The sequence below is a fragment of the Balaenoptera borealis genome, assembly GCF_965194805.1.
Source record: "Balaenoptera borealis genome assembly, chromosome: 9".
NCBI classification, from domain to species: Eukaryota; Metazoa; Chordata; class Mammalia; order Artiodactyla; family Balaenopteridae; genus Balaenoptera; species Balaenoptera borealis.
This window is the reverse complement of record NC_138873.1, coordinates 30,559,959-30,695,915: the sequence shown is the minus strand read 5'-3', so window position 1 is coordinate 30,695,915 and position 135,957 is coordinate 30,559,959. Positions and strand designations below refer to the sequence as shown.

At 37.9% G+C, this 135,957-nt stretch overlaps 4 protein-coding genes and 1 pseudogene across 7 annotated transcripts; 1 reads left to right on the top strand and 4 right to left on the bottom strand.

Annotated features, from left to right (window-relative positions):
• Window positions 1-3,049: 3,049 nt before the first annotated feature.
• Window positions 3,050-50,774, bottom strand: STX7 (syntaxin 7). Of its 3 annotated transcripts, none has more exons than XR_014248477.1 (11): window positions 50,641-50,774; window positions 45,095-45,245; window positions 18,465-18,534; window positions 16,381-16,474; window positions 15,552-15,689; window positions 14,729-14,781; window positions 14,083-14,179; window positions 12,766-12,838; window positions 8,712-8,794; window positions 5,657-5,815; window positions 3,050-4,471 (listed from the first exon to the last, which is right to left on the bottom strand). XR_014248477.1 is itself a non-coding variant. In XM_082405331.1 (11 exons), exons 3-11 carry the CDS (start codon window positions 45,177-45,179, stop codon window positions 5,723-5,725), a joined length of 786 nt encoding a protein of 261 aa, XP_082261457.1. In that variant the 5' UTR covers window positions 45,180-45,245; window positions 47,897-48,059; window positions 50,641-50,749; the 3' UTR covers window positions 4,481-5,722. The 3 variants fall into 3 exon arrangements, 2 of the variants coding, with proteins under 2 accessions (XP_082261457.1, XP_082261456.1); XM_082405331.1 differs by lacking the exon at window positions 3,050-4,471 and adding an exon at window positions 47,897-48,059 and having other exon boundaries at window positions 4,481-5,815; window positions 50,641-50,749; XM_082405330.1 differs by lacking the exon at window positions 3,050-4,471 and having other exon boundaries at window positions 4,481-5,815.
• Window positions 50,775-73,729: 22,955 nt separating this feature from the next.
• On the top strand, window positions 73,730-75,628 carry TAAR9 (trace amine associated receptor 9; the record flags this gene model as incomplete). Its single annotated transcript, XM_082406076.1, is given in 3 exon segments — window positions 73,730-75,225; window positions 75,227-75,511; window positions 75,515-75,628. Coding segments are annotated over 3 exon segments (1,047 nt in total). The 5' UTR covers window positions 73,730-74,577.
• Window positions 75,629-89,249: 13,621 nt separating this feature from the next.
• Window positions 89,250-99,327, bottom strand: LOC309634863 (trace amine-associated receptor 3-like; annotated as a pseudogene). The gene has a single exon. The product of its transcript is annotated as a trace amine-associated receptor 3-like (transcript).
• A 17-nt stretch (window positions 99,328-99,344) lies between these two features.
• LOC309634865 (trace amine-associated receptor 2-like) lies at window positions 99,345-111,088 on the bottom strand. The gene is given in 2 exon segments (XM_082405332.1): window positions 99,345-104,041; window positions 104,044-111,088. Coding segments are annotated over 2 exon segments (570 nt in total). The 5' UTR covers window positions 104,330-111,088; the 3' UTR covers window positions 99,345-103,757.
• A 5,151-nt stretch (window positions 111,089-116,239) lies between these two features.
• On the bottom strand, window positions 116,240-135,507 carry LOC309635340 (trace amine-associated receptor 1). The gene is made up of 2 exons (XM_082406388.1): window positions 129,816-135,507; window positions 116,240-121,994 (listed from the first exon to the last, which is right to left on the bottom strand). The coding sequence occupies exon 2, from the start codon at window positions 121,875-121,877 to the stop codon at window positions 120,858-120,860; it is 1,020 nt and encodes a 339-aa protein (XP_082262514.1). The 5' UTR covers window positions 121,878-121,994; window positions 129,816-135,507; the 3' UTR covers window positions 116,240-120,857.
• Window positions 135,508-135,957: the final 450 nt, after the last annotated feature.

The following is a 135,957-nucleotide window of genomic DNA, read 5'->3' as shown; positions in this document are numbered from 1 at the left end:
TGTTCTTGAAAGATAATTTCACTGGGCACTCATTCTAGATTGACAGTTATTGTCACTTAGCACCTTGAAGATGTTATTCTACTGTCTTTTGGCTTCAATTTTTGGCACTGAAAATTCGACTGTTAGTTTGTCATTCCTTTGCATGTGGATATTTAGTTATTCTGGCTGCTTTTAAGATCTCTTTGTCTTTGTTGTTCTTCAGTTTCCTTTTACTTATCTTGCTTGATATACATTTTATTTCTTGTATATGTGGATTCATGTTTCTGATTAGTTCTGGAAATTTCTCAGCAATCATCTATCTCTTCCATTTTTTTCTATTCTCCATCTTTGGGACTCTGATTAGACACATATTAGATCTTCTCATTCAATCCTTCAGGTCTCATCACCTGTCATTCATATTTTCTATCTCCTTATCTGTCCTTACTACAGTATGTCTTATTTTCTCAGTTAACTAACTACTCATGAAAGCTTTTCATGATTAGGTCTTCAGCTATGCAAGTTACTAAAAGCTTGTATCTTACTCCTGGGCTAAATCTCTAGTTTCTAGAGATGTAAACTTGGTTTCTTTGATCCTGGTCTGACTTTAGCATTTCAGATGTACCATTTAACAGTTGATATGAAACTTCCAGAAGGCACTCACTAGAAACTGAAACTAGTATCAGTAAATCTTTGTTGAAGGTAAATAACTGCATTTCTAAGTTTCCACCAATGCTAAGAGATTTTGGAGTTAGTAACTACTGTCTAACAGTACTTACAGTAAACACTTAAAAATTTGTACTTTGGGTTTGCCAAAGTGGGAATTAATGCCCTTTCAAGTTTATTTAAAGACTCAGTTCAGTTCTAGCAGACTCCCTCTAAAACAAGTAAGGGTGTTATGCATGTAACGACTGCACAGGAAATCTGGTTTTGCCTTCCACCACTTACATTTTAAGCAGGAATGCCATCACTACACAAAACCTACAAGAATCCCACTCTGAGTAATTAAATGACCAACCTCTTAAAAACCTGCCAGAAGCAACAGGGTCTATAAAAATCTATTTAGTGTGTCAGTTATTTAGTTCTACTTCTGCTTTTAAAATTAGAATTATTTGGAGAAAAATAAGGTTTCCTTTTATGATTTTCATGTTAACCAAAGGATTGCGAAAACAAAGGATTAAAATTGACAAATTGAAACAGTATTTAAATTATGAGAAACTGGGTTAATGTGAGCCATTGAGGGTGTTCTTTATTCCCTTTTGATACCAAAGAAAAAAATAATAAAAATTGCCAAGGGATAGGGCAGGGTTAAATTAAAAATGTTTTAAGGGACATTTTACTAGGAGCATGCATAATGCATTGGCTTTGAGTGCATTCTGAAGAAACATGGATTCCAAAATTCCCTTAGCTCTTTCCTCTCTTTCCAGTGCTCCTCCCTCTATTGGGAGTAATAATTTTGCAAAAGTCCTATAAATGTCAGTCCTGACTATCAGGACGCCCTAGCTCTCAATCCAGATGCTGCCACCAAAAGATGGAAGGTTCTTTCCTGGAGACAATACATACAGATCAACTTTCAAATTAGTAGCTACTTTTTAGAAAACTATCACTTTTCTAGTAGTCTGTTAACTGAGGAGAATGAAATTCAGTTACTTGGTAATGAGGTAACAGGATAAACAGGAAGCCAGTCCTTAAGAATGAGCAGTCCCCAGGTGTAGGTGGTCCAAAGAATGATGAATCCATCCTCATTCATTGTTTTTCCCTTACCTCCTTCCTCTCCCACCCACCATTTTCTTCCTAACATCAAGTGTTTTTTACGTGCTTAATACCAAAATGTAAGCTCCTTGAGGGAAGGGACCACATTCTTTTGGTTCACTCTAATACCCTCTGTGCCTGGGCACGTGGCAGCCTGGCACAAAATAAATGCCAAATTAAGTACACAAATATTTATTGGGCAACTAAGGAGAGAGAGAGGGAGGAAACAGCTAGCTGCTGGGGTCCCAGAGTATATATAATACAGAGACTTTGTTCTGGTTGGGAAAATGGACTTATTTACCATTTAAAATCAGTGTTATTTTCTTTCCCCACCAAAGAACCCCTAATGGAAGAGAATTCTGTGAGGCTTTCTGCTTCACATTGTTTGTGCTCTTTCCATCTATCAGCGTTTCCCCATCATGATGGGCTGTCTGCTGTCACCTCCGCATCACTGTCCCATCCTTCCGTAGTGTTCTTTGCACTGCAGGGAAGCCAGAAACTACATTTTCCAGAACCTCCTTTGCTTTCTGGTTCTAAGTCAGCGTGGCCCAATGAGAAGCATTTCCAGAGGATTGAGGAGGCAGAGAACGGAGAGGCCACCCTCCCTTGGAGGCCATCCCGGCAGAAGTGTGCACAGGCCCGCGGGCACAGGAGTCGCAGCAGCTTCAAGATCTCTCACAGGTCACCTGCTTTGGTGCTGTCAACAGCCTAGATAGCTGGTGACAGTTCCTTGAGACTCACTGCGTTGGTGCTGCAGGCTGAGGTGACAGGAGCTTCCTGGATGCTTCCAGATTCTCACGGGCTCCTGGGCCAGCTCCCGAGATCCGCCCAGGGTGGTACTGCAGATGCACCTTCCCTCGCCTGCCCTTCTGACGCTTGGTGGAAGCTTCTGACTCCCCACATTGAAACCCTTTATGCTTACATCATCAGGTGGTTGTTTTCCTGACTGAACCCAGATAGAAAGGTTAAAATACTTGAATTTAGCATGAAGAGAAAAACAGGTTTCCTACATGTCTTAACTTAGTGAAAGAGATAATGCTTCACTGAGTCTACTGACTTTGTTAAACCCAGCTGAAGAGAAGAAAGATGAACCTGCAGGTTTACATCAGGCAATTTCTTTATTTCCTGTGTGACAGTATTTTGAGGACACAGATTCCTAAAAAAGTGGGGGAAATGCTTTTATCTTCACTGATTGATGAACTATGTCTGGACAGTTGTTAAGCAGAAATGTGATGCATTCTGTCAAGGAAGTGGTCCATTGTAACACTTTCAGGCTCCTGTGCGTGCCCATCTTGCTAACCGTATTTTCTTGCTGAGAAATACAAGGTCAAGTTGCTCAAATCTTATGGTGTACTGAAGAGGTCTGGGAGCCAGAGGTCAGTTTTTTGTTTTCCTAAGTGAATTATGAAAATACGCAATTTTTTTTTTCCAGGAAAGAAGGATGCCTAATGATGTTCTTTCCCACTAATGAGAAATTTTCATCATATTTAAATGAACTAAAAATGTCATTTAACTCATAACTTACCCAAACAACTCTCATCTCCTTCTGAAATTTAATTTTTTATTGTAGTAACTGATCATGTGTAAAAAATAGTCAGTTTTGCTTTTCAAAAATTAAATGCTGAATAAGTTACCCGTGTGAATTGCTCTTCACTATAAAGGCGGACAATGACCTTTTTTTCCTTTATATAGCTTTTATCTTTTATTGTGACATTCCTTTTACTACACGAAGAAACAAATGAAAATCACACCAACTAGAGAAACTACTCTGCATTTTCCTTGCTTAAACCACAGATTAATTTTTGTGGAACAAACTTTCAAAAGTCATTTCTTTTTTCATTATAAATTTGTCTAGATCGGTATTCAAAACACGATTTTTTGTGTGCAAGATTTTACTATTTTTTAACAAAAGCAGTGAAGACCCTGAAGAAGGATCCAGTGGCAACCTCTTCCAGGTGCAGTGTTCTCAGTGAGCGACACAGATACAGCTGCTGGGCACCCAGTGTACTCAGTGGGCCTGACTCCAGAGGCTGCCTCCATGGTTTGCTGTCTCAGATCAAGCTCCATCTGTGTCCATATCTGTATTTTTTTTAGGGTTGATCTCATGCCTAGTAAAACAAGCTGCATTATGTTGAAACTGCACCAGTTATTTTTCTACCACTAATCATTGTGCAAAACCAAAACATTTTCATAATATTTAATGACCAGTACAACAGCCAAACCCTTCATGCCACACTGTCATTCAGTTTAAGCAAAGAGGCTGGTTAATCTCCATCTGCGTCATTCAAGGATGTCTTCAGAACACACTAAAATGAACAATATGTGTCCCTTCATAAGGAAAGTTCTTCAGTTTGAGACTCAGTTCAACTCAAACAGATCCAGATATGTTGACAGTCATGAAAGTAAGCATCACCCTTTCAAAGAGATTCTAAAACTCACCTAAAGAAAAACTTTGTTAAGAACTTAAAAAATTTGGCTACTGTATTGTTTTTCATTTTATTTTTTCTAATCAAGACTACTCTTTTGTGGAAAAAATTGAGTTCTGATGACAAGCAAAAGCAGCTTCTACCTATTAGCGGCAAAACCTTTTAAGATTGCCAAAATAAAAACTTTGAGTACGCCGGTACTCCAGCAAGATGCAGAATGGTGGCCATGTGGTTACATCTCCTCTGTTGAGATTGCAGTGGCAAAAGTGTGAGGTAAGTATCAAGTCCCACGGAAGCAGAGTTCTCCTGAAATAAAACTATCCGGACACTTTTTAAAATCATCTTTATTTTGGTTGCAAAGATACAATTTACTTAGTTACTTAATATTTTATTTGTTCCCATTTGAAGTCTCATAGCTTGCCATGTAAAACATTGCCTTCACTATCAAACTGCTACATAAGAACATTATAAAATACAAACTATAAACTAAGATAATCTTCTTTACAGTATTCAGATTAGTGCATTAAAACAACATTGATTTAAAAAGGCAAGTGAGTTAAGTGGCGAACATCCAATTCCCTTTCTAATGAAGGATGGTACAAAATGGTATGAAGGGAAACAGAATTTTAAGTGTTAGGTGCTCAAAAACAGTAACTGTGGGAAAGTTACTTCCCAAAAGTAATCTTCATTATTCTGTAGGACATAAGAGAAGGTAATTAATTTTCCATCATAACAGCTGTGGAAATACACAGCCGAATACAAGTTGGGATCTTTAGTATTCTAACACAATAGGTATTGATCTGTCATACTCTTCCTCCAAATCACATTAAACATTTATAGTGACCACACAATCCCCTGCAAACGAACGTCAGACTTAAACAGAACCTATATAAAAACAATCTATCCTTAGTATTTTACTAGCCAATCTACAGCAAATGTTTACTATATACACATCAGGAGTAAGAAATATACTAGGAAGTTATTCACTGATTTCATTCAGAATAAACAAGGGTCTTAAGAGAAAAATAACAGTAAAAGTTAAATAGACAATTTGTGTTGCTGTGAACTAGATAAAAACAAAACTCCAAACACAAACATATATGTTAATTTTTAAAGTTATTGACAATACTTCCTCTGCTGGCCCAAATCAAAATTAAATTTAAGATTTGTAATTGAAGTAACAGAAACATGGGTGCATGTTACACTGTGACAGAGAGGTGGACACAGAACACACACACACCTCTGAATTTACTAATTCCAAAAACTAAGTCAACAGGATAAATAAATTATAAATGAAAGGCATATACAATGTGGGCAAAAACCTAACAGTTACTAGGTCAAAAAGCATGAAGCTATGCCAGCAGTGATATTTAGAAAAACTTCCAGTATTAGAAAATATCAGATTTAATCCAAAGAAAACTTCCCCCCAAATAAAAATAACAAAGTATGGGAACCATCCTTTAAGCAACAGTTTTAAAATAATAACAATAAAAAAAACCTACCATGATTTAAGGAATCTTCCTACATAATTTACATAATGTAGTGCAATAGTGTGCTCCTTTACAATCTTAGCCTTTCACTCCCCATATGATGAGACCGATAATTACAACTCCGATAACAAGGATAAAAATGATGATGCACAGGGTTTTCCTGGATTTGCGCTGCAGATGCGAAAAAACAAAAAGCACATTTACAGATGTAGTGGAGCACCTCTATAGCAAGTGAAGATCATTTGGTTCATTTCTAGAGTAAAACCAATAGTAATTTATTGCCCTCATTTGGGCTATATTTTTTTGCTTTTCAATACATATAGCACTATGCTTTCAAGAAATATTCTTCTTGAATTAATGGTATAATTCAGGGGGTAATTATTCAACTTCCGTTGGTATTTTTTCTAGATGTGTGGTTGGGCTTAATTAAAAAAAGATACAGACAAATAAAAATTAATAACTTGAGCAATAGAGTTTACCTATGTGTGAAAACAAAAAACATCTTAAAACCATCCATTTTTAAACTTTTATCAAAAAATTGCTCTTCAAAATGAGTTCTCTGACAATATCAGCAAATGCAAATGTTTGGCAATGTTTCTTAAAGTAGACTTATTAATTTCCCAAATCATTCCCATCCTTGAATATGAATGGAAACTGCATTCAAAATCTCTCAACATTCAAATAAAATATAAAACACAAAGAGCTAAAAAAAATTCTAATACTGTCATTTAAAATATAAAGGGGTTTCCCTGGTGGCGCAGTGGTTAAGAATCCGCCTGCCAATGCAGGGGACACGGGTTCGAGCCCTGGTCCAGGAGGATCCCACATGCCATGGAGCAACTAGGCCCATGTGCCACAGCTACTGAGCCTGCGCTCTAGAGCCCATGAGCCACAACTACTGAGCCCATGTGCCACAACTACTGAAGCCCGTGCACCTAGGGCCTGTGCTCTGCAACAAGAGAAGCCACCGCAGTGAGAGGCCCATGCACCGCAACGAAGAGTAGCCCCTGCTCGCCGCAACTAGAGAAAGCCCACACGCAGCAACAAAGACCCAACGCAGCCAAAAATAAAAAATAAATAAAATAAAATAAATAAATTTATTTAAAAAAATAAATAAATAAAATATAAAGGTTAAGAGTTTTGCTCCATTATTCATTCCTGGCCCAGCTGTAGCTTTCTATATTTCTCCAATGGCTTGTATATCTCACAGCTACATGCAGGAATCCTTTTTCTTACAAAGTAGAAAAATTTGTAAATTTACTTTGTGTCAACTAGAAGTAGCATAAAATTTACAAAAAGAATATGTTCCTGACTCTGAAATTATCCTGAAAACTACTTATACTTTTCAGTATTCCAAATGGCCATCTAATTTTTCAACAGAATATACTCTTCATATATTAAACACAGTTCAAGTTTCAAACTAATCATGCCTATGTATTTTCCCCAGATTCCACCTGGTTACCGCAGACCCATATGTAACATGCCTTCATCGACAATGACAGCTGTTCCACTAGAGTATCTTTTTTCCTGGGGCAACCTCTCCAGCGTGCGGTGGTGAGTCCTGGGGTGCCGTGGTGATGAAAGCATTTTCCACCTTCCTTTATGTTCATGGTTCATCCAAACTATTTAGAAGCACTGCACCGTATTTTGCAGAGGCATGGGTTTAATATCAGGGCTGCCAGGTGGGACTACTGGGAAGCTGCTCTCCTTCCAGCCCTTGTGTTGCATGGCTCTTTCCTCATCCCTCCAGGGCCTGTGGGATTAAGGATGGGGGCAGCTCTTGCTCTGGAGGTACAACTTGGGAAGATGTGTTCCTTTTCCCCAGGGTGGCTATAGGCCTTCCCTTCCACAAGGAAGAGTAAAAGTAAAACTTGGGGATATATCTATATCCCCCCTGAAGTCCAAAAGGAGAATGAAATTACATGGAATCCCAGTCACTGATGAATCCTGCTAAACACTCTGAGCAGCTTTAACTGTTGGTATTTACAGATTACTGTGTGTGTGTGTGTGTGTGTGTGTGTGTGTGTGTGTGTTCAAGTATTCATGAATGACACCTACATTCTAGGACATGGTGACATTAGCTATCCTGAGCTGCATATCTGAATCTCATGCACAAAGACAGTAAACATGAGTTACTCTGTCGGTGAGCACAATTGCGTGCATAACTCAGCACCCTCTATATGCACTGATTTGTCCAGTGAAAAAAATGGCATTGAAACTAAAGGGAACTTCTAAGATCAGTGAGAAAAGCGAAAAGCAATTAAAAAAAAAATACCTAGGATGGTGATAATATCTTAGAAATTTTATAAGAAGGTAATAAGTTTCTGAGAAAATAATTATGCACAACTACATCAACAAAAAAAAAATGAAGTTTTAAAAGGGAAATCAAATGCTAGAGTGGTATTTAGGGGTTCCCAAAGAGCCTGGGCTTATCTTTGTTAAATGTCAAAGATTTACATATTAAGTGATATATTAATAGTTCATGGTGCTAATATTTGTAGTCCTTTATATATATTTATATTTGACTCATACCTATGGATTCCCTATACTAACCTGATTCACTTAAGAAATCAGTTCATTCCTGGTGAAGAGTCTGCTGAATGCTGACAGAATACCCACTGGTCAAGGACACTCTAAGCTAATATAATTTCCACAGGACCTGAAGAGATCTTTCTGGGACAAGGATCTCTGCCTCTTTAGTCCATAGTATCATTGACAAAAAAGAAAGGTAGAAGGGAACAGCAAGAAACAGAGGGAAATCGCTATCAAAGAGGTTTCTGGGTTGAAATGTCAAAATGACATCGGAGACCAAAAGTTGTAAGAAAAGACTGGAGTTGTGTACTGCTCTCCTCAAGACTCTAAACTTCCCATCCCTGTGGGCACAACACCAGTTCAACCCTGAGAACAGACAGGCTACACGCAGTTTGAACTGATTGGCATATTTCTAGCCTGTCTTCCATGGCATTTTGAATTTTAACATCTCCAGCCACTGTAAACCTGATTTTACACACACACACAAACGTTGAAAAGTCTGAGTTATAAGACAATTTAGCACAGTTAATATTACCTGATAGTCTGCCGCCCTTGACAGCTGCTGGTTTGCTTGCTGGACATGCACCTCAGCATTTTCCACATTGGCTTCTATGCTATCTTTAAAACAAAACATACACACAAAACAGGTGCTGATGCTCTAGTAACAGAGCTGTACCAATCACCAGATTTTATTCAAGGTAAGATTAAACATGTTCACTATTCAAAGGTTAATATTAATAGTATATGGGTAAGGCTGAGTTTTTTTTTTTTTAGTGATACTACTTCCCAGGTGATCCAAACAATACAGAAGAATCTGACGGAAAGAAACTTTATTATTTTCATTATAGTGCACTCCAGTTCTACCTGGTAACCCCCAAAAGTACCATCACCAGTACCTGCATTCTGTGATGGCCAACTCAGCAGCAAGCAAGCATCTGAACTTTGGTTTAGGGTAAATACAGAGAACTGAAAACCGTCATCTGCTGGGCAGACCTCATCAACCTCCTTCTGTGCTGAAACCTAGGCTCCCTGAGGGTCCCCACAGCCTTGTCAAGCGGTGACATTTTCCTTCCCCCCTCCTCTGACATGGGGGTGGAACAGGTGTCCGTCTGTAGGATGGGGGACCACTGTTTCCTCCTCCTCCTTGCCAACTTTCAGTTTTAGAGCTCATGCTGTCCAACTCATTCAGCCCTCCTTGCTGCAGACATCCACAGGTGTCTTCTCTCCTCATTCCTTGAATGTTTTAGCCCCCGAATCACTGATGTTCTTTTCAATGCTTCTACTACCCTACATATCGGTGATTTCAATATCCAGTTGCTGACCCTCTAATAGCCAGGCCTCTCAATTCTCTGAACACATGATTTTCAAAGACTTTGCCTGTGGCGCTTTCTGAGCCACCCACATCCATGGTCACACCCCAAACCTGTCATTACCAATAACTGCAGCTTCTCTATAATCTCCGTTCCAGGTCTCACTCTCTGATTACCATCTGCTACCTTTAGAGTTCTCGCCTTCTAAGACCCCAGCTTTAGTGATCCTACCACTTTCTCACTGCCCCTCACATACTTCATGTCCTCACTTTCCTCTTCCCTAGCCTAGACTCCAGACACAATCATCTGTCACTGGTTTCCTGCATTTATCCTCAGCCTTCTTCCCTCCTACTGTGGTCACAGTTAGGTGACAAAACCCCAACCTGTCCCATGCAGCTGAACATGGGTGCAAAAAAGAATCACCGTGATGACATTTCACTTTAAATTCTTGACTGCACAGCACGCCTGCCTCATCTCCCCAATTCCTGGAACGCTAAGTCATACTTCCTCCTCTCTCCCCTAACTTCTCATGCCTCGTCATGCATTGTCATTCTCCACCAGTGACCTTATTTCTAGATCGCTGAGACAACAGGAACAATCAGAAGACATTTCCACAGTCTCCTTTGATCCTACCCACTACCACATGCAACAGTCTCTGTGCTCGGACTTCTCTCCCATGGTTAGGGAGGACCTGTCCACGCTCAGCGAGAGCCAACCTCCCCATGCGTGTACTTTATCCCATTCTTTGTTGCCTAGCTCAAAGACCTCAGGCCAGCAATTTCCTCCCTCTCACTAACAATACTTCTTTCCCATCAATCCTATTGCTGCCATCTTAAAAACACACAAACAAACCCCCAAATCTCTCATTTATGCCACATCCACTGGCAGCTATGACTTCACTTGACTCCTAGAGTTATCTCCACTTGCTATCTCCAGTCACTCTCCTCCCAGCGTCTTTTGAGCCTACTTTATCATACTTTCACCTGCACTATTTCACCAGCACAGCTCTCATCTGAGGTCCCCCATGCCCTACACATTGTTAAATTCAGCAATCAATTCTAAAGCCTCAGTTTACCTAACCGAATAGCAGCATTTGAGAGAGCTGACCTGCCTTCGCTCTTGAAATGCTTTCTCCCCTCCATTCTAAAACTATACATTCTTGTGGTTTTCTTCTGTATCACTAGCTATTCTTTCTTGGTCATTTTTGTTCGTTCCTCCTCAGCTCTCTAGGCTCTAAATCAGGGATCAACAAACTTTTTCTTTGTCTCAGATAATAAATACTTTAAGCTTTGCAGTTCATTCATATGGTTTCTGTCATAAATACTCAACTATGCCTCTGTTGTACAAAACCTGTTGTAGATAACGCATAAACGAATGTAGTTTGCCGACCGTGCTCTAAATATTTACAAGTCCTCAGACACCCCTCTCCTCTATCTATACTTATCTCCTAGGTGATCTCACCTAATCTCATGGCTTTAAATACCATCTATGTACAGATAACGCCCAGATTTATACCCCCAGGCCAGATGTCTCCCCTTTACCCCATCTTCTCTTTACCAATGCCTATCAAACCTTTACCTGGGTGACAACTGGCCCCTGAATCTTAATATATCCAAAAATCATTGATTTATATCCATCCAAACATATGGATGTTTTTGGAAATAACATATGGAAATACAGATTTCCGCATCTCAGAAAATGGCACCACTATGATTTTTGTGAGCCAGGCCAAAACCTTACAGTCATCCTAGAATTTACTCTCTCACATCCATATCCAGATAGTCAGTAGACCTTTTTGGCTCCACATTTAAAAAATATCCAGAATCCCACTGCTTCTCACCACTTCACTGCTTCTCATCACTTCACTGCTTCCATACTGATCCAAGACAACATAGCTGCTCATGTGGATTCCTGCAATAGGCTTCTAAGTGTTTTCTTTGTTTTTGGTCTTGTCCCTTTGCAGTCTGTTCACCTAAGTCAAATGATAACGCTCCTCTGCTCAAATCCTCCTGTGGCTTCCCCTCCATTAATACAAAAACAGTCCTCACAGTGGCTCAGGGGCCTATGTGATCTGCTCTCCTGTGACATCGTCTCCATCCTCCTCTTGCTCACTCCATTGGCCCAAGATGTCAGGCGTGCTTCTGCCTGAAGGCCTTTGCATCTGCTGTTCCCTCTGCCTGGAACACATTCTCTTGCCTGCTCCCTTACTTCCGTGAAGTCTTCACTAAAATGTCACCTATGAGTGAGGCCTTACCTGACTCCCCCAGAAAAGCAGCACATTCCCCACCTCCTGCAGTCCTACCCCCGACCTGGCCTTATTTTCCCCGTAACACTTATCACCATCTACTTACTTTTCTTTCTGTTTTAATTGTCTCTCTCCTCCAATTAGATTATAAGATCTTTTTATCTGTTGTTTAATTTCAGCTGAATCCTCAAGGCCTAGATTTATGCCTGGATATAGTAGGCATTCAATAAATATTTATTGGATGAATGAATGGCTTTTGAAATTTTACCCTGTGATCTACTGGGGCTACAGAGGAGGGTAAGAATGGACAAATAATAATTATATTAAACCATAGGTCCAAGCATTTCAACTGAACCAAATTCAGAAAATGTATTAGATATGTCTTTAGCATACCCACAGATATCTTCATATATCAAAACGATAAAGATGATCAGAATCCTAATCAATGCTGACAACTACACCTTAAATGAATTACAATTACATTTAAAACTTAAAGGAAGTCTTAGTCACTGATTTTTTTTTTAAAGAATTTTTAAAAAAGAATTCTCTGTATCTAAGTAATACAACTAAATTAACGTACTAAAAAAGCTATAAGAATTAATGTTCAGGCAAATGGCTACTTATTCCCTCTACTTTAAAAGACAAGATAGTGTGCACAATTATGAACAGCTGTTTTCCCCAAAGTCCTTGGTGTGGTAAGAATTAAATTGGGATAAGACAGAAACCAGAGGTCCTGGAAATAAGCTAGAATGATGTTAAATGTTACCTTCCATGATCTCAGCAGCAGTAGACCCTGATTAAATTTGGGACTTCTTAAATAAATAAAGCTGGTCATTTCCACCAGTAGGAGCCAAAAACGAGATCTGTTTTAGATAATGCCAAGGGTGATGCTTTGTCTATTACAGACACTGTACTTTTGATTTCAGGAGGACTGAAAGAGAGAGAGGAAGGAGCTACCCTGGCTTGAGAAGTTACCACAGGTAAACTGCATGTAGCTTGCTTCTGCCTCATGAAATCTAATGAGTAGGGCTTACCTATTACATCTCCTTGCTCATGAATCATCATTCCCAAATCTTTAAATATTTCATTAATATCCATAATATCAGCCTAAGAGAAAAAAAGCACATATTACTGGAATCAGAAATTCAGTCCCCAATCCACAAAAGGAGAAAATTTTAAAAAACACAAACCACTGCTCATACCTAGGTGAGCATGCATCTGGACCTAATAACATATATTTGGGGAATATCAGAAAACTATTTTACTATAGGCAATCCCGAGTAAGTAGACTCTGAATCTGAGTTCTCTAAAATAAGTCTGTGATGTTAAAAATATCAAGTGATTCAGAGTGGAAATGAAGGAACTATACAATAGAGAAGGGTTGTGGGTTACTGAATTTATGTCATGCAATCTGATTAGTTTTGTTATCATGAATAGTATTTCCTCAAAAAAGTAAAAAATATTCTTATTGTATTTCTAGTAAAAATGTATATGTCAATTTGACACTTTAAAAGAATAAAACATTAGGTATAAATTCAAAGCCTCACATTAATAAATCTGAATACGCAATGGAATAGTGATGGATAAATAAGTTATAAATTTAATTTTCTTCAATATATAACTATTATTTTGCTTGATTAAAAAGTAAAGTTTAAATACTTTATTCAGGAAAGGTGGGGCAATTTACATATTCATCCTGTGCCTTAGTTTCCCCATCTGTAGAAGGGCAATGATAATGACACAGTTAATTACTTCACAGAGCTTTATGAGAACTAAATAAGACAATTAACATAAAGAATTTATCACATAGTGCTTGGTGCATGAAGCCCTCAATAAATGGTAGCTATTGTTAGCTATTATTAGCCCGCTTTCTAGGGAACAGGTAGGTTCCCTAAGAACTAAGGCTACTAAACCTTTTATACCTCTTTGATAGCCTACACACACTAAAGAGAAATAAAACACTTTTAAAGCCCTTGGAAAAAGTCTTATTCATGCAGGTGTGATGTGTATCATGTGCCATGGAAGCTATCTAGACTCTCTGAACAGACCTTTATCTCTAGACTGATAATTTTCTCAATGCTCAGGTGGCTTGAGATGACTTAACAGAATTAAAAAAAAAAAAAAAAAAAAAAGCTGGAGTAGAGGGAAGTATATTTTCTCATCCTTGCACAAATTCTAAAGAAATTACTTTTTTTTTTAACAGAATGACTCTAATTTATATGAAATATGCCATCAATTGGTATATTTATTTAGTATTCTTTCTTGACCTCTCTCCCAGCATCATCTAAGCATCTCGAGGACAAACTCACTAAGAACAGAGCAGCAGTCCAATTCTACAATGTAAAGCTTACTTCAAGTTGCCTAATAGAAGACTCTCTCTCCTGAATAAGGCGGAGGTCATCCTCTGTAATTTCTTCATCCTGCACCTGCACCTGAGGCTGAGTTTGGCTATTAAAAAGAAAAGAATATGTAAAAAAGAAAAACTGGTATGAAAACAATGAGGCTTCCTTTTTATTTAAGAAATACTTATTGAATAGAATATTTTTTCTTCAAAGTCATAGAATTGCTCACTTAAATTCTAAAAATATAACAGAAATATTAACCAAATTTTATTCATGTTTCATTTCAATGATGTTATGTTTAGAGTTATTATTTAATTATTGGAAACTATTATATTTGGCAAGTGAGTACTTCTTCTTGGTTAATTTAAACTTCATATATGGGAATAATCTATATCAAATAATAATTAAGTCAATAATATTTATTTGGACAAATAATTATTTAAAGAGTATTATTGCTATACTGGAATATTTTTATATATTTTATAATAAATAATTACTTTGAAAAATTTTCAAACTTATTGTTTTCTATTTATAAATAACTTAGGATAGTCATGATATAATATACTGAAAGCTTTAATTCTGCCCAGGGACTGTGATGTAAAAAACGTATTTGAAAAATTATCTTTTGATCTGCATAATGTTTTATACTTCTTACCTTTCCCAGGACACAAGATTCCTTTCTTTTGAGCTCTCCTCAGGAAAACCACCCTGAATAATTTAGTAACAGAATGGATTGAGAAGATGCAAAGGAAAAACACACAACGCTCACATTTTACTTTGTAATAATCTAAACTGATTTATGTACACACTGGAGTGTAGGTGTAAGAAAAAAGAGAGAAAAGTTCTTGTTCTAGTATTTTAGGTCAATTACGTCAAGTAATAAAACAAATTATATCCTAAGCTGACAAAGAAGCAATTCATTAAATATTCTCAAGGGCCAAATAACAAATATTATTTGATCAAAACATAATGTAGTCTTGAAACCTCTATATCAAGGAACAACAAAACAACCTGTGATAGTTTCTAGGGAGATTTAAAATTAGATTAAGTCAAGATTCCACTCTAATTTATCCTTTATTTTCTCCAGGTGTACATTCGTTTTAAATATTCACACAATATATTCACTATTCATTTACATCATCTTCATACAATGCAGGATTAAAGTGCTCTCTACACCAGCACGAATACAAAGTAACAGTCTCAGGCTCAAATTAGGATTTGACCCCTAATCTTTTCTAACAAAACGTTTCTATATTTTTACATAATCTTTTGTTCCACAACATCGACAGAATAACCACAATAATACATAATGATCATCCTTCTTAAAAATTGATTAGAAACACCTGAAAATAAGTATTCAAATACCGATTTCCAAGATATTCACAGGTCTTTAGGACTCAAGAAACATGCCGCATAGCTCTTCACGGGGCCCTTGGAGGGTACCACATTCTTTTTACAGTGCTGCTTTAAATACTTACAGACACTCTGGAACTGGCTCTTACTCGAGCGACAAACTCTTTCTCTCTCTCAGCAGCCTGTCTCTGCGCCTTCTGAAAGTTTGTCAGTGATGTGGTGAATTCCGCCACTAAGCGATCCTTCTGTATTTTCCTTTGACGCTAGAGGAAAGCGGGGGGGAAAGAAACCTACCAGAATCAAGCTGTGAAGCTCTACAGAATTTGCAAAAGTTGTTTTGCCAGTAGCTGGCTCTTTATTTAATTCTGAAAATTTCACTCACTCTCCTATTACAGGGCCTTACTGCTTAACTCAATAACATTTTGAACAATTTGACAATATGTTCAAATACTGTGCTTATTTTACCTTGAGGCAAAAGGCCCATAATGTTGGATTTCTCACCTCAAGTTCTCATCCTAAAAACTGGGCCATGATTTTATGTTAAAGTATTTTTTTTAAAAATGAAAATAAAACCTTTGACTCACCTAAGTAATAACTTCCACTAAGTAATAAGCAGGGTAATAAATACGTGTGCCCCTAGGAAACCTCACATCTTGAATGAGCGTGCATGTTATATGAAGTCAGTCCTGGAAGGCCAGGAAACAATTACTCAGGAAGCATTTTCTGAGCACTTACTTAATTATGGGTCAGGGCAAGTGCATGGAAATAATTTTTGCTTTACTGAACCAAAGGATACTACCTGGGCAATTAAATATAGTTTTGTGTTCTGTGAACTAATCTCAAATTGATTTTTTCCCCCTAATTTCCTTTCTAGCACAACACTTCAAAGATCCCACAATACATTTGATTTCTTTCACATTCAATACATCCACAGTGTGTCTTAAAGTTTCATACCTGGTCACTGGGGGTGGTGGGCAGAGATCCAAACTCTTTAATGTACTTATCGGTTTCTTTGGCAAGTTGGTTCGTATATTGCTGCTTCTGTTGCCTAAAATGAGAAAACACGCATTATAGCGAAAGAACTAAAACATTTCTTTAAGCTGCAACTCTGCCACCTGATTCAACCCTGATGAATAGTTTTAGAAAAATCACTTTTTTATAGACTGGCTCCAAATTTTCTCTATGAAAACAAAATTTTCAGGTTCTATTCTTTGATAAATATTGAACAAATACTATGTGGAAGGTTCTTTACTCATACATGGAGTAACCAAGCTCTGAGAAATAAATCAGCAGCCATTTAGAAAGGAAGATGACAAAAGCCAACACGAGATTGTAAAGTGTCTGACGTTTGAGATTTGGTGGCTGTGGGAACCTTTTATGTGCATCCCACAATTGGGAGGTCAGTTGAATAAGTAAAGAGGATTTGTTGTCTTAAACTCTGCCCAGTTCCCAGGTCTCAGGGTACAGCCAGCCTCTCATATTTCTCTACCTGAACATTTATATCCTATAGATACTTAAAAAAAAAAAAAAAAAAAAAAAGCAGAGACATGGATAATACGAATTTACTATCATTTAAGTTTGCTGTGGAAAAAACAATAGCACTTCTCTGTAAAAAGAACAGAACACAGTAAAAGAGGTAAATTATATAGCTATTTATATCTATCTTGCTAGCTAGCTTATAAAGTAAAAACTAAGATCTCTAACTAAAGAAATTAACACTAAAAAAAAGCCTGTATTAATGTGATGCTTTACAAGTCACAACATCAGTACTTCTCATATATATTATCTCTCATTTTAAACATGTATTGGTCACACTTAGGATCCTTTAAAATAATGAGATACTATGTAAAAATATGTTTTAGTATAAATATCTGTATTTGACTGATAAGGAAGAATTATACCCTACTTATATATATTTACCAAGTGCCCTATCTTTAATATGCCTTTTAAAAATCTTTAGAAAAAGTAATATAATTAAAATTCTAAAAGAAGACTTTAATGATGTCTACATATTCAGAATCTCCACTATTAACCTTAGCAAAATATTATTAACTATTAAGAATTACGGTTTCTATTCCATTTTATTTTAATAAATGATGGTTTATTATTTAGATTTGGGGCATGTTTAGCACCTTGATATCTATCCACTGCAGAAAAATGCAATACAAATTAGAGACAACTGCAAATTCCTCAAATTGTACTTCATAAAAATGTGAATTACTATTACCTATCTCTTAATTTCTTCTTTGCAATTTTTCCTTCTGTAGCTAACGTTTGGCATATCACTTATTACATATATATTACTTGAAATTTGTAGCTGTTAACAGTGCTGAACTAAGATTTAAGATTCAGGTTCAGAATAATGTTGCGCAAATCATCAAATCCGAAACAGACATGTTTTCCTTATAAGCAAAATGGAAATAGTTCTTTTACTCTATCTAGCTCACTCCAATTTTGTAAGGTTCAGATGACAAAATGCGTAAAAACACTCTGTAAAATCTGTAACACCACGAGGTATTATTGCTGTTTTTCTAATAGCATGTTAATTTATTCAAATATGTACTAAATAACTTCATTACAACTTTTTTTTTTTAAACAGAGGCTAATGCTTTCTGAAATTCAAAGATGTAAATATAAACTTTTAGGGCATAGTTCATATTGGATATGCATTGAATCTAAGTGAAATAAAAATCATCATATGCAGTGTTAGCTATGGGAAATGAATCACACAAATAGAGAAGCTCAGAGTACCGTTTTTCAAAGCCATCAAAAACAACCTATTAAAAGGTATAAAAAAGCTAACCAAAGAAGTTCTGCTTTGATAGAGTAAGCCAGATCTTTAAAATAAAGAAAAACATCTGCCCACTCTGGACAGGAAAAAACCTACACAAAAGCTTAGTACAAATGAGGCAGCAGAAAAACCTTATTAATTTTCCATTGTTTTCTCCAATAAACATAACACTACACACTATCAAAGGAACATAACAATAGGTGGTTTTTCCCCTCTATTTCCTTTTTGTTGTTTAATTAATACTTACAGCTGCTGCCTCAATTCAGGTGAATCTTGAGGTGTTCCAAGTTGATTCAGAGTCCTCTGTATTTCCGCAGCTATTATGATAGAAAATAAATGTGTAATTGTTACAAATGTTAGGGCAATAGAAATTAATACAAACAATAGGACAGTTAGAAAAAGAAAAACAAAGAGATAAATATAGGAAGTATTAGTTGAGAAAAAAAAAAGAAATGGTTTATTCAAATCTAATTAGTGACAATGGACTAATTTTCAAGATTAATTAAATTAATTAAATTAAAACTCAAGATTAGAGACAATAGATTTATTTTCAAGAGTATTGTGTGGGGCCCTTACCATGTGAAACGGCAATTATGAGCCAAAAATATTATCGTCTTCCCTATTCCATCAGAACATTTAGTACAATGGCACATGGACTTTCACGCAACTATACTGGCATAAAAATTGTAAGGAAAATAATTGTTAGAATTACATAATTCACTGGGGTATAAAGTGAATGAATTATAGTTAATAAATGAAGGGGGAATAACAAAATTAGAAAAACTATTTTTCAACTATCTATGTAGTAAGTGATTCAAGCAAAGATCAAAGGATGCTAAAACCACGGGGATACTCACATGACCTCAAATTATCATCACACAGATGTCACTACTTTGAATTAACTTTATCAAAGATAAATCTGTTGCTTATAAAACAAATGATCAAATTTAGGACCACCAATGGTACAAACTAGCATTATGAGCCTCCTGACATAATGCAACAAGAAAGTCACAGTATGACTTATGTATTTTTCTTGCCAAAATATTTAACCTGAATCTAATCATGAGAAAGAAATCAGACCAATCTAAATTACGGGATAATCTACAAAACAACTGGCCTGTACTTTTTAAAATGTCAATGTCAACAAAAGAAAAAAAGTATGAAAGCAGGAAAGCTTTCTAAATTAAAGAACTAAAAAACACAAAATACTAAAACACCCAGTGTATGATTTTTGACTGGATTCTGAATCAGGAAAAAAAAAAAACAAAAAAACAAACCCACAAAAACTACAAAAAAGTTGTGGAGACAACTGGAGAAACTTGAATTTGAATCTGGAGAGAGAGAGAGAGACTAAACAAAAGTTGAAAAATGTCAGCAACTGGTGAACCCAGGTAAAGGGTATATAAAAAGTTCACTGTACTATATACTTTTACTCTTCTGTAGGTTTTAAATATTTTATGCTAAGTTCACCACTCAGAAGTCTATGACCACTGTAATAAAAAAAACGGGCTCTTTACAAAAGGGGAGGTCCTAGCTTTATGCATTCATATACACAAATAAAGTGTCAAGTAGAAACAAGTTGAAAATCCATCTCAAAGTAAGGAACTTTCACACTTCCAAGAACTAGAGAAAAATGATTCAACCCACCCATTCTTTTCATTTAAAATAATCGTTTATTTATATAGCTTAAATGCTTTTAAATAGTCACTATTTATTGATATTTATGGGATCAAAGGAATGATTGCATTCCGAAACACAGGATAACTTTTGTTCACTGAGGATGATGTAATAAATATTGGTTTCAAGTCAAAGATGAAAAATATAAATACTGGAGAGGAATCATATAGCAACTGTTAACCATTCAGCTACTTACAAAGGAATTTCTTTTTTGCCATTCTTTTCAGTAACAGATTTTTCTTTTGTGAGGTGGAGGAATTTTGTTTGCTGTTTTATAACTTATGGCGGCTTCCAATTACATATTTCCTTCTTAACCTCAACAGATTTTCTTGGGCTACCTTATAGGGGTTTAAAGCTTTTATTTTCAAAAAAAGTATGTTGATAAGACAAACTGATGCAGGCATTTATCACATATCTAGAGGGCTCTTGTCTTTTAAAAAAGGTCACAATAAGTGAAAAAAAAAAATAGATTGCTCAATAAATGACACCAGGAAAACTGACTAACCACTTGGGGGTTAAAACAGAGAACTCTAGCTTACCTCATGAAGTAAAATAAATCTGTAATAAATTATTAATATAAGAAACTATTAAACTGCTACATAAAACTATAAAAATGTATTTATTACACAATCTTATTTATGCTCTTGGCATGAGGTATAAAATATTATCCAAGTATGATACAAAACTAAAAACCATGAAGGAAAATATATCAAACTGGCAAAACATACACAAAATTTTAAAATACTATATGAAAAATATGTATCTACATTACAAATATATATAAGTAACGTGCGTGCATGTGTGTGTGTGTGTGTGTAAACAGGAGAAAATACCTGCAGCATATAATGAGTAAAGGGGTTAATATCCCTAATACAGAAAAAAATCCTATAAACTGGAAATATAAAAATAGCTCAATGAAAAATGGGTAAAAGGTATCATCTTAAAATTATAACAAGCAAAAAAAAATGAGAAATTAAACTTCATTGATAATCAACACATATCAGATTGGTAAAAATCAAGAAAAATAAGCAGATGATAATATAATTACAATCAAAAGCCTTGAAACAAGGTAAAGACATAGGAAGGAGCAATGTCCATCATGTAGAAAGAATCAGAAATAACTGAGAAAAGGTCAGACAAGCCAGTACAAAAATGGGCCAGGACCAGGAACTTTAAAAATTGATAATATTCACTGAAAACATGAATAGCAAAAGAAAGACTGAAAAGAATATCCTGGAAAGGATAAATAACTTTAATGTATGAACACTATATAAAAAACTGTTCCGCCCTTAAAAAAATTTAAGTAGACATGCTTCTGATAGGCCCAGTGGGAAGGAGCCTAAATCTACCAAGTAGTTATTTCCCTAGTTTTTGTAAACAGATACACTCAGAAACCCGTTTTCAACCTTTCTCCCTGAGTAAGGGCTTATATGCAAAGGAAGAGATAACCGGGAGCCCCTGAGGGCGCAATACTCCAACAAAACAGAAAACCTGGAGCAACACCTATTCTTGTGTACTGCTCAGAAATGCCTCCGAAGACCTGACAAGCTGAGCGGGGTGAAGCCTCCCCTATTCCCATTTAACTGGCCTGTCTGGAGGATGCAGAAGGCAATTATGATGGCTAGCAGAAGCTTATTCAAATGGTGACTCCAACTGCAGTGCTCCTCAAAATGTGATCTGTTTACTAGAACAGATCATCACAATCTCTGGCACCCTGTATAAACCTGCTGATACGGTAAATACTTCTTGCTCTAACCTAAAAAAATAGAAAACACGAGAAGGAGTTTGTTTTCAACTGGATGGGATGGCGTAGAGCCTTCACAGTCTTATCTTAGGGTTGTATATACTCTTTATCTCTGTACTACAAGTTACTTGTCAAGGTTGTTGATCCTCTCCTCCAATGGGACACTACACTAGTCCAACACACCGCTTACATGTGCTTTTAGGATCTGAAAGGCAAGAAGCAACATGCACTCTCAGATGCCTTGGAAGGATGGAAGTATGCCAGTAGATAGAAGATAAATTCCATGAAAATACAGGACCCTGTTTCTTTGGTGAAGAATCTTGGTCCATTAACCCGTATGGATCATTGACATACTCCTGCAAAGTAAATGACAAATTGCTTTTCTTTGCAGTCTCAAATACAAATGGGGAAACAGTGCTTAGTGAGACTTTTTATGCGGCTCCAACCCATTTTACTGAATGCCCCCAAAGGCTGCCAGCTCTGGCTTCAATTCCGCAAAAGAAAAGGCTATCCAGCTAGTTCAAGTGTTGGTACAAGCAGCTCTACAACTTGGCTTTAATGACCTGGTTGATCCAATGGTAACTCAAGAGCCTATGAAATTTCAGAGTTCTGTATAAAACTAGTGGCAAGTCCCACTAGGAAGGAAGAAAGACCACAGGAGTCCCTTAGAATCTTGGAGCAAAATCATGCTCTCTTTGGCAAACCAACGTTATCTTTTGAGGAACAGTTCTAGTCTTGCTACTAAGCCCTGGATAAAAAGTAAACCGTGGTATACTAGGTGACCCAGTGACCTGAGCTGCCTGCTATGTGTTAGGTGTTATGTTCTCTTGTTGGTTTATCTCTTTCTAGATTTTGTTCTATGTATGTTGTTAACCAGCCTGCCCCTCACCCCAACTTCTACAGCACTTGTTCACTGGACTAATAAACCAGCAATGGTTTAAGAATAAAAACCACATGTAGGCTCACCAACTGGACTTCCCCTTTCTCAGATTAACATGATTACTGGAAATGCCATGTACCAATCTGCAGCAATAGCAATCAAAAGTAAATATGTGATGTGGCGCCATCTATGGGGGTATGAGCCAGTCACCCAGTGGCAAGATGATGATACTCCTTCCATCGTGGTGGAGGCAGAATTTTATACTCACTGAAACAGCAGTACTATGGATTTTGTTATGCTTCTTCTACTGCCCTGCCCCCATGATTCTACCAGCTTCCTAATCCATAGGTTAATCACAATCATGGTATTCTACACACCAGTGCTTTTGATCAAGATATTCAATTTACAGAGAAAAAAAAATTAACAGAACTTCCAAGGACAATGGGATTCCTTGGTCTCCCAGTACTCCATTATCTGGAAGCTGCTGGACTTCTAGAATTTTTAATGGCCTTTTGAAGACCCAATTACGGTGTCATCTGAGAGACAGTATCTCGGGAAGGTGAACTGCAGCCCCATGGGATCTTTACGCTCTCAAAGAACCACCACTCCATGGTGCTGCTTCACCCACAGCCAGAAAGAACACTCAGATTTAGGAACTAAGGGGCAAAAGCGAAGAGAAATAGATCACATTTACACCTAATTACTCACTTGCAAATTTTCTTCCATCCCTTGAGGTGATTTACAGACAGTATCCAAATAAGGAATATAATCCCACCTCCATCTGGTAGAAGCAGAGGAGGAATGGACTGGAAATCACCCACTAGACCTGGCACTGGATGCAGGAAATAAACAGGCCTTGGTCCTACCCATCCGTAGAGATGGGAGAGGAGTTCAGGTTGTATGAGTCAAAGCGGCACCATGTTAGACAGGGGCTTTTTAATTTTTTCAAGCTTAAGTATGCAAAAAGGGAAATATGTTCATTATCGGAAACAAAAAGTATGAACTATAATGGACATTTAATTTGGTCATCTGATACCCCAAATCCTTATTACACTGGCTCTTTTTGGTTTATAATACCATGACCACTGGGAAGTATCATTACAGAACCAGTCTTAAGGGAAAAAACTGGTTGTTAAACTAGTCTAAGAGTCTTTGAGCTTTGCTTACCTCCACTACGAGTAATGCAGGTGATTAACAGTCAGAGTCCTAGCAACAATCACAAAAAGAAAGGCCAGACTCATAAAACAAGCTACTTGTAATCAAAAGCTAGATTTACTTAGCGCTATTTAGGTTTCATAAATATTGAAGCTCTTTACAAGTCAAATGCTTTAGCTGACAACCTTCTTCTCACTCTGAAACAATAATTTTAATAACACAGTATCTCATAAATTGAAGTTTCTTAGAAATGCAACCATTACGTTTTGCCTAACAGAGTGCATTAAATTAATGAGTGCTAGATGTTTTTCATGAATACAAATGTAAGACAAGGCCCCTTACACTCAGGCAGCATGTAATCTAGAAAAGGAGAAAAAAAAGTACATTATATAAATGTTAGTAATAATGTTTCAAACAAGGACCTATAATATAGGCATTCAACTGAAGGACAATCCAAAAAGCCTTAACAGAGGTGGCATTTGTATTGTTTTTGAAGTAAGACACTAGACACTTTGTTTTGGAGATTCAAACCTCTAATACCATACTTAGACATGACTTGAAATGATCAGATTACCGACTGGTTCCCCCAACCACAAGGGTAAACTCCTTAAAGGCAAGAACTAGGTATCCATTGTTCATTACCGTATCTCTAGAACCCACCATATTGCTCACACTCAACGAGTATTTTTTAAACTGAACAACAAAAGAGCATTAGAAAGACTGAATCCTATATAAGAAGTCATATGTATTTCTAAAACACAAGGCATATATAAGAAGAAAGCTAAGAAAGGTAGAAGAAAGGTAGGTATGCTCCTTTATTACTCATTCATTCGACATGGTCTGGCCATCCACTATCCACCGGGCACAGTGAAGGGTTTCTGGACATCAACACTCATTTACTTGTATTTCTTTACTTTGTATAGCTCTAAACTTGAGGATCAAGTAAAGGTATCATCTGATCAGGTGATAAAGGGCCTATGGAAACATAAATTTGAAATTACTGAATCAAATTTAGGAGAAATATTACATGGCATTAGTTCAATTCTATTATATACATGAAGTTGAGAACCAAACAAAATAACTGATTTGTCCAAGAAACTATGGCTATTTAAGTAGAAGAGCTGGGATTAGAATATAGATTTCTTAGTTTCTAAAACAGTATTTTTCAGTGTGCTAAAAGGGCTAAAAGTAAAAGGCTTTTAAAAAGATTATTTCATAATCCAGGTGTATGATAGTTGCCAAAGCAAACAAAGGAAAAATAAGTCTGTGCTAACTTGGAGTAACTTAATAGGAGATGAGCTGAGATGCTTAGGTGTTTCAAGTAGTGTTCAAAGTACATTTCAAGGCCTACCAGTGGGCCACAAGGATTCTTCCGCCCTACTGAAGCTGATCAGGAAATAAACACCTGTCCTTTCTTCAGGTCTTATGAACTGGCAAGATTCCAGAGACATCAATTTACATATGAGCAGTATTACCCTCTTACACCAGGGTCAGCCATTCATGGCCTGTCAGGGCTTCCAGCCTAGTTTTATACAGCTCTCCAGCTAAGAATGGTTGTTACATTTTGAAAGGGTTAACAAAAAACAAAACAACAACAATGAATACACAAGAGACCATATGTGGGTAGCAAAGCCTGAAATGTTTACTATTTGGCTCTTTATAGTAAAAATTGGCTGATCCTTGTCCTAAATTAGTAAAAATTACTAAAACTTTGTATTCACAAACTCAATTCAGTATGGTACTTGAGTGTACTAAGTACTCGCTATGTTGTCTGTTTCACACAAAACTGCACAACGCTGCAAATCTTCCACTGAACATGCATGTATACTAGGTTAGATTTCTGCAATTTTCAGAAAGAATATGTTACCAGTACATCATAGGTGATGGCTTGTATGGGTTTTTGTTTTCAATTGCTGCTCTTCTCACATTAATTTAGAAACAATTATGGTTACCTTTTCATTGTATTGGATGAACATTTTTGTAAAGTAACTATATCGTTACCAATCTATTATTTTATTACTCTCCAGTTTTTGACTATCTCCTAGTTTTAGGATAGTGGTTCATAGGATCTCTTGCCTTACTCAAGTTGACCATGTTCAAAAATGTTTAAGAAAAATTAGTTTAGAGAAAAAGAGAGAGAGACAAAAAAGAGGTTTCTAGGTAGATGACAAACAGGATGGTGATCTGGGAAAACTGATAATCATTCCTAGCTTCTTCCAAGTCATGTCTACTGGGTTTCATTTCATTACCTCGCCTGGGATACTGTGAATTTATGAAGCAGTCATATTCATTTTTATTGACATATGTCTAATTTGAAAGAAAAAAACCTGTGAAACATAAAAATTAAGAAACAAATTTTTTACATAATCATAAACAGTTACTTGAAGAAAAATTCACCTGATACTGATACACTGAGATAGGATTAAACCAAGATGCACCTCTACAACAATACAATGAACAAATTATTTTTGCGTTATCCACAATCTGCAACTACTTGCACCATTACTTCTAGAGAGTTACCATTACTTCTAGACTTTACAGTATATATTACATTTTTCATGACGTAAAGATAACACTATTTCCTACACATCCAGAAAAGGCGCATTATTATTTCCACAAAACCCAAACCATCCCCTTTCTGGCTCTTCATTATTTTCAGTACCAAACACCCATTCTGTTCCATGTGAGTCTGCTGCCATCTAGTGGATGACCTAAGGAAAAAAACGCTTCACAGCAAAGGGTATTTTTTTCTGCTGTACAAACTGTAGGCAACAGTTGGCATCAGGGGCTGTGTAATGTCACCACCTGTCAGAGTGCCCTGGGGACCAGGGAGGATGCTGTCTGACCACTGAGAGTGGCTGGGCTGCCTGGGCCAGCCCTAACAGGCCTGTGTGCCTTCAAAGAAATGTCTCCAAACAACGGAGAACAGAATACAACTACCTGCTCTTTTAGCACATAATATCTCTGTTGCTCAACCCCAAATAATTCACAGTTGAAACTGTCAATCGTAGAAAAGAAACAATGGTTACTAACACCCTTGGACAAGTGGTTTTGAGATTCTGACTCGGTCTCACCCACATCACACTGAGGAAGAAGAAGTGGAGTGTAACACTGACCAGCCAGCAAGCAGCCTGGGAGCCAGACGGTCTGATTTGGAAACCCGACCTCACTTCTTGCTGGCTGCTGACCTTGGGCAATTGACCTCATCTTTCTAAGCTATAACTGCCTCACCAGTCAAGCAGAGGGAGAATCACCTCTTCCTCAGTTATGATGAACTTCAACTGAGGACAATGTATGTAAGCACCTTGTACTGGAAACAGAAAGAGCTCAATAAATGAGAGCCAACAGTATGAAGTGGCTTAATGTTTTTCTCCTGAAAGTCAGAAATGGACAGTAAGAATATTCTTATTAATATATATTAATGTGAACCATGCTGTAGAAGGGTGTTGAAACTTAATAAACTCTGATACAGTTATGAGAATTGTAGAGATAATGATAAAATATCAATTGACACAAGACAGTTATAACCCCTAATTAGGAGGGAAGTCAGCTACCACCTGACAGTGACACGTATACACACAAGTAAGAAACTGAACTAGAAAAAAAACCCAACTAAATATTAATAAAAACAAATTCTGTTTTAGACAACTCTTTTGTCATCTATCAAACACTCTACCTATTTTAAAGGGTGGTTTGAAGTATTATAGAAGATGATATATATATAAAAACATTTTCAAAATGGCATAGATTTCTGTAAGAACACGAGATGCTATTACTGGTAAGTTTATTATAATCAGAGTTAGAATCATTAGGTTGGGCTCATTACACAGTACAAGGTGCATAGGATAATGTATCATGAGAAAATATATCAGCTAATTGAAAATAAGTTTCAACACAAAAAGGTTCTGAGAAAAAAAATCAAGTGAACTAGGTCCAAGAAAAGGATATTATAATTCTAAAAAGCACATGGTAAGTAGAAAAACTCCTTAGAGAATCTGAAACAAAGCTACTAAAATAATTATGGGCTTTTTTCCAATAGGCTCTCTATCTCATGCTCTGTCTTATGACCTGAATAGGGAGCTTATCTTCTCTATGGGTAAAAGAACTGATGTGAATGGTGGGGAGGAGAAGGGTGGGGAGGAAACTGAAGGATCTTCTAAAGGATGAGTCTTGAGCTGAGAAGCTCAAGGTGAAGCCTGCCCCTCGGGGCCAAGCCTGCTGGTTTACTGTACTCTCCTTCCTGGCACTCCAACACTTGCAGGCAAGTCCTGCTTCCATGAAGCAATCTCCCATTTAGAACACATTTAATTTTAAATTTCTCATTGGTTTTCTTTCCGAATATTTAGAGGGAGAAAGGCACACAGGCTAACAAAGTAGAAATTTAGGGCATTTTAAAGCTACTGTAGACTAATAAAGAGTTAAATCTAAAGTCATGATTCTTAAAAATGAACAAAGTGCAAAAACAAGCCATTTGAAAACTGTATGTAAACAGTATTTTGGATTTCTAAGACGGCCAGAACACTGCAAGCTCTGTCTTAGCAAAGATGTTCAGTCCTAACATCTTATCATGTGGCCCTGCTCAGCTGACCTGCTCAGAGAGAGTCTAGAATCGGGAGTAACAGAGGCCAAGAGGAGGACGTGGCCCCTTGAGTAGGTGATCTGTGTACTCAGCTAACACAGGGGGACTTGCCAGCGGGGCAGCCTTCCTCCTCGCGGTTCTCCAGCCTTCCCGAGCCCTCCTCGGCCCTCCTCACCTCCTGGATGAGCTTCCTTGCTGTCATCCACTGGATGGCCCGACAGTCCTCCTGCTGCTCCAAAAGCAGCCTGAGTATTAGCCGTGTGAGGAAGTTCACCTCCAGCTCATATGGCAGTGATTCCTCAACTGTTTATCTCAGTCCCAATTTCTGATCAGTTTTATTTGCAAGACCCTGCTGCTCACATGTTTTTGCTAAAACACTGCAAATGGATTTCTGCTTCCTATAGGAACATGGTACAAGTTTTTTCCTGAATCTTCCCTCTTCTTCCCTCCTCAAGCCATATAGAACAGAGAGGCGGGAAAAAAGAAAACCCACGTAAGTTACATTTTCAGAGAAATTAAGACCACAAAAGAATTCTCAAAAATACGTACATGTGGCCAGAAGCAACAGAAAAGAACAGATCGTGAGTGGGAAGCCATGGGGATGGGATAGGAAACAGGGGTGTTGCAGAGGAGAATTGGGGAGGCAGAGCGCCAAAATGTCACCAGCAAGTGTGCACCACCAGGAGATGATGGTGGCCCCCAAGGGGGACCGGGGCAGGGCAGACAGGAAGCAGGCACTCTGCTGAGCGAGGCGGAGAGCCGAGGCTTGGACCATGCTCGGGGCCCCAGGCTGCTCATCTCTGAAAGGGTCACCTTTCCCTAAGAGGAGGGGGATGCCTTAGAAAGAAGTGGCTATGCACTGGGGAACCAATGGAGTGACGGGGGGGACGTCTGGACTGGAGGGGGAACTCCCCTACGCCAGGCTAGGTTCTGAGAGGCAGAGGGGGAAAGAAACAGTGCCTCAGGGCAGTGCAGAGAGGAAGGAGCCCGAGAGCACAGCCTGGGCACCCTCTCCCTTCCCAGCTGTCTCCTGCCAGGAAAAGCAAGCTCATTCCACTGAACAACAACCAAGAGAACAGACAGAGCAGCCATGCAAAAGATTATACAAAACAGCAGAAAAGAACAGCAAAACTCGCTACAAAGAAAACGCAGCAGGAAAAAATGTTGCCACAGAAGTGGATAAGGTGAAAATTATAACCCAAAATAGCACCACATTTTTTTTTTTTAATTCAGTGAGGCAATTGCAATTTTAAAGGAAAATCACAGAACAGCTCATAGACAAGATGGCCAGATAATAGGCAGCAGCAAAGCAGAAAGTAGAGGAACTCAGGGAAAAAAAGAGAAAGACAAATTCAGAAATGAAGACTAAATGACAGGAAAGATTAGACACACAGAAAGCATGAGCCCCGTTAACAGTTGTTGCCATTTTGGATTGCTCAGGCCACAGCCCTTGAATTGCTGATGGCTTTAGCTAGCTCCTAGCTCACTGTCACTGTCAAATCCTCTCTCAACTCCTGGTGATTTCAATACCCATGCTGATAATCCTGCCACCATACTCGCCTCATTTCTTTGCACGCTTTTTTCCAAATGATCTTGTCCTCCACCCTCCCGTAATCACACACTCCAAGATCTTACCAAATGCCTTCTCATTACCAGCAACCGTAACTCCTCCATAACCTTGGTTTCACACACACCACTTACAAATCACCACCTCCTGTATGTCTAGCTCTCTCCCACTGGCACCCTGACCCCAACGAGCCTCTGACCCCCCAGGACCTAGCATCCTTTGGTCCTGCCACTTGGCCACTTTCCCTCGCATGACCTCCCCTTCCCCCCATGTCTTCGCTTGCCTCCTGACCCAATTTAAACGCCACAGTCAGCTTAAATGTCATCATCTTCACTCTCTCGCTTGTATCCTCAAGCCCCTCTCTCCACTTATCTTAACCACTTGACAAATCCAAAACTCTAGTTAAGCCCAACACTGTGCTTCCTCTATTATATGACTGTGCCATACGTCATTTAACCAAACCTCTGTTAATGGAGATTTTTATCCTAAGCTTACAGGTCTAAAAGTTGGGGAACTTAAGCGTTTATGCTGTCTCTACAAATGAATCCTTCTGAGTTCTACTATACAGAGAGAAAATAAAGTGTAATGCTGACTAGATGAGCACATTCTATCTATGTATCCACTTTCCATTTATTTACATGCTCAAAAGGCTGGTTCTACCCAGAGTAGAAGCCTGAGTTCTTACGGTAGCCGGTAAGGGCCCCCCGAGCCCCCCCACCAGCCCCTACTCTCCCCTCTCTGTGCTCTGCACACACCCACCCCTCCCCCATGCCTCCAACGCCCAGGCAGGCTCCCACCTCAGGGCCCTGTACCTGCCACCCCCCCATCTAGAACATTCTCTCCCCAGACACTGAAGGGTCCATTCCCTTACTTCCTTTAAATACTTGTACAACTATCATCTCCTCAGTAAGGCCTACCCTGGCTCCCTGTGTATCCCATTTAGAAATGCAGTCCCCTCTCCAGGATATCAGATCCCACTGTTATGTTTTTGTCAGATTGCTTCTCATAACACTTAACACCTCCTTCCAATACACTATTTATTTATGTTCTGTCTGTCTTCTCTCACTAAAGGTTAGCTCCATAAAGGCAGGTATTTTGCTTGTTTTATTCACTGAAGTATCTCTGGCATCCAGACAGTGCCTAGCACATCACAGATGCTTAATACTCATGGTATGAATGAATGCACATAAATGCACAATGACCTGGTACAATATAAAACATGATCCAAATGCATAGTGTTATGTGAATCAGACTGTCCTGGGTTCAAGTGCCAGCCTCTCCATAATAGTTATATGAACTTGAGCAAGTGACTTAACCACTTCAAACCTAAATTTTCTCATCTGACAGAGTTGGCTAGAAGATCAAATAACAATGTACAAAAAAACAGATTCAAAATACCAAATATGAGGCACAGAGTAAACAGTAAAGAGAGCTAAAAGATACTAACTTACATATCTTCCAGAATGCGATTTTTTTTTTTTTTTTTTCAGAACGAGATTTTTGAGTAAAGCAAGGTGTACAGGCAATACTATACAACTAAAGTCACTGGATGTATCTGGGCCACCCTGCCCAGCTCTCCTCCCCCACCCCAGCAGAAAGGCAGTGCTCTGAGCACTCCCAAGTAAACAGGCCTTAGCTGGATTTTTAGCTAAAGGCTTCCACATTCCCCAGTAGAAAAATAATAATCCACAGGCTACGAGGGGATCTTGGGGATGTCTGCAGGCATTCTCTTGGGACGTTAAATGGGATGAAGAACAAACTATTCCAGAGAAGTCGGTGGCCATACTCAATATGAGTAATATGCTACTACAACAATGGTTTCTTCAAATAATGATCATGATAATGACACTATAACAAGAAAGATGACTCGAAAAGGAAATGTCCCAAGACTTACAGAACACCATTTTGTATCACCGTTGGGTTCTTCCAAATCAATTAATATGCAAACCAATTAATAACTGCTTTAAGAAAAAACCCAGACTGGAGTAAGTATAAAAGGCAATATACTCTTTAATGAAAAATATTGCTTACTAATTGGTGAAAAACAACAAAAAAAGTGTCAAAGAGATGAGGACAAGAATTGTCAAAACCATTCCAGGAAACCAAAACTAAACAGCCCAGCCTGAGTTTTGTTGTCCCGTTCTCACACCAGCATTGAGCCAACTAAACTGTACACACAGGCAGCATCACAGGGCAGCTGGGCAGCAGTTACACAACTGACCACGAACTTTATTTAATAAGAGAAGCCACTCTGTAATACAATTACTGAGCATACTGAATATATTTATAGTGGAAAAATCTAATAATAGTTAAATTAATTTTTAAATAAGAGAGTGGAAACATATATGAAAAATTTTATTGTATAATAAGCACCACATTTTATCTATACAGAACTCAGAAGGAAGGATTCAATAGGGAGGCAGCATAAACGGTAAGCTCCTCAACTTTTAAACATATAATTTTAGGATAAAATGTCCATTAACAGAGGTTTGACTTCTGAGCAGTTTCTCAGAGCTATCTGAAATGCTGTCTCCCGTGCTACAGTCCTCATTTTGCCCCAAATAAAACTTAACTCACAACTAAAAAACAAACAAAAAAAACCCAAACAAAAACAAAAAAAACACAGAGGTTTGAGATGTATGGCAAATTCATATAATAACAAATTATGCAAGCAACATAGAAGAGAGAAAAAGCAAGCAGCAAAAAAAAAAAAAAGGTATAGTATTATCTTATTTTCATTAAAAAAAGAAAGAATGTAATTATGTATAAATATTTCTGGAATCATTTAGATTTATTACTAAATAAAAGAGTACGCAAGTTGACTTTAATGCTGTTTTCCTCAGGTTGCCATTGAGAAGAAGCACTCTGACAGGTAAGTGATTTTGGTAGGTAAGTGCTGAAAAAACAACTGATGTCACACTGTCAGTCTTGACTTATCTTTATGATCATTATCAGTGGCCGCTTCAAATGGAAGCAAATCTTATAATTAATGCATGTTTAATAAAGGTATTTCTATATTATTATCCATTAACTATTCTTCTTAACGTGCTATTTAGTAAATGAAAACATCTTTCGGAATCTTGAGTTTTTCATAAAAGTCAAAAGAAGTTAAAGTAAATACTTCTTCTCCCATTCTGTATCATGTGATCAATAATATCTTCCTAAGCACAGTAGTGGACATTACTTTTGAAATACAATTAGTTACAACAAAGTGTAGAATCTCAGGATTCAAAAGCAAACTTCACCATTATCTGGGTTTCCCATAACTTTAAATCCCAGTGCACCATGCCAAGGAATGCAGGGCTGTGTTTAGTTTGTGAGGTCTGCCATAACAAAATACCACAGACTGATAGCTTAAACAACAGAATTCTATTTTCTCACAGTTCTGGGTGGAGGCTGGAAGTCTAAGGTCAAGGTGCCAGTGGGGCTGGCTTCTCCTGAGGCTTCTCCTTGGCTTACAGATGGCCTCCTTCCCACTGTGTCCTCATGTGGCCTTTTCTCTGTGCCTGGGCAGCCCTGGTGTCTCTCCTCTTCTTGTAAGGACACCAGTCATACTGGATTAGGGCCCCACCCTTATGACCTCACTTAACCTTAATTTCCTCTATAAAGGCCCTATCTCCAAATTCAGTCACATTGGGCATTGGGACTTCAACATACGAATTTTGGGGGGACAAAATTTAGTCCATAACAAGGACCCTGACAGTGCTTATGTGAGAGGAAGGTTAAAAAACAGTACTAATGAGTAAAAAGATACCTGTTAAGTATGTTTGACCTAAGCTCAAACACCTGTATGAATGAGTAACTTGTACCAGCCCACAGCATCCTTAGAAAGCCCTGCTGGAAGGACCACTCATATTTGCTGCAACTTCTTTCTACTTATTTCTTAACTGCCCTCCTTAATATCATACAGAAGGAAGGGTGACCCTCTTCCACCTGACACCCCTTCAATTATTTGAAGCAGCAATCCCAGCCCCCCTAGAAGTGTTCCTAGTACTTCCAAATGCTGCGTGTATCAATGTATCATAGTGTGATTTCTGTACCCTTCTCATTCCCCTCTCTCTGTCCATTATTCACATTCAACAACTGCTTCTTTTTCAGAACTGGGCTCACAGAAAGGTAGAAAGGTAACGTGCCTTTCCTTTAAGATTTTTCTTCTTTTTTTTTTTCCCCATGTCATCCTTGTGCAGGGGCTATGCTAATCGTCTGTGTATTGTTCCATTTTTAGTATATGTGCTGCTGAAGCGAGCACTAAGATTTCTTTATATAACTTGTTTCTTCCTCATTCAGGTGATTTTACATTGCAGTCAGGATTTCTGAGAGCTTCCCATCTTATCAAACCATGTTCCTTCCCTCCAGTGTCACATCTTGGAATCACAACATTCTTTTTTTTGAAATTTTCTATTCTATCCTTTCTGTCTATCCTTCATCATCCAATGAACCCTTACTAGCCTCTGTATGCAAAACTCTTGAGGGATTTAATTCTGCATAAAGGTACGATAAGGTACGATCCCCAATCACAGAAGAGATTACAGACCCTGGTAGTTAAGGAAAAAAAAATGCTGGCACTTACAAAAAATTATAAAGATGAAATACAAAAGAATTCACAAGCCAGCAATCTCATTACCAAATGAGTGAGGGGAGATTGCTGCCATAAGGTCAAAGGAAAGAAAAGAAATAAACATTTATAATGGCTACTACATGTGAGGCACACTTATCCCTACTTGTTGAAAATAGTTATAAATGTAGTTTAGATACATTGGGTAACCTACTTGAGGTCATTCATTCCAATTTTATTGAGGGCTGACTCATGGCCAGGCACTGTTCTTACAATACAAACAGAGCTGTGAACAAGGCATATTAAGCCCTTTCTCTTCAGGAGCTGCCATTCTAGTAGGGAATGCAGAAAATAAGTAGACAAGTGTGGTAGTTTAATTTACTGACCAAAGGCATTACAAAAACAAACCGGTTAATGAGAAAAAGAATGAGTGGAGGAACAAAAATGATAGGTCAGGGAAAACATCTCTAAGGATGTGACCTCTGGGCTAAGACCTAAAATCCAAGGAGAAGCCAACTGTGTGAAGATTCGGGAAGATGTCTGAAGCAGAGGAAAAGTAAGCACAAAGGCCCTGAGGTAAGAAGGAGCTCAACTGTTCAAGCAGCAGAAAGGCAGCCAATGTGGCTGAAATCTGAAATCTTGCAGCTGCAAAGGGGAGAGTGGTAGGAGTTGGCAAATGGGGGCAGGATCAGATCTGGAGGGTGTTGTGAGGCATGGTGGGGACTTACATCAGATCGTGAGTGCCACGGGAATCACTGGAGAGTTTCCAGCTGTGAGATGGCATGGTCTGACTGATTGTTCACCTGGGCTATAGTATGGAGAATAGACTGTAGACAGGCAGGAATGGAAGCAGGGAGAACATTTCGGAGGCTGCAGTCATGCGGAGAAGAAAGAGCAGCAGCTGGGACCTGGGTGGTGACAGCAGAGATGGAAAGAAATGGACAAATTTTGCAGGGAGAACCAATAGGATGTACACTTAGGTTGCAAATGGGGAGCAAAGACACACAGTACTAGGGATTGGGGTTGGAACCAACAGTAAGAAAATTCATGTTCAGGACAGAGGCATGTAGATGGTTCACATATAGGAGCAGTGAGGGACAGAGCTCCCTGGAGCATATCTTAAAGTTTTAGTTCATGAAACAAACAGAAAATGTTCACTCACATTCAGTCATAAACAGCACTCGTGTTCAGTCATGTAGGAAAAATCACCAGAGAGAAGAAAGGATGGTTGTTCTCTGTTCATATTCCCTTGGATAAGACATTAATTTCCACTCCTAGCTCTGTTCTATGTCAACACCTTACACATGAAGAAAATCACAACAATGAAATCAAAGCTATTGAAGCTTTTCTCCTCAAGGGGAAAAAATTCGACCACGTATTTTCAGATGTGTGACGTTAGAAGCAGATATAACAAAGGGCATTTTAGGGGAGGGAGGAGAGGAGGGAGAGAGAGAGAGAAGAACACGTTTTCAACTCCTTTCCCTCTGTAAACTGCCTGCCTACCCACCAGACCACCCCAGGAAACAAAAGGTAACACCTCCAATTCCTGGGTAAATACACAGTTCCAGTCAATTCATTAACTTTTCAGGACTGGAGTTCTTTTTTTAAAGAAAATTTGCCCCGGCAACCAAAAAGGAGAACTCAATGATACTAGCTTCCCTTTTCTGCAGTCATGTGTTAAGGTGCAAAACTAGTGTCCCTTTCACCAGACTGTAGTTAAAAGAACTGCATTCATTCTCAAAAGTGTAACAACAAAAGGGCTCAAGCTTTTGTAGAGATTTTATGTTTCATCTCAAAGTCCTAAGGACCTTACAGGGACAAGAGCCAAGCACTGATCCTGCCTAATAAACAAGAAAAGGACGCACACAGAATGAGAAGCTAATTGCAACACAGAGAAACCAATAATATTTACTTCAAATCTAAACAAGTCTGTGTTGGACCAACAGCTTTAATCTATAGGAGATAAATGATAAAAAATAAAACAATGAAGATTCAACACAGACCTTTTTCAGTCACCTTCTCTTAACCTTTATAACATGGGCTTAAGTTCACACATTTTAAGCCCACCTAAAATGTTCTGACTTCTCAAATCTTCCAGAACACACACATAAGCACATATGACATATCATGCATATTTCTGCTAAAAAGCAGAAAACTTCTGCACTTACACATTCCGCTGAGTATACTTTATAAAGTTACCAATGGATTTATTGGGTTCATTTTCCAAAGGTTAGCTTTTAGCCACTCTCTATCTTCGTTTTTTAGATTATTCTTTTTTTTAAAATAAATTTTATTTATTTATTTTGGCTGCATTGGGTCTTCACTGCTGCACACGGGTTTTCTCTAGTTGCTGCGGGCGGAGGCTACTCTTCGTTGCAGTGCGCGGGCTTCTCATTGCAGTGACTTCTCTTGCTGCGGAGCATGGGCTCTAGGCGCGCGGGCCTCAGTAGTTATGTCATGCGGGCTCAGTAGATGTGGCTCGTGGGCTCTAGAGCACAGGCTCAGTAGTTGTGGCACACGGGCTTAGCTGCTCCGCGGCACGTGGGATCTTCCCGGATCAGGGCTCGAACCCATGTCCCCTGCATTGGCAGGCAGATTCTTAACCACTGCGCCACCAACGAAGCCCTCTTTTACATTATTCTTTAAACCAATACTCAAATGCCAGAGTTCTCATTAGCACTGGTAAGATTTACTGTAATATGTACGTATGGGAAAATTTTATCTCAATGACTGTGTTTCATGGTCAGCTGTGGTTATTTCTATCAATTTCCTGCAATTCATAACTTAGTTACTTCTGACATGATTCACTCCAGAATCCCTTGTGACTGCAACTCTCCCACCTCCTAATACTTAGATATGTAACTCTTAGTGGAACTCCACTTGTGGCTAACTTGTGAATGACTGTTTTCATTACGGGAGTTTAAAAGCATGCACGATGGGTCCAGATATGGCAACTGGTTTCTTAATAACAAAGAGAATAATCCTGCATATGTTAGAAGAGCTTTCAGGATTTTTTACAACTTTAACTTGGTTAAAATTATAGCCTGTTAAAGTTGGAACAGACCATAATCCGGCCCACAGAAAAAATACGTAAGAATATCATGTCTTGGAAGGTAAAACAGCTTACTCAGGCCACACTGCTGTTGGATGTGATTTCAGGAAACGTGCAAGCACGCACATACAGCTTGCCTAATTAAGAGACTTTTCCTATTGTCCCATTGATTTTCTCAGCTCAGCTACATTCTGAAAGTCTGATTCTAATCAGGGAATTGCAATATACATCACAGTGGGACACAACTGTGGCTAAAATGAGTAAAATTTAAGACTATAAATGCCAAATGTTGGCAAGGATTTGGAGCAACACAAACTCTGATCCCCTGGCTGGTGGGAGTACAATCTGGAACCACTACTTTAGGTAACTGTTTACCTCTATCTACTACAACTGAACATACACATATCCTATGACCCAGCAACACAATTCCTAGATAGACATATGAAATAAAAGAACATACAAGAATGTTCAGCATTGTCCATAAAAGCAAAAAACAAAACCAAACAAAGCAAAAATACAAAAACACTCCAAATGTCCACCAACAGTAGAAAGAATAACTAGATGTGGTATACTTGAATACAGTAATTAAAACAAATGACTGACAGCTACCTGCAACAACACAGATGAACTGCACAAACCTAATGGGAGAAAGAACTTCAATATAAAACACATTTCTTGATTCCATTAGATAAAGTTAAAAACTAGGAACATTAATCAATGACATTAGAAGTCGGGACACTGGCTACCTCTGGAGAGTATGGAGGGAGCTCTAAGCATGAGAAGGGCTTCAGAGGGCTGGTAATATTCCATTTCCTGACATGTGTGGTGTTGTAACATAACTCATGGAGCTATATACTAATAATTGGTATACAACTCAATATATATAATATACTTCTATATTTTTAAAGTTAAAAAAACCCAATGTTTAATTATGTGATGGATTTCAATATATTTAACTGCTTCTTTCAAAAACATGAGTTCTTTCTGTGTGTTCCGTGTGTCCCGAATCCATTCTTCTGTATTGTGTGTGTTTGTTCCAGGATGAAGGGCCCCTGTGAAATACCCTACTCTGGTTCACCTCATATAATAGACTCAGCATTTTCAACCCACAGAGGCTTGCTTATCCTTGTCCTATATGTCACAGGTAAGAGCCTGTCTCAAAGAAAATACAGACAGATGTTAAAGGGTAAATGAAGGGGATATGGGGATATATGTATACATATAGCTGATTCACTCTGTTATACAGCAGAAACCAACACAACATTCTAAAGCAATTATACTCCAGTAAATATGTTAAAAAAAAAAAAAAGGTAAATGAGTGTATATCTCCTTTCCACATACTGCTAATGAAAATGGTACTTTTTAAAAAAAAACCTTGAGAACTAAATCTGAAGTTTGAGAACTAAATCTAAGCATGTCTTTGATGCACTATGATCTTCTAGACCTTGGATGACAATCGGTTTTATTTAGATGTCGACTCCAGTCTACTGGGAATGGTTGCCTGGAGCACTGGTTTGAGAAAGATTTAATGCTGTGTTAGGGCCAGTGACAGAGAATACTGTCAATGCCCGGGCAAAGGATGGAGCACAGACACCTTGCTGACTCAGAGTCAACAGAACACTTTCTCCCCTAGGATAAAAATAGTTTCTTAACCATTTTAAATGCTCCACAGAGAAATCTCTAATAAAGTTCTAATTTACAACATCTGTTTACTACTTATACTTAGAAAGTGATATTATTTAATACAATTTTATTTCTGTCTAATATTTTTTACATTTATGTATTTATAGTATTTAAATATTTTATGTTTAATATAAATTACATTATTGTAATGTGGTTTAAATACTTCACAAGTAAAGCAAATCAATAAGACTATAGGTTACTTTTTTAACAAAAAGTAGTTTAACAGGAAAAACAACCCACTTAAGTTTAAAAACATTTTGTTTCATCTATCCTACTCTTTGAAAAACAGAACTGCCAGAATACTATTTTAAAAACTCACAAAATTCCAGTCTTACTAAATGTTATTCTTGGGTTCCTCCAACAATCAGAAGTCTTTTGATTGCTATTTTTGGTATAAATTAAACCATACAACTCAATATTTTACAAGTTTTTGTTGATCTTAATCAAAGCTAAAATGAAAATAAACTTTTCCCACTGCAGTACTCAGGAAGACTTTAGCTTTAGTTGAACAGATGCACATATTCTAAGTACAAGGGGATTACCTTACTTACAGCACCTTCTCTTTAGATTTCTTTTATAAAATTAGTTAAGTTGTACTGACACAAATTCAAAAGATGCAAATGCAGTGTGAAGAGAAGCACCTAATGTGGTGCAAAGTACCATCTTATTCAATCACATCCAGTATTATTAGCATTACCAGATGTAGAAAAAAGTGAACTGAAATTTCACACTTCTCCCTTTCACTTCCACGTGATTTCTGCATAGCCCTTATCAGTAATGCACACTGGATGGTAGGTTAGATTTTTAGCAATAACTTGCTCTACCGAAATCTAAACTTCCCATCATTTAAACATTGAATCTTAGAATTAAAAATATACACCATGATGACTGGTTTCACTAAATTCATGAACCCAAACCTCAAACGAGTACTCAAACTGCCACACAACGCTTCTCTGCTTCCCTTGTACATCCATTCTCTCAACTGTCAAAACTACAAGTAATGCACCTTCTCTTCTTTCCATAAATTTCTAACAACTTTCCCTTCCATTCTCTATCTGATGCCTTTGCCTCCTATTTAGAAACACTCAGACAGAAACTTTCCATCTTTACCCATCACACTCTGCACCAAATCTGTACAGTAGATAAAAGGCAAACCACTCATTAGTGGTCTATTTCCCATCGCCTCTCACCTTCAAAGACAATTCTTTTGCAAGTATACTCTCACTAGAATCTCTCTTTTGTAGTGGAAAAAATGCACCTTTTCTTTCACCCTCTTTCTATTTCCATGGTAGCATCTACTAGTTGCCTCCTAAATACTGATTTCTCCTTTCTCTCTCAAGTGGAGCAGTCCCCATTTTTAGTGAGCACATTGCAATCCAGCTAAAAGATGCTTTCAGCTTTCCTAGCAGTGGGTGTAGCCATGTGACTGTCTAAATTCTGGTCAATAATATATGCAGAGGTGAGTAGGATGCTAGGAAGTCTCTTTAAATGGAAGAGGTCGGTCCTTCTGCCTCCTTCTCTCCATCTACACTTGGAACGTGGATAGGAAACCACCTTTCTTTTTTTTTCTTTTTTTGAATTATCAAAATTTGTGAACCATCTTTTTTTTTTTAGTTAAAATATATGTATTTTTACCTTTTGACCCCCCCCTTCACCCATTTCTCCCACCCCCTACCCCTGACAACCACCAATCTCCATACCTATGAACTTAGTTTTTCTGGTCTGGGGTTTTTTTTAGATTCCACGTATAAGAAAGATCATATGGTATTTGCCTTTCTCTGACTTATTTCATGTAACACAATGCCCTTGAGGTCTAATCATGTTATCGCAAATGGCAAGATTTCATTCTTTTTCTTTTAATGGCTGAATAATATTCCATTGTGTATATCTATCTATCTATCCATCCATCCATCCATCCACCCACCCACCCACCACATCTTCCTTATCCATTCGTCTATCCATGAACTCTTAGGTTGCTTCCATATCTTGGCTATTGTAAATAATGCTGTAATGAACATGGGAGTGCAGATACATTTTCAAACTAGTATTTTTGTTTTCTTTGGATAAAAACCCAGAAAGAATACTGCTGAATTGTATGGTAATTCTACTTTTAATTTTTTGAGGAATCTCCAACACTGTTTTCCATAGTGGCTGAACCAATTTACATTCCCAACGACAGTGCACAAGGGTTCCCTTTTCTCCACATCCTCACTGAACCTGTTATTTCTTGTCTTTTTGATTTCCTTTGCTGTGCAGAAACTTTTTAGTTTGATGTAGTCCTACTTGTTTATTTTTGCTTTTGTTGCTTTCACTTTTGTTATCAGATTCAAAAAATCATTGCCAAGATCTATGTCAAGGAGCTTACCACCTATGTTTTCTTCTAGGAGTTGTATGGTTTCAGGTCTTATGTTCAAGTCTAATCCATTTTGAGTTAATTTTGTGTATAGTGTAAGACAGTGGTCCCGTTTCATTCTTTTCCATGTGGCTGTCCAGTTTTCCCAACACGATTTATTGAAGAGACTGTCCTTTTTCTATTGTATATTCTTGGCTTTGCTGTAAATTAACTGATGATATATACATGGGTTTATTTCTGGGCTCTCTATTCTGTTTCATTGATCTATGCGTCTGTCTTTAATGCCAACACCATACTATTTTAATTGCTATAGCTTTGTAATAGACTTTAAAAACAGAGAGGGTGATGACTCCAGCTTTGTTCTTTTTCCTCAAGATTGCTTTGGCTATTCAGGGTCTTTTGCAGTTCCATACAAATTTTAAGACTGTTTATTCTGTGGAAAATACCATTGTAATTTTGATAGGGATTGCACTGAATTTGTAAATTGCTGTGGGTAGTATGGACATAATATTAATTCTTCTGATCCATGAGCATGGAATATCTTTTCATTTTTTTGTGTCTCCTTCAATTTCTTTCCTTAATGTCTGATAGTTTTCAGTATACAACCTTGGTTAAATTTATTGCTTTCTGATACAATTATAAATGGGATTTTCTTAATTTCTCTTTCTGATAGTTTGTTATTAGTGTACAGAAACACAACAGATTTTGAGTACTGATTTTGTAACCTGCAACATTACTAAATTTGTTTATTAGTTCTACCAGTTTTCTGATGGAGTCTTCAGGGTTTTCCATATAATATCATGTCCTCTACAAATTGTGACAGTTTTACTTCTTCCTTTCCAGTTTGGATGCCTTTTATTTATTTTTCTTGCCTAAATGCTCTGTCTAGGACTTCCAATATTTCTGAACGAAAGTGGCAATAATGGGCGTCCTTATCTTGTTCCTGATCTTAGAGGAAAAGCTTTTAGCTGTTCACCACTGAATATGATATTAGCTGCAGGCCCGTCACATATGGCTGTTATTATGTTGAAGTATGTTCCCTCTATACCCATTTTGTTGAGAATTTTTATCATAAATGAATGTTAAATTTTGCCAAATGTTTTTTCTGTGTCTATTGAAATGATCATATGATTTTTATCCTTCATTTTGTTAATGTGGTGTATGTATATCACATGGCCTGATTTGTGGTCATTGAACCAGCTTTGCATCCCTAGAATATATCCAGGGATTTATTCTTTCAAAGACACCAGTTTGCCAGATCCCATTCTCTGCTTTCATCTCATTCAGTCTGTTGGCAGCATTAGACACATGATGCCTCACTCATTCTTGAAACACTCTTTGAATTTCTGGAAACCCAGCAGAGCCTGATTTTCTTCTTACCTCACTGGTCACTCCTTCCGACTATGGTGTTTTCTCCCTGCTTTCCTGACTTCTACACTTTTTTAAATGCTCCAACACTCTTCTCTGAACTCTACTCACTCCTCTGTGATTATTTTAGACCTATGGTTTTAAATACCATTTATATTCTGATGACACTCTGATCTCCAAATTCATATATCTAAACTAGATGTTTGACATCTCCACTTAGATGTTTAAAAGACGCCTCAAAATATACTTGGCCAAAACAAAACTCTCCCCACATCTCCTGAACTGTAGTTCTTCCCATCTTAGTACATACTCACCACCATCCACTTGGTTGCTCAAAGCAAAAACCATGAAGTCATCCTGGTCTCCCCTCTCCCTCTCACCCCACCCCCATGCATCAGCAAGTCCTGCTGTCTGTGCCTCCACAGTACATCCATCACTTCTCTCCATCTCCCTTGCTACCACCCTGGTGCAAGCCAACATCTCTCTCATCAGAGCCCTGCCATGGCCTTTGTGTTCTCCTTCTATTTCTTCAAAGTCTATTTTCTAAGCAGCAGCCAAAGTAATCTTTTCAAAGTGCAGATCTGATTGTGTCTCTTCCCTGCCTCTGAGAACGAAATTTAAGCTCCACATGGCCTCCAAGGTTTTAGGTGACCTGATTGGCCTCCTCTCTGACTTCATCTCCTGCCACTCTTGCCTCAAGTGCTGTGCTTCGGCCACAGTGGATTTTTCCTTTTTTTTCCTATTTTCTGAACACCCTAAGCTCTGGACTGCTTTTTAAGAATACCAGCTGTGGCCTCCATATAAATGCTCTTTCCCAGTATTTTCTCACTACCAGCCCCTTCTCTTCCACTTCAGAGAACCACCTAAGCTAAGGCAGCTTCTCCCTCATCACTTGTACTGTGGTCCAATCTACCTCATATCATCTGGCTGGTCTCATGAACTGATCTCTTTCTGAGAGAGCGTGACCTGACTGAAGTTAATGCTTCCTTCCTTCCAGTTCAAGCTCACACACCATCTCCAATCCATGTATCTTTCACACCACTAACTGCACACGGCTTCTGTAATCTCCATGCACTACAGTCATTCTTCATCTTCTTCCCAGAATTCCTGACACCGTTTAGCTTTCCCAAACACAGGACACCTGCCCTATCCTACAGAAAAAGACCTCCTGCCCTCCTTTCTTGGATAAAGGTCCTGATTTTCCACACGTGCAAATTAAAATTACAATTTTCACACAAGTAGCCTGAGGCAGACTAGCACTATTTCTAATCAGCAGCAAGGGAGCCACAAAAAGGAGAGGCCCTTTTGGATACCATGGGAACAGATCTGAAGCCGGAAGAGCAAGGTGGAGCCAGCCAACGCTGGTGCCCCAGGACAAACTGCAACAATCCTTGACGTACCAATCCTTTAGACCCTACTGGGGACAAAGTGATACCTCTACGCTATCCCCCTCCTTGCTCCTCCAAGGACAGCCTAAGAAAACAGGAGCTGCCCCAAATCAGGATAAGGGTTATCCTACACTGCTGTGCAGAGCAGCACTTTCTTAGAACTATCTATAATCTAGTTTTACTCCCTCTGCCTCCAAAACACACTGATATCTCATTTCAGTCATTCAGGCAGAGTAATAACTGTTGGGAAGTTAATGATTAAAGAAACACAGTTGGTCATCTGAAAACATTTCAGATGTTCCACAGTGTGTTAGCATTCTGGTAAAGAGAGTAGCCTTAATGAAGTAGGCTGAAGAATAAAACTATACATATTAACACACTCTGAAAGAGTTCAGGCATGCCCAGAGGGCCAAAATACTGATCGCAAAATGACCGGAATAATCTAGGTATATGATTAGCTGTGATTCAGAAAGAAAAACTAAAAAACTCTATAGGTTCAAATCTGCTACAGGGATTTTAATTTCATATATATATTCTGAGGAGTACTGATAGTGCTTGACAGTGCCAAACCTATGAGATTTCATCAGATCTCATTTATCTCATCTAGAACCAGATAGTTTTAATGCAAACCTAAGTATCTATCCTTTTAAATCTTTCTTTCATTAATGAATGTTTACCAGGTGCCTTACACTCTACAAAAAATGCAGTTAAGTGTTATCTCTTCTAATATAATTACTCCTTATCTTTACTCTAAAGAGGTCTAGCCTTTTAAAATCTGCTCTTGGAGGAACACTAATTGTCCTTTTTTGAATCTCCACCAAGTTTCAAAGAAGAACTGAAAACAAACAATGAAGTCAATTTAAAAACTCAACTCACAACATTGTGTGATCTTCTGGATGTTGGAAGAAATAAGCTGGGCCAGCTGGGCGGGGTCACCACCAATTCCTGGAGTGTAAGACATAGTTGATTTGCTTGTTCCCTAATTTCATCAGCTGTTGGTGGGCTGTGCAGTTTTCTAAGCAGTCACCTAAATAACATAAAAGAAAAGTCACATAATTGCATTTTTTTTTTTTAATGCTATTCTTGTCTGCTTACATTCTTTTTATTTATGTATGTATGTATGTATGGTATGGCTGTGTTGGGTCTTCGTTTCTGTGCGAAGGCTTTCTCTAGTTGTGGCAAGCGGGGGCCACTCTTCATCGCGGTGCGCGGGCCTCTCACTATCGCGGCCTCTCGTTGCCGAGCACAGGCTCCAGACGCGCAGGCTCAGTAATTGTGGCTCACGGGCCGAGTTGCTCCGCGGCATGTGGGATCTTCCCAGACCAGGGCTCGAACCCGCGTCCCCTGCATTGGCAGGCAGATTCTCAACCACTGCGCCACCAGGGAAGCCCACATAATTGCATTTTTTAAGTTACTGGCTTACACTTTCCAAATTGTCGATCTGGGAGGTTACAAGTACAAATTTGACGATCCTACTAGGGTTGAAATCTAGCTCACACAAACACACTGTATGAGGAAGTGTTCCTCTTTCTTATTTATGTACTCTCTTAGGGGTGCTCTTCCATCTACATACACAAATACACCTACACACAAATGAGTCTCACATCCACGTCTCCGAGTCACACTCTTAACTCTCTTTAGTGTCTATATGCCTTTGAAGCTATAGGAACTCGCCAACTGCCTTTTTAGCTGCCAGTGGAACTGGCAACAGGAAATCTCTACTTTGGGGAAGACACTTAGCATTTGGGCCTGCTGCCAGGATCCAAATAAGATACTGCACATCCAGGGACCAAGAACTTTCCCACTCTAAACAGAAGAAAGGTAAAGATCCACTCTTGCATCTACAGGACCAGCATCAACAGATCAGATCACTTGCATCAGGACCACACAACCACACGATTAGCTGAGGCCTGCTCTCTCCCCCAAAGAGGGAGTATCAGTCCTGTTGATTGCCACTTAGTATTGTAGCATTTCCCTCAACCCTCAAAACTCAACAAGTCTGGTCTAAGTCTTCTCCTGTTTTCTTTTATGGTCTCCTTTTCCCCCCTTTAGAGAATCAACCAATCAGCTACAAACTACCAGTTTTCCTCATCCCTTTACTCAAGCGCCTAAATCTGAGAAAGTTCCTGCTGGTGAGATAACTAAGCTTCATTCATCCAAAGAGCTGCCACTGTTGGACTGGTTGGCATTTCCTTAGAGAAGGGGTGCAATGGTGATTCCCTCAGCTTAGTGCTGAACGAAGAATGAAAAGAAATTGTGAATGATGGAAGAGAAAGAAAAATTCAACAGGATTAACTATAGCTAACTTATTATTTCCTAAGCATTGTGTTTAGGACTTTCACATGTATTTTCTTAGTTGATTCTTCCACCAAGCTTATGAGGTAGGTACAACAATAATTATGATTTTTCAAATGAAGAAACTGAAGCATAATGAGAAAAAGCAACATGTTTAATGTAAGAAAAGAGCTAAAATTTGAAACTAAATCTTAGAGTCTATGTTTTGAAAACACAAAACCATATTGTTGCTTCCCTGTATAACAAAACTAAGGACAGGTGAGCCCACTCAATTTAGAAAAACCAAATTTATCACCTTTCTGCAGACCCTGTATGAAGTTTCGCTAAACCCACAAGGAAGATGAGGAAATAGGCTTGGGATAACTACATGCATGGATCAAGGTAACACTGTCGAATAGCTTACACCTCTTCTCTCTTATTCTGCTAACAGTGATATCTAAAAGACAACAGTGGTTGGCTCTCCTGATGATGAGATATGAGAAATAAAGGATCCAAATAACTGACTATACTTTAAAATATATGTATATAAACAGATAAATAGACAGCTAACTATAAACTGACTTAGCAGTGTACGATCTTTGCACACAGGCTACATCAACCAAGTTATTCTGATGTCTGCTATCCACATCAGTCTCCAGCACCTAGCCCAGAGCTAAGATGCACTAAAGTACTTTTGCTGTATACTTTTGAAAGCCCATTCAGAATTCCTAGTTGTATTGCTCAGAATAACAGTAACTCATTATCTATACCTGCACTATCAAGTGTTCAGATATCACATGTGTGGCCACTGGCTTGGATAGCTCACGTATGGAACATTTCCATCACAGCAGAAAGTTCTATTGAACAGTGCTCACCAAATATCTCAATAATTAGCTTGCTATGAGAATATATAAACACTATAAAGAGAAAGACAGGAAGAGAGGATCAAGGTGCAATACTCATACGGAGAATCTTCTCAAGACTGTTTCTAAAGAGCACAGATCAAAGAACAAAGGGAATTTTAAAAAGAAATCTTGAGTGTCAAACATTACCCCTAGTTAACTACTGGACACAGTGTAGAATCCTTAAGATTCCCATTAACATAAATCTCATGCTCTATAAATCCTGTGTGGATAAAGCAACAGAAATAGTCAGTTTCACTTTCTTAATGGTGAGCACCAGCATGAAGCACAGGACTTCCCTCCACCCTGTGCTCCAAAATGGTAAGTTCCCTGAAGGGCAGGGTTTTTTTCAGTTTTGGTTTTGTTTGTTTTTTTGGTCTATTTTGTGGACTGCTCTACTCTCAGTATCTGGATATACAATAGGTGCTTAATAAATATTTGTAGAATGAATAAATGTACCTATTTCTTAAGAACACACACCCAGTCTGAGGGTAAATATTACCATTTCCAAGACAGTGAACTCCAGGGCCTTCTTTCAGAACCAGGATGTCCCAGGCTTATCGCTGCCTTGGACTATTGCTTGGTGCCATTTCCTCTCCCTGAAGGGCTCTTCCCATGATCTCCATGTGACTTGCTCCTCTTCCCCAGCAAAGTCTCATCACGTGCTAGAGACGCATTCTATATTCACTTTGATTTGAAGTGAGAAGTCACCACTCTGTCACTCTGCTGATCTAACCTACTGCATCATAGTACTAATCACCATTTAAAATGATCTAGTTAGTATATCATTTATTATCTATCCCTATCTCTGGAACATAAACATGAGAGAGACAAGGCTATCTTCTTGTTTTTTTTTGAATGTTATCTTTTTTTTTATACAGCAGGTTCTTATTAGTTATCTATTTTATACATATTAGTGTATATATGTCAATCCCAATCTTCCAATTCATCCCACCACCACCATCACCACCCCTGCTTTCCTCCTTGGTGTACATACATTTGTTCTCTATATCTGTGTCTCTATTTCTGCCTTGCAAACCAGTTCATCTGTACCATTTTTCTAGACTCCACATATATGTGTTACTATACGATATTTGTTTTTCTCTGACTGACTTCACTCTGTATGACAGTCTCTAAGTCCATCCACATCTCTACAAATAACCCAATTTCGTTCCTTTTTACGGCTGAGTAATATTCCATTGTATATCTGCACCACATCTTCTTTATCCATTCATCTGTCAATGGGCATTTAGGTTGCTTCCATGACCTGGCTATTGTAAATAGTGCTGCAATGAACACTGGGGTGCATGTGTCTTTTGAATTATGGTTTCTCTGGATATATGCCCAGTAGTGGGATTACTGGGTCATATGATAATTCTATTTTTAATTTTTTAAGGAACCTCCATACTGTTCTCCATAGTGACTGTATCAATTTACATTCCCACCAACAGTGCAAGAGGGTTCCCTTTTCTCCACACCCTCTCCAGCATTTACTGTTTGTAGATTTTCTCACGATGCCCATTCTAACCGGTGTGAGGTAATACCTCATTGTAGTTTTGATTTGCATCTCTCTAATGATTAGTAATGCTGAGCAGCTTTTCATGTGCCTCTTGGCCAACTGTATGTCTTCTTTGGAGAAAGGTCTATTTAGGTCTTCTGCCCATTTTTTGATTGGGTTGTTTGTTTTTTTAATATTGAGCTTCATGAGCTGTTTATATATTTTGGAGATTAATCTAAGGCTATCTTCTTGTAGAATCCACAGTGCCGGGGACATAGAAGATGTTCCACTAATGTGACGGTGATCACTCTCCTAACAGACGTGAGCATTCTCTACATAAACTACATTAACTGCATTCATTAGCTCAGCTCCTCCATCCATTAAACTATCATACCATTTGGGTTTAGTCCACAATACCGAGAATTATTTTTCACCCTTTCACACACACTAAACTTTCAAATTAAATAGAATTATGGCAAATCTTATTCAGACTTATTGCAGGTGTTTTATACAATTTCTCACCCAGCAGCACCTGGCTAAAGTGTGAGATCATAACCAAAATTAAGATTGACTTTGAGATGGGGAGCAGCAGAAGTAAAATATCTGAAGAAAAATGTAGATGTTAATGAGCTCACATGGTATCAATATTAACTCTGAAACTAGAGCATAATTCTTAACTAGTCACAAGTCTGAGACAACCTTCTCAAAGTGGCCTGCAAAGCAGAGGCCTGTCCACATCACAAGACACAGCTGAACACTACTATCAGTCTCTGCCCTGGGGGGATGACCAGGCCAGCCTCAGAAGAAACGTCCACCCCCAATATTACTAAACAGCACAGCATTTCATAATCATTTCCTTTTCTTCCAGAACCCGAGCAAACTTTAAATTATATATAATTATGGTCAGAATCTGTTGATCTGAATTAAACAAAAATTAATGTATGTCTCTAAGAACCAAGCAAATGTAAGAAACTTGAGAGTAAAAAAATATATAGCATTTGACGGGAAAGGCATTTTTTTTTTTCTTTTTGTCTGAATTTAAAGAAAGTAACAACCTAAAAAACAAGAGGGGTGGGGTGAGGTGGGGAGGCATCTTGGAATATTTTATGTATCTATAAAGGGCTTTATGCAAACCAACTAAGGACAGGTACTGAAAAGATCAAAGAAAGGTAGTGTGTCAAAGTCTCCAGGCCAAACAAAACCAACTACGATGAGCCTCCGAATAAACGTGTACGGTTCCTCTACTATAGAAATATATATCTTCAGTTCTTCTATATTCGGGAGGAGAACTTTAAAGCGCGTTTTCTAAATCCGTGCGTTAAAAAGAGGAAGAGGTCAATTCGTGCCCAGCCTGAGGCAGAAGCTGTTTTCCTGAGCTGGGCCGGAGCGGCTCGGGCTCCAGCCCCGCCCCGGAGCGCTCAGCCCGCCGGTGCGCCTGAGCGAGCGCGGCCGGGGCGGCCGGGGGAGGCGGCGAGGCTGCGGCGCAGCCGGCGCAGGGCGGGCCGGGCTGACTGGGCCGGCGGCACCAGCCGGACCGCACCGCGCACCCGCGCCGGCCCGGGGAACGTGGGGAGGAGGGCGCTCCCGGCGCTGAGGCAGCGCCGGCCCTCCGACTCCCGAAAGCCTGCAGCGAAGCGCAGGGCGGCGGCCACCTGACAACGCGCTCAAACAAGGTGGCGAGGCAGCCACGGGGACACGCGCTTTCGGGGCGCCCAGCCAGGGACACCCCCTCCAGAGACTCCTCTTACCCCGACCTCCTCGGCTTCCTTCTCCTTCTTCGGCCCCGGCCACACAAGGGCCCCAGAGTCGCCAGCTACGAGCCTCAGCTGATGGGTGGCGGCGCTGGAACGCCCACTGCGCATGCTCTCAATCACTCCCTGGGAAGGAGGCGGGGATAGTCCCCCTCTTATTGGCCAGCGGGGTTGAGTGACAGCGGCCCTTTCCCGCCCCCTCTGGTTCTAAGCTAAGGAATAGGGGTTCCAGCAAAACTGCAAGGGAGGTACTTTTTGAGGCCTGACGTGCAGATGGTGAACGCCTTATCCTGCGTGTAAAAAACAAGAGGAGGGGATGGAGAGCAGCTGTTTTCTTTATCAGGTGATGCCGGCCTCCGTAGACTCGTGTCTTCAGCCTGCCCCATCAACTCACGCATGTCTTGTTTCCTAACCCTTAACCGCAGTAGAACATATTCGCAAGTCCATTAAAAAATGCGAACGCAAATACGCAGTTCTAGCAGGAACAATGAGTGGAGTCATTTCCCTGTGCTCACTTAGTAACCAAGTTTTCGTAGCACATTCAAGTCGTTCGAAGCATCCTTGAAGGGCAGGAAGTAGTTTCAACAGGATTTAAAAAGAGCAGAGAATGTTCTCATGATAAATATTCAAACATAAAGTAATTGTTAGATAAAAAGCATCAGATGTTTCAGGTGAAAGAACAAATTAATTAATTAGGCCTTTGTATTAAGGCAATAATATTTTCTGAAAGGATCATCAGGACATCAAAAGTCCAGATGGACTAAGGTGGAAAAAAACCTAAAACCAGAATATTTTGGATTGGTACCACGTGAGCAAATTCTAGGTTGTTTGGAATTATACATACATATGTGCATAAGTGAGTGAGGTCAACCAACGATAAGAAACATAAGAGGCTCTCCGTTTATTTTTCATTTTTCTGCTTTTTTTTTTCTTCTATTTTTAAGAGACAAATGGGAACAAGAAAATTTTTCTGTTTCTCGTTTTTTCCAGAAGAAAACTGTGGTATAAGTGTGGTAATAAGCAGCAACTTATACTCTGCCTCTGTGAAGAGGGGGCAAGAGAGAGATGGGCAGGCTGGCCAAACAGAAGGCACACACCCCATCGAAAGGGGCAGCATGATTCAGCTAGAGCCGATTGTAGACTTTTAGGAATATTGGCCCAATGTAATCAAGTTATGTTTTGTCAAGATACAGTGTAAATTCTAATTTTTATGTGAAAAATCTTTTTTTCAGTATCCATAAGTTTTTATAAAACATTCTGTGATCAAATAAAATACGTATTTCAGCCTTTGTAATAGGCGATAGTTTCAGCCATAGAGTATTAAAGCTGGAGAAAGCTGACCAGAAAAGCTACCTCTAATTCCTCATTTCACAGATGAAAAAATCTGAAACCCAAAGAAATGTCATCAAAATCACACAAATAGGGCTTCCCTGGTGGCGCAGTGGTTGAGAATCTGCCTGCCAATGCAGGGAACACGGCTTCGAGCCCTGGTCTGGGAAGATCCCACATGCCGCGGAGCAACTAGGCCCGTGAGCCACAATTACTGAGCCTGCGCGTCTGGAGCCTGTGCTCTGCAACAAGAGAGGCCGTGATAATGAGAGGCCCACGCACCGTGTTGAAGAGTGGCCCCCACTTGCTGCAACTAGAGAAAGCCCTCGCACAGAAACGAAGACCCAACACAGCCATAAATAAATAAATAAATAAATAAACCCAAAAGTTAAAAAAAAAAAAAAATCACACAAATAATTATGAGAAGCACAGATCCAGATGACCTAATTCAGAACCTTGATTTCTTCCTACCATATAATTCACTCAGCACATGTTCATTGGGAATCTGCCATGTGCCAGGGACTGTGGCAGGCACTGCAGATATCAAGATGAGTAGGATACAGTATTTTCCCTCAGGTTGCTCAAGGAGTGAGATCCTTCCCAGAACACTGCAAGAGATGCTGTGATAAAGATTTGTACACAGCACAGAGGGAGCCCAGAGATGAGGACGACTTACTGTGGGGTCAGGGATTCCAAAAGGGAAGTGTTAATAGAATCCTGAAAAATGTGTAAGACTTCACTGGGAAGACAAGACGGGAAAGGACATTCCAGCCAAAAGGAAGAACACATAAAACTTCATAAAATCACAGGCAAGTGCAAACTCTCCGGGATCTCTTATAATTTTCATTAGACTAAAGCAGAGTGGGTGGAATGGAGGGGCATGAGACTAGAAAGTCAAGTGGAGTTTATATAGTGAAAAGCCTCTATGTCATGTTAAATGAATATCTAATAGGAGTTAAACTATGAAAGCAAAGGTGTGATGTGCTCATAATTCCATGCTCTGAAGAAACCTTTGGAGAATGGGGGAAAATAAAGGGAAATCAAAGTGAGAGAGAGAGTTTTGACCACGTAGGAGGCTGTTGCAATGGTAGCATCCCCCAATTAAGAATCTCCCTAATATCAGAGATATTGAAGGACTGTAGTAAGGCAAATAATTAAGAAGGTAAATATTTAAGAAGACTTGGAAATCAATTAGATATAGAGAGTGAAAGAGAGGACTCCTCTTTTTAAGACACAAAACTGAGCAGAACATGATGTAGCTGAGATCTAAGATTGCTGATAAAGCAATTGCAGTTTGAGGATGGAGGCGGTGAAATGAGGGAGCAAAGTGACAGTAAGTTTAGCTTGGGACGTGTTGTGTTGAAGATTCTGGGGAAGTGAGACTCAGTTTGAGATGTCCAGTGTCCTACAGGTATTTGAGAATGTGATCTGGAGTTCTGGATGTGGTTCTGGTTGGAGCTACGGGAAGAGATTAGCTCACTAACTCTAAGGATGGGATGTTGTGGACTTTCTGTGTTTAAGGGAGGGCAGAGGAAGAAAAACCCTGAAAAGGAGTAATCAGAGAGATAGGAAGTAAACCAGGAAAAGGTGTAGTAGAGAATGAAGGAAAACCTTTCAAAAAAGAGGGAATAGTCTATGATAGCACATGTCACAGAAAGTTCAAGTAAATTAAGAACCGAAAGTTGTGCATTGGAGTTGGAAATTAGGAAGTGGTTGGTAAATTTCGGAAGAGGCATTTCAGTCATTCAAGGAACTATCATGCAAAGAATTTACATTTACGTAGTGTCTGCTGCACTTTCCAAACATCCTATCATGTTTGCTAGAACCCTGGGCTGTGAGAGGGGACATCACGAAGCACTGTTGAAGAACTGGAGGCTTGGTGGTCTCTTCAGGTCACCCTGCTAGTTACTGACTGAATGAGGACCAAAGCTCAGCTGTCTGAATCCTCCTCCTGGGCTCCTTCCAATTTCTTATGTTTCAAAATATGAGTGGATTTCTTCAAGGTCTTTTGAAAACTAGGAATAAGATTTCACTCCTTTGTATTCAAGTGAAAAAAAATAGGTATAGTTTAGGTAGCCCTGCAAAATTTAGAGGTACAGAGGATATATGAATTCCAGAAGAGTTCCTTATATTTATGGTATCCCACCTGAGCATCAGCCTGCTTCATAGTGAAACTTAGCCAGGTGCCTTGAACACAGCAGGGATCAAAAATTCTGCCAATTTAACAGGTGATCATTTCACTTCTCCCCAAACAAATCCTTTATACTTGCAAGAATTCCCTATGTCTGAAGGCTTGTGATTTGGATTTTTCAGAGCTAGTAATTTTGGGAATTTGGGTCTTCCTGGAAAGAATTCGAAGGGCAATCAGAAGTAAGTCTTTGAGTGGGAATTGTTATCTGCATACTTGTGTCCTTATTAATATAAATACCACCTAAATAACCTCTGCCATGTAGGCTAGGGAACTCTTCACTGCTGTATCTCCAGTGTTTGGAATAGCAATTCTAGCAAATAGGAGACAATTGCCTGTTCACATAATAGCCCCTGAACTAAAATATTTTTTTAAAGGCCCACCATGTGATCTTGTGGGACAGCCAGAGAAGTAAAAGACACAAAAAGGAAAATACCAAAAGGCAAGGAATTTATTGATAAATGAGAGGTACAAGTGTACCTGTGAAAGTTTGTTTTTGATTATAATGTAGGGGAAAACCACAGCTGTTTTAAGAAATCTGTGCTAGATTAAAAGGCAGTTTAGGAACGTCCCTGGCGGTCCAGTGGTTAAGACTCCACGCTTCCACTGCAGGGGGCCACGGGTTTGATCCCTGGTTGGGGAACTAAGATCCCACGTACTAAAATTCCACATATTGAGCAGCGTGGCACCCCGCCTCAAAAAAAAGTCAACTTAAATTAATATCTAATAAACTAGAGTTTGTTCCATTGTGCTTTGTTTTTAAGCACCTCTCATCTCCCTCTGCAGTCTGCTTGTTTTCTAAGACCACTCTGTCCCTAGTTATATGCGAAGCACAGAGCAGATTTTGCTCTCACTATTAAACATAGAGCTAGTAGGAATCCCACAGAAATCTTACATGGACCATCATAGCATGACGATTGGTATGTTCATCTCTAATTTTACCTCCTACATATTATCGTTGTGTGCCCTCTTCTCTCTGTGTCCCAGTCCACTACAATACCTTCCTCATTGGCATCTGTACCTCCAGTTCTACTCAACGTCATTATCTTCAAAGCCACCACTAAGTATTTGAAGCACAAATCTGAAAACATCACTCCAGGCTTCATGCCATCACCATGATTGCCACATGCCCCCAAATGTACTCCTTAAAAATAAAAGTGCTGGGGCTGGTCAGGGGTGAAAGGTTGTGTAGATTGGGGGGAGGAATCATAGAAGGGCATCTATGGAGAAATGTCTGGAAATCTTATTACGATGCCTTCCTGAAGATTCGAGGTGCATGTTTATAAATTAAATGCTCTGAGAAGTGGTTCGGTAAAGAAACAAATATAACTTTCTTTAACCCAGTATTTTCTGAATGTATTTGACCACAGAACTTTTTTTTATACTTAATGGCTGTAGAGATCTACATGGTATCCATTATGGAAAACATTGCCCTGAAAATCAAATCCAAGCCCCTTATCATGGCATATAAATAGGGTGATCATACATCCAGTTTGCCCAGGACAGCCCCAGTTTAGGCTGGTTTTTCTAGCCTTCTGTCTCTGAGCACTCCCTTTCCTTCTCAAAAGTGTCCCAATTCAGATGATACATTACATGGTCACCTTATGTAAAAGGATCTATGTGATCTGGATTCTGCCTTTCCCTGCACCAAAATTTATGCTTTGGAATATGCTAGCGTAAAGAACTTCTCCATCTCTTTCTGCTCCCACTTCCTTCCCACCAGCTCTCCAAACCCACACCAGGGGTTCCCTTATTTCTGTGCTTTGCTCTAGCAGTTGCCTTTAACTAGAATGCACTTTCTTCCTCCTCATTTTTAAAGTAAACTCCATTTTAGAATAATTGTAGACTTACAGAAGAGTTGCAAAAATAGTACAGAGTTCCCTTATACACCTCATGCAGATTCTCCCAGTGTTAACATCTTACATAACCATGGTGCATTTGTCAAAGCTAAAAAATTAACATTGGCGTAGTCGTTTCAATTAAACTATTGATTTGGATTTCCCTAGTTTTCCACTGATGTCCATTTTCTATTCCAAGATCCAATCCCACATTGTATTTACATAGCATGTTTCCTTTGTCTCCTCCAATCTGTGACAGTTTTCTGTCGTTCCTTTTTTGTCATGAACTTGACACTTTAAGAGTACTGGTTAGGCATTTTGTTAGACTGTCCCTCAATTCAGGTTTGTCTGATGTTTTCATGATTAGACTGAGTTACAGATTTTTGAAAAGAATACCAGGGAGGTGAACTGTTCTCAACATATCATTTCAGAGGATACATGATATCAGAATGATCTGTCTTCTGGTGATGTTAATCTTCACACCTTGGTTAAGGTGATGTCTTTGAGTTACTACTTTTCCATTTCTATGCTATACCCATTAGAAGAGAATCACAAAGTCCAGTCCACAATCAAGAGAAGGAGAATTGAGTTCTACCTCCAGAAGGGAGGAATATTAAAAATTTATGAACATATGTTGAAACTACCACAAGAGCTAATAAATATTTGCACAGAGGTCCTTTGAGGCTAAACCATCAGAGGCCACAGTTATTATTATGGAATGAAAAAAATTTCAAGTGGATAGTTATAGAAAGTACCTCTCACATCAGATGCTTGATAATAAGAAAAATTCTCAGGCTTCACTCTACCTAATTTCTTAGGCAGAAACTAAGAAACTGCTGTGATTGCTTTTCTCAACTTCATGTACATAACTAATTTTGTTTTTGTAATTTTGCCTTCTTTTTCTAAAGAAAGATCCTGACCGTGAATGTTTCATGTAGCTCTTTACACTTTTGAACCTCAATTTTGCCTTCGTGTATTCTCTTCTGGTATTGCCATACTGCCTACCGCAGTTATTACTATTGTGTTCTAAAGGTGATTTTCTATTTCCTTCAATTCTTCTATGAGGAATATTTGTCACTTCTCCCAAATTTATTTATTTCTTCAATCATTTATTTATATCACTATGAATTTATGGATTTTTATTTTGTTCTTTAGGTTATAATTAAGTTACCTCTCCACCATTTCAGGTTTTTTCAGGTTGGTTCCTGTGTCCTTTTGACAGACACCATTTTTTTTTTTTCCCTAGCACTTCCTTACTAGTTAGTATAACAAGATGCTCCAGGCTTATCTTGTATCTTCCTTGTTCCAGCTCTAAAAGCAGTCATTTTGGTGTGGAGTCATTGTTCCTTTTACCAGAAAATAGTATTTAGAAACCAAGATCTGGGCGCTAGCCTTCTTATTGCTACTGGGGTGTCATTGCTTCTGTGCCCTCTCAGTGGACAGGACTAGGAAATAAATGTCTATGTATTAGCTCATGTATGCACATGTATCTATAAGTTTATCTGACTTTATTGAATATATAAATAAGCATGAGTTCATACAGTTATTTCCAACTCTCATCCAGCATCACAGGGTTCATTCTAGCCTTCTCTGCTTCCTTATTGTTGTTTTTTTTAAATACAAATTTATTTACTTTATTTATTTATTTTTGGCTGTTGTTGGGTCTTCGTTGCTGCATGTGAGCTTCTCATTGTGGTGGCTTCTCTTGCTGCAGTGCACGGGCTCTAGGCATACGGGCTCAGTAGTTGTGGCGCACGGGCTTAGTTGCTCCGTGGCATGTGGGATGTGGGATGTGGGATCTTCCCGGACCAGGGATTGAACCCGTGTCCCCTGCATTGGCAGGCAGATTCTCAACCACTGCGCCACCAGGGAAGCCCTGCTTCCTTACTGTTAACTTCCTCTTCTGACAGTGAGGAACCCAGCCCCAGTATCTGTCATCAATTACTTATTTGTATAATGTAAGGTAGTTTCAGAACTGCTAACTCATACTCCTGTGAGAGAAAAACTTGAGAACAGTGTGTAAGGACAATTCTTTTTGCCTTTAGCCTTACGGTACCGAGTCAAAACAATGTTTTCCAAAATTGCCAAGATCAGCTCTTTTTCCTCACTCCCTTCAGTGAATGTATATGTTTGTATTGCACTTTGGTTCATTTGTTATGTGCCTGTATTCCATCTGGATCTCACCAAACATACTGGTTGATTTTTTTTTTTTTTAACTTAAGTAAAGTTCACTCTTTTTGGTATATATCTCTATAGATTTTTGACAAATGCCTGGAGTCATGTATCCATCACCCCAATACCATACAGAGCAGTTTAATCTCCCTAAAAGTTCCCTTTTGCAGTAACTTTTAGTCAATTTGTCCCCCAACCCTTGACAACCACTTATGTTTTCTCTCCCTATAGCTTTTTGCCTTTTCCAGAAAGGTATAAAAATTGAATCATGCAATGAGTAACCTTTTGGGTTTGACTTCTTTCATTTAGCAGCATGCATTTAAGATACAGCCACATTGTTCTATGAATCAATAGTTTGTCTTTCCTATGGCTGAGTATTATTCCGTTGTCAGGATGTAATGCCCTTTAGCCTTTCACCTATCGGTTGTTTCCAATTTTTGGCTATTACGATTAAAACTTCTATAAATATTTGCATGCAGGTTTTGATACAAGTATAAGTTTTCAATTCACTTAAGTAAATATCTAGAAGTGGAAGTGTTGGGTCATATATGTTTAGTTTTATAAGAAAATGCAAATTGTTTTCCAAAGTGGCTGTATCATTTTGCATTCCCACCAGCAGTGAATGAGGATTTCTGTAGCTCTAGTTCCTTGTCAACATTTGGTAGTGTTAGATTTTCTCTTTTAATTTTATCTATTCTAATAGGTGTGTAGAGGCATCTCACTGTGGTTTTAACTTCATTTTCTTAATGATGCTGGACACATTTTTATAGGCCTATTTAAAATTCATATGTCTTTTTTACTGAAGTGTCTGTTCAGACCTTTTGCCCATTTTTTCGTTAGATTATCTCCCTGTTGTAGAGTTTTAAGAGTTCTTTATATGTTCTTGATCAAATATGTCATTTGCAAATGTTTCTCCCATTTTGTAGTTTGTCTTTTTTATTTTCCTTACAGCATCTTTCACAGAGCAAAATTTTTAATTTTGATAAAGTCCAATTTGCCAAATTTTTCTTTTTGTGGATCCTGCTTTTGGTGTTGAATCTTTTTATTAGCAAACCCAGAGTTACACAGATTTTCTCCTATATTTTTTTCTTAAAGTTTTATAGTTTCACCCTTTACATTTAGGTCTACAATACATACTGAGTTAATTTTTATGTTTATGTGAGGTATATATCAAAGTTTTGCTTGTTTTTGCATATGGATGTCTAATTATTCCAGCACCATTTATAGAAAAGACTATTCTTTCTCCATTGAGTTACTATCGCACTCTTGTCAAAAATCAGTTGAGGAGAATTAGCAACTTAACAAAACTGAGACTTTCAATTCATGAACACAGTATATCTCTGCATTTACTTAGGTTTTCTTTTATTTATTTATTTATTTATTATTATTATTTTAAATTTATTTATTTTATTTATTTTTTTTGGCTGCATTGGGTCTTTGTTGCTGTGCGCGGGCTTTCTCTAGTTGCAGCGAGTAGGGGCTACTCTTCATTGTGGTGCGCGGGTTTCACATTTTGGTGGCTTCTCTTGTTGCGGAGCATGGGCTCTAGGCGCACGGGCTTCAATTGTTGTGGCACACTAGCTCAGTAGTAGTGGCTCGCGGGCTCTAGAGCGCAGGCTCAGTAGTTGTGGCGCACGGGCTTAGTTGCTCTCTGGCATGTGGGATCTTCCCGGACCAGGGCTCGAACCCATATTCCCCACATTGGCAGGCGGATTCTTAACCACTGTGCCACCAGGGAAGTCCCCTTTTATATACTTTTAATCAGTGTTTTATAATTTTTAGTATACAAAGCCTGTACATATTTTGTAAGTCATATGTAATTTATTCATTTGTTTTGGTACTATATAAATGTATTTTTTATTTCAAATTCCACTTGATCTTAACTGATATGTACAGATCATTCACATTTAAAGTACGCTTGGATTAAATCTATGATATGTTTGATATGCTTGAGTTAAAATCTACCATCCTGATAATTGATGTTTATTTATTCCATTTATTCTTTCTTTATTCTCCTTTTTCTTCCTTCCCTGAGTTTAATTAAGAATTTTTAAATGATTCTATTTTATCTCTTCTATTGACTTATTATATATATTGATACTTCTTTTAGAAATATTTTATACCTCTTTTTAGAATTAATCTGAGTCTACCTTCAAGTAATATATTTCTAAGGACATTATAACAGTATATTCCTAAGTCCTCCCTCTCCTTGTGCTATTGTCATACATTTCACTTTTACATGCTATAAAATATATTTTACTATTTTTGATATAGTTATCCATATCTTAGAGTAATTTAAAATGAGAAAAAAATTTATTTTACCTTCATACATTTCATTTCTGAATCTCTTCATTTCTTTGTGTAGATCCAAGTTTATGGTCTATGTCATATTCCATATACCTTGATGACTATTTTCATCTTGGAGTGAAAAAGGCAAGGAAAGCAGAATAGGATGATTTGTATTTTTGATACATGTAGCAGTGGAGAAAAAAATTTTTTCTCTACCCTCTTAAGTTCAGTACCTGAGGCTTGTGAATTAAACTAACAAAAGACAGATTAACAGGACAAAAGTTTAAGTTTGGGTTAATGTTCATCTATACAGGCATGAATGGTCTTAAAACTAAAACTCCCTTGGAGAAGGGATTGGAGGTAGGTTTTATTTGAGTTCTCCCTTCTGGGAGTAGATCTGCACTGAAAAGGAACTTTATAGCAGCCTAATTTCCTGGAAGTTGCTACTTTATGTCAGGTAAGAGGAGTTTTGAGAAGACTTTTGTTTTTCTTTTTCTTTGTTTTTGCATCTGTTGAATCTCAGATGCTTTCAGCTTAAAACTATCTTTATGTCAAAGTAGTATATTTGGGGGTGGCATATTCTGTTCATCTTCACACAAAAATTTATAATTTCTTTATTAAAATCATAAACAAAATGAAAGAGAATGACAAATGAACAGAAAATATGTGCAAGCTCTAACACAAATGGTTCACATCCTCATTACTTATAAGAAAGACAAATCTCATGTAGAGGATGCTATTGATTCTCCAATCAAATTCCCTTTAACTGCCACTGGAACCAAACCACAGCTGCTGTACCTGCTAAGAACAAATCACAACTGCCTTCTTTGGAGAGTTACCCTTGGCCCAAGGTGAGCAACCCTACTCAGGAGTCAAGATCCCCTGACCCCATAGACTCTGTCAATGACTGACTGACCTCGGCTCCTGGACTTGTGGAAGAACAGATTCTCTGGTGCAACTTGTGCTCTAGAACTTCCCTGTGGGATGGACTGAAGCTGGTCTCTAGCTGAGACCACGTTCTTAGCTTTTCCCGTGGCTCAACCTCCTTTCCCTATTCCCCTTCTCTTCTGAACTTTATTCTCACCTTCTCTTGCTCCCCACTTTAGTTTCTGCATCTAGAAAAACTAACCTAAGACATCACACTAGAAAAATAAGCAAAAGCTCAGCATAGACAATTCACAGAAGGGTCTTAGTCCAAGTTTCCTATAAACTACAGCTTAAGGCAAAATTTCACATACTAAAGCTTTTTTTTTTAATTGAAATATGTTTGACATATAACGTTGTGTAAGTTTAAGGTATTCAAATGTTGATTTGATATGTTTATTATGGCACTATGATTGCCATCGTAGCATTAGCTAAGACCTCCATCACGTCATGTGATCACCCTTTCTTTTTTACGGTGGGAATAATTAAGATCTAGTCTCTTAGCAGTACTGAGATAAATTTCTAGGCTACAGATGGAGACACTACAGCCCAGGGGGCCACGTCATCAAACCAAAACTTAGATAACTTTCGCATCCCTGTAAATGCTCCTCTTGACCAGAAAAGCAGTATATCCAGTCAGCCAATCCCCAAGCGCCAAGCCACCAACTCTGGGTCTTCTCACTCCAAACAAGATTAACTATGTGGCCCCAGCCAATCAGATATTTTATATTTTTCTCTTCCTTATTCTTTACTCTTTAACCTATAAAAGTTTTCCGTCTTCCGTTCCATTTTGCAGTTTTCTGAAAGGAGAACCTTGTGAAGTGTTAAGTAAAGTTTGTTTGTATGGCCTAAATTGTCTTTAATCATTTAGCAGCAAGTTTGATGTTTATAATACAAGATTGTTGTCTAAAATCAATATACTGTGCATTTGATCTCTAGGACTTATTTATCTACTAGTTACAAGTTTGTACCCTTAAACATTTCTCCTATTGCCCTTACTCCCCGCCTTCCCCACCCCATACTAAAGCTTTACAGTAATCCTAGGGCAGCAAGAACAAGATGACAGGGGAAGCGAGGCAGGAAAGGAGGGAGAACAGATACAAAGTGGCACATCACCAAGAAAACATGGCTTAGTCCCTTAGGACAGGGGACTTGGGGTATCTTCCAGATAGGCCTTGTAGAACCACTGTGCCTTGGAACAAAGTTTGGAGGAGTGTGTTGGAAAGGGGAGAAGGGAGAGGTATTTACTTTTACTTCCTATCCTTATCTCGATTCTTGGGGATCAAAGATCACCCGGTGGGGCATCAAGTTCCCCTACATTTTCAGGTTGTGTTACCTAGGTTTTCTAGAAAGTCAGATCCGAAACCTGGAAGTGCACATTGTTTGAGGGGGAGGGTGGGGGTAGGAGCTCAGCTTTTGTGGATTGGATTGGTCTGGAATTGTGTGCTAACGTTGCCATGGCTCATTTGGGTTGCATCGTGGAGGCTCTGCAGAAGCCCAGAGTCATGGCAGGAAGGCAGAGAGGCGCGGCGGTGCTGGACTGTCCCGGCGGCGGGGTGTCCGGGGCAGATGGCGGAAATCACCTGGGACTGAGCAGGTCTGGGGAGGTTCTTAAACTGCATGAAAAGAAAACAAAATTTCCAATAATCGTACTCAAAAAGAGAACAAAAGTACAGGAGGAAAAGCAAAATCAAACAAGCTGTTTTGTTGTTGCTGTTTTGACCTGTCAAATAAAAACCAAATGTGGACTTAGTAAGAGACTTTCTTTGGAAGTTATTGCAATGGAGGGAAAGGGACAGTTGCAGTGAGGAGAGCTCTTGGATCATAAGGTCTGCAAAGGTCTCAGGAGTTAGGCAATAGGCTTTTCCTTTAATAGAGGGCGGGGGGCGGGGGAGGGGGACCTAGGCTAGGAAGAATTGGGTGTGCGGACTTGGAATGAAAGGGAGCGACAAGATCAGAGTGTTTTATCCTGAGGCCAGTCTATTCTCAGGAGAAGCTGTTAAAGAGGAGCTGGCCATTTGTTGGCTAAGGCTGAAGATGGACCTAAGTTCAGGCACCTGGGAGAAAGACAGAATCTTAACCAACATTCGAACAAAACAAGCATTTTGTTCTGATTGATTCGAAGAGACTGGAAGTTCAGTTAATCATTTATGAGGCTAAGAATGGCCTTGTCATAGGTAAACAAGGGGGGCATCTATGAGTCTTATCTGTGTAAAAAAGGGCTCAGGTAAAATTCAACATTGTCAGACATAAGAGACTGGGAATACGAGAAAGCATGATACTACACAGTGCTGACCGGGTAGGTATATGGGGAAATGGATACTCTCTTACAATGTGGCAGCTCTATAAATTGACACAGCCTTTCTGCAAACTTTTAAATGCAATGCATTAACTCTTCAGCCCATCAACTTCACCCTTAGAAATCTACACTGAGGAAATGCTTGAACAAGTGTGCTGAAATGACTTATATCACAATATGATTTTAAATATCAAGCACCTGGGGGACTTCCCTGCTGGTCCAGTGGGTGAGACTCCGTGTTCCCAATGCAGGGGGTCCGGGTTCAATCCCTGGTCGGGGAACTAGATCCTGCATGCATGCCGCAACTAAGAAGTCTGCATGCTGCAACTAAGACCTGGTGCAGCCTAAATAAATAAATAAATAAATAAATAAATTAAAAAAAATATCAAGCACTTGGGAACAACATAAATATCTGTCAGTGGGATTCCCTAAGGATATTTGCACACACATTTGTGGCTTTAATAAAGATAAAGGAGAGGCAGAACGTAGTGTGGTGATTAAGAGTATGCTCTTTGGAGTGAGGCTGCCTGGGTTCAAACCCCAGATCTTGCACCTGTAGATGTGTAATCTTGGGCAACTCATTTACCCTCTCTATGACTCCATTTTGTCACCTGGAAAATAAAGATGTATCCACCTCAAAGGATTGTTGGGAGGATTAAATGAATTAATACATGATAGCATGTAGTGCTCATATTGTAATATAAATATAATAGTATAGCTAGTATTACTAGGTTTATATTAGTGACATTAAAAGGTGTCTGCCATTTATTAAATATAAAAATCCATCTACAAAACAAAATACGTGTTAAGATACCACTTTTGAAATACAGATATAGAGAGAAAAGGAGAGAAAGAAACAATAATATCTGGAAGAATATACATGCAGATTTTAACTTTTTACTTCATATATTTCTGAGCTGTTCAGTTTTTTCTTTTATAAAAGTCCATTTCTCTAGAATGCAGTCTTTTTAAGTTTAAATGGCAAACTATATTACAAAGTTATAATAATCAAAACAATGGTATTGTCATAAAAACAGACACATAACAGAATAGAGCCCAGACATAAACTCATCCATATATGGTCAATTAATTTACAACGAAGGAATCAAGAATATACAATGAGGAAAGGACAGTCTCTTTAATAAATAGTGCTGGGAAAACTGCACAGCAACATGCAAAAGATTTAATGTAAGACTTGAAACCATAAAACATCTAGAAGAAAACATAGGAAGGTAAGTTCCTTGACATTAGCCTTGGCAATGACTTTTTGGTCTTGACACACAAAACAAGGGCACCAAGAGCAAAAACAAACAAGTGGGACCACATCAAACAAAAAAAGCTTCCATACAGCAAAGGAAACTGTCAATCAATAAAACGAAAGGCAACTTATGGTATGGGAGAAAATACTTGCAAATCATATATCCCATAAGGGGTTAATAACCAAAACATATAAAGAACTCATACAGCTCAATAGCAAAAAAAATCCAATTAAAATATGGGCAGAAAACCTGAATACACATTTTTTTTGATGAAGACATAAAGGTAATGATGCAGGTGCATGAAAAGGTGTTCACTACTCATCAGGGAAATGAAAATTAAAATCACAATGAGATATCACCTCATACCTGTCAGAATGGCTATTATCAAAAAGACAAAAAAATAACAAGTGTTGGGGAGGAGGTGGAGAAAAGGGAACTCGTGTGCACGGTTGGAGGGAATGTAAATGGGTGCAGGCACTGTGGAAAACCGTAGAGAGGTTTCTCAAAAAGATATCTGCACCCCCATGTTCATTGCAGCATTCTTTACAATAACCTAAGTTTCTATCCGCAGATGAACAGATAAAGAAACTGTGGTATATGTAGACAATGGGATATTATTCAGCCGTGAAAAAGAAGGAAACCCTGCCATTTGCGACAACATCCATGGACCTTGAGAGCATTATGCTAGGTAACATAAATCAGACAGAGAAAGACAAATACACTGTGATCTCACTTATATGTGGAATTCAAAAACAACAACAACCACCCAACCCACAGTACAGAGAACAGATTGGTGGTTGCCCGGGCAGGGACGGGGGTGGGGGGCATGGCAGTTGGGCAAAATGGGTGAAGGTGTCAAAAGGTACAAACTTCCAGTTATAAAATAAAGTCCTGGAAATGTAATGTACAGTATGGTGACTATAGTTAACAATACTGTAATGCATATTTGAAAGTTCCTAAGAGAGTAGATCTTAAAAGTTCTCATCACAGGAAAAAAAATGGTAACTTTGTGTGGTGATGGATGTTAACTAAACTTATTCTGGTAGTTACTTCGTAATATATGCATACATCAAATCATTATGTTGTGCACTTAAAACTAATAAAATAGTATATGTCAATTATATCTCAAGTTTAAAAATCTGGTGTTAATTAGAATGAAAGATTATTGAAGATTGTTAAAGAAAAAGTGTAAATGTTAAAAATATTGAAGAAATTTTTACAACAGTTAATCGGCTAATGTACAGTTTAGGAAATAATCAGCTAGCCTTGGCTTCAAATATTCCTAGTTATGACCTTCAATTGATATTCTCCTCAAAACTTGCTAAACCACTCCGCCTCCACGTTCTTTTTTCCTTCTTGAAGTCATCAGTATAATTTTGGTGCCTCACTTTTCTCAAGCCAGTGAATTAAGGAGGTAGAGAAAAGGAGGGACTAAAAATCTGTCTTCAGATAGCTTACAGAAAGAGTAGAAGACAAAGACACAGGTTTGTTTGGATCCTAGTTCTGCCACTTATTTTTCTGTGAATTTGGGTACATTACTCAAAGTCTGTGTACCTCAGTTTTCACATGTCAAGTAGAAATTAGAATATTACCTCATACAGTTGCGATGATTAAATGAATTAACAATGTGAAACATTTGTGAGAGTACCTAGCACAGGGCAAGTGCTCAGCAAGTGTTAGTTCTCACTGTTGTAGGAGTCACGGCCAAGATATTCAGGAAGGATCTTGGAAAGAGGTGGTTCTTGTGATGCTGGGCTGTAAAAGAGGAAGAGTTACTGAAATGTGGCAGTGGGATTAGGGAATCACTTGTCTTTCTCAGTCTCCCTCCATCTTTTCCTTTGTCTTTCTATCCTTTGCCTTTCACTCTATCTGTCTGTTGATCCCATCTCCCCTCATCTCACGTTATCTCATCCTATTTTTCCGTTTGGACCTTTCTGGGTTTCACTAAAGTGCCATGATCAATGATAAGATTAAACAAAAATGCATTATAGATCTCTGTCTGATAGTTTATTGTGAATTATTAATGAAATACGATGAGCGGTTAGAACCTTACCTGTCTGGGGTGAAAGAATAGCCAACTGTTCTTCCTAAGACATCTGGATCACATATATAAATAGCACCGTAAAACACTGGGTGGGAGCTATTTGGAGTCAGGGAATGACATCTTGTGGTCAGTCCTTGTACCTGTTACAAACACTGTCACGAGTGTAAAGTGTAAGCACACTGTCAAAAGTGAAAAAAAGCCCCAGAAAGAGCCAAACATGTATGTAACCACAGGTATAAATCCACATTATATATACCCTGTCTTTTTCTCGTACAAGTAACAAATTGAAACCCAGAGAGTTTGAAGATGTGTTCAGGGTCAGAGAAGTTAGAAACTTGAATGCAATCTGTCCTTACTAACTCACTTCAGAGTCTCTTTGACTGGAGAACTTTCTACAATAAATACCATCAACCTGGCTCTCCCAGGGTCCTTCCCTTATGCCCTCCTTGTCCCGCTGAATACTCCTCCTCTCTCTTTCCAGAGTTCTTATCTCAGAGTGCTGTAATTGTTTACTTGGCCTCTCCCAAACTAGACTATGAACAGGCTAGGGGTTGTGGCTTTTATCTGCACTCTTAGCACCTGGCATGGACGCCTGGCTCTAGAAGGATCTTAGCAAGTATGACCGGAATGAATGGACTTGATTTTTCTGACTGAGTTTAGGGCACTTTCCTTTCTAACAGTGCTACTTCCCCTGCGGCAGTGTTTCTCAAAAAGTGTTCTGTGGAATGGCGGAATCATTTGGGGTGCTTGATTTAAAAAAGCACATTTCACCTCAGTCCTAGAGATCGGAACTTCTGGGTGCAGGGCCTGGAAATCTTAAGCACCTCATGCAATTCTAATGAAGACAAGTTCAAAAACCTTTCTTTGACTTGTTTGTATGGAGGGGTAGCTTGGAAGGGAGAAAGTGGATAGTCCCTAACTGGCATGCTTTCAAAGTGTTCGGCCTGGGCCTCATTTTGGGGAGGTGGTAGGGTGGTGACTCATTTTTGAACAGACACTTCCCTTCTGGGCTTTTACTTAATTATCTTTTGTTTGGTCAGCCCAATATTGCTCAGAGTGACCGCTAAGGGGCAGCAAAGTACAGGGGAAAAATGAGAGGGTCATTAAAACAGAATGGAGACCTTTGAAATAGATCAGTAAGAAAGACCTGCCTAGAAATAATGAGTTAAGATGCCCCAATCCCCTTCATACTTTTACTTACTATTTTAGGGATTTAATTTTCAAGCATCATAATTTATATTTTGTTAAGTAAATGATTACTCGATTATGGACACAATTCCCTCAAAACCAAGAAAATAGTGTTTAGAAACACAGTTTTTCTTAAAACCAAAGAGACTACTATCCCAAATGAAGATATGTTCTAACACTGATAAGAAGTGGAAATTTTTAAAATAGTTGTAAAAAACATATTATATCATTTGAACTATGTGATGGAGCATATTGTATCCTAAGATTTTGATCAAGAAAGAATAATGGAAATTTCAGAACCATTATTATACCTAAATTGTTCCATGCATTATAAAACAAATCTAGCATCTTGGACAATTTTATTCATAGTCTGGAATTGTAAAGTCATTAATAACTCGCATGTGATCTGAGAAAAGCAATTTTATCGTGTTATAGTGGCACTTACTAGATGCCTGACACACAGTGGATTTGTAATGAAGAATCATTCCCTTAACATTGTTCGTTCCCTGGGTGATTGGTTATGATATATGATGATGGCCCCAAATAACTCCCTCTAGTCTTTTGAGTTCTACACAGATTTATTCATTAGTCCACTGGACAGTTCTCAACTTAATTGTCGTTAAACATCTCAGCTTCATCATGTCCCCACTGGAAATCCTCTCCCCTCTCCACGCCCTACCCACACTTTCTCCTCCACCTGGTATCTCAGCCTGAAAGCCAGGTATCATCCTGGAATCCTCATTGTTCCTCACTCACAACATTGAATCCATTTGTAGGTTGTTTTATGCAGACATTTAACTCACTATAAAGATTTAAGGTAGATCTCCAAACCTACAGAAAGGCAGGAGAACCATAATTTGGACATGCTTGAAGGACATGGGTTGGCAGGGAACTTGTGGGAAAACACAGTCTTTCTGGCCTTGAGATCCAGGGTAACCGTGGTGACTGGGAAGGGTGTGGGACTCTCAGAAAGAAAAGAGCCAGGCTGGAGGATCCCTAAATTCTGTCCACCTACAGCTCTGGTTGACGCCTGAATGACACATGTGCCAAGCAGATTAAAACAGGTTAGATAAAGACAATGGGTCTGAAATAAGAGGAGCTACCCACCAGGAAACAGAGTCTACTAAAACAAAAGAGGTAATACTCACCAGAGAAAATAACTCAGAGGGTTAAAACCAAAAATAAATGGAGACCAGCCTTGAAAATTCCCTGAGCAGAAAAAACCAGTTTAATCATACAAACAAAGCTTAATTTAGCTTCATTTGCAGCACTAACTTGACCTGGGTCTTTCTTCCTTATGCCTCTAGGAAATCATAAGCAAGCAAAACTTGAACTATTTCCAAAATTCATATGAGGTAACCACTAACAAATTCCCCATCATTTAAGAAAATTCTAATACTATAACCAATCACTGTGAAGAATGAAGTCACTGCCTTCTGGATAGATAAGCTGTTTTGAAACAATATACTCCTGAGCCTTATTCCAAGTTTTGGGTTGAGTGCTCCTGGCTCACAAACTGTCTTTTGATGTGGGCACAATAAACTTTTATTAATCACTACTTTCGTGATTTGTTGTTGCTTTTATTGATACTCCTGCTATTTCTGAACGTTTGAGGAGAGGCTCCAAAATTTAATATTCACAATGTCTGGAATACAACCCAAAATTATCCAACATACAAAAAACTAGGAAAATGGGACACACTCTTAAGAAAGAAGAGAATCAGTTGAGACCAACCCTGAGATGACAAACATGAACTAGGAGATAAGGAGGTCAAGGCAGTTGTTATAACTACCCTCAATGAAGTAAAACAAAATATGCTACCCATGAATGAAACATGGGAAATCTCAGCAGAGAACTGAAAGCAATAAAACACCAAATGAAAATTCTAGAACTGACAAAAATATAGTATTTGAAATAAAAGATTGCTAGAGGGGGTTTAGCCAAAGGGAAGTTACAGAGAAAATAGTAGTGAAGTTGAAGATAGTTCATGAGATATTATCCAATATTAAGAAGAGAGAGGGGGCTTCCCTAGTGGCGCAGTGGTTAAGAATCCGCCTGCCAATGCAGGGGACACGGGTTCAAGCCCTGGTCCGGGAAGATCCCACATGCTGCGGAGCAACTAAGCCTGTGCGCCACAACTGCTGAGCCCGCGCTCTAGAGTCCGCAAGCCACTACTACTGAGCCTGTGTGCCACAACTACTGAAGCCCGCGCACCTAGAGCCTGTGCTCCGCAGCAAGGGAAGCCACTGCAATGAGAAGTCCGTGCACCACAGTGAAGAGTAGGCCCTGCTCCCCGTAACTAGAGAAAGCCCACACACAGCAACGAAGACCCGATGCAGCCAAAAATAAATAAATTAATTAAATAAATTTATAAAAAAAAAAAAAAGAAGAGAGAGGGAAAAAAAGATTGGAAAAAAGAATGTGGCCTTAGAGAATTGTTAGATAATATCCAGTGGTTTAACATAGTGTAACTGCAGCCCTAGAAAGACAAGTATGTGAAAAAATAACAGCCAAATATTTCTCCCCATGCCACATTTAGGATTTCTAAATTTCTAAAAATTGAGGTTATGAATAATTAAGTACTACTACTTGAGTATGAGTTTTTCTAAACCTGAGGTCTGTGTTCTCCCCCCGCAGCCCCACCGAGGCCTGTGTCCTTAATTACCCCACTATTCTGCCTTCATCATAGGTGCTCACTAAATTAAAAAACAAACTTTGAAAAGTGAAACAAAATAATCAATACTATTTTCAGGGCAAGAAGTCCAGTTTTGCTAGACAAAATGACCTAAATAAAGCTTGTATGGTGAAACAGCTCTCGAAATTAAATAAGTGCTGTGATAGGCCTTTTTTGTTTTGTCCCTTTAGCATAGACCTAATCTGCCCAATACAGTTGCAACTAGCCACATGTGGCTATTTTAACTTAAATTTATTAAAATTAAATTGAATTAAAAAAACAGTTTCTCAATTGAGAAACCACATTTCAAGTGTTCAATAACCACATGTGAATAGTGGCTGTCATATTGGACAGTGCAGATATAGAATGTTTCTTTCATCACAGAAAGTTTTATTGGATAGCTAGCTCTGGGCTAGACTATGTGATTCAACTCAATTAACTAACAAGAGCATTGAATCAACAAGGACATGAAACCTTGTTTCCTCTGATCTAAAGCTTCAAAACTTGTCCAAGAATATTTTAGGGAATCATTAAGACTCCTAAGCAAATGTTAAAAATGTAGTGTAACAATATGGACCTGATACTTGGCATATATTTTCTTTGGCATCCCTCCTCTTAGGGACGCACTGTGTTCCTGTGTTGTCCTCTGACTGCTCTATGTTTCAGGGCCACCCAACAAACACTTCTTTTCTGAACCTTCTGTTGTACAATGAACATGTCCAGTTTCTCAGTCTCTATGCTAGGCAAGGATGGATTGTCTATGGATATAATGTGATACTAGATATGAAAAATGTTCTACTACATTGCTCCTCACAGTAAAATACACTTTCCAGAGAGCTCTTAAAGATGATGCTTTGCTAAGAATTTCCAGCATCATGGAAAGACAAAAAGAGTTTAAAGGAGCTATTTATCACATCTTGCCAAGGAGGACTGGTGGCATTACTGTGTCTGTGCTCTTCCTAATTAATCATTTATATCTGTAGAAAATAGTTCTGTTGCATTGGTTAGACTCTATTTCAAAATGCTTTTCCTAGACTCTGATCAAAATTCCCCTCCACTCCCACCAGATTTAGCATCCATTGATGATCCTCTCTGAGTCAATATTATTGTAATGGTTCCAAAATCATGATGCTCCAACTCCAGCACCCTCTCCATATGTATCAGTTGCACTTGGTATTCTACTGTAATAAAGACCCCTTCTTTGATAAAGACCTACTGATCTATCTATCTACAGTCATCTCTCTCTATTCCTTTTTCTCTCTAATTAATATGGCCTCACAGTTTCTCATTTTTTTCTAATGGTTTATAATTTGTTTGTACTCTCGCTAATTATTTTAGCACTCAAATTGTCCCATATTTGGCCAGTGGGAGCCTATTCATGCTGTAAAAGCATCCTTATGAAAGTGCTCCAACATTAAAAAAAAAAGTGTCTGATATAAAAATATGTTCCAGTTTCTTCCTGTACTTTCCCCATCCCATGGCTTGGATGAATCATTTCTTCGAGAAGCTCTAGTTCCTTTTACGGGTGTAAAATATTAAGCACCAAGATGTGGATCTTAGGAGTGCTCATCACTCCTCAAGTGTCTGCTTCTAGGGAAGGGCAAGATTTAAGACACTCTATAAGACTGAAGGCTGCTATGTTAGGGCCCGAGTGTAAAGACCTGAGGAAGGGGTCTCTCTCCTTTTGCACAACAGCAGCATTACCAGTGAAGTGGGGAGCCTAAAGCTTGGGGAGATAAGCAGCCTTTACACAGACACTCAGACTCTAAGGCAGGACTCCATCTGTGGTGGCAGTGGTGAAATTTCTTTAGCCAGCTCTAGAATGAAACAAGAGATGTGGTGGACTTTATCCGGAGAGCTGGGGCAGAAGAAGAAAGTATGGGGGTGTCAAATGGTCTTTTTATTGGGTAAACTGACTTGTGGGCACATGGATGCACCCACCTTGGGAATCCCAGGAGTAACTGGGAGATGCTCTCTAAGGAGGAGACTTAGATTTATGCCATTAAACCAGTGAGGGCTTAAAGAAGTATAAACTTGAGGAATAAAAATAAAAACGAGGGTCTTCCCTGGTGGCGCAGTGGTTGAGAATCTGCCTGCCAACGCAGGGGACACGGGTTCGAGCCCTGGTCTGGGAAGATCCCACATGCCGCGGAGCAACTAGGCCCGTGAGCCACAACTACTGAGCCTGCGCGTCTGGAGCCTGTGCCCCACAACAAGAGAGGCCGCGATAGTGAGAGGCCCGCGCACCGCGATGAAGAATGGCCCCCACTTGCCGCAACTAGAGAAAGCCTTCGCACAGAAACGAAGACCCAACACAACCAAAAATAAATAAATAAATAAATGAATTAATTAATTAAAAAAAAAAAAGTAAAAATGAGTCGATTTAAAATTCATGGACTAGTAAATCCTGAAAGTACCACAGGCGTATATACACACATACCACACATACACAAACATTTAAAATTCACAGATTAACAAAGCCTATTAACTAGAGAGTATAGATATATAGATAAAAGATACACAGGTGTGTTCACATAGCCTTTTTTTAAGAACCTGCACTTTCAACAGAGGACAGAGCTCTGGTACGGGATAATGGCAATACAAGTAGTCTAGTCTCTAGTTCAGTTAAGATATAGATGCAAGGTTGTACATTTTCATGGTTAAATGAAGTAAAAAAATAATTAGTCACTATTGTTTGGTGAGCTCTATAAGGTGTTTGAAGACTGTATTCCTCAGTATAAAAACAAACAAACGAAAACAAACACCGGGAGAAACCAACTTGGTCTCTACTTGAATTTTGGAGCACTTAGCATGAATCCATTCCCACCAGAGACATTAATCTAGAACCTCCCTCCCCTCCCCGCCCCAAGACCATCCTACTCCTCTGTGGTAGGTTTAAAAATATGCTGTTTTTTAAGGATGAGAAGGTAAGGGGCTAGGTGAGTTATTACTTATTTTAATCAATCTTACTGATTTTAGACATCTAAAACTGGCTAGCAGCAGGGAAAATACTTACACACTGGTCATATATTAGTATCAATCTGGTAAGAATAGTTCTCCAAATCATCTCAAGCTATCCAGACCATGAAGGAATACAAAAAGAAAAGAAAACCCCATAAACTCTGAAAATACAAGCAATAGAAGAAATCTATTCTCCAAATAAGTTTAACAAGCTATTATGAGTAAATGCTTCCTCAGTCTTTACAGTCTATACTATAGGGATTTTTGAGGCTATAATTTGAAGAAGATGTAATTTATTTCTTCCTTCTTGAAAAAAATGAAGTACAGTTTATCGTTACTGCTGAAATGACTACTTAGGGGAGATAGCTTAGTAAATAAAACAGCCTTTGGTAGCTTAATTAGTTCTCAACTCAGGTGGTTACGGGCAAGATTTCAAAAGATAAAGTAACACAGAAAAGGGATTTTCTAGTGATTAGCTAATTACATTTTATAAAACATATCATTGGACTAAGTATGTTGACTATAATTTTAATGATTTTCTGCAACAAGTTTTCACTCTAAATATATTAAAAACTTGGGAATACTTTTTAGAAGGACCAAGAGGTTATAGTTAATATGCCCCCCCAAATGGGAGAAAAGTTACTAGCTTTCGTTTTAACTAGAAATCTTTTTCCTCTTACAGAAGCTTTTGAAATTGCCATCTCCTTCTTGCTTTAAATTGCTGAAATAGGGAATTTGAGAACCTTGAAATCATTCAAACAAGAAGGCAATGGTGAAAAATTTCTCCCAAGCTGAAGCTGTGGAACTCTGCTACAAGAACGTGAACGGGTCCTGTCTTAAGACTCCTCACTCACCAGGTCCTCGGGCAATTCTGTATGCAGTCCTCAGTTTTGGGGCTGTGCTGGCTGTGTTTGGAAACTTACTGGTCGTTACTGCTATCCTTCACTTCAGACAGCTGCACACGTCTACAAAGTTTCTGATCGCATCCCTGGCGTGTGAGGACTTCTTGGTGGGAGTGACTGTGACGCCCTTTAACACAGTGAGGTCTCTGGAGAGCTGCTGGAACTTTGGGGAGAGTTACTGTAAATTTCATACATGTTTCGATAATTCCTTCTGTTTTGCTTCTTTATTTCATTTATGCTGTAACTCTATTGACAGATATATTGCTGTTACTGATCCTCTGACCTACCCAACCAAGTTTACTGACTTGGTTTCAGGAATATGCATTGTTCTCTCTTGGTTCTTTTCTGTCACATATAGTTTTTCTATCTTTCACACAGGGGTCAATGAGGAAGGGGTTGAGGACCTAGTAGTTGCTCTCACCAGTGTAGGAGGCTGTCCGGCTTCACTGCATCAAAACTGGGTTCTACTTTGTTTTCTTCTATTCTTTATAGCTACTGTTGCCATGGTATTTGTTTATATACGGTAAGGTATTTTTGGTGGCTAAATATCAGGCCAGGAAGATAGAAAGTACAGCCAGCCAAGTTCAGTCCTCCTCAGAGAGTTATAAGGAAAGAGTGACAAAGAGAGAGAGAAAAGCTGCTAAAACATTGGGTATTGCTATGGCAGCTTTTCTGGTCTCTTGGCTTCCATATATTATTGATGCTATAATTGACGCTTATATGAATTTTATAACTCCTCCTTATGCTTATGAGATTTTAGTGTGGTGTGTTTATTGTAATTCAGCTATGAACCCCTTGATATAGGCTTTCTTTTATCCATGGTTTCGGAAGGCAATAAAACTTATTGCAAGTGTCAAAGTCTTAGGAAGTGATTCATCAACAATTAATTTATTCTCTGAGGAAGCAGATGTATATTGATAAGATTACTGTAGGGACTTTAAAACTAATGTGGATTAAGGTCAAGTGCAAAATTAAACACTTGGATCTAGAGAGGCAAGTGTAATCATTTGCCAACTAGGAGGATATTAACATTCAACGGTTAGTTGTTCTAAAACATTTGTTTTCTTCATACATTTTGACATTTTTTTAGCATTTAGAAATAAATGAATAGGATTTGCTGATTATTTTCCGTTTCGTATTCTTTTATGCTTTTCTGATTCTCTACCTTTGTGTCTGAAATTTCTCATTGTTTCTTCAGATAATTTGAATTTTGTAGATCCTTCTATCCTTGTTACCAATGTTTATTTGTCCAAAATATATATAGGGGAAAAAAAACTCTTGCCTAACTTGAAGGTAGATTTTGGGGGGACAAAAATCTTCTTCCAAAGTATACTTTGAGAAGTAAATACAAGATTATAAATTCCTGAAACTTTTGTTAATCTACAAGGACTTTAGAAAAAGCTGCAATGGAAACTTCCCAGTGAATTAAAGATTGAAAAGCACTAAAGCTCTTGTGTTTTCCAAACCCTGGTGATGCCTCCTCTCCATTTTACAGACACTGTGTTCAAAGAACATGTACAGTGATTATATGATTACACTGCATTTTACTTTTGGAGGACATAATTAATTACGGTCAAATGAGCATGTGGACAAAGAGATGGTTTCTGTACTGCTTTTCTTTAGCAATTTGAAGTAAAAATAAGAATTTTATAAAAAAGCTAATTCAAATTAACATTTTTTTCACTTTTGAGTTCATTCTTTGTACTAGACACTGTATTTGGCATTGGAAATATAAAGCCAAATGACCCAAGTATAACCAAGAATGATTTCAAATTAGCAAGTACCCAAACTGGTATTGTAGACTCTAGGAAGAGCTTCAGTTTTCTCATCTGATAATTTCTTACTCACATGAATTTTAATTCATTTTAATTAAACATATACATTGAGTGTTTAAGATAGAGTAAAAATTTGAAAAAAACTAATAATAGGGTGATTTGCCTTTTCAAGTCTTTGAATCACAGCCTTAAATCTTTGCTTATGTAGCTAGCTGATTTTCACAGCTATTCTGTAGCAAACTTGTTTTTTTTTTGGCCACGCTGCATGGCTTGTGGGATCTTAGTTCCCTGACAAGGGATCAAACCCAGCCCATGGCAGTGAAAGCGCCAAGTGCTAACCACGGGACCGCCAGGGAATTCCCTGTAACAAACTTGTTTTATGAAATGAGAAGAAGAGATAACTAAGTAAATAGAGTTACATAAACATTATGTGTTACATGTTTTATTAATGAACCAGTTTGGAAATACTTTACACAAGATTAAGCTGTTTCACATTTGTGCATTACTACCTTTCAAATAGAGCTGACAGTATTTAGGAGAAGAAAAGGTAAAGGTAAAAGAGGATGAAAGGTATTTGCAGCAGAATACCTGTGTGGTTCAGACCATGACGTCATGGAACAGGTCTACTGGTCACCTTTCAAAAGAGCACAGTTAAGGTCTCCCACACTCACTCCCCAAGAAGTGTCCCTTTGACGGTGAGTCAGGATTGTTGTCTTCATAGAAATGTGTGTTCCTTCCATAATTGCAAGTGTAAACTGACACTGACACACAAAGATAATAAGGAAAACCATTTGGGGGGCTTAAAATATATATACACTCTTCTGTTCACTTGCACTATGTAGAGTATAATCTTTAGATGAACTGATTGCAGAAATAAATACTGTCCAGTGATGTTTGTGAGCCCTTATTCACATCCGTAAGTGAAGAATACACTTCAAAGGTACTCTTTCTTGTTTATTTTTCTACTCTCCTAGAACTTCTTCATAAATGAAGTCTTTTTTTTTTTAAACATCTTTATTGAAGTATAATTGCTTCACAGTGGTGTGTTAGTTTCTGCTTTATAACAAAGTGAATCAGCTACACATATACACACGTTCCCATATCTCCTCCCTCCCGCATCTCCCTCCCTCCCACCCTCCCCATCCCACCCCCCCCACCCCAGGCGGTCACAAAGCACCGAGCTGATCTCCCTGTGCTATGCGGCTGCTTCCCACTAGCTATCTATTTTACATTTGGTAGTGTATATATGTCCATGACACTCTCTCACCCTGTCACATCTCACCCCTCCCCCTCCCCATATCCTCAAGTCCATTCTTTAGTATGTCTGTGTCTTTATTCCCATCTTGCCACTAGGTTCTTCATGACATTTTTTTTTTCCTTAGATTCCATATATATGTGTTAGCATACTGTATTTGTTTTTCTCTTTCTGACTTACTTCACTCTGTATGACAGACTCTAACTCCGTCCACCTCATTACAAATACCTCCATTTCATTTCGTTTTATGGCTGAGTAATATTCCATTGTATATATGTGCCACATCTTCTTTATCCATTCATCCGATGATGGACACTTAGGTTGCTTCCATGTCCTGGCTATTGTAAATAGAGCTGCAATGAACATTTTGGTACATGACTCTTTTTGAATTATGGTTTTCTCAGGGTATATGCCCAGTAGTGGTATTGCTGGGAAATGAAGTCTTTTGATTAATAAAACACACTTGGTTGTTTTTCCCCCAGACTATCTAGATGATTACTACAGCACCACTCCTTTCTTCTACATCTCATTTATTTATACAAATATATTAACTTCTTGGCTAGCTGCATACCAAATTGCTGCAGAGCCATGAACATATTTGGAACAAGACACACTGAAGATGGAAGTAGGCAATTACTGCAAAGATATAATTAATCCACTTATGCCCTGGGTTGTAGACTTCATAAATACTATGTCTCTCACATATATGTACTATTATTAAAAATATGTGTTTATTTTTATTAATAAAATACACATTTATTTAAAAACATTACTGAATGCATAATTGCTCTTGTCCAACATGTATTTTTCTCAACTGGTTGATACTAAAAGTACAGCTGCTACTTTAAAAACATATTGTGTATTTTTTAAAAATATTGAAATGGAGTGTTCAGACATAGAAAATTAACAGAACAGTTGCTGTCATTTGCCTCAGTGTTGGTTGGGATTAGAACAAAGTTATAAATTAGCGGCAAGGCTGTGAATAATCCTTCAATAACAAACTACAAAGACAGAATAGACCATCATTAACACCTAGGTCCTCTTGGAGAACTACCAGTGTCACTGGGCATTGCTGTACAGCATTTCTTCATTTGTTACTGATGTCATAATTGATGCTAACCTGAATTTCACAGATTCCTCATGTGTTTACAACCTTTGAAGGTGCTATGTTTATTTTTCTTCAGCTATAATGCTCTTGACTTATGTTTTCACTCTTCGTTTTTGACACATTACAACCTATTTAAATATCAGTCTTGAAGAATGGTTCTTCAGTACTACATTTGCACTTGAAAAAAGCAGAAACACTCTGGTAAATTACCATATTAATTAAAAAGTCAAATTAATTAAAAGTGAGCATTAAAGGTAACTGTCCTTTGACACGCAGGAAATTTATTTTGATTACTATATTTTAAAACTAAGTTTATTACAGTACTTTAGCAATAATTTTTAGATATTTTCTGCTTTTAGACAGATATCATCTTATATTTTACATATCAAGTAATTTGATGTTTACTAAGAATACTAAATTGCTGTGTACTTTTTATTTGCTGATAACTATTTTTCCACATTTTTCCAATACCTAGTACAGTGCCTTGCACTTAGTAAACCCCTAAGGATATTATTTAAGCAAATGAAAGAGTAACTTTTTATTTTCACCCATCAAATAATTATCTGTTATTCTTTTACATTAAAAATCTGCCTCCTCCTTTTTAATTTGGTTTCCTAAAGTAGAAAATTTTTAGTAATCAATGTTTAGGAAATATCCAGCTTTAGGCTCTTGATAGGGTTTGTCTAACCCAATCACTAAAAAAAATTTATATTTAATGAGAATAAGTGCTAGAACACATAAACTTCCATAATACTGAGTCTCCTTACCTGAAGTGGGAATACATAAGGTGATACCTCAGAGATTTACTGTCTGAATTACAAATATCTATAGTTGTTTTTGGAAACATGCACCTTCTTTTATCTGTAAAACCTACATATAACATCAGAGTCCAGAGTGAGCTTTTAAAGACAGGCTACCTGGGTTTGAATCCCATCTCTACCATTTTCTATCTTCAACTTTAGTTAAGTCACGTACACTTTGTATATCTTAGTTGCTTACCTGTAAAATGAAATTGATAATCTAGTATTCTCACTGAGGTCTTGTGTAAAAATTAGCATGATTTAAAACAAGTCTGTAGATTTTGGAGATCAAAGAGCCAATAAACAAACCACTATCACATAAGTATTGTTTGTTTCGTATTTTATAAATCTTCTCAGTAGAAAGAATTTCATTAGGATGTTTTATTTGATACATTTTCAGAACACTTCTTTATAAGATTGATTCTCTGAAGTCATACAATCAAGCTTTTTAACCAAAAGGGCCACTTGGTTCTTGTACACAGTGATGGAAAACAACATATTATTTTATAATTAGTTCAGAAAAACAACAGCATTTCTCAGAAATGAAAAGGATAGACTATATTCCCAGGTATTAGATAGAAGCTGACATTTATATTTTATTCTGATCACACACACACACACACACACACACACATACACACACACACACACCCCAGTTATAAAGATAAGTACTCAATTTTGTCTAATGCTAAAGGGCAGTATTTCATCAGTTTCTAAGGACAATACAAAGCTAAGCAGTATAGACAATATTAAAGATAAGAATAGATAAGGTTTCTGTTATGACTCATCTTTGCTAAATTTATGAAGCAGGTAAAAGTCACTCTAGGGTTTCTCACCTGCCCTGTCTCTACTTTCTACCATCTCCTAGGAACCCCATCCCCTTCATAGGAGATGCTAAACAATAACTATTGGCTGAATGGAAACATTAACAATAAAACATAGCATTCTCAGAGGGTTTCCCCTTTGAGTTGGTAGTGGATGAAGGCACAAGAGAAATTTTAAGGGGCATTCAGAGAGAAGTACTTTGTAAAAAGAATAAAATGCTAAGAATGAAATTTCAGGAAGGGAAGATTTATTCAGTTGGAACAACTTCCTGGTGTCCTTCAATTAGTCAAAATTAAAGACCTTCTTATAGAGAAGAGTTCCCTCTCCACGCTCATCCAAGGCCAATGCTGGGCAAGTTTTATAATGAAACTGCTGTCCATTTTGTTTTTGTACCCACATACTGGCCTGAGTCTGCTGGTTAAATGTTGTTGCTCACCCTGGGCCTGGTCTGACTTTCCTAAGTACTAAATGGGAGATGGGGCTCTGTCTTCAGTGATGATAACATTTCAGAGGGATGGCTCTCAGGTACTTGAGGGAGACATTCCTGGGTTATAAAATTGGCAAGAGGGCTTTTAAAAGATTTATATCTCAAAGGCGCAGAGAAAGAACTTACAATTACAAGCTTTCTGAGGTAAATGCTCTAAGAATAGAAGAAGGCTACCTATAATTTAATCAAGCTGAGGAGACCATTAAGGCCATCTTGGTCAGTTGTAATAATTATGTAATATAAAGCAAAGGTATCCTTTTCACTGAGCTTCTATATTGACATCCCAAATCACCTCCAGTTTACCCTATTGTTAAGTATATGTGTGTCTTAGTCAGCTCAGGCCACTATAAAAAAACTACAATTGACTGGGTGGCTTATAAACAACAGAAATTTATTTCTCACAGTTCTGGAGGCTGGGAAGTCCAAGATCAAGATGCTGGCAGATTCAGGTCTGGTGAGGACTGACTTCTTGGTTCATAAATGGGATCTCTCTGGGTCCTCTTTAATAAGGCCACCAATCTCATTCATGGGGCCTCCACCGTTATGACCTAAAGGCCCTACCTCCAACACCATCACATTGGAGATTAGGTTTCAACATATGAATTTTGAGGGGACACAAACATTCAATTTATAACAATATGTTACCATGAATAATGAAAGTGAAAAAGACTGGGGAGCAGAGACTCAAACCTAGGTGCAAATAAATTATTTCCCAAAAGGAAACAACATCCTCTATGGAGGTGTCTACACATTTCATAGTGATTTAAAGGCTTACTCTCTTCATCATATTATGAGGTTGCAAGTAGAGTTTCTGTATATGTCAGACATCAACAGCAATGTTTTCTCACTGAACTTTTCACTAGAGCAAACTACTTTGCTTATGTACTGACTTACTTCTGGTCATAATTTGTAGCAGGAAATAGAGCTGATGGTGATTTAGAAGGAAGATTGTACACAATATAAGAAAGGCAAAGAGAAAGATCATCTACTAGATTCCAACTCAATAAATGTTTATTTATAGACTACTATGCATTTTGCATTGAATTGGATATTCTAATAGGAAACAGGAAAGAAGTAATATAATACTACTCATAATAGCATCTACTGTTATTAACATCTGAATCACCTGCAGGTGTTTATTAGAAATGTAAAATTTAAGCTTCCACCCAAGACCTCCCAGTCACCATCTGTCAAGGAATGCATTTGAGCAAAAGATTTAAATAGAAACATCACCAAAAGTTGTACTTGTCTTTGTCAAACTGTACTATAAAATTAATCCCTTCCAGAGTATTTCATGTTTCGGTTGTTGACATTATTGGCTGTATTTTAGCATTATATTTTGTCACGGGATTTGGATTTTTGTTCTGCTTTCTTATTTTGGATGGACAGGTTTGTTTAGTTTTTATTTATTTCTCTTTCATCCTCCCCCAACCCCCAAACACACATTAAGTCTTATTAGTTTTGCAGTTGTCTCCATCCAGCCCTGAAGATCCCCAAATACAATTATGCTCTGCATTAGTGCTTTGGGGTTCATACTCTGTGGTCATACTGGAAATGTCACTGATCCAGGCAATCAGCCACCAGACAGCTCAACTCAGTTCCTGGTTGTGAATTATATCTGAGTCTTTATTTCTCCCTAGGCTAGCAGCTTTCCAAAAGCCAAAGTTCTAGGCGGAATTGGGGCAAAGCCATTTTGGTTCAGCATCCTCTCATGTGTGCTGCAAGGTGAGGAGCCTCATCTCAGCCCCTGGTTTCAAGCGGTGAGCTGTGCACTCTCTCCTGTGTGGGATGGAGCACTCTTAGACCCCTTTACAGGAGTCAAAATCCTGGATTCCACTACTGCTTCTGGACCTGGAAACCACTAGATCTTCATTGTTAGTCTTACATTTGGTGTTCGTGTTTTTTTGTTTGTTTTATTTTGTTTGTTTTTTGCACAGAGAAGATAATCTCACTTATGAATTTTGCTGTATCTTATCCCCCCCTTTATATGCCTCCCTTTCCATGTATTTGGAGCACAGAGGTTGATGAATGAACTAACTGAGCCATCTTGACTGAAATTCCTCATGAAATCTTTATCTCCTCGGGAAAGTAAAGGTGGAAGAGAAAAAAAACCTGCTTTATCTGACTGAATACATTTTCTAATCTTTAATTTTTTACTTACACAAGGTTTTTGGTCTTAAAAGGTAAGGAATTTGAGGTTTTGTTTTCTAGCTTCTCTCCTGGTGAGGGGTGCTCTTCCTTCTAACTTTACAGATCTGGCTGGGTGCAAATATTCAGAGACAGGCACCTCATAGCGGCAGCAGGAGTAATGGGACACCATCGTCCATGGATCACACTTCAGCAGAAGTAGGTAGATGCCTGTGGTGGGTAGAATAATGCCCGCCCCCATGATATCCACATACTAATCCCTAGAACCCATGGATATGGCAAAGTGAACTTTGTAGATGTGGTTAAATTAAGGATTTTTCAATGGGGAAATTACCCTGGATTATTCATGTGAGCCCAATGTAATCACAAGTGTCATTAAATTGTAATGTAAATTAAATTGTAATTTTTTACAGCAGCAGTAAGAAATTCTGACTAATACTATGTCAAAATCCTGAGTTAGGCAATCCTTGTATGCCTGCAGACACCCCTAGTCAGCCTGGTACTTACCTAGCAAGCAAACCCAGGTTCCATTACCCAATCAGCAGCACTCAGAGACCTTGCTTTCCTAATATAGGGTAGTTCATGGCCCTTTGGCTTTAAGAAACCATCCCTATTTCTACTCTCTTTACTCAAATCTCCCAGAGCCTATATCTGTGCTTGTTTGCTTCCCGGTTGGCAGTAAAAGTTTTCCAATCAGAGCTCAGTCTTTGGTCTCGTATTCTTCATTAGCCTTTCTTTAGCACCCCAAGATAATAAACAAATCAAATAAAAACAAAACAAAAATAGCAACATGGACATTCCCTGAATCTATGTTTCCTGATATCCACTAGATGTCTCTTCTCCTCTTTACAGCTGACATTAAAATATCAGTCATTGCTCATAGTTTCCTTGCCTTCCCTACTCATTCCCATTCATTCTCAATCCACTGCAATTTGGATTCTGTCTCCAACATTCCACCAGAAGAGGTGGAATCATGTTCATTGGTGGTCTAGTTGTTAATGCCAACAAACAATTCTGTTTTTATTTAACTTGACCCATCATCAACCTTTGACATTCTTGACATGCCCTCATTCATGAACCTCTTCCATCCCACGGGGGTCTGTGGGACCACTTTTTCATGTTTTCCCATCTGTATTTCTTTGCATAACTTTGAAGTTGGTACACATCCAGTTCCTTCCATTTTCACTGTATACATTCTCAACTGGTCAACAAATACTTACTGAGTATCAGATATATCCTAGGCATTATGGCAGGTGTATAGCACACAGTCATATTTACTCCTATGGCCTCAAAAACACCAGTATGCTGAGGAATCTGAAATGATTATATCTGTAACAATTTCTTTCCTGAGCTAAAAATTTACAACCTAAACTACCCACTGAAGAACTCCAGTTTTACGTCCCTCTGACCAAACCCAACTTAATCCATCATCTTTCCCCCACCAAGTGTACTCTTTCTCCTACATACTGTATCTTTCTCGTTGGCAAGCTAAAAACCTGGAATCATCCTTGATTCCTGCTCCCATTATGCAAGCCCAAACCTCTACATCCTTTCAGTCTTTGAATTATGTATGTCATATTTTCAGAAAATAAGGAGGCAAGGTTACTGAATAAGAGTGGGGTGAAATCAAGTTAGGTTTGAGAATTGAAAGAGAAGAAAAGATAGCACTACCAAGAAGAATTTGGTAGATGATTAACTGAATAATTGTTTTCAGGGCACACCTTTAAAATCTGTTCTTTGATTGCAATGTATTTTCAATATCTATATCTTAAATGGCAGACCATACTTCTATTTTCAAGTACTGAATATATTTAAAGGAAAAAATTCTTCATCACTTCTTATTTGTTTTGTAGGAACACTTCCTATTTTCTTTATAGGGTCAAAGGCAGCTATTTTCCTCAGATTTGAAATATTTGAATGGGGCTTTCAGTCTTCAATCTGACTCTCTAATTCTCTGAATTCCTGTTAATACTGCAAAGGCAAAACTCTGTGTCCAGAAAGGCTGGTACTGTCAGAAGGGTCTGGCCCTCAGCTTCCATGCTCACCCATCTGGCAGTTTGGCAGTTGCCTCCATTTGACTTTCTTTGCTTCATCATTTAGTTGCTGTTGCAAAGAGATAATTTAGTCTCAAAGTGAACTAGGCAGGGCCCTTCCATTGGCTTGCGACTAGTCCAGTGGCACTGAACACTGTTCTTGTGCTTTGATATCTGTAGTTGTAGTTTTGGAATTCTTAATAGTTTTATCTTTGAATTTGAGTTTTGTATGTGAATTCCGAAGAGACCATGGCGCATGCTTGGGGGCTTGGAACCTGAAATTACCTGTGATTGTCTCCCATTAAACCACCTTCTCCCTGGGATGGGTTCTCATCTACCTGCTGCCCACCCCCTGGCTCCTTGGGCCCACTCCAGCCTCCCCTTTCTCACCGTGACTTACTAGCACTACCATTCCCTCCCCACCCTGTCCGAGGACTGGATATGATGCGAGGAGGGTTGCCATCAGGTGTGCACTTGGCAGGCATGGCAGCTGTCATCCCATCTCAGGCTGGTAGGGCTACAACATGTTCCATTAGGGTTCAGCGGGTCCAAGCCCCTCATCCACCCCCAGTTCAGGTACTGAATGGGTCCCGATATGGATTCTGTAGTCACACGGGGGTTCCTGCCTGCCTTTGGTTGAGGTGGCAGACCCAGGAGAAGGGCAGATGCCTGGATCAGCTTTCTCGCCCTGACCTGAGCATGGAATATTGTTTCAGCGCTTGGTGGGAGGGGGAACCTGGCAGTGGGTGGGCCACTGAATCGCAGGGCAGGGTCTCCAGGCACCTGTGAGGATCTGCACTTGCCCTGCTAATATCTCCATGCCCGAGGGAGTGAGACATTCCATAGCAAAAATCAAACACCATGGCAGGTAGAGAGAGACTGCAGAGAAAAGAAAATGTTTGATACCTGAGAGCATCTTTTTCCATAGTTTTGAACAAAGATCTCCACATTTTTATTTTGTCCAGGCCCCTGCAAATTTTGCAGCCAGTCTTGTAAATAGAGAATAGGTAATATTACCGGCAAATACTGAATGAAACTATTTCAGAACAGTTGAATTTAAAGAAATCTCTTGGTTGTGAAAATCATAAGTGTTTCTATAAAATAACAGAGCACAGAGAAATATGTTTTATAGAACTTTTAAATTATAATTATCAAAAGTAAGTTTCCTTCCATGAATCACACCTTACACTATAGGGATTGCTTGTGAGGAATTTATAATGGGCAAGGTTTATTGGCTGGCTTCCTAAAGCATCCTAGGTGTTAACTTCTCAGACAATGTGAAGGTGGAAGTCTATTAAGAGGTGACTTCTTAAATTTGGAATTATTACATGTGATTATCCTTTGCAAGGAAGAAATTCACAGGTGTAAATGACCAGGTATTTAAATTTCTTCAATTATTCAGATAATATGATTTCTGGACTGATGAAAAATCATAGACGATTTGCTTAGAGTTACCTATCTGTGAGATTTAGACATAGTTACAGAAATAATTACGTAAACACAGAAAGAATAAATTTCTAAGAAGTTTTAAAAACTTAGGATCAGGAAGTTGGTTGGGGAGTGGAGCTGCTTGAAGTGGGCAGTGGAAGGTTGCCCAGCATGGTCATCACTATGGCACCGACCATGACAATGTACATGGCACAGGCACTCAGCCCAGACTTCACATTTCTAGGGCATGAATTGTTCACCAAAGCAAAGCAAAATTGTATTTCTGGGGGGTTCCAAAGGTCCAATGAATTCATTGACTTTGTCTTGTGGGTATTATGAGTCTTTTGCAGAAATACTGTGTTCCTCTCTTTCCTGTGAAAAAAAGAGGAAAGAGCAGTAAAAATCGTTGGCTGTGCAAATTTTCAGAGCGGCCCAGCTAACGCATTTTCCATCTAAGGATGAACTCCCTACTGACCAGGAGCACTGCTTCCCAACTTTAATGTGCACATGAATCACCTAGACGTCTTCTCAAAGCACAGATCCTAATTCTGGGGTGGGGGCTGAGAATTTGCATTCCTCAGCCACTCTTGGGAGATGCCAATGCTTTTAGTCTAAGGACCATCCCTTGACTAAGGAGGGACTAAAGACGACTGAATGAATATTGTCACCCAACCTCTAAATAACCCAATTAAAACCACCTAAGTAGTCCAGGTAAATGCATGTTCTTATTGTACTAATGTGTAGCCCTTACTCAGGATTCCGAATCTGTAGGCAGATCAAGAATTTTCCCTGTCCCACTTGTGTGAATCAATTTGCTGGATGTAACCCCTCCTGGGGAACTATTATTTAATGTTGGGCCTAAACAATAATTGTGATATAAAGATTGTGCTTTTTTTTTTTTTAATTTTTCATGTAGATATTTGGAAATGTTTGGATCCTGCCACTTAATACATACTCTTCAATTAAGGAAACATTTTTCTCTCCAATGTGAACAATATCGATTTTAGAATTTAGAGCAATATACATAAACTAGAAATATGCTAAAGCCTACAAGATTATACAGGAATCACCTCACAAAAGGGGAAAATGTCTCAGATGATAGATTGTGTAATTCTCGTGAGTTATCTCCTTTCCTTTGGCAGCCGCATTCATTCATGAACTCAAATTCAGGTTGAGGTCATCTTGTTCACAGATTTTAAGTCTCACGTTGCCAACAAATTTGACATATAGGGTGCTCATTGTTTAAACAGTCACCGTATATAATGTATGCTATTGTCCTTAAAATGTGAAAATAATGGGACTGACTCACCCAGAGTATGACATAGGTTTGGTTTGTTTTTCCAGTGTTGGGACTGGATGTGTAACTCTGATGACCAATGACAAGCGTTAGTGAGATCTAAGGCCAGGTCGGAGAAAGGACTTTGGCCCGAGAAGAGATTAAATCTCACTGGTCCATTGGGAAAATGAACCCACAAGCACGTCCTTGCCAGATTTACTTGGAAAAGATATTAATGAGAATGCATGTACCTTTGAAAATTATATTTACAGTATTTGCTACCATAGCTCAGCAATTTTTTCCAATGTGTATTATTTGAAATCTTAACATTATGGCACATTTTATTTGCTCTGGATATAGTGATTTAATTTCATAGATTAGTATTTTTCTTAAGATATATTTTAGTTGGACCAATCAAATATTATGCAATTGAGTTGAACTTGAGAAACCAAAACATAGGGAGTAAAATGTAAGAGGGACAAAGTCCTATTCAACTGCTTTATAAACTGCAGAGTATCCATTTTGGAACACACAACACAAATTATTTGATTACTTATCACTTTGGTTCCTAAGCTCTCAGATATTGAATATAATGAAATCTTAAACACCTGATCACCTTCTTTAATTAATTAACTTTATTCTGCCTTTTATGTTCCTTACTTTCATGAATTAAATTTTTTAATTCTTTTAAAAATTATCTTGAAAGATAGCTAAAAATTACCACAAAATAACTTATGCATTTGTCACTGTATATCTGTAGACATAGCATTCCTAATACAATATAGTATACTCTTCAATAATTCATGGTACAATTTTTGGAGTTTTAAGTTTCATTTTTGAAAACTTAATCTCTGAAAGGATATAATTTAACCTCTTAGGTTTGTAAAGTGAACTTTATTTATTTTATTTTATTTTTTTGGAAGACGTGATGAAGCAGCTGCTAGAAATTAATAGTATTATTTCATGTTTCTGATGAATGGTTATGTATATTAGATAAATGTTTAAAATTTAAGTATTAGTTAAAGACAAAAGGATAGAATAAGACACACATTTATTTAAAAAGTTATTACGTGGAAGATTTTTTTTTCTTTTTTAGTAAATTTATTTATTTATTTACATTTATTTTTGGCTGTGTTGGGTCTTCGTTTCTGTGCAAGGGCTTTCTCTAGTTGCGACGAGCGGGGGCCACTCTTCATCGCGGTGCGCGGGCCTCTCACTATCGCGGCCTCTCCTGTTGCTGAGCACAGACTCCAGACGCGCAGGCTCAGTAGTTGTGGCTCACGGGCTCAGTTGCTCCACGGCACGTGGGATCTTCCCAGATCAGGGCTCGAACCCGTGTCTCCTGCATTGGCAGGCAGATTCTCAACCACTGCGCCACCAGGGAAGCCCATGGAAGATTTTTTTAAGGTAATGCGGAAGATAATTAAGCCTTTATCTTAAGCTTTTAGCCAAAAATTACAAAGTAAGTAAGCAAATGCAAATGTGACTGCTGGTCTACTGCTTTGTTAAAAAAAGAAATTGTCATGACATTAAATGCACTTGGGATTTTGTTTGTTATTTAAAAACTTAGCAAAATAGAGATTCTTTTCCTCTGAAGATTCACCTCCAGAAAAGACACAGTAATTTTTTAATAATATAAAGTTAAACCCTCTATGACATCTCTCTTTTATCATGGGACATTGTTGTTATGCCTTTTTCTTTTTATCAATAACATTTCAACAAAGGATCAAATTAATGACAACACTGCAAACAATGACCTAATGAAAGTGTAGAAAATTGTTTATTTACCAGGAGGCAAAAAGAAATATTTGCTAGCAATTCTGGAGAGGAGCAAAAATCGCATTATTTTTTAGTTCAAATTTCATTCTTTCAGAGAAGAAAATTACAGACAGGTAACAGACACAAAGACTCTGAAATAATGACTTTGGAAGTATAAAAGTTTCTCAGAATTTCAAGGAAAAAATGAAAAAGAAATTACATAATCATTTTTCTTCAAGTATTAAATACCTAAAATTCTATGAATGCATATGTATTTTACTCAAATAAGAAGGAAAATATCCAACAAGCTTAATAATATATTGCAAATAAAGTGGAAAAAATTAGGAGAGAACTCATTATACTTGCGTTATCACGAATGATTTTTCTCCTCTTACTGGTTACATAGCTCAAACACTCCACCTCTGAGACCATTTCTCTGAAAACAGTGATTTTATCTTGCTTTGCTATATCTCACTCAAACAATAATATCCTAGGTAAGAGAGATTACTTGTGAATTAGATGTAAGAAAGATCTGATGTGGGTCTTTCTATCATTGCCTCTTTAGAATTTTAGTAATTTTTTAAAATGATCCAGATTTGTTTTTACAGATCAGTATTTTAAGTTTGGTTCCTTTCAACATGAAATAAATAAATACATACATACATACATACATACATGCATCTGATTTTTTTCCCTCTCTTAAGATAGTCTCCTTTAGTTTATCAGAATTTGTTTGGCTAATTTGGTAATTTGGAGCTAAAATCACTGAAAGGTGATTATTTGTTGTGCTAAGGTTTCTTACCATGCGAATGAGCATTATGCTTCACCACTCTCTTCCCTGCTGATTTTCCCCCCAGGAAAGGCACTTAGGCCTGAGATCTTATTGGTAGGCTCACGGCAGGTTGTGTTGTCATCAGTATTTACACACAGAATACACCTCCTGGGGCTGCTTTACCTACGTCCTGCTTTTGACAGGTGTGTTCTTTAACAACTTCAGTGTGCTGGCAGCAGCAACGTTACATCCAGTCACCAGAGAATTGGCTCTGGGAAAATGAATCAGTTTTGTGCAATCGTCCCCATGACTTCAAAGGAACAACATGGACTAAACTCACACAAGGCCAAAGTGGAGAAGAATGAAAGCGGGAGGAGAAAGGTGGGAGGGAGGAAAGAAGGAGGGAAGGAGGAAATTTCGTTAAAATCCAACAAAGGCTCACTATACTTATTACCAAATGCTAGATGTTTTCAAACAGTGAGTTCTTTAATTCCTGTGAAAATCTGACTAATTTATATCTTTTCCTTTTGCTGCCATGTACAGGTGAGTGATATGCATTCACACTGCAGTGCTTTAAGTCTATAATTTTCTGAGCCCAAACAAAAGGCAATAAGAACCATGTTTCAAAACAACCAAATGAAAAGGGAAAACTTCCATCACCATGTGGGTATTTTCATAATCACTGGGGGAAGGTGTATCCGTTAGTGCTCCATAGTTTAAAACACTAAGCTTCAAGTAGTTTAGGATGATAGTTTTATCATCCATCAAGACCACAAAATTGTTATATTTAAATACCCAAAGCTTAGAGGGCATCAAAGCTTAAGTATTTATAAAAAATAGAATCAAATTATCTATGTTTAAATTAATTAGTAAAAATTACCTTTACAGACTCTGAGGATTTTCTTCATAAAATGAATGGGAATGGTTGGAAAATATTGTTTTCTTTACACGCTCATCTGGGTTTACAAAACTTCTCTTTAGAAACATCTTCCCAGATAGATGAAGCAAATCAAACACATAGTATTAATATAGTTTGTGTTCAGTTTAAAAGTAATCTTTGAATATTTGTCATTTTCAGTATTTTGTAATTTAAGAGAATTTAGCATTTACCACAATAGCTTTGTGATTCCCACTTAAAATGTTATTAAATTATTGATTTAGCCATGATTTTTAAGTTGAGAGGAACAAGTAAAGTTTGCTAAGTTTGTAAATGGTATTATAATTGTTAAGAAGTTAAAATTTACCATATTTGTAAGTAAGTCATTAAATTTACAAGTTATTTAAGTACTGGGGAATGTTTTATGTATGTCTGACAATTAAATTATCAAAAGGGGAGTTTGAAGCTTTAATTTGATAAATGCAAATAAAATATTAGGGGGATTCAATTACCTAGGCTCTAACTGCCCCTTAAAAGATGTTGTTAAAATTTACTAAGTGTAGAATAACTTATATTCTGTTTATAAGTTAAATAAAGTTCAATAAAAGTTATAAGTTAAATAATTTTTAAAAGAAGAGGTAGTTTCTTCAATATTATTTTCTAAATGAAATATTAATTCTAAAAGCCAAAATTACCTCAAATAATCTTTTTTATACACAAAAAGGACGCCAGAAATCTCGAACTGACGACTGATCTTCAAAAGAAAAAGAAGTTTGCCGAGTGGAGGAGAAGGGTGAGTAGCCCCCAGGTAGGGCGAACGGGGGGAATGATTTATTGGGGGTGCCAATGATTTCTTCAGAGGAAGGTAGACTCCAGAGGAGTGACTAAATGTAGAAATACAAAGAAAGGTCAAGTCGGGGCTTGTACAGACTTGATGCCTTTGGGGAGAGTTTCAAAACTTTATCTCAGAGGAATGAAAAGCTACATTCATCCTGTGTCCAGCAGGAAACAGATGGCACAGTCAGCCTTGATGATTGAGGAGAGTTTAATAAAAGAACTATTTACAAAGATGTGGGCAGCGTTTAAGGAAACCAGCGAGAAAATTCTGGTACCCAGGAGCCGCAGTGGTGGGGAACCACCACCGTGGCTGGGCCCAAATTGACAGGGGAGGAGGGTGGTTACAGGAGTTCCAGAAGATGGCTGTATGGAGACGGGACTCTGCATGGCCTTTCCTGGAGGACACAGCTAGCCCCAGGGCAATTTGGCAGGGAGGTGGCCTGGGTTAAGTGGCCCTGATTTCCCCCCTTTCCACCCTCAGATCTCCTGCAGATGTTTCCCATTGGTAAAATGCCATCCATCGGACACCCCAGGGCAAGAGAGCGTCTAAATCCTAATCTTAATCTGTGCTTCCTACACAGAGTGCGTGGAGAAGCCTAGGGCAAACAGAAGGGATCTAGCATAGAAACCATGTAAGATATTTAAGAGGAAAGTGTAAACTTCGGATAACTGTGCAGAGTAGGTTGGAAAGCTGTCAAACAGGAGGCAAGAACGCTAGCTAACATGGTGGGAGGGGAGGCATACGTTAAGGATTAATTCTGAATAAATATTTATATCCTTTATTGAGTACTTAATATCCATCTCAGTGAATATAAACAGTTTTCCTATAGCTTCATAGCTATATATTTCATGCGGCTAGCTAGCTAAGTCTATTCTAATAGATTATCCCATTTATATTTAGATAGAGTTATATCTACAGTCTAATAATCACATGCCAATGTTCCACATACTAGAGCTGGCCATCCTTATACCACTCCCTCCCCACTTTGAAAATCCCTAATGCTGCTTCCATGAGAAGCTTATGGACACAAACACACATACACTCAGACACACAAAGACTCTCTCCTTTGACCAAACTTTAATCAAGCTCCTATGATTCCTCTGCTTGACTAGACCAAACTTGACCTTCCCTCTTTGCCCTGGTAGACTCTGGATTGAGCAAGAATCCTGCTAAGTCAGTTTAGCAAAAATCCCCCACCTTTGGTATCTGACCAGCCTCACTATCTTATCACTATCTTATCTGGCCTGCCTTCAGCAAGAATTCAGATGGGTCAGCCTAGCAAGAATCCTCCTTAACCCTGATATTTACTCTTAGTCATTTTCTATCCACTACCCACAACCCAGTTCGTTGGGTATAAATCCCCACTTGACCTTGTTGGAGTTGAGTGCAATCTCTCTCCCTTACTACAAAAACCCTATAGCAGAAGTTCCCCTTGAATAAAGACTGCCTTACAGGCTTTAACATGCATCATGAATAATTTTTTTTTTCTCTCTAACACACACACACACACACACCCACCATGAAGTTTTTAGAGTAAAGAATAGTTCAGAAGTAGAGCAACAGACAAGACTTTTAAAAGCATGAATGGAGAGAAAGCCAAACATAGCAGAAGAATCACTGGACATGAAGTATCTGTCACCACTGAAGGGGGGCAATTCAAGTTTAATGTCTTCATCTGTGAAGGGAGAGGCATGATAGGGTTATGTTCATGGGCTTGTGAGACTCTCAGGAAGAAGGGTCCCAGCAGTGTTCCTCACAACCTAATGTCTCTTCCTGGACACAGACTAAAATGTTCACTTCAAGACTACCAGTCAAATGGGGTTAGTAAATATTCTTTGGTAAACATAAAAATACTCATTGGCTACCAATCATACGTTTACTATGCACATTTGCTTTTCTACCAACAAGTACAGGGAATAAAAACTGTAATGAGGGGAGTAGTCCTTATTGAATATTATGCTTCAAGACACAAGGTGACCCTATATATTTAAATTATATTATTAAATTACAGCTGGATCTAGGATTACTGAAATTTAATAGAATAATATTTGCAGTGATCTGGGGATGTGAGGTACATGCTTCAGGTCAAAATAATAAGTGTCATTTTCAATACTTTATTCACTTTTGTAATGGCTTTTTTATGAATGTGTTTCAGGAAACAGATTTGCAATTTCTGAATGGGAGCTAAATATTTTTCCTGACAATATGTATTTAAGAGCTTTCAGAAACCATGGATTAAAAAAAGCCAGGAATGAGAGGATTGCAAGTAGAGTTGAAGTACCCAAGCCACACTAAAAATCAAGTACTATTATGGGAGTAGAATAGTCTGGATATGGGTCGATCAAAACAGCAAAAAAACAAGGCAACCAGCAAGCTAGAAACACGCCCATTACTATGCCCATGGTCTTAGCTGCTATCCGATCCTTTTTCTTAGATAAGTTTTTTTTCACTTCCCCCTTTGTGTTTTCAAGCATGTTGCTGATAACTCGAGCATGTCATTTGGAAACAATAAAGATTTTGCCATAAATACCAACCATAATAGAGCCAGGAGTAAAAAAACATGTAGTGAACAGTATTGTCCCCCCAAATTTGTTGAAAGTAAGTGCACAGAAATTGAAGCAAGCGATGAGAATCTCATAGCTCTGCATACCAGAAACATTGGCCTTAGATAGAACTAAAGCAAAAGAAAAAAGAGTAGGGGCTGACCAACAAAATGTCAACAGCCGCTTTATCATGGAGGTGGTCATTCTGGTCGTGTAGTGTAGAGGGTAACACACAGCATAAAATCGATCAATTGCCATGGAACAGAGGAGGAAAATGGAGGCCAGACTTAGCATCATGTCAAAGCTTGTGTGGAATTTCCAAAGCCACCCCCAAAATACCAGCAGCTCTCCACTGATCACACCATGCTGTATGGCATAATGACCAAATCCAGCAGAAAGTCAGTGGTTGCCATGGAGAGGATCAGAGTATTTGTAGGAGAGTGAAGTTGCTTGAAATGCGATATGGAAATGATTATAACCAAGTTTCCAAATATAGTGATAAACATGACCCCAATCATAATTGAGTACATTATTCCTCGGACATGAAAATGGCAGTTGGTGGGAGGACAGGATTTATTTCCAAATTTTGGACAAATGGATAAGTCTTCAGGCATATAAGTTAGATCCAGGGTGTTTTATCACTTCAAATTACTTTCTAGAGGATAAGTTGGTGTTTCTTCTCTTCTTAAAATGATTCTAGTAAATTTCAGCCCCCGAGAGTACAATAAAGTCCCCTGTTATTAATTCATTTCAATTATATTTAAATATTTAAAATTATATCACTGGTGTTAACTTTCTGAGTTATTTGCTGCATTTGAAAATGAAAAATCTCAGCTGCTTACTCTTTCCTGTTTTAGTCTATTGTATTATATTTCATCCATCTATTCATTCAAAATGGGTTTATCTATTGGCTGTTCTATTCCCCGTAATGTATTGGAAGCTTTTCAGTGGTTTACTCCACTTACATGAGGCATCTAAAATAGTCAAACTGATGAAGCAGAGAATACTATAGTGGTTATTGGGGGAATTGGGTAGTTGTTCAGTGTGTATAAAGTTTCAGTTATGCTAGATGAATAAGTTCTAGAAGTCTGCTGTAAAACATAATGCCTATAATTAATAAGATGGTATTGTGCACTTCAAAATTCATTAAGATGGTAGACCTCATGTTAAGTGTTTGTACCACAAAGAAACAAACAAAACAAAGGGACATAAGGAAAACTTGGGAGGTGTTGGATATGCCTAGTACCTTGATTTTGGTGATGGTTTCACAGGTGTTTGCATATTTCCAAACTCATCAAATTCTGCAGCTCTCAGTATATCAATAATACCTCAATAAAGCTGTTTTCTAGAAAAAGAGGGTCAATTTTCACCTTAAACTGACACTTCCCTAGAAACTCCTTTGAACTACAACATAAAAATACTTAATCCACAAAAGCTAAGTGAAATCACAATGTTTTCCTTCCGCATTCTTTCAATAATTTGAAATCTTCGTTTGTAAAAAGTCTGTGGGTGTTTTAAGAGTTATAAATGGCATGCGGCTATTGAAATACACAGAAAGCCATGTACCTACCGGCTAAAACATAGCTTCTGTACTGTCTATGCCCTTCCTCTCCTCTCCCCTTTCCTCCTCTCCTGTCTTCTACTCTTCACTTCCCTTCCCTGTATTTCTTGAGTCTTCTTCCTTATCTGAGATTCTAACTAGTGGAACCATGTCACATACTCCATCGCCGACTGACTCATTACAGTCACAAATTTCCCACGCACAGACTCAGACCAGTCAAATCTCATGTGGCTCCTACTGGTCACAGACATGCCTTTCTGATATACGACCAGGAGGCAAAGAACTAGTCTATCTTGTTCACCCCTGGATTCTCAGTACTTAGGTTAATGTTTGTAGCAGGCACTAGATACATATTTCTGAATGAATAAGTTTATACATAAATGGTAAGTTGCAGTTGTTTTTTTAAATACCTGCATTGTTCCAGTAAAAGCAATTGATTCAATATGTTTGAAACTTTGCTGAAAATGAATGGACTAGATTCAGGAGCTCAATTCATGACAGTATCCTCCTGTATTAAATTGCTTCTGTTGTTCATATAAAAGACTCCCTCCCAGAGTAGCATTTAGACAGGCAGAGCTGAGAGATTTTCTATGAACGTATTTTACTGATCCCTTAGGCTAGTGAGACAAGAACTAAGGATCTTGAGTCCAGATAGATACGAAGGTATTAGTAAAAGAGAGGAAAAAAAAAGCTGCTGAGTGTTTCAGCTAAATGCATTTGGGAGATGGTGGCAGTAGTGCCATAAGAGCCCACCCAGTGGTCCATGGTTATGTTAGGATGGGGTTTTACTGGCTCATTAATGTCCCTTATGCAATACTTGGCGCCTTACCTACCACTTTGCGGAGTTGGGAGTGTTCTTCCCGCTGAAACTCACATACTCTCAATAATTAAAGAAAATACTGTGTTGGAGAGCACATACTTAATTAAACTTGTACATATTTAAGTCCATGAATATGTAGGCAGTTAAAGTACATTATTACCCAGGAAACTATGTGTCACACCTCAATTGCCCATATGATTTCAATGATCACAGCCATGACATTGAACCAACCTCACCTGGGTGTTGCATACAAGTAACTGCTCCATTTTTTAAAGATTGAGAGGATTCTAGAAGGTGTTTCGATGTGAGACCAAATCTTCCACTATGCCCACTTACTATTTATAAAAGGGAAAATTCAAATACTTTCAGAACTGGAGAAGCCCTCAAATGGAATGTTTACAAAGATTTATTATGTGATGCAGTTTCCAGCCTCCTTTCTCCCTTACATTCCACAGTATGGCTTTGAAATCAGGCAGCCCTGTGGTTGATTTTTGGTTGCACCACTTATTAACCATATTATTTTGGACAACTTTCTCAGGGCTCCTGAACCGCAGTCTCCTCCTTTATAGAAGAGGGAGAATAGACCCTATTTAACATTTTGTTTTAAACATCGTTAGAAGCATGACATCTATCTAGTAAACACTTAATGAAGCCCATGTTAACCAGTTTTAACAAATAATGACCTTTTGGAAAACTGTATTCTGATTTCTAAATCGCTGATTTTCAAAGAAACTTTTGTTTCCTAACTTGCTTATAAGTTTAAAAGTTGTCTATGAAGATATTTAAGGCCATTAGCATTATTCCTACCTTCCTTCCTGTTTTTCCTCATAAGGATTATGACATTTCTTTCAATTTTATACTTTTTTTTGAGTCTTCCATGTAAACTATTTTATTAAACCCCGTAATCTTGATGAAATTGCCATTTTTGTATGTTAAAAATGTCCAAATATGAATAATTTCCCATGGGGATCTTTTCCTTTTTCCCCTCAAGTTTTAGTTTCAAGCACTGACAGATAATAAGGTTGGCACATCTCCAGTCATGTACATTTACAAGGAGTCAGATTATCAGTGCTAGACTCTATCATGGAACTAAAGCTTATTGAAGAGAATCTCCAGTGGGCTGGACACATTCATTTCAGTAGGAGGAAAAAGTTCGGTTCAGAATCTAACATTCACAGCCTTAAAGTATGAATGTCATAAAAGATAGTGGTAGAAAATGGAAACTTATAATCCATGGTTCTAACAGAAAGAGGCAAATATTTGCCCATGCTATCTATGAGGCACCAACTAATGCAAGTGTCAGCTTGCTATAAACATGTTCCCTTCTTCTAGAACCTACCTTCTCAGGTAAGGAACTTAAAATTGCCATTGCCACGTATGTCTGTGTGTATAAGTGTATGTGTGTACAGATATATAAATTTATCCAAATTGTGATTTTTCTCCTCTTTATTTGTGGGAAAAAAATCATATCAGAAGGATTAGCAAAGGAAAATATAAATAAGTGTTGTTAGTTCTTTAATATACTGACTCAAATTAAATGCAATAAAAAGCAAGTTTTAAATTTTTTTATTTGAACTTAAATAATGTTGATAAATAATATGCTTTCTTTTTCTCCTTTAAATTTTGATTGCTCCATGCTTCCTGGAACTTAAGGCTGAAGTCTAAAGTATTTCAGCTGTTAGAAAACTGCTTAAGAGAACCTCATAAATTTTCCAACCAGCCTCTCAGAACACAGGCTCTTCTGAATGTCTCTGCTCAAGGTGTTTCAGTTAGGAGAAAGAGACTTTCACTGAAACCGGCACCAACTTAAAGACCTGGAACCAACACCAACAATAACTGTTTCATCATTTCTCTTGCCACAGGTCAGAAAATAATGTCAATTTTTACATAACCTATTAAAAAACTGGTCTTAAACTTCCAAGTCTCAAATATAAATTCTATTTTTAAAGCTCCAAAATCATTCTTAGCCTAAAAGCAGATGCCATTCAAAGAGCAGATTTGTGTTAATTTTCAATTAAACTTGTTAAATAAAGATTACAGTACAATTTTATGAGTAATTTCAAAATTTGAACTAGTATCATATTGCCAAAGTGTACGTAGTATAATAGGAAAGATAATCAAAGGTTGAGATTTATGAAAACCTATGATGTTGGATCTTTTCTGGTTAATTCTCTAATGTCCATCATAGACCATAATGAATATTTAAAGACTAAAATAACAGAAACTACTTGGAAACCATGCCAGGGATGACAATAAATAGACTGCATTCAAATGCTGCTGAAAGCTAAGATAAATTGAAGAAAAAGATTTTTTTTCTATGACTGATTTCTATGACAAATGACTTATTTGCTCCAAATAAATGAAATCACAGTTCATAAGTAAGCTTCATTAAACCACATGGCAGTTGGCATTGGGCAGAAATAACATCTTGAAAACATTGTCTTTTTGAAAACAGCTGGGAGCAGGAAAAACAATTTAAGTAACAATAAATACACACACAGAACAGGCAGAGTGACCTCCATGTCAGAGAGCAGGGGCAGAAAGGAGAGTGAAAATTATAACCATAGCAAAGCATCTTTGTTATAATAATCTATAAACTATAGCATTATTTGAAAACAAACAGAAGAGAAAAATCTTTACTAAAGCTATCAGAGAAGTAGCAGGCCCAAGGGGAACTGATCTAAATAAATCTTTTATCAAGACCACATATGCTTTTTTTGGTGGATACAAGGAAAAGGTCTGAGAAAACATGCCTTGGCTTGAACATTGGAGCACCGGCTTGCCCCTGATAAATGTATCTTTTCAGCATCTGTTGGCATGGTTGTAATCTTTCCTCCCTTCAGTCTACAATACTCCAGCAACCTTTGGCCACACAGTCTCCCCACAAACGTCCTGGCTCGGCCAACCCCCTTTCCTCCACCTGACCCTTTATCTCGGACAACCTGAAGGCTCAGCTCAAATATCATTTCCCTCCAGAAACCTTTTTTCACTCTCCTTGGAGTTAATCTCATAAAATTATAGACTATTGAGGTGGCCGAAGATCTGAGAGATAAGTTGTCCACTTCCTCATTTTACAGCTGACTTTCATTTCCAATGCCTTTGCTTCCTTCTTCTAGCACACCACTTTAAAAAAATACTTAATCTTAATTTACAGTTCAGTCCCTTGAGAAATTTACAGTTAATCAGATAAAATGCCATTAACCGTTTAAGCCTGGCAACACTTAATGCAGAGCTGTGTACATGGCAGGCAAGTAGTAATGGCTTGCTGAATTAAGTAGAAAGAAATTAATTCCAACACAGTAAGGAACCTACTTAATAGCCATCTGGTCTCATGGTATTAGAGACATTTAGCCTGGGAAAGATTAAAATATTAGGGAAACAGTAAATCCTGTTTGGAAAGTAGCTAATACCCACTCCCTAAACATACAGTATTCCAAATGAAACCCACTCAACAAAAATTCTGAATGTTTTAAAGTTTCTAAGTTACTTGAAAGGCATATTTCTACTGCATTCTCCCAACTCTTCCATGTATAGATAATAACTAAGGTCTTGAGGGAGCCATTGCTACTAAATATTGTAACTAACATTACAGTCCAGGTCTTTGGGTTCCTGTTGCAATAAACCTCCCACCATCACTTACCATCTAATAACGGGAAATAAAAATAATAATAACAGTAAGAAAGTCTATGGCTTCCTCTGTTCATAGTTTCTCCCATACAGTCCTTGCTAATTAAAATATGGTCCGTAGACCAGCTACATCATCATCTCCTGGAAACATTTTTGGAAGTGAAAAATCTCAGACTCATCCCCAAATGCACATCTTGGAAAGATACCTGTGTTATTCGCATGACCATTGAATTCCAGGAGAACAGTTCTAGACAATAAAGAAACTGCGTTTTTAACTTGGGCACTCTTTGCACCTGAAATAAGTGAATAATTTTGAGGAGCAAAGAGCAACAGAGCATCTTCAGTAAATGCTGCTTGCAAGAGAAAAAAGTATCAAAAGTGAAATATGTGGTGTCTGGCAGTGAATTCAGTGGTATAAACCAAGAGTTTTTTATTTAGATATACTATCAAAGAGGAGAGTGCGCTTTAGCATTATTGACATACTTATGTAACTTACGTTTACTAAATCATGTCTTGCATAGTTCCTGTACTCTGCAAAAGCATTTTTAATATGCCAATACACAGAGATTTACAAACCTTGCCAAAGAAATTTTGATGGAAAATTTAAGACCTTTTTTCCATAGCAATCTTTTTCCAGTTAGAAAAAAAATGCTACCTTCTCTCTTGCATCCTATTTGTAACAATTTCTGGTTCTTTATAATATTTAATTATCACTATTCCATTATTTTGGAGAAGAGAATAAATCGGATTTTATTTGAAAAAGGATAGTACATTTCTAGTCCTTTTTATTGACTCAGTACTTTCCCTTCCTTGAAAAGTTAGTTGTAAATCATTGCGTCTCTTCTGGTGGCTTTGCAGGCATGAGGTCAGGACCGTAGAAAGTGTAGTGTCAAGGACTGGGATATCTGACTCATAGGCGCTTACCTCTGCTCTCAAGAGAACTGGAGTGAAGAACTCAGATCCAGGAGCTCCAAGAGAGGCACTAAGTGCACAGTGCAGTGGAATTGCTCTTTTAACTCTCTTTCCTGGGGGATATTGAATGGTTCTGTCTATTTTTAATGTCCCAGATAGTTTTCGGTTCTTTTTTTTCCAAATAAAGGATGACAATTTCATATCAATTTCATGGTCATTGGGGCTTCATTCTGGTAAGATAAGGTATTAAAACGTCTGTATCTTAAAAATATATAGACATATGTGGCTAAATTAGATGTTGGCTGATATCCAAAGGAGGGATAATTGTCTGAATCATAAAAGGTTTCTGTTTACACTTTGATTCCTGGATGAAATGAGAAGATATTGCGATGGGAGAAAAGTATTAATTTCTGCTTCAGTGATTTGTTCCAGTTTGACAGAATCCTTAGGAAAAAAAAATTTGTTCATTCATATAAAGTAATGGATAAATTAAACAAAAAACACTTCAATGAAACACAGTGTGCTTACATGTACAAAAACACATATACAAACATATCCATGTATAGAACTAAAATTAAAACTTCATAAGGCAATATTTACCCTCAATGTAAGTCATGTATTCTGAGATTATCTATTTTCTTCTCTTCTAGTTTTCCTTTCATTAAAAATGTTATTTGCAGCCAGTTTACGGTAAAATAGAACCACTCGTGTCCACTTGCAAGAATAGGGTAACTTTTAAAGAATTTTCAGAGCCAGTTGACATTACATTCATAGCTTGAAATCAGCTCAATGAAAAAAAAAAACATCAAATTCTACAAATCAGGACTCTTTTTCCTTTCTTTTCAGAGCCAGATGTTGAACATTTTCTAGCGCATCACTGGTTGCAGACCTCTAAGTGGATTTCACAAGTTACTAATGGGTCTCAACTTACAGTTAAAAAGTCATTGAATAACAAATATAAAGTTCCTTGTGCCCAGAGGCACCCCCATAAATATAAGCTTTCTTCTTTCCTTCCTCCTCTTACTAGTCTAGTATTCAAAGTATATGTATACACATTAAGCAAAAAGGAGTGATACATTCAAAACACAACTTTTTTTGGTATATACTTCACATTTATTAAAAAATCAGAACACCAATTAATAATACAAGGTGTGAATGAGCCTGAGAAAGAAAGGAAGGCTCTGACTGGAATCCTCCTGCTAAAAAAATAGAAAATTGCCAACTGGGATGATTAAGATGATACATGGATGAAAACATGGGTGGAATCTGGGGCCTTAGTTACACAGTTTCCATTTCTTCTTTTATTTAAAAAACATTTTATCTCACAACTATAAAATCTAGTAAAGGCTTAACTTTCAGCTACCAATGACTAATTCCTGACAGAATATAGCTTTTTGAAATTGTTATTTCCATATTTACTCACCTATAATTTTTAGTGGTCGATGTTTCAGAATACATCTGATCAGACGCTGAGGAAGAAAAAGTAAATGGAAATATCCCACAAAGTGCGTGTGGTGGTGAGAGGGGGAGCAATCCTCAAGCTCAGCTGGTGTTTTGTTCCCTTCCAAATAGTATAAAACTTTTTGTGTGTCCCCTTCATCCCATTCCTGGCTTTTCCTCACCTTCTCTTTACTTTTATCACTTTCTTTTTTTTTTTTCTACCTAGAAGTATTGGGTGTAGGAAGTATTCTGAAAAAAAGGGATTTGGGGTGGAAAGAAAAAAATATTTTTTCCCTCAAGTCTTAAAAACTAAATGCTTTGCATTGTAGCCAAACACACACACACACACACACAAACACACACACACTTTAAGTGACTTCATTCTTCTAAATTCCAGTCTTTTGCTTCTCTCCACTCATACAGAATAAGTCTATTCAATTTCTTTTTCAATAAACAAATTAGTATCATGGAAATGTGAGCTGAAAATTTTACCTAGCAAAATGTACTTCAGTGCTCTGCGAAACCAGGGATAGAAGAAACCATATATCAAGGGATTACATGTGGAGTTAAAATAGCCAAACCACGTCAAAGCATCAAACAAAACTACAGGAGTAGAGAAGTTCAGAACGGGATCCAATAAAATTGTGAAGAAAGAGGGAAACCAACATAATAAAAAAAAAACCCATCACTATCCCTGAAGTTTGGGCTGCTTTCTTCTCTTTCTTCATTTGATTATTTTGATTTTCTGGCAAGTTATTGATTGCTCAAGCATATTTTCTGGATACTGCAAAAATTTTCCCATAAATCCCAACCATCACAGACCCAGGAGCAAAGAAACCTGCCATAAACAAGGTGGTGCCCCATAGCTTGTTGAACATCACTGGGCAGGAACTAGAGCAAGTGACCAAGATATCATAGCCTTCTATTCCATCAGCAAAGGCCTCCAAGAAGACCACCCCGAAGGCAAATGCCCCGGGGACTGACCAGCAGAGAACTAGCAACTGTTTAATGACTGGAATTGTCATTTTGGTGGAATACCGTAAAGGGTAACAGCGTAAAATCTATCAACGGCCACCGAACAAAGATGGAAAATGGACGTTATTCTAAGCATCAGGTCAAAACTATAATGAATCTTGCAAAACATAAGCCCAAAATACCAACAATTCTCCACTGATCTGATCATACTATATGGCATGATGGTGAATCCCAGGAGGAAGTCAGTGACTGCCATGGAGAGGATGTGGAAGTTGGTTGGCGTGTGAAGCTGCTTGAAGTAGGAAATGGAAAGGATCATGGCAATATTGCCAAACACCGTGATGAATATGGCTCCGGCCATAAGTGAATACAGGGCAGCTCGGACACCCAGCGGCCTTTCATTTTCTGGACAAGATCCACTTCCATTTCAGAGCAATTCAATATTTTCTTCAGAAAAAGCAAGAACACATGAAATTTTGTCAGTTAATAGACAAAATATTGTGTTTTATATATACTTTCATAGAAAAATTCAAAAAAGACATAGAAGACTTAAGGAAGATAATTTATGCTGAATTATTACTTATGATCTTTCTTATTTATCTTAACCTGTATTTGCAGCTTCTAGAATTCTAACCGAATGAGTTTAAGTGATCATTATTTACTTTATTCTTGCCTTGATTCAAATGATACCACCAACATTCAGTAAGCGCTTAATTTATGCCAGGGTCTGACATTAGAAGGGGAGGAAGAGGAGGAGGGAGGTGGGGAGAAAAAGGGAAAGAGGAAGAAAAGAGGAAGGGGGAGAAGGAAAAGAAGAGGAAGAAGAAACAAGTTTATCATTGAACTTAATATAATTGTTCCTCCCTGTGTGCACAGGAAGAATAGATACTTATTAGACGATGCATTCACTTCTTCTTCAGATGAGTCCAAAACATATAATCAGACTTTGTTTGATTGGGGTCTATTGCCTTATGGGACCAGGAGGTTACTATTTGAAAGAAGTTTCATTCATATGTTCTATTATTCTCACTGTGCTTCTATTTTTTTCATGCTAAGGTTGTTTGAAAGAGGAAGAATCATTTAAGGATGTCTAATGATCTGGTAAATCGTCCTCTTTAGCCAATCATGGAAGCTTGATAAGCATCTTACCAGCCAGAGCAGCTAAATCAGAGGCCAAAGCTGGACCACCCTCGCTTCTTTGTGAAGAGCAAGGGCACCTCACCAATGCCTCTCCTCAAGCCCTGAGCAAGCACGACGGGCAATAATGACAGCCAGACAAGTTTCAGTGTGTGGGTCACATGGAAGAGCTGGGAGCGGAGGGGTTAGTGAACTTTAGGAAAGCAAGCCAGTTCTAAGCAGCACATACCCTCCATGTGTTGGCCCAGTATCTTCATTTTACATATAAAATCTTCATGCTACCATTTACATGTATACTTGGAATGGAACATGTTCATGAATTAGGATAACTTTCTTCCTTAAATGTACATTAGGGGAAAAAGCACTACCTAAATACAGAGCAGAACTACTGGTATTGCAGAAAGTCTTTATTCATCAGTGACTTCACACATACCAGACCTGACCAGTTACTAACAGATAAACCAATAACTCCTCAGCCTCTGTGAGCGCCATCACACACTGAGCCATAACTATTTATTGAATGCCCACAAACCTTGAGACACAATGAAAGGAACAAGAAAGCATGAACTAGCCCCTGGCTACGGAGAGTCTACAAAACAGCTGAAGAGACAAAACACATCAACACTTAAAACCCAAATGATTCTGCACCACAGATCAAAAAAGCAGCTGTGGCGGTGAACTGAACAAAGAGAGGTCTAGGCAAAATGTGCATTCAAAGATCAAAAGTAGACAAGAGGCATTCAGGCTGGGGTAGACAAGAATGCCCCAGTGAAGCTGGGACTTTTGACCTGCCTCTCAATAGGTGAGTAGGATTTGAACAGAAAAGAAAAAACTCTATTCCAAGAAGGAAGGGTAAAGAAAAGACATGAGGTTGTCTGGAGACCTTTGAAAGTCATTTCTCAAGGTCTCTGAAACACAGCAGAGAAAATTGGTGGTGGAGGAGAGGATGGAGTGGGAGAAGGGCAGGTTTCTAGTTTCGCTGTTCCCCCAAGCTGCTGTTCTTAGCCAGTATACAGTCAAAGGAGATTTCCCACTTTGTCCTCAAATTTAAGCAGTGATTTTTAAAAAGAAAAAAATTAAAGCAATTAAGTGAGCTACAGGAAAATGAGTACAGATTTGAAATTAAAAGCTTTCTCCAACTGATTCTAAGTGTCGAGTCCAAGGCAATTTTATCCTCCTTATGCTTCCTGCTCTGGGGCCGGGTCTCCACGTGTGGAGAACTAATGGCCTAACTGTGTGATGGGACACACTGTAGCAATGAAACTGAGAATGGAGAGGGGGGATGTGGGTGATTACAGCACATGATAGGTGCGCTACCAAAGTATATTTTGGGGTCTCTGCCCACTGATGTCCTACACACTGTTTACAGAAATGACAGAATTATTCCTGAAAGTTTTGCCAGAATATTTTTATGCAAAAATTTCTAAAATGTGTACAGCTGATTCTCAAACTATATTCATTTTCAGCAGCTACCATGGGGCTTCTAATACGTATATAGCATTCACTTTCTTTTCCTCCTAACATCCTCACAGGAAGAAGGTCAGAGGAAAAAATGAGAGGCAAGGAATTTTTCCCCTTGTTGGTACCAAGTTTTTCAGCTAATTACCATTCCTTGTTAGCTTTCTCCTGGCCAGTTAAGCATCAGCACAGTTAAGAAAGTCCTGGAGAAAATGTAGTACTAGGAAATAGAAAGGAAGGATTAATCACCTTCACTATGCACATGAAAAAGCATAGGAGAGCTGAAGATTTTGTTGATTTAACTCTAAATCATTTTACTTCTTAAAAAGTAAAGCTAAGAAATAACTTCGTTGTAATGAAAATGAAGCGAGCGCATACGTACACCCACAATATTCTTATGCTAAAGGCAACTCCATGACAACAACACATTTTAAGACTTAATTGCAAACTTCTTTGTGTTCGTGGTTTAGGGGCTTTGATATTATTAATCATTCTACCGTCCCACTTTTGGAAAAGCCATGCTCAGTCCTTCTGAGCTTCAAGTCATGGGGTGTGGAGTCTGACTACCTTCCCTTTAAGCATTCAGGAACTTTCATCAGCCAATCAACTCTAAGAACTGTAATAAAGTTCTTTGAAACACATAATAGGATGCCTGAGTTTGTATTTGTATTTTATTCCTCATACACCAGCCACAGAGCAGGAAGGGGCACTATTTGGTGAGCTCATCAAACAACCAACAACTTTTAAATAAATTCCACTTAAGAATCATCATTCTCCATGGTGTATTTGGCATGTTTCTGGCATGTGACATCCATCATCAGCTTAAACTTTTCAATGGTCATATCTTTCACATTTTTCAGATTAATTATCTGTAGAAAGCTAAATGCAAAACCCAATATTTTCAAGACTATATTCTTCAAGTGTCATTTTTTATACTTTTTAAACCTATTAATGTAAGCACATATAGATACAAGGATTGCAACAGAATCAAGGAGGATGTCTTTTGTTTCCACAAGAAGCTCAAGCACAAAAATTAAAGATTTGGGACATAATGAATTTCTCACCCATTCAGCGTATGTCTGAACTGTCTTCTACTAAATTGTCAAATTAAAAGTGATTTCTACATTCCCTAAGAAAGTGACTAAACTGCAGGAGCAGACCATAATAATAAAGAATTTTCTGATTGTTCTCATATGATCTCATTCCTTTTTACCTTGTCATTAAATTTGTTTAGTGCTACCATATTAAATATTCCACTGCTTTAGTACCCACTATTTAAGGCTTTTAAGGGACTTTAAAAAGTCCTTCTTCCTGATAATCATTCTTTCTGTTTTCATCAAATTATTTTGCCCTTACCCAAGCAATTGATTTCTTTCAGTTGCTCAATTTCTATAAAAAAGTCAATGTTAATGAATCTTAACATATTAAATAATACATGTGAACAACTGTAGCACAATGCCCGATATGTAAAGAACACCATCAAAGGTGACTTTCCTCTTGTCCTTCCTCCCTCTCTCCCTCCCTCCCTCCCTCCCTCCCTTCCTTCCTTCGTTCCTTCCTGGTTGGGATGAACACCACATTCAACATCAAGAATACATTTGACCAGAAAAGATTTCCCCAAAGTAAGTAAAGGAATGGGATTGTATGTAAAAACCCAGGTAACTGCCTTAACCCTCTGCTTCACCTAGGTGAACACTTGTGGTAAATGATTTACTCAGCTGCTTATGAAGAAATAACCCTTTCCACAATTCTAAATCTTCTTCCCAGGAAACATGTTGCACCGCCAAAAGGCACACATTATCCTGTTTACATTTTTAAAAAGCTCTGCCTTTTATTACAAATTTATATTAAGTACTGCACCTATCATCTTCTGCATTCCTACACTACTCTTTGTACATGACCAAGATGAAAAAAAGAAGAATCAATCCACCAGCAATGCCACTGCATTATTAGAGTGACAGTTTGCTTCTTAAGAAAACCCAAGGAAGAGAAAGTGCAGATCTGTCCTTCTTAATCCCTTCTCCACATACCTGTTGTACTGCAGAAGATGACATTGTTAATTAAACTTCTTGTTCAAGGAACTGTATTTCTTTGTTTCTTTTCTAACTAGCGTGAATGCTTTTATGGAACTAGACAACCTGAACTATGTGCATTGTGTTGTTTTACAACTTAACAATCAGTCTCAAGGGAATTGGGTTTGAAAAATTAAAAAAAAAAAGCCAAAGCAAAACCTTGTCTTTCTAAAGTTTAACAGCTAAATGCGCCTAAACCACTCCTCCATCCTCTCAGGAATCTCTGCTTTCTGAAGTTTTCATCACCTACAGCGCTGAAGGCTCTAAATCCGCTATTTACTGGAACAACTATAAAAGTCAATCTAAACTGTTGAGTTACAGGTGACCCTAAGGAACCTGATTCAGTTACACATGGATGAGATCAGTAGTTCAAGTAGTAGAATGGTTATATGCCTTCCATCTCTAGGAAAATCTGATTGTCACAGCCCACACATTGTCTCACATTCCAGTCACTAAGAAGAGGTCTCATCACCGATCGTTTTTGTCTTTTTTCCTTTGTTTAAATGTGACTAAAAGAAGAAGTCGCATAAACCCTCTCAGGGGAATGAGGCATAATTATTATTTCTTTAAGGAACTCACGTAATGATGCCAAAATCTCAGATGTTACCGACTTAAATCTACTCACATGATGAAGGACCTACCTTTTTATTTGTGTTCTTTTAAAATGTGAAAGTTCATTTTGCACTGATGGGACAGCCTTGGAAGGCAACATACCACAGATGTAGACAGAATATAATACTGGTCACTAAAAACCATCAGTGTCTGTTTGAATTAAAATTATAGCTACCCTGTGATTTCAGTCACCTTGGCTTAAGGCTGCTGCTTGGGCATGCCACTTGTGCAGTCACATGGGGTCACACAGGGCCCTGAGTTTCAAAGGGCCCACGCTTGGTTCAATGGCTCTGCTGTTGCCCTATTGAAATGCTTAATACTTTTTTAAGAAGTGAAAATGCATTTTCATTTTGTTATGGGTCCCCCAAATTACATAGCTGGTCCTGCTCAATCTCTCTCAGGAGCTCTTTTTGAAGAAGAGAAAGAAGAACAAAAAGATCTGTTTTCATTTCAGAGCATATTCATATTTATATTATGATACGACGAGAAAATGTGTATGAAATTATTTTTAAAGAAAACGTTACAAAAAAAAAAAAAAAAAAAAAACGTTACAAATATCAGCACAGTTGCTTGCCAGGAAGGTAGAACTTATTTTAATAGCAGAAGGCATGGCTACTCCAAGGTTGCCAGCAAATTCTCTGTCTTCTGAGGAAGACAGTAAGTCATTTTGGATAAACCTTCTTGGTTCTGCAAAGAATTACTTAAGCATTCTCTTTTAATTATGTAGATGGGAGACATGTAGCAGAGGACGGTTAGAACATAAATTGTTGTTTGTAAAGAGCTAAGGAGAAAAAGGAATGAGTCTTGTCCTCTTCCCTTCTGAGGTTCGCTGCGATCAGAATATATCTAATGAGCTGAAATATACCATCTGAATATATACCAGATTAATGAACTAGCCTAATATACCAGCTGGCAAGAGAGAACACTAGGGCTTTCCTGAGCAGGACTGACCATGGGAGAGGGCAGATGGACGACTAACCCTTGAAAACTCTTCTGAACCAGCCTCTTTAATCCCAATGGAAAGATGTGAAAGTGAGGGCTCTTTGGTGAATGTAAGTGTCGTGAGTGCCAGCTCAGTCCTCTTCTTTCTAAGCCCTTGGAAACTGTATGGTCGCCCGACAGCCCCATATCTCTCCATCATTGCAGATGGAACGGCATCTTCGGACTGGGTGGCCACCTACTTTCAACAGTGACACCTTGTGGCAGCTTGGGAGAACTGAATCTTCAGATTCAGTCCTTAGAGAATATATCAAGAGACCAGAAGGGAAATGGGAAAGATGGCTAATTAATTTAATGAAAACAAAGAGATATGATCTTATTTTGTACCTCAAGCTGGAGAAAATGGATATATCACTAATATAACTGTTCACATTTTTAAATGAAACTCAGGTATGCAGAATTTGAATTAATCACAATTAATCATGCCACACGTCTTACTTGCTTTATTTGTTTGTAACATAATGAATACCCATGACTGTGAACTAGCTTGACAATAGTGTACATACCCCTATATTCTGCTTTCTGTCTATCACCTCAGGTAACTACTATATTGAATTTTGTGTTTATCAGTTTTTGTATTCTCTTAATAGCTTTATTGTGTATGTTTGTATGATTAAATCAAAATATTGATGGGTTTGTTTTCTGAATTATTTACAAAATGAGTATCATGCAATATGTTGTCTTTTAGAATTTGTTTTGCTCTTATTTTTCCACTCAATTTTATACTATATGTAACTGTAGTTCATTCATTTTCACTGCTATATAATAATCTTTTCTCCTATCAATAGATATTTGGATTATTTCTAGTTCTTTTGCTATTATGAATGGTGCTATTTTGCATATCCTTGTGCAAGTTTCCTGATGCTTATATTCAGGAGACTTTCTTGTAAATATACATGAAAAAGTAATTAAGGAGTAAAAGAACATGAATATTCAACTTCACAGCACTAAACAAATTTTATTTCAAAATGGCTGTACTGATCTACATTCTCACAATCAATATGTAGAAATTCCATTGACTTACATACAACACATGATATTAACACGGTTAAATGTTTGACAATTTAATGAATGAAAAGTGGTATTTTACTGTAGTCTTGATTTGCATTTTCCTGATTTCCAGTTAGGGAGAACACTTGTTTGTGTGTTTATTATTCTTAATTTTTTCCCTTCTGTGAAATCCTGTCATTTCTTTTCTTTTTGATTAACATTTTCCTTTTCTTCTTGATTTATACAAGTTATTTTTACATCCTTAATAATAACCTTTTATCAGTTATTATATATGTGGGAAATATATTCTCCCCATGGATAGCTTGCCTTTTCTTTTCCTTTCAGGTAATTTTTTGATAAACAAAAGTTCTTTCATATAGCTAAATTTATCAATCATTTAAGTTTTGTAAGTTTATTAAAAAAAATCCTTCCTTACTTCAAAGTCAGAAAAATCGCCATCTATATTTTCTACTGAAAATTTTAAAATTTTGCTTTTAATATTTAAGTTTTTAATTCATCTGTAATTGTGTATGGTGTGAATTAAGAACATAATTTATTTTTTTCACATAAACCATCTTTTTTCAGCTCCATTTATTGAGTAGACCATCCTTTCCCCAATGCAGATGTCATATATCAAAGTCCATATGTATCTCTGAGCTCTGCATAAAATTCCATCCACTAACTCGTTTAACGCTGCACAAATACCACATTGGCTGAGTTACCATAGCTCATAGTGACTCTTGATATTTAATAGAATAAGTCCTTTCCCTCTCCTATTGCCCTTTCTCCTCCTCCTTCTCCCCTTCCTCTTCCTTCTCCTTCTTTTCTTCAGAGATGTTAATTATCTTTCCAAGTTCCATAAAAAATTTGTAGGGTTTTGAGTGGATAGCATTAATATCTCTTCAATACTAAATCTCATTCATGAGCATGGGTTAGCTCCACATTTATTTGGTCTTCTTTAATGCTCTTCAGTAAACTTTCTTAATACTCTACAAATGGTCTTGCACACTTTTTGATAGTTTTATTCCTGAGTAACTCAATTTTACATTTGCGTCTTTTTAAAATTACATTTTCTTTGTTGCTTATTACTGGTGCAAACATTCAACTGAATTTTGTATTCAGGCAACTTGCTCAACTCTCCTATTATTTAAAAAATCTCTCTGTAGGCTCTTTCGGGTTTTCTATGTGGTTAATAATTATGGTTTTATTTCCTCCTTTCCAATCCTGAGGACTGCAATTTCTTGTTCTTAATATACTGTACTAAGACCTCTAGAACAATGTCGAGGCATTATTATAAAATAATGAAGCCGCTTTTGAAACAAAACGTTTGCCTCTTCTGACACTTAAAAAGTCTTTTAGGGACTTGCCTGGGGGTCCAGTGGTTAAGACTCCGTGCTTCCACTGCCGGGGTGTGTGGGTTCGATCCCTGGTCGTGGAACTAAGGTCCCACATGTCATGCGGCCAAAAGAAAAACAACCAAAAAAAAGTCTTTTAAAGATGATACAGATCAAAACCTTTTGGAGCTCCTTTCTGCCAGCTTTTAATTCAGACTCAAAAATTAATCTTTTTTTATTGTAGCTTATGTCCATTTCTAACAAATAAAGACTACCGTTTATCACCCAACCAAATAGTTGAGACTTTGCTTGAAATGTTTCTTACTGTTTTTGAAAATGCTTCAACCAAATAGCTGAGACTTTGCTTGAAATGTTTCTTACTGTTTTTGAAAATGCAATTCACATTAAGGATTTTTCTTTTAAATGTGTATCAGCCATTTTAATCCGTAAGAAAAAAAAAATAGAGTTGGTTTTCCATGAGTCTGATTACTCCTCTGAATCACTAAAGTGCTCACTTTGGCAGCTCTCATTGTCAGTCAAATGTTTCACATTGACATTTTCAGTTTACGCTGCATGCTATACCCTGTTTCCACTTTATTTTTACTCATATCCTCCCCTACCCCAAACACACATGAATAAAGTAGATTTTAAATGAATAATTTTTATACTACAAAAAAAGAGAGGAATTAAGAAAAGAAAGGAGAGAAGGAGGGAGGAAGAAAAGAAATGGATGAGGTGTGGAGGGAGAAACAGAAGCATGGTGATTTGCTGTATCAGCTAAACAGAAACAGTGACATGAAATGCTGTGATCTGAACTCAAAGTTGACAGTCAGGGATGTATTTTTAAATTTTATCTCTCCAATTATGAAGCAGGTCAACGATGGCAAAGTTAATTGTAAATGATAATAATAACATAATAATAATTTGAGCTTATTGACAATGTACTATAAACTAAGTATAGTACATTATATGAATAGTTGACAAATATAATCTCATTTTATTTCCAAAAACCTCATTTCATTTCCATGAACATTTTGGAGAGACTGAGAACATGTTGGTATTACTCAGGTCTGTATCCTTAGCATTTAGCTAACACAATGATGGGCATGTAAAAGGTGCTCAATAAATACTTGTTATGTGAATGAATAAATTATTTAATGAATGAGTTAGTCTTGACAACAGCTCTGGAAGTTACATATTACCCATTTACAAATGAGAAAACTGAAATTTAAAAAGGTTTAATTAGTTGCTTTCTGCTGTTGAACATGGCTAAACAGCTAATAATAACCTGTGTTTGAATATAAACTCAAGCCAATATGTTTCCAGGGTATATCACCAGCAATGATTCTGCTTTCTTTTATTTGTAGTCTTATTTGATGGGGGTTACAAAAATGATGAAGAAGAGAATTTAGATGACTCAATTACCCAAGTATTGACCACCATTTTTACTTCGCTTCTTTACTAGAACTAACATTAATCTAGCTGTACATACTCAAATTTAGTATTGTGGTAATCCCACCTCTAGTCTACTACATGTAAAGCAGGTGTTAGTATGGTATTTTGTTGTGTTATGTTTTATTTTATTGTTCCTTGTAATGTGAACCATGGAAGAAAAATCAGTGGATTACCTGTGTGTTTCTGCTTATTCTCCCAACTTTTAATAATTTTCTGTGCTTGGGAGAATATACAGACAAAATGAAAACATTAGACCATTTAAAAATAAAGATATCAACACATTTCAAGCCTATGATATCACTGTTCGCAAACTCTTCTGTTTGTCCAGAGTAAAGTCTTGTGAGAATTGCAAATAACAGTAGTTAAATGTGTTGATTGGATATTTACCAATGTCCCTGGCCCTTCATTTACAGTTTGACACTTTGAAGCTGCAATTCGAGCCCATAGTCCAAAGAGACCAGTATAAGCAGCATTTCTCTCTTTGCTCTCATTTGCTAAACTTTTGAGTAAAAAGAGACCAGAGGGCATCATTAACACATTGATTGTTCTGCCTTGATTGTGACGGGAAATAATATCACACTATAAGTCATTGGGGAAGTAGTTGTACTTAGTGGAGATAGGAAAACATTTATCACAGAACTTTATTTGAGGAACCAAATGTTTGGGGAATTCTCAGACTATTAAGCAAAGTGTAAATCTGAGAAAGAAAACTTTAGCTGACGCAAGAGAGGCAAAAGAGTGACCTCTTAGTCTATCTTCTTATTTGATGTAAATATGTTTACAGAGCTGGCATCATGAGTAAAAACCAAACAATCATTTATCTGGAAGGTTTCAGAAATCTCAGAAAAACCATTCAACTAACAAACATCACACCTCAACTCTGGTTGGCTGATACAAGAAAACTCTTAAATACTCATTTTGTTTGTCCCTTAATGATTAATTTCAAATTTTAGAGTTATGAGTAAATTACATACATAGAATAAATTAAGATTCTGTGTCAACAGAGGGTATAATACTGGATGAAGCCAACTTTTTTCTTAGCAGTAAGAATTCTTTTGCTTGTGTTTGTTCGTGGCCTTTGTCATCTATTTTCACTGAATTGTGAGCATACGTTATAAACAGTCCTTATGACCTTAATTTCTTCAATGATTGGAGCTGACCTGATGCCTCCCTGGTATGTTGCAGGCTCACCATAAAACCTTACTGCCAAAAACGCCTTTCTTGCTATAGGTGTTACTAACAGCGTACAATAGTGGATTCGGGGATTTCATAAAAAGAAAATTTTTTAACCATGGGGGCAAACATAGGTTTGTCAAATGAGATCCTTGTTAAAATCTTTTGTCTATTATTACCATATTTTCATAAAAGAAAAGAACATCTTAATTCTGGAAATTTAGTAAGGACATGATTTTAGACAAAAGACAGTCTATTAAATTGAGTAAGTATTCCATAATGAAAAACTCACTACATTGTGTTTATTTTCTCACTTTATAATGATTCTGTAAAAAGTTTGTCACAGCCAACACTAATCCTCAGACTGGGAGGATTTGGGAATCCCTGAGTTAGATGGTCAAGACACCATTAGTTTGAGAAAATAACATTAAAATGCTTAAATTTTAAGATACAACTTTAGAAATTGTTTTTCCCTTGCTGGTTTAAAAATGTTGCATTCAAATCAGTTAGTTATCTTTCCTCTCTCCCTTCCTTGAACAAATGTTCCTAGAGCAACTATTCTGACCCAGGTCCTATGGCAGGTGCTGGAGATAAGTGAGCCCCTGCCCATAGAAGCTCACAGCCAGGGCTTCTGAGCTCATTTCTCAGTTTCAAATACATTATTCTCCTAAATTTTCACTGTACTATATGAACTTTAAGTTTTTAAATTCCTTTTTCTTAAAGATCTAAGGCAATGGTTCTTAGAAGAAATGTAATCCAAAGAACCTGGGTTGCAGTTTGAAATTGCAGATTTCTGAGTCTCAGTCCAATCAATTCCAAATAATTCGAAGGCAGTTACATCAGCCTGGGTAGTAGCCCATAAGCTAAGTCTAGTTAGCAGTTTCAGGACAAATTTTTAAATAACTTAACTGTTAAAATATTTTTCTGTTCATAAAAAATACATATTTATTGCCAGAATTAAACCCGTACAGGCACATCTGCTTCAACTTGGCTGGGGATAAAATTATGAGTCCCCATGTTGCTGCATATTCCCCCCCCCCCCCCCACTTCCTGAAATAAGAAAGAGAGTGGAGTTTGTAGCCAGAACAGACTTGGACTAAAATCTGTCTCTGTCATTAGCTCTATCCCCTTGGGTACCTTATTATCCCTGATTCTTCTATTCCCCTAAAAAAACGTGCATTGAATGACTTCCCTGTGCCAGGTGTACCCTGAGTACAGGGTACAATGATGAATAAGACACAGTCTCTTAACTTCCGCAATCTACACTCCACTGTGAACACAACCAAGGAGTGTACTGATGGGAAGGGCAAGACATATTTGGAGAGTTCAGAGAAGACCCCTATCTGGTCTTAGGGGACTTAGATAGCTTCCTGGAGAGGTAACCCTCAAGATAAGTCTTTTAAAATGAGTAAATGTCAGCCAGTTAAGGGAGGTGGGGTTGCGGGGAAGGGGGCTTTTCAGGCATGGCGGCTGCAGGAGCAAAGACACAAAGAGGGAAAACACAGGAACCACGAGGAAAGCTGGGACTTGAACCCAGGCTTGTCTGGTTCCAAAGCCTGAGGACGTCCCTCTGTGCAGGGAGCTTCAGAACTTTGGCTCTACACCAGCATGCCTCAGGGCTTACACAAGGTGCTCGCCCAAGTTCATTAGCTAGGTAGACAACAAATAGTTACTGTGCAGATAGATATCAATAGTATATATGTAGAACTGTAGAATAGAATATGTAGTTACTTTATGTATATGTATTTTTATAGAAATTATTTTTAAAGAAATAAAAATTCCCACACTCTTTCAAATATACTAAATGCCAAACATTGCACATCACAGACTAATGCGATAATGTATCACCAGGTTAACTTCTTTCTGCATAGACCTTGGAATAAATCTTCTACTATTCTTTTGTATAATTTTAATTGTAGAATTTATTAGAATTTATTTTCTTGACATAGGGCCTTCGTGTCCATGCTATTTCTATTTCTATTACAGCTCCCCCTCAGCAGTCAAGGTTGAGAAACACTACTTTAACACACTGCATTGTGAAAATATTGACCAATAAACAAATGTTAGCGCTTATCGTCGCAGTTAATGCTTATCTGACTGGTATATTTATGAAGAGGAAAGTTTGCCATTGATAAGCCATTGTGAGTGGCTGAATTTAAGCTTCTAAATCACTTTAATTGATAAATATGCTGAGAACTTTTAATTTGTGTGATTTCTTCCTCCTGAAAAAAATCAAAGGCAAAAACAAATTAGATGCTGAGGTTGATATGACTTTACAGTAGAACTAGCCTCAATGGAACGCTCTAACCAAATCAGAATGTTGGTGCAACATAAATTGACTGGGAGCTTAGAGACTTGGGAAAGAGGTTTTAGGAGGAGGAGGAATGTGGGACAGAAGGTCAGGACCTGGCAAAGACAAATTTACTTTCTCTTAATACCTGTTTACAGTTGACCATGTGCTCAATGACCTGTGTTGAAACACTTTGGGAAATGTATATATACTTTATCTTAAAAAAAAATCTTCAGTCTGATTCTTACATCACCTAGCTTATTTGAGTGCAACATTCAAAGTATCTCTCTGAATAATTCTTTCTTTGGTACACTTTAGAGTCTGCTAAATTTGAAAATATAAATCATTCTTTAAACACTTAAGTTAATGTTCACACTCTGGTTGACAATGTACAATTAACCAAACTGATTCACCAGAATCCACCAATCTACAGGAGTTTATATGGTTTGCTTTACTTTTTTGGCCAAAATTATTTATGACTCTCCAAAGATTGGATTATTGACTTCAATAACCAAGCTGAAAATCAGGATGGAACTTCCATTTCACTGATCTCTTAAGATGGCAATATTATTATTATAAAAAAATCAGTTCCAACAAACTCCTTGCTAATACATTTATTTTTATCTCTTCTTGAGTGGAAACTTATATGAATACTTCTCTTTGAGAGGACAGTGGAATATGAGACTGTTTTGAATGAACGTTGTCTGGACTAGGAAAGGACAGTCATGTCGTGTTGTTGCAATTGCTTTCTTGGTGTTTACCGTAATATTGTATGTCAAGTTAAAGTTCTTTTCTTGCATGCAACCAAAAACTACTCCTACAGAGAATTCATTAGAAGACTATCATCTGGGACTCATGGAATCCATAAGAGAATGGATAAGTCAGTTTGGAAATGAATGCTTGGGTATCTCTGGAGTCTGGGAAGCAAGAATTCCAACAACACCAAGAGCAGTCAGGTCACAGTCTTACCACATGGATAGGATGAAAACCCACATTTTTCGTTTGTTTGTTTTCTGCTAAAAAATCACTGTCTTTTTCCCTTCACTTAAGATTCAATTTCCAAAGAAAGACCTTCTGAAAGTTTTAGTGTAGGTTATCCACCCATCTGTTTAGTTAAGGGGAAAGGCAGAAAGCCAGTCTCTTCATTACAGTTCCAACAGTTTATCCCTAGTTGGGATGGGAAAGTTCTCAGAAGCTAATTGGATTCCAGTTGGGCAATGGATTCTGGGCAACCAAAAGACCAAAATACCTTCTGCATGAGGGAATGGTAGCTAGAATAAAGCTGGGAATAGGGAAAGACAAAGTTGTTTCTTCTTGTTTTGCTAAGAGGATGGGTTATGGGTTGTCTTTTATTATGAGTATTAAAAACAGAGGTTACAAAGAGAAATAGGCTATAGGGGATTTAGTACTAAGTAAAAAAGGTAGAATTATCTGAGTCATGAACTTGTCCCGAGAAAAATGTGGGCTCAATATTAAAACCTGAATAGTAATTTAAAATAGATATGACAAGGATGACTCTTATCAACACTATCAATATCAATATTGCTCTAGAAATTCTGACTAATGAAGTATGCAAAGAATGTAAATAAGAATAACTATTGGAAAGGAGATAAAATTTAGCATTATTTGAGGATAATATGACTATATAATGAAAACCCAAACAGGTCAACTGAAAAACTAAAATAAATTTTACTGTACACCAGCAATAATAATTACATAGAAAATATAATGACCTAAAAAAGATATATTCATAATAGGCAAAGCACACACACACATACACACACACACACACACACACAAAAGTACAAAACATCTAAGAATGTGTGGGAGCAAATGAAGAAAACCACAGAAACTTGCTCTAAGGTACAGAAAACTGTCTAAATGCTTTTGTTCTTTCTAAAAATTTATCAAAATGGTTTCACAAGTAGAAAAAGCCAAGGTAGTTTTTGAAACTAGGAGTGATTAGGGGCAACTTGTCTTACCATCTACTAAATGAAAAGGTTTTAAAAATGTTTTTAAAATCTACTAGAACAAAAATCTAGTCAGATTAATGGAACTAAATATACAGTCCTGAAACAGACTATAAAAGGTGGAAGGGTTTGTGAACAGAAATGTATATACAGGAACATGCATTTTAGTTTCATTTAAAATTAGCTGCCTTACCCTAACTTACCCATGAGCATAAGTCACAGTTATTAAATAGATAAATTCAAATCCCTGGTGCTACTCAATGTAATAAAAACGACATGAAGTCTGGATGAGAAACAGCTGAACTGCAAATGGGTACTTATGATTAAGAATGTTGGCCCACTTCTATAAGGGGATCTTACTTGAAACCACTATTTTTCCTCTTTTTTCTTTTGTATATGACACCTTAATAGATATGGCATACACTGTGTCCGATTATACCTCTTCTTATGCCTCATGTTTAGCTGCTTTGATGGATCGCTGCTTCTCTTTCAGTGTAGCCTGGAGCCCAACAAGTGAATTTGTTTTACTTCATACGGCTTGTGTTTTGAGTCCTACCACACCAGCCACGACCTTGAAATATGGTGAAATCCTTCCAGATATTTTCATGAGCTTCAGTAACAGGTAACAGGAATTAATTTCTATTGTTTGAAAAAAAAGGAATCAAAATGAACTGAGTGGTCAACGATGGGAAAATGGTTAACAAAAAATTTTATGCATCCATACAATGTAACATTATACAGTCACCAAAAAATGAAGTTTCTAAGAATTTTGAATGATATGGTTCTTTCAGGAAGTGAGCTCTGAGTGATATTTTAATTTTATTTTGTTTCTATGTGATATATTATTTTTATTTTTTACTTTATTTTCTAAATTTCCTACAAGTATGAAAATCAGAAAAAACATATTTTAAAAATATAAAAATCAAGAGATTTAAGAATTAGAATATATAAATAAGAATTAGTGATATATAGCAAATTATGTGTAAACAATTACTTAATAGTAACATTTAATGTATACTTTTAGTTGATTTTACAAAAAGGCATATATATTCAAGCAAATGAATGACAAATCTCTTCTAATTTGCAGCCCCAAATGTAGCCTCTTAGTTTCCACCACTGAACAACTGAGTAAGGGACCACTGTCAATATCATGGCAGTTCATGTAGGGGCAGGAGAAGTTCTTTAAAATACAAGTCCCTAAATTCTGGGCTTGTAAAGCTTCAATATGTATAATAAGAATGGCAAATAGGAAGCAAGATATAAGCATCATATCTAACTACACAATCTTTGACCCTAATACTTGATAAAAGCCCCTGTAGCTGGTGCATGTGGTTGATATTATGTTGTGTTCATAAATATGATCACCAACTGTTTGGCAAAACAGTAAAGTCTAATAATTCTATGAATTTAATTCTAAAAATAACTTACATCTAGATGAATCTTTTTGGAAAATTTTACCAAATAGAATCATCTTCAGTGCTCTTCTGAACCAGGGATAGAAAAATGCATAAACCATTGGATTTAAAGTGGAATTCAAGTAGCCAAACCAAATCAATGCATCGTTCAGGATGGGTGGAATAGTATAGTCCAGGAAAGGATCCATGACCGTGCAGACAAAGAAAGGACACCAGCATGTTAAGAAAACTCCCATCACAATCCCTAAAGTCTTCGTAGCTTTCCTTTCTTTGCTTCGTGAAATTCCATTTTTCTCTTCCAACCCAATTCGAAACTTCTGATTTGCATCATTAATTGATCTTGCCTGCCCTTTCGCTATGAAATATATTCTACAATAGATGCATATCATAATAGAGCCAGGTATATAGAAAGAAGTCATAAAGGCCAGAACCCCAGATGTTTTGCTGAAGAAGACAGAGCAACTCCCTATGCAGTGAATGTGTTTGTAATACATCTCTTCAGCTCCTTTGAAGTTTAGCTCCAGAAAGATCATTCCAAATGCAAAAAGAGCAGGAATACTCCAACTAATGAAGATCATCACAAAAATAACCAAGATGTTGATCTTAGTTTTGTATCTCAGTGGGTCACACACAGCATAGTAGCGGTCAATGGAAATGAAGGATAAATGAAAAATTGATGCTGAGCTCAGCATAATATCAGTGCTGGTGTGAATTTTACAGAAGACTTCTCCAAAATACCAGCAGTGCTCAACGGATCTCACCATACTATAAGGCATGACCAGGCACCCCAGCAGAAAGTCCACAGTGGCCATGGAATGAATGAGCCAATTAGTTGGGGTATGAAGTTGCTTGAAGTGTGATATAGAAATAATAACTATTAGATTGCCAACCACTGTGGTCAGAATTATGAGCACCATTAAACTGTACAGGGAAGCACGGACATCATTCGACCAGCTGGTTTTCACACAGGAGATATTAATTATATTGTGGCAAAAGGACATCATTCCTGAGGGCTATGCACTAGTTATTATCTTTTCCTTTGTGTGTTGAGGAGTCTTTCTTCGAAATCCATGATCAGGCTGGAGTTCCTTCTTTTATTTCCATATATGTATCCCAGAAACCTGGGAGGAAAAAAGAAAGGAAATCATCAGCAATTTGATTCTTCTCACTTTTAACACATTTACCTATTACTTCCTGCTGAAAAATGATTATTTTGGAAAGAGCTTTTATTTCCAAGTTTAGTTCAGTTGTTCAGCTCTACAATTATTTTTAACATCTACTTGATGCTGGTCACTGTGCTGGAAATGCAAAGCTGAATTATTCGTTTGAAATATATGATTCTGTAATTCTGTAATACTCAGCTAAATTCTCGAATTTGCAATACATTTTTCAATACACGTATAATACATATTATGTGTAATATATAATATGTTATATAATTATGTATTATAAATATAAAAAGAGGGGGAGAGAGAGAGTTTGGAGGAAGAATGTAAATTCTGGCTATCAATGAACAACCTGTCACTATATTGTGAAAATGCTGGAAAATAACAAGTCTTAGAATTCCAGGAGTCTCCCCTCCTCTTTGGCTCTTATTCCCTCTGGGCTGACAGTTTAGATCAAGACCACATAGAAATTAAACTTATCCAAAACTAGAATTGGAGGAATAAGATATTTAGGAACTAAAATGCATATTTTAGTAAATTTGAAGTATCTCTCCCCCTAATCCCTTTCTGCCTTCTCTTCTCAGGAGGAAACACATTCATATCAAGTACATCTGTGAGATTTATTTCAATAAACACCCAGGCTCACTTTATGACAGAACAAATTGCAGACTAAATCTATTTATATTATCTGAACTCTGTAATATTTGAATTATAATTAAAATTTTGCTAAAAGAATGATGGAGTTTTTACTATGAAATTTGTGTTCACTCAACTAAACTATCATTTAGAGTTATAAATCTTCTACTTGGACTTTTTTTCCTCACTATTTCCCCCCTTTTCTTCTTTCTCTTACTTTTGCTGTTGACATTAAAGGAACCAAGCAACACACCTGTAATCAGTGTTTAGAAGTGTTTGCTAATAATTACTACCAGTCAAGAAAACATTCCTACCTGATATCACATTGAGTAGCTTTACTCAGCGGGAACTAGGGTCCAAAAATAAGTAAGGGAAGACGGGGGGAAAAAAACTGGTTGTTCAGTTTTAGAAGACTACCTTCATAGATGATGAAAAAGTCATCTGACAACTTTGTATGCCGTGTTCTTCATTCCCAGATAAAAACCAAATGGCTTCCTCCTCATAATGGTACATCTGGTTTTAGAGAAATAGAGCCTGAAGCATGGTATCTGGGAAATTACTGATAATACCAATGACATTTCAGAAGAGTAAGTTGTCTGACCAACTTTAAGAACATTACACATAATTTTTGTGCAAGTATTTTTTGTTATAATTTATTTTTAAATAGATTGACTTGCTTAAATAAATGCCCTATGGTGATATTGAGTTGAGTGCTTATCTAAAAACATGACATAATAGTGTTTTTGTTTCTTTTCTTCCAGCTCTAAAAATTTAGCTAGCTAGAAATGATTACTCTCTGTATATAAAAATTACCAAGTTGAACATACAATAGTAATAAGGAAAGTTAATAAATCTCTCTTTAATTACCTAGCTAAGCAAACAGTTCTGTGCAAATGATCTAATCACCTAATGTTTGAAAATGACATATGATTTAAAAATATATTGTTAAGTGTTATAGTTTAAAGTAGATCTGTCTAGCACGACAGGAACTCACTGGTTGAGTGGCACCAACTTCCCAATAATGGGCCATCAGCGCTAATTTCACCATGCCCTTTGTCTCTGGCTCCTTCAACCACCCACCTCTAATGGTTCAGACTCTCAATCCCAAACTTTTCTATACAATTCCTAATGTGAACCCATCTCCCTATCTGCCTACCCATTACCCGCCCCTCCCCCAAACCCTTCAAAGTGTGCCCTCCGGAACTCATGGTCATCACCCTACTTCCTCAAGCTCTTTACTAAATGCTTCCCTCTCTTTGTTCTAACTAAAAGTGTCTTTCCCCTGAGGATATCTCATCCCCTACAGACTTGTCAAAGGCAGCTGTTTTCTCAACTGTATCCCTAGCTACCCTTTATATTACAGGACTTGGAGGAAAACTAAGCATCCTCTTGTACTCATTGACATTGCGGATAATTTTCCCTCTTTCTTTCCTAACCTCCACCCCTTGCAAACTCTGAAGTTCTGTGTTCAAACTATACCTCTTCTTGCTGCAGACCTCAGACTTCCAAGTCATTTCTCTCTGTCTCGAAGATGTTAACTCCTAGTCTACCGTCACTTTCTCCAAGGCTACTCCTGCCAAAATTCTTGATAATTTTCTTGTCCACATAAATGATCCAATAATGGACTTTCAACTCTTTAACCCTCTGTCTTCCAACAAGCATGTCCTCCACTCCATTTCATCTCACACTTTCATAGCCATCCCCAGAATCTGCCATTATCGATAATGAAGCCATTCCAAATGATTAATTTCAAGTTCCACCCTCTGTCTTCCCAGCCCATGCCACTAGTGCTCTATTTCCAACACTTGTTCAACCTGCTTGAAGCCCATAATTCATTTATTTTATCACCTTTTCACTGTTCCTCATTTACTTACACTCACCTCTTTACCTAGTGTAGATTCCAAAATTTTTTAGTATTATTTTAAACTCTCTCCCATTAATACACTTTTCTGGCTAAACTTGACCCCTTGTTAAATGGAGTTGGCCTCTTACTGTACTCCTACACACGTGCAACTGAATATGATGGAGAAAAACACACAATCAGCCTCAGATTAAATTCATGACAGGTATGAACCATTTGAACTGCTCAAGAATCCTACCCAGTTCCCTATGACTTTCATTCTCCCACTCTTTGAGATGACTATTTCATACCACCTCCCTCCTTCAATCTCAAATACTTTCCTCATCCTCATTCTCAGTTAATGACATTGTATCTTGTTTCACTGAGAAAATAGATGCAATCAGAAGAGAATGTCCATATTCCCACCTCTACCCCTACACCAGCTTACATCTGTTCATATACTCAACCTTCCCTCTTATTACTACAATTGAACTGACCATCTCCCATCAGAGCCGCCCCTTCATATGTGTCCTATAGGCACCCTTTCATGCCTGTTCAAGAATATACCCTCCAATTCTCCTCTATCCCTTGAATCTTCAGTTCTCTTCTAAATAATTACCTCTAGTATTCAAAAAATGTAGTAATATTCCCTCTTAAAAAGAATTATTTTAAACCCACATCTTTCAATTATCACCTTATTTCTCCACTTTATGAAAAAAGAAAACCTCTTTGAAAGAGTCATGTAGACTCCTTGTCTTCAGTTATTCTCTTCCTAACCTTTTGAATCCACTCTAATGAGACTTTTGTCATTAACACTTCACCAAAACAATCTTAACCATATTGTTCTATATTACTAAACCCAATGGTAAACGCTCAGTCTTCATCTTGATGACCCCTCAGTTACTTCTTGAAACAATTTCTTCCTTGGCTCCAACTCACCTCCCTCTTGGAGCTCTGTTAACTCACTAGCTCCTCTTTATAGTCTCATTACTGGTTCTTCCTCAACTCACCGGCCCTAAGGCTAGTCCTTGGTTCTCTTCTCTATTTACAGCTTCTCCCTAGGTTATTTCTTATAGTCTCATGACTTAAAAAAAAATGTCTCAGATGAATACCTCCAGCCTTGACTTCCCCCCTTGAACTCTGAACTAAAATTTCCTGCTGCCTGGAGAATATCACCACTTATCATGTCTAAAGCCAAGTCTCTAATCTCCCCCATAATATGTGTTCAACTCCTCTTCCTCCCTAGCGTCTAGAAATGGCAACTCCATTCTTGAAAATCTTCAGTCCCAAACACTGAAGTAATTCTTTACTTCTCTCTCTCACACTCAACAATATAGCCAATCCATCAGTAAATACCTTGACTCTTCATTGAAAGTACGTCCAGAATCAGACCATTTCTCATCACTTGTACTATAGCCATAAACTTATCACTAACCACTGTCAAATTCGTAGCCTCCCAACTGGTTTCCTGACTTCTCATCCTTTTTTCCCCTTCCTTTTTGATTTACTTTTAGTGTCTTGACTTAACATATAGCTTTTAAGCCAAGAAGGGGTGAATTGTTTCCCTCCTCACTACTCTTTCATAAAATGTAAGGAACGTGAATGAATTCTGTGGAAGGTGTGGAGAGTATGTTCAATAGAAGATGTTGACAGAGGAGAAGATTGTTCTGTTTACAACCAGGTGTGAGAATTCATTATAAAGCAAAAGGAAAGGAGGTCCACAGTGTCTTTTGAAAAAGGCAATCATGGAGTCGGGAGAGGAAAGTCATAGCCTTTTAAAAACCAAGCTGCAATCACTGGTGTCCAGGGGAATAGAGCCTGGGAGAGGCAGAAGCTGTACAGGCTTAGACGAGGAATTCCGCAGCATGCCCAACCCTTACAGGAGAATGTCACCTGAGTTCCAAAGCGGTTTTAGGGAGAGGTCAAGATCTCTGCCCCTTACCATGAGGAAATGGGAAGCCCTTCAAGGAAATGACAGCAGAATGGCCTGGAGTTGCAATAGTGTAGAACCTTCCACCAGGTATAGGTACTTGTATGTCCTTACCCGAATGCACAAGCTAAACAGACATACAAAAGTAGTCCCCAAGCAGAAAATGTGGAGCAGTTAATTTCCTGGGGGTTCAAGGCAGAGGCCACTTGATACCTTAAAGGAAACTAAGAATAAACAACTGTTTATCTGGGAGAAGACCAATCCAGGTAGAGGGGTCAGCAAGTGCAAAGGCCCTGAGGTGGGAGCATGCCTAGTATGTTTGCAAAATAGCAGATGTCAATGTGGTTGGAGCAGAACAAGCAAAGCAGAGAAAAATCGATGGAGAGGCCAGAGAAGCTGCACAGGGCTGCACTGAATAGGGCCTACAGTAAGAATTTCAGCTTTGCCTTTGAGTGAGAAAGGAAAACATTGGAGGGTTTTGAATCCAGCAACATGCTCTGACAGATTCTAACAGAGTCACTCTGGCTGTTGTGTTGATAACAGGGGCAGAGGGCAAGGACAAAGTGAGATGATTAGGAAGCTGCTAAAATAACCTGGTGAAAGAAGATGGTGGTTTGGACCAGGGCAGTGGTCAAGTTTGGATATGTTCTGAAGGTACAGCAGGCAGGATTTGCAGATAGACTGAACATGTGTTGGGAGAAAGTTATCAGGGGAAATAGCAAGGCTTCTGGTCTGGGCAGCTTGAAGGGTGGAGGTCCCATTTACTGAGATGGGAAGATGGCGGTTAGAGAAGGGTAAGAAGCAGGAGAAAGTCAAGAGTTCAGTTTTGAACTTGGAGGCTGGGGCTGTGTGCTGAATAGCATGGCCTTTAGTACCCAGCTGCCTCTGTTTAAGTCTGGGGTGGGCCATTCACTAGTTCTGTGGCCTTGGACATTCTACCCAACCTCTTGGGGCCACAGTTTGATAATGTGGAAAAAAAGTCTATTTCCTGGGCTTTTATGAGGCTGAAATAAGTTAATATTTGTAAAGTGCTTATAACAGTATCTTGTACATAGTGTTTATCACATAAATAAATATCCAAGGGGAACGTTAAGGGTGTGTTGAGGGAAGGTATAAGAACCATCACGAGGCTTTTTGAAGACTACATGTATATTTAAATCAATATAAAAAAGATATACTCTAGACTGTCACTATGGGCAGAGGGAGGAGGGGGGTGAAGGGTGAACAAAAAATAAGATGAGGGCTTCCCTGGTGGCGCAGTGGTTGAGAGTCTGCCTGCCAGTGCAGGGGACACGGGTTCGAGGCCTGGTCTGGGAAGATCCCACATGCCGCGGAGCAACTGGGCCCGTGAGCCACAACTACTGAGCTTGCGTGTCTGGAGCCTGTGCTCCGCAACAAGAGAGGCCGCGATAGTGAGAGGTCCGCGCACTGCGATGAAGAGTGGCCCCCACTTGCCACAACTAGAGAAAGCCCTCGCACAGAAACGAAGACCCAACACAGCTATAAATAAATAAGTAAATAAATTTTAAAAAAAAAGAAGATGAAATGGAACAAACAGAAATAGTGTGTCATAAGGGAATAGACGGCTTTATTCACTGCTATGGCCCCAGGGCCTGGAAAATGTGTACTGAGCACAAAAATGAATAAAGGATTGAATGAATGAACAAATAAACTGAGGGGGTCATTAGCTCAATTCTGTGCTCCCTGGGGCCAATAAAAATTAAGGCACATACACATAGCATGGATCTGATTCCAAAGATAAAGGAAAAATCTTATAGGCATTCAGATAGAAATTCCTTGATTGCGGTGATGGTATCACAGGTGTTTTGATAAGTCCAAACTCATCAAATTGTACACATAAATTATGTGCAGTTCTTTGAATATCAATTATAACTCAATAATGCTGTTTTTAAAAAATAAAAAAAGGAGGATCAGCCTAACATAGGGATTCTCATCTGTAATCTTGGAAGCCAGAGGGCAGTGGAATGAGCTTAGAAACTATTAAGGAAATAGGATGGCAACTCCACAATCCTATATTCGGCCAAAATAGTAATCATATGAAGGCAGAAAAAGGACAGCAAATATATGTCTATGACCACCTTCTGAAAGTCTCTAGAACATATCCTAACAATATAAAAATTAAATCAAAACAAAAATTTCTAAATAGCAAAAGATTAAGAGTAAAAGCAACAATATTGAGTAATATTATCTAAATTGGGATTTAGTTTATATCAAAAAGAATTATGATAATATGACACAATACAATGCTGTTAAAAAAGGATTTTTGAAATGGAAAAAGCGAATGTCAAGAAAACACATAATATTAACCTGGAATTTAAATTTTCAACTGTGTATAAAATAGATAACTAGTAAGAACCTGCCACATAAAAAAACATTAAATTAAATTAAAAAAATTATTTTCAACTATGTCAATAACCCCTAGTTGTTAACAGCATTGGTGAATAGCTGGCAAGTTAATCTTCTTGACCGGATTGTAAGATGCATAGCTAATCATTTAATTTTGGAAAATTTCTCCAGCTGTATTTTTTGAAGTTTAAAATGCCAAATTGTTTGATCCAGCAAATGTTTGGTGCAATGATTTTCATGACAGCAACAAAAGTAAAAAGTAAAATTGTCTGAACTTATATCAGACACATAAACCTCAGTAGATATATGCTCAACAAGATGTCAAATTGGAAGAGTTGGTTCTTTTTATAATAAGACATAGAAAGATGTCAATGAGATCCTGTCAAGTAAAGAAAAAAAATTGCAGTGTTTTAAAATACCATGTACAGGGGCACACACACACACACACCTACACACACACAGAGGCACACACATTAAAGCAGGAAGTCATTCAGAAATGTGCCAGGATTTTTCCCACCAAATACTATTTGTGCAAATAAGATTTTAGTTCTGTAGTTTAGTATATAGTAACAATAAGATACAGTTTAATTTTAAAACCTGAAAAATCTCCATGAAGACTCCTTTATTACATTAAAACCAGCCAACAAACACAACATGGAATTTTCTTCTTCATTTACAAGGAAAGGAGATTTTAAAAAATCATGTTTCAACTTTTCAAACTTTCTAGCTTCACACAGGTGAATTTTTAATAAAAGTGAAATATTTTTAAAAGCACATGTAAAGCAAACTATTTAAAAATATGTAACTATTTTTATCCTCTCCTACTAATATGACAGAAGCCTTGTGAATCTTCCCAATAAATAATCCTAAATTTTAATGTATGAATAAGTATGAAACCATTGATAGGTCTTATTCTCTCGAGCACTCTCCCTGTAAAAGATTACCTGGGCCTCCAGGCTAGTCTGTGTGATTTGGCGAGGCCGTTCATCACCTTCAGACCTACCTTTTCAGGAAAGGGTTACAGAGCGAGTGGATGAGCAGAAACACAACCTTTGGGAGGAAGCCGTCTGCACGTGTCCCCCGTACACCTGCTGCAGCTGGAGCCACTGCGGCTCTATGATAGACCGCAGTTAACGCAGACAGAATGACGCAGAAATTAAAATCTGAAAAAGATAAGCTGATAATAAATCTTTCTGAAACAAGGTAACAGTATACCATTGAGAAAGATAAGTGGAAGGTGCTTTTATTCTAAACCAGCATCAGGAAGCTAGCAGTGAGCAAACTAGAGAAGGTAAATATTACCATTACTTTAAAAATAGTCTCAAGCGTGAACCTCCAGGAACCACAGTCATGGGTGTTAACAGCATATAAATGAAACCGCATGTCCATTAAAACTGCCTTAATTGTTGATTGATTTGAAAAAAAGTACTCCTGTATTAGACATCTGTACAATGCAGATAATAGCACTAAAAAAAAAAAAAACCTCACTTCCAAAATAGATGACTTGTACCTGACAAAGGAATATTTTTAAAAATCAGACTGTATTTAAACCCACTAACATCTTATAGTTAGAAAATAATTTAAGGCAGTGGCTTTCAAAATTTTTTAACCACGATAGGAAAAAAATGCATTTTAGATAATGACTCAATACACATGTAAGTACACATTTGTAACAGAAGCAAATGTTTTCATTAAAAATATCCTTACCTCATTCAATTCACTCTAATACTCTCTATTTTATTCTATTTCATTGTTTTCAAATGAGTAGGGTTCCCACCTCAATAATGTTACTAATCACAATTAGAAAAACATTACTTTAGAGATTATATGATCATACATATTTAGCCCACCAATTTTAAAATTCCTATATATAAAACTTCCAAAATGACCCTCTTTTTAGACAAGGAGCCAGTGCCTTCAGTATAGCAAAATAAATAGCTGAACAAGTGTAGTTTCTCATCTATTTCTATCTCTCTGTTATTCTGCCAAAGGAAATCATAGGATCATTATGACAGATTGATTATCGGTTCCAATTCTTACTCTCCTAGCATCTACACCTTTGTCTTTGCTTCACTGGGAGTGGAAGGTACTCCCCTGTCCTTTGAGCTCGAGCTTTGCCATTTGGCTTGTTTGGGCCAAAAGAATGTAGACAGAAATAAAAGTGTGCCAGTTCCAGCCTAGTCGTCAGGAGGGCTCAAGTGTTTGTGAATGTCCTCTGTGCCATCTGCATGAGGAGGACATGCCCTGGAGAAGCCCACTTGTCCAGGGAGGCTGAGAGGTGTGCAGAGCAGACTAGGGCATGGAGATATGCAGAATATGGCAGAGCCACCTTAGCTGACCCTACAGATTCATGAACTTAAGTGGCTATTATTTTAAGCTACTGAGTTTTGGGCTGGTTTGTTACACAGCATTTTCATGGGAATAACTAACTGAGTTAATTGTATTTCTGAAAGAAGCCACTGAAATCTATTACCCATTCTCTTGCCATGGAGAAATACTGACACCAGAGAAGTACTGACACCACACGATGGGCCACCTGTGATCTAAACAGCCATCGACAAAAGCTGCAACAGCACAAACAAAGAAAGCATAAAATAAAAATTACCCCATACTAGGTGAAGTTGACCTTTTACTAAGTAAATGTAACTCCATCTTCAGAAATTCCTAAATATTAAAGGTCAGTTCCAGAAATAACATCCAAGTTCACTTCTTATTAACAGTACATAGAAAGTATCATTCATCTTTCCAAAAATTAGTTCAATGTGTGCCTGACTCATGTGTATACCTGTCATTTTGTGAATGACCGAGAAAGCATAATGCCTCACATATTGGAGTTTATTAAGCTCCAGGAAATCAAAGATCTTATCTGCTTTGTTCACTACTGTCTCTCCATCACCTAAAATAGTGCCTGCAAACCATAAACACCCAATACACATTTGCTCACTGAACGATATTGATTTACTGATTAAACTTATTATTTTTTAAAATCAAAGTATTACATTGATATGGAACTCTCATAGCTCCACTTGTGTTAATTACTAAACTTCACCACCAGTCAATCTTATTTTCATTTTAGGTCTAGTTATTTTTTTCACCTGAAAATTTCTTTAACCAACAATGAATGGGTGCTAGGCTTGTGAGATGAAAGATAATTATGATTTTTTCTGCCAGGAATAGATAGCTAATGGTGAGACAGACATGCAAACTGATGGTCACATTACAATAGAGAGAATGCTAAACGGAAATATAAAGGCCGTGTTATGGGAGCACATAAGAGAGATCTTGAAAGCACATGTGGTACCCAGGAAAGGCTTCACATAGAAGCTGAATCTAGAAAGAAGATCTCAGAAAATTTCGCAAAAAGACTAAATTTAAAATGGCAAATATGCACAAAATCTTTTTATTTAGTCTTAATAAACTAATTTCATAGTGGAAAATTAAAGTCCTTTAATCAGTAACGATCCTGTTTTACATTTTTATTATCTTATTCCAGCATCCTTTTTATCAACAGAATTGTATTGAGCGTGTACTTCAAGCATTCAAAGTTTCTCCATTCTGTCAAACACACACACACTTAAAAAATATTTAAGCTAGCAAATGACTTTTTTGCCATTCTGTAATGCATTTATTTTTAATTTTTTATTGAAATATATCTGATATATAACATTGTGTAAATTTAAGGTGTAGAACATGTTGATTTGATACTCATATACTGTGATATGATCACCATTATAGCAATAATTGTCTTAATTCCCACAGTCCAAACAGAAAGCTAATTTTTCCTTTATCCCTTTTGTTGCCTTTGCAAAGAACAAAACTGAGCATCTCAATTTGTATTTGGAATAGCTTAATATCATTTTTATGACTGGCATGTTTATATGGGTATGTTGAGATTTTCAAAATATGTCTTTAAAATTATTTATATTATATGTGAATAGTACTAATTGAGCACTTATTATGAATAGAGTTATGCTAAATGCTTAAGTAATATTTTTACTTAATCCTCACAATAACCAAATGAAGTAGGTATCATTATTCCCACTTTACAGGTTATGATGAATTTGAGAGAGATCAAGTGGCTTTTCCAATATCATATTACCAAGAATGGCAAAACCAGAAATCAAACCAAAGCCATACTCTTAAAGAGGATTCTACACTGCCTCCAGAGACAAGCTTTATGATATCAGTAGCAGTTCATTACTGAAGATATCACAATCTCACATAACCACTTAAAGAAGAGAAGAAAAATGTAATGAAATGAACTGAGTAAAGGGAAAAAGGAGTAAGTAGAGAGAATTATTCTCAGTAACATGACTGCTTTCTCTCTATCCACATTTTCTTAGATATGAAAAAAAAGATCTTTAAGAGAGAAGAGAGTGTCTCCACTGAGATAAGCTTGAGCAGTGGGTCCTGATGATGGTGGAGGGGAAGATCTGCCCCCAGGGGACATTAGGCAATATCTGGAGACATTATTATTTATTACAACTGGGGGAGGGGGGCGGGAAGAGTGCCATGAGCATCTTGTGGGTAGAGGCCAGGGATGTTGCTAAACATCCTACTGTGCACACAGGACAGCCCCCACAACAGTTATCTAACCAAAAATGGCAATGGTACCAAGGTTAAGAAATCCTGGGTTAAAATGATACACTCAGTATTTATGAGTTTTAAGACTGTCTTAACTAATATTTGCGGAAAAAATAACTTCAAATTGCCTTCTTCCAGAAAAAGCGATACTTCAAGGAAAAGAGAGACTGCCTGAAATTATGGGCATGGGATAGGACTAGAAATAAAAGATAATAGAAGGCCTGAGATTGGTTCAAGATGGCAGAGTAGGACGTGCGCTCACTCCCTCTGGTGAGAGCACCGGAATCACAACTAACTATTGAACAATCATAGACAGGAAGACACTGGAACTCACCAAAAAAGATAACCCACATGCAAAGACAAAGGAGAAGCCACAGTGAGATGGTAGGAGGGGCGCAATCACAATAAAATCAAATCCCATAACTGCTGGGTGGGTGACTCACAAACTGAGAACACTTATACCACAGAAGTCCACCCACTGGATTGAAAGTTTCGAGTCCCACATCAGGTTTCCCAACCTGGGGGTCTGGCAACGGAAGGAGGAATTCCTAGAGAATCAGACTTTGAAGGCTAGTGGGATTTCATTGCAGGACTTCAACAAGACAGGGGGAAACAGAGACTGCACTCTTGGAGGGCACACACAAAGTAGTGTGCGCATCAGGACCCAGGGGAAGGAGCAGTGACCCCATAGGAGACTGAACCAGACCTACCTGCTGGTGTTGGCAGGTCTCCTGCAGAGGCAGGGGGTGGCTGTGTCTCACCATGAGGACAAGGACACTGGCAACAGAAGTTCTGGGAAGTAATACTTGGCGTGAGCCCTCCCAGAGTCCACCATTAGCCCCCAGAAGGAGCCTGGGTAGGCTCCAGTGTTGGGTCGCCTCAGGCCAAACAACCAACAGGGAGGGAACCCAGCCCCACCCATCAGCAGAAAAGTGGATTAGTTTTACTGAGCTCTGCCCACCAGAGCAACACCCAGCTCTACCCACCACCAGTCCCTCCCATCAGGAAACTTGCACAAACCTCTTAGATATCCTCATCCACCAGAGGGCAGACAGCAGAAGCAAGAAGAACTACAATCCTGCAGCCTGTGGAACAAAAACCACATTCACAGAAAGATAGACAAGACGAAAAGGCAGAGGGCTATGCACCAGATGAAGGAACAAGATAAAACTCCAGAAAAACAACTAAATGAAGTGGAGATAGACAACCTTCCAGAAAAAGAATTCAAAATAATGATAGTGAAGATGATCCAGGACCGAGGAAAAAGAATGGAGGCAAAGATCAAGAAGATGCAAGAAATGTTTAACAAAGACCTAGAAGAATTAAAGAACAAACAAACAGAGATGAACAATACAATAACTGAAATGAAAACTACACTAGAAGGAATCAATAGCAGAACAACTGAGGCAGAAGAACGGATAAGTGACATGGAAGACAGAATGGTAGAATTCACTGCTGTGGAACAGAATAAAGAAAAAAGAATGAAAAGAAATGAAGACAGCCTAAGAGACCTCTGGGACAACATTAAACGCAACAACATTCTCATTATAGGGGTCCCAGAAGGAGAAGAGAGAGAGAAAGGACCCGAGAAAATATTTGAAAAGATTATAGTCAAAAACTTCCCTAACATCAGAAAGGAAATAGCCACCCAAGTCCAGGAAGCACAGAGAGTCCCATACAGGATAAACCCAAGGAGAAACATGCTGAGACACATAGTAATCAAATTGGCAAAAATTAAAGACAAAGAAAAATTATTGAAAGCAGCAAGGGAAAAACGACAAATAACATTCAAGGGAACTCCCATATGGTTAACAGCTGATTTCTCAGCAGAAACTCTACAAGCCAGAAGGGAGTGGCATGACATACTTAAAGTGATGAAAGGGAAGAACCTACAACCAAGATTACTCTACCCAGCAAGGATCTCATTCAGATTCGATGGAGAAATCAAAAGCTTTACAGACAAGCAAAAGCTAAGAGAATTCAGCACCACCAAACCACCTCTACAACAAATGCTAAAGGAACTTCTCTAAGTTGGAAACACAAGAGAAGAAAAGGACCTACAGAAACAAACCCAAAACAATTAAGAAAATGGTCATAGGAACATACATATCGATAATTACCTTAAACGTGAGTGGATAAAATGCTTCAGCCAAAAGACACAGGCTCACTGAATGGATACAAAAACAAGACCCATATATATGCTGTCTACAAGAGACCCAGTTCAGACCTAGGGACACATACAGACTAAAAGTGAGGGGATGGAAAAAGATATTCCATGCAAATGGAAATCAGAAGAAAGCTGGAGTAGCAATACTCATATCAGATAAAACAGACCTTAAAGTCAAGAATGTTACAAGAGACAAGGAAGGACACTATATAATGATCAAGGGATCAATCCAAGAAGAAGATATAACAATTATAAATATATATGCACCCAACATAGGAGCACCTCAAAACATAAGGCAACTGCTAACAGCTATAAAAGAGGAAATCGACAATAACACAATAATAGTGGAGGACTTTAACACTTCATTTACACCAATGGACAGATCATCCAAACA

Bases quoted from the DNA above. Each gene is read 5' to 3' on its own strand.
- STX7 (XM_082405330.1), bottom strand. From the start codon at position 45,179: ATGTCTTACACTCCAGGAATTGGTGGTGACCCCGCCCAGCTGGCCCAG. The intron at 18,535-45,094 runs GTGAGTTGAGTT...CTATCATAATAG, and splicing joins CCAGAAGATCACACAATGTT to CTGCGGAAATACAGAGGACT. The intron at 14,782-15,551 runs GTAAGTATTTAA...TAAATTATTCAG, and splicing joins GAGCCAGTTCCAGAGTGTCT to GGTGGTTTTCCTGAGGAGAG.
- LOC309635340 (XM_082406388.1), bottom strand. From the start codon at position 121,877: ATGATGTCCTTTTGCCACAATATAATTAATATCTCCTGTGTGAAAACC.